At 45.5% G+C, this 141,745-nt stretch overlaps 4 protein-coding genes and 1 long non-coding RNA gene across 32 annotated transcripts; 3 read left to right on the top strand and 2 right to left on the bottom strand.

The window, feature by feature from the left end:
* Positions 1-7,312: 7,312 nt before the first annotated feature.
* Positions 7,313-53,563, bottom strand: BRCA1 (BRCA1 DNA repair associated). 2 transcript variants are annotated; one of them, XM_060282280.2, is made up of 21 exons: positions 53,397-53,563; positions 51,558-51,651; positions 47,511-47,564; positions 44,398-44,475; positions 43,603-43,691; positions 42,454-42,545; positions 40,292-40,385; positions 39,348-39,396; positions 34,112-34,239; positions 30,564-33,746; positions 29,512-29,600; positions 27,374-27,533; positions 20,340-20,671; positions 18,609-18,696; positions 17,017-17,094; positions 15,738-15,778; positions 13,220-13,303; positions 11,826-11,880; positions 10,209-10,282; positions 9,228-9,288; positions 7,313-8,225 (listed from the first exon to the last, which is right to left on the bottom strand). In XM_060282280.2, the coding sequence occupies exons 2-21, from the start codon at positions 51,635-51,637 to the stop codon at positions 8,116-8,118; spliced, it is 5,019 nt and encodes a 1,672-aa protein (XP_060138263.2). In that variant the 5' UTR covers positions 51,638-51,651; positions 53,397-53,563; the 3' UTR covers positions 7,313-8,115. The 2 variants fall into 2 exon arrangements, with proteins under 2 accessions (XP_060138263.2, XP_034992384.3); XM_035136493.3 differs by having other exon boundaries at positions 42,454-42,599.
* A 1,418-nt stretch (positions 53,564-54,981) lies between these two features.
* NBR1 (NBR1 autophagy cargo receptor) lies at positions 54,982-80,919 on the top strand. 7 transcript variants are annotated; one of them, XM_060282283.2, is made up of 21 exons: positions 54,982-55,131; positions 57,121-57,231; positions 59,337-59,399; positions 60,522-60,540; positions 62,089-62,111; positions 63,586-63,789; positions 64,254-64,319; positions 64,853-65,061; positions 66,012-66,173; positions 67,164-67,370; positions 67,928-68,084; positions 69,294-69,581; positions 72,195-72,347; positions 72,589-72,664; positions 74,249-74,410; positions 74,517-74,657; positions 75,094-75,424; positions 75,717-75,814; positions 76,067-76,145; positions 76,986-77,094; positions 78,927-80,919. In XM_060282283.2, exons 1-21 carry the CDS (start codon positions 55,021-55,023, stop codon positions 79,104-79,106), a joined length of 2,949 nt encoding a protein of 982 aa, XP_060138266.2. In that variant the 5' UTR covers positions 54,982-55,020; the 3' UTR covers positions 79,107-80,919. The 7 variants fall into 7 exon arrangements, with proteins under 7 accessions (XP_060138266.2, XP_060138265.2, XP_034991211.3 ...); XM_060282282.2 differs by having other exon boundaries at positions 76,989-77,094; XM_035135320.3 differs by having other exon boundaries at positions 75,720-75,814.
* A 2,753-nt stretch (positions 80,920-83,672) lies between these two features.
* Positions 83,673-99,457, top strand: TMEM106A (transmembrane protein 106A). Of its 20 annotated transcripts, none has more exons than XM_035136537.3 (10): positions 83,673-83,835; positions 87,183-87,271; positions 88,367-88,555; positions 91,941-92,190; positions 93,038-93,101; positions 93,238-93,397; positions 95,454-95,594; positions 95,679-95,722; positions 97,670-97,723; positions 98,538-99,457. In XM_035136537.3, exons 4-10 carry the CDS (start codon positions 91,953-91,955, stop codon positions 98,659-98,661), a joined length of 825 nt encoding a protein of 274 aa, XP_034992428.2. In that variant the 5' UTR covers positions 83,673-83,835; positions 87,183-87,271; positions 88,367-88,555; positions 91,941-91,952; the 3' UTR covers positions 98,662-99,457. The 20 variants fall into 20 exon arrangements, with proteins under 20 accessions (XP_034992428.2, XP_088511066.1, XP_088511061.1 ...); XM_088654940.1 differs by having other exon boundaries at positions 83,698-83,835; positions 91,936-92,190; XM_088654935.1 differs by having other exon boundaries at positions 83,698-83,835; positions 88,391-88,555.
* Positions 99,458-103,545: 4,088 nt separating this feature from the next.
* Positions 103,546-113,619, bottom strand: LOC148683781 (uncharacterized). Of its 2 annotated transcripts, XR_015946513.1 has the most exons (4): positions 113,186-113,619; positions 111,640-111,748; positions 107,197-107,267; positions 103,546-106,454 (listed from the first exon to the last, which is right to left on the bottom strand). It is a non-coding gene; the product is annotated as an uncharacterized LOC148683781 (long non-coding RNA). The 2 variants fall into 2 exon arrangements; XR_015946512.1 differs by lacking the exon at positions 107,197-107,267 and having other exon boundaries at positions 106,246-106,454; positions 113,186-113,379.
* Positions 113,620-114,573: 954 nt separating this feature from the next.
* On the top strand, positions 114,574-117,616 carry ARL4D (ARF like GTPase 4D). The gene is made up of 2 exons (XM_035137150.3): positions 114,574-114,711; positions 116,455-117,616. The coding sequence occupies exon 2, from the start codon at positions 116,531-116,533 to the stop codon at positions 117,122-117,124; it is 594 nt and encodes a 197-aa protein (XP_034993041.2). The 5' UTR covers positions 114,574-114,711; positions 116,455-116,530; the 3' UTR covers positions 117,125-117,616.
* Positions 117,617-141,745: the final 24,129 nt, after the last annotated feature.

Here is a 141,745-nt window from a genome sequence, read left to right on the forward strand (position 1 = left end):
AAGAAAAGAATGTGCCCTCAACCTCTTTGCATTTCCAGCACCTATGTTCCCTCCAGTCAGACAAGCATGGAGTGGAAAATTACTGTACTCTCCCAAATTCTCCCTTCCGAACCTATTTTTAAAGACCCAAACTTGTCTCAGGGGCTGGTGACCAGCATAAGCAGTAAGAAGACCCTTTCAAACTGAACACATGGGCTGTTGTTGTTTGTTTGTTTTCCTCCTGCCAAGGTTTACCACAGGTTCTCTCACAATAGTAGGCAACAGTGGCAAAACAGTGGAGTAAATACACCCTTGTGCAAATTAATTGAAACAAAGTATGTCTTCTTCTTCTTTATATATAATGTATATTTATTGATTTTGTAATAATAAAGAATATACAGAAAGACACAATTAACACATTCGAACAACAATAGTATCTATACTAAATAAAAAATAAGAAAAAAGAAAAAGAAAAAAAGAGGAAAAACAAACAAACATAAAAATACATCCCTCAATCTTATATTCCGTATCTTTGTCAACTTCCTCCTTCCCTTCTACGGGTCTATAAATCACTAATTTAGCACTTTCTCATTCTTTATAACATTTTTTTCTTAATTAATTGTTCTGATTATTGTTTTTAATCCCTTTTCACTCCCCAATTTCCAAAACCTCATAATATAATTTTAATCTTAAAGGGATTATATCCGCCACACATATATCTAAATCTTACCACATCCTACATTAGTCTAGCTTACTTCTGCAACCTCCTTGTACTACCACATCCTATTGAATATTTGTAATTTTATAATTCTTTTCTAAATAAACTTTAAATTTCTTCCAATCTTCTTCCACTGATTCTTCTCCCCGGTCTCGGAGTCTCCCAGTCAGTTCAGACAGTTCCATGAATTCCATCAGCTTCATCTGCCAATCCGTCCCCTGTAGGTATATCTTCAGATTTCCAGTTCCTTGCTAATACAATTCTAGCTGCTGCGGCATACCAAAAGAAAGTAACATCTTTCTTCGGTAGTTCATTTCTTGTGATACCAAGTAAAAAAGCTTCTGGGTTCTTAATAAACGCGTTTTTAAACACTTTCTTCAACTCCTTATAAATTTTATCCCAGAAGTTCTTTACTTGGGGACAAGTCCACCACATATGGTAAAAGGTTCCTTCCACTTCCTTACATTTCCAACATTTATTACTTTGTTTATGATAAATCTTAGCCATCTTCACTGGCGTAAGGTACCATCTATACATCATCTTTAACATACTCTCTTTTAACACAGTACATGCAGTAAACTTCATATTATTCCTCCACAACCTTTCCCAATCTTCCATCATTATATTATGTCCTACATCCTTTGCCCATTCAATCATCACTGATTTTGTTTGTTCATCTTTAGTATGCCACTCCAACAACAAATTATACATCCTTGAAAGATTTTTACTTTTTGGCTCTAACAATTCTACTGTATTTCTAATTTTGACTTTTCACCAAAGTATGTCTTCTATGCCACATCGATCAGTCTGTCAAGCACCCACACATGAAGATGTTTTGGGGATGCTTCAGTTATTATGATGTCGGAAGCCTGCAGCCAATAGAAGGAATGATGCGCTCACCACAATATATTGAGGTTCTACGAAAAGAGGTATCCTGACAGTACTGGGATATTGCAGCAGGACCTAGCCCCCTGTCACACATCAAAAGTGGTGAAGAAATTCACGACACAGCAGCAAATGCAGGTACTTGATTGGCCAGGGAATTCCCCGGACGTAAATCCCACTGAGAATTTGTGGGCTATATGCAAAAGTCGCCTCCGTGCTGTAGACTATGGAGAGGCTCATTCAGGCACTGATTCAAGTGTGGTACAGGAATCCGAAAATAAACAGTGAATGTTCGAAACTAGTAGACTCCATGCCAAACCGTGTTCAAATGCTGCTTAAAAATAGCGGAGGTCATATCCGTTACAAATGTACGTATATGTGAGTTTTGTGCATGTATATGTGAGTTTTGTACAACAAACAATGAATTTAATACAGTAGTTTATTGTAGTTTATTGGGTGACAGAGCAGTTAAAACAGTGTCTGTATTACAAACTGGTTTAGCCCTTGTCAATGAATCCTGGGGATTTGGAAAGCCTTTGCCCCCATGTTCTGCTTGTGTGCTTCCTGCAGGATATGTCAGGTTCTTTTATGTTTGAAGTATTGAAATGCCATGAAGATTTTGCCTTGGGATCAAATGGCACTTAAGCCTTCTTCCCGAATCCAGCTTAAGTCTTCCCCCTCAGACCTGTTCCCTCTTTCCTCAGAAACCAATATTCAAACAGGCAAGTCAAAGGCAATTTCTTCTTGCCACTTTCCTGAGGTCGCTAAAGAGGCAACCACAAGACTTTAGGATCCAAGACACACATCTTCCTCTCCTCCAAACACGCACATCTCCCAACCCATCCTTTTCTAGGTTGCTGATGGTCTTTACAAAAAAAGGCTGGTGGAGCTGCCAAGCAAAAGAGGAGGAGAAAACCAGAAAAAGAAGAGTTGTAAGATTCATGAGATGGTGTGACAGGCAAGAGAGATTATGGAGCTGCTCTCCACAGGAAAGGCTGAAAGAGTCAGATTTTTTCAAGTAGAAAAAAAATATGATTAGCAAAGTGGGAAATGCAGATGGGATGGAAGCTGTTAACAATGAAGGAATCTTAGAGAAGAATCACTTGGAAAGTATAGAAAAGAGGCAAAATGCACCTCAGAATTCAGGGGCTTTGGGTAAATTGTGCAGAAATTGAAGATAAAACTGCTCTCCCACACTTACAATCTTGGCATTTCCCATTATTTATGGTGATATCGAAAAATAGGGGTGGTTGGCTTTTGCTGCCCAACTCCTCAAGGGACTGAGTCCCCTAAGTCCGTGATGGGTCAGTCAGGATGCAGTGAAAGCAAGGCAAATTTTATATTTCTGTTGCAACAGAATTCCCTCCGCTCCTAGCAAGGAGACAAGAGAGACCCAGAACCAAGAACATCTCTTTGCATTTTGACGTGGAGGACATCCCCTCTACAAACTGTCAGAAATTGCATCACACATAAGGTGGGGTTAATATAGCTCAGCAAGGTGTAATATTCCTGAGGATTTAGCAAATTTTACATACCGTAGTTCCAGACACAGTTTACACAAAACATTAGCATAAGACAATCAGGACACCCCTCGGACATCCCTCGATGCAGCATCTGGGCAAACAATGACAATTAATACAAAGGAGGTTCATAGATATAGGAGAGGAAATCCCTTCAGGAACTCCCCCTGGTTGCTATCTGCCTACCTTTTCTCAGGTAAGGGGGATGAAGGAGGCAGAGGAAATATTGAGAGTCTTTAGAAGAGCCTTTTGGATTGCTCTCCTCTGTTTTAGACATGTGGTTTATAGACTTATGTATGTGTGTTTACCTTGTGCAATTATCAGCATTTCTTCTCAATTTGAGATCCTAGAATTCCTGTAACAATGGTATGTAGTTCTGGGTTGGGAAAATGCCTACTCAATAATGTGCAATGTGAAAATGGATATTAATATGGCTCTTCTACAGAAAAGCCACGGCCTAAATTCCAAGTGCCATGCAATGATCTTTTTTGTTCCCCCTTCACAGCCTTGGCTGCAACTACCTTTCCAAAGGCGTTGCATCTCTGCTCACCTCTCCAGAGAGATAATTTCACAGTGCCTCCTATGGGGGCATGTTGGCAGCTTCCTCATGTTACCTGGGTAACATTTCCCAGATAGCTATAATCTCCTGGAAGGCAGATAACAGAAGCCAAGGTGGACTTTGAAGATAAGCAAGCTGTCAGTCAGAAGGTGAGGTTGACTTGACAGTTAAAAATGTTGTTGCAGCTCTTGGCAGTGGATGGTGACAAATCTTGATGCAATCAGGCTACGGATTCTGCTGCTTGCTAATGAGTTCTTGTGAGGCAGTATCTGCCTTCATTATGGAGGCGTCAGACATGCAATGATGCATCTGCTTCTTGTTCCAGTGGAACCAATGGCAGACAAATCCATCACCACAAGTGCCATTTTACGTTTTAAGAAACGGCCACTTCACATCTCTTTCTCCTTCCACAGGAAACATTGGAGAACAGTTGCCCTTGCAACCTGAAGCCTAACAGAATAGTCTAGGGCAGCGCGGCCCAACTTTTCATACCAAAAGGGCTTGCAGCGCAGGAGTACTTTGGCATGGCACCCAGGGGCCGCACATTGCCCTTCCATGCCCAGGGTGCTGGGGAATCTAAGAGATATGTCTGGCTTTGGGAAGTAGGTGGAAGGACTCTAGGACTGTCAGAGCCCTTACTCCTCCTTTCCCAAACCCAAGCGCCTCGCTTACCTGGCTTTGGGAAGGCAGCGTGAGGGCTGCGGGCATCAAATGTTGCCAAGGGCCACCTAAAAAGGCATTGAGGGCCGCATGCAGCCCTCAGCCACACATTGGACCAACCTGGTCTAGGGGCAGGATACATGATTGTGGCTTTGGTGAGGGGGGGTGACTTTCATTTCTTTTAAGTAAGAGGTGGGGAAACGGGCTCTCTCTAGGAAGTGTTGCACCCCATCTTCTTTGACTGCCGGCCATGTTGGCTGGAGTTGATGGGAGTCCCCTATCTGAAGGGCCACAGGTGAGGAACCTGCTTAAAGGTTTGTGGTTCAAATCAATGGTGGTGCAATAAGCAGAGAAATAAATCAACGAGCTTTTGCAAAGTAATTGTTTAGTATTTTCCAATCACTGTTTGTACTCTGTAAGCCTCACTACATATTGGATGTTAAGGCCATCATCTAGTTAAACAAATCTGTTGTCTTCAGTGGCACCAAACTCCCAAGAACGTGGGATGTGCACAGAGCAGCCATCTTAGTTGACCAATTAATGTTGTATCTATGTGTGTGCGGGTAAACATAATGCTCTTGAAGTGAGAAGTGTACATTAGCAGTAACAGGCACAATCCTTTTAAGACAGGAATGGGATAAAAAAAAATTGAAATATACATTCCCGAAAAAACCGGAGTTATTCTTGTTATGTTTAATAGGGAATGAAATCAAAAAGGAAGATGTAAAAATATTTATGTACGCCACCACTGCGGCCAGGATACTTTTAGCACAGAGGTGGAAAACACCAGAAATCCCATCAGTAGAAGAATGGAGTGGTAAATTGATTGAATATATAGAATTGGCCATGTTGACTGGTAGGATAAGGGAACAAAAAGATCAAAAGACTTACAAGGATTGGAGTAAATTTCTGGATTATCTCAAAAGGTACTGTAAAATGGTAAAAACACAGGAATGATGTAACATCTACTACTGTAAAAATAATGTATGCATAGAAGAAATGATCATATATAGAGATATTGTATGGAAGGAAAAAAGCGCATTAATCAGATCCTAACAAACAAAACCAAAACGAATGTACAGGGGAAGTCTAGTTCGGCAGAACAGACTTATTGGATTGCTTATCTTGTATTTGTAACTTGGGGATTTGTGAATATGGTTTATGTTTTACTTGTGTATGTTTAAGTTGATGCAAGAGGGAAAAAATTATTGATAAAAAAAAGGGAATGGGAAACCTGCAGTTCTCTAGAATTCCAACTCCAATCACTTTCAAGCAACATGGCCAGTGGTCAAGGCGATATAGTCCAACAGTATCTACAGGACCACAGGTTCCCCATCCGAGAGAAGACAGCTTCCACAATGCCTGCTTACCTCTGGGAAAGCACAAGGCAGGATCTAGGAGAGCAGCTGATAAAGGCATGTGCTCCAGGCTCTTGGCCTGTCCCTTTAAGGACTGCCAGACCTCATCCACGAAGGTTAGAGCATGAGGAGGATAGTCAGGGCCAATGTGGAGCCACCTGGAACCAAGGCTCCATTTGTGTTCCTTTATAGTGATCTGTCTACAGTGGGCACTCTCTGCTTTCAGTTATCATACCGGGCATGTCCTAACTGATCCTGGACGGCGAGGTGGACCTTCCACCTCCCAGGCCTTGGGTGGACTCTGCCACCTCAGAAAAAGATAGTGCTTGCCATGTGAAGTTTTTTTTAATATATAAACACATGCATTAAAAATTACATTTTAAAAAACCACCTGCCTAATTAAAATGTGCACCATTTTAGCCAATCCATCCAACTTACTTATCAATTAAATGCCACACCCCTGCTCTGTAGCCTGTGTGTATACACATAGAGATCTATTAAAAAGATTATTGGGCCTCATTGACTGATATTGAAATTGTACAGTGCAAGCAGAATCATTGTGTTTTTGTAAGGTTGCCCCCAAGGCTCTTTTGCTATAGGAGGCTTAAACGTTATGTTGGTTCTTCAGGCTTGGATGTGGAGGGAGCAGCAATCCCAACCATGCTCCCATGCTTGCAGAAAGTAAGCTTCCTTTGCTTACATTATTTGAAAACATAAAACTGCTGGATCCAGAGCCTCAGGGTAGCTGGCAAACTTATCAAAAACAGAATGCCAATAAAAAAGCTACCATGAAATATTTAAAATATTAAACAAACAACACACTGTAAAATATGCTTCTGAGCGAGCCCATTCTCATCTGTGGAAGTAAAGAAACGAGAGTCAGCTAGCAAGCCCTTGGTGAGGACCTAGCTAGCAAGTCTGTCTTCCATCATCACTGTGCTGTCACCTTCTAGGAAGGAGGAGGGAAGGCAGGACTCTCATTCTGCTTGGCACCTGAGCAAATGGGAACTCTGTAGATGACTTCTCCTGCTGCACAGGGTGGGTAAGCAAATGTCTGGATCTCATGGTAGTGCCTTTACCTTTAAGAATCCCATCCTCTCAAGAAGGGGACCTGCTCTACACAGATCTTACATGCCAGATAAAACCTGTGCAGGAATGGAGTGGTGACCATAGCTGCCATGTTTTCCCTTTTCTCACGAGGAAGCCTATTCAGCATAAGGGAAAATCCCTTAAAAAAAAGGGATAACTTGGCAGCTATGGTGGTGACTTTTCAACTGGAACCATTTTTATTTCTTGCTGCAGTCTGTTTTGTCATGGGTTTATGGCACTCTGTACAATGTGCCGTTTTACAGTTTTAGAGTATTTTTTGTTCTTCTACTAAGCCATATTGGCAGGTATTGGTGAAATAAAATTCCAAAATGGAAAACTACAGCTCTGTGTCGGAACTGACTCTCACATGCATACACAGAAGTGTGTGAGTGAGCAAAACCTTCACCTGACTTACTTGCTTTTAGAATTGCAGAACATCAAAAGATTGCTCCAAATGCATTATGCAATGTAAAACTCTTTCAAAGCTCAATCAAAGATTGAAAAAGAAAATAAGTATCTAGTAACATGATGGGATCGACCCCTCTTTTAACTATAAACAAGCCAATTTTATTTATGAATCTCAATTTGTTTGACAATAAGAGTGGTAAATCTGATGTTTCAAAGGCACTTTTCCATACTTGTGGGAACTAAGCCAGCAAGTTTTTTTTTTAAAAAAAATGGGTGCTTTGTCCCATGGTACGCAGAAGAAAATAATGGCTAGGTCTTCTGTGGATCCAAGAATACTGTATAATGATCAAAACCTGTTTGCATTTAACTTGCTAGAGAGATGCTAGATTTATTTACTTTGAGCAAAACAAATATTTGACTTGGGACAATTCCTTCTGCTGCAGGGGCCCATATTGAAGTGTTTTTTTGTGTGTGTGCCACCTCCAGTCTGACAGTGCCTCTTATTAGATGTTGCTATGCCAGTTATCCAGCATAAGTGCATCTTTGTATGTGAACACCCTACCCCATTGCACAAGCAGATAAAATACTGCCATTTTCCTGAGTTAATTGACGCTCTCAGATCCATATAACTCTTTCAAACGATTACATCTCCAAGACATGAAGAGAAAAGTCTCCCAAACAAGGCAGCAATTGGATAGTAAATAATGCATCTGCATCACCACAGAAGAACACATTATTGCTTGGCTCACGACGGCAAAGATAGAAGTATCACAGTTTTAAGTTCTGCCTTTGGCCGGCGGCGGGGCGTTTTCATGCCAACTGAAATATTTATCTTGCAAGTGAAACCACACTGTCTGCGAGGAAGCCTCTCACAAAAGTTCCACAGAAATCCTTTCCTGAAGATTCTGTGTTCATGAGCAATTTCAAAAGGCCGTCCTTTCACACCTGTTGCAAGATGTATTCGTCAAATGCCTGGCGTTGATAGCATGCAATACTGTCTAGCACCCACTCTCGTGAGACTACAGTAGCACTGCATTGCGGTGGGATCCCTGCAATACAAGATCAATTGTGAGAATTTTAATGCCCACACTCTCTTGTTCCCCTTTTCTCTACCCAGAGGGCTCAGGAATGCACTTTCTTTCAGAGCATCTTTGATGAATGACCTTTCAAAATGCCAGACGCACAAAAACTGCAAATGACAAGGGGCAGATCATTTGAGCGGGTTTGAACTGTCGCTGCAACACCCCTTGACATTACTTGTTAGCTATTTGTTTAGCTATCAAGCAACTTTGAGTGATAGTGTGCATGTGTGGGTAAGGATGGGCCAAGCCCATGACCTAATCTAAATTAAGCCACTAATCCACATCCGTTGCCCTTCATGTTGGGGAAAGAGAGGCAGGTATGTGTGAGCCAGTGAAGGAGGAAAAGTTTTCTCCTCCTTCATGTAACCTTGTTGTGTCTCCCCCAAAGCCATTTTAGGAAGTATCAAGTGGAAAACAAATGGGAAACTAGGAGACTAGGGGGCACTACCAGCTCTCACCACTACAGAACATCAATGTGAGACTTTACCGTTCCACCAGGAAGGATCCACAAATAGGCTTGCCAGTCTACTGGCACCAAATGACCCTAGCTCTCTAGGCAACAGGATGCCTGCAGTATACAGCCCCTTTCCTTCCCTGGAGCTGTCACGAGATCCCAGTCAGGAGAAAGTAAAACACTGCTCTTCTGAGCAGTGGCAAGAGGGAGCACTGCTTCAGTTTCTTACCTTCCCCATATACTAGTGCAAATGAGAGAAGCCAGCACCTCTTCCCCAAACCCCTTTGTGCGTGCTACAGGGCTATGGGGGTTGGTGTTAGGCATTATTTATTACAGACTAGTAAAGTCAAGCTAACAAATGTGAACTCCTGATCCAGAGCCTTGCACAGCTAATTCTGTTTCCTCTAGACAGTTATTCTGTCATGGCTGGTATTTATTATTCCAAACTGGTACATAATCGGACACTTTGTAACCTATGTTTATCTTGGGAGGCATGGGCAGCATGATAATCTCACCTTGGCAGGCAGTGTCTTCCCCCCAAGCTTCGGGCTGAACGACCACCACAGCAGTAGAGTTCTAGGGGTTGCAAGATAAAAGAGAAGAATGAGGAGGAGGAGGTGGGATATACTGGATCAAATTTGCCTGCCTGTCTGCAGCCAGAGATACTGTTGGGACAGGTTGTTGTTCACTTTGCTGCAGCATTCCAACTGGACAGGGAATTGAGGAGAAACCTTCTCCCAACCTTCCCAACTACACAAAAATTAAGCAAGGCGACAAAGCAAATACGTTAGGAGCATAAGACAGTGCCAGAGAAACCAGGCTTGAAGCCAAGGGTGGCACAGGGCTAAGGGCACACTGAAAATTGCACTCCCCCATGAATGCATGTTCTCTCAGCATCAAATTGTCCATAGCTCTTTGCTCGGACAGCAAGTGAGATGTTGCAGTCTTATATAGTGTCAGGTGTGTGCGACTTGTTAAAAGCAAACATCAGCAGGTCACATTCTGACACTGAACTGCATGTGCCTGATATATACAACGTTTCAGATTAAAACATTCCTGGCAGCAGCGCTAGGAAACAAGCTGCCATCTGACTGGTGTTTGGAGCAAAGGTGGGGAGCTTTCTTCAGGTCAGGGGTTATATTTCCTTGTGACCAGGCTTTTAGGGGCTGCACAGGTGTGGCCAAAGTATGACATGACCACAGCTGGCGGTGGGTGTGGCTTCCCAACTCTCACACACACATACTCTGCACAGTACTGAGCTAGATGAACTGCTGGTCTGACTCTGTATGCAGTTAGAACCCCATACATACACCCTTGCTCAACACAGGCCATGGGTCTATAAAGCCGAATAAAAAACAAGGCAAGCCAAATTCATCAGTGCTTTAAAGGAATTAAAGGGCGCAAACGGAAATGTTCTCCCTCTGTCGGTCTGTTTCTCACACACACACTCAGATTGGCCTATTTCTCTGTACCCACAACATTAAACCCACACTTACTGCTGAATGTGAGAATAAGAGAGGTTCTTTCACAATAGAGGCGCCGGACAGCTCTACCATCCACTCCAATTGTTCTAAGCAATTTCCACCCGGAGGGAAAGAGAGACACAACATCAATATACAATGGTAGAACAGGTTACCCCAACCAACATCACACACACACACACACACACACACACACACACACACACACACACACACTCCAAGCCCCAAATAGCTTCTCACATCTGTTAGGAGATATACGGACATTTTATTTTTATCAAACTTTGGGAGATTCAGGAGTTGTATTCCAAAGACATGACTCCCTAAATGAATCTGGAAAGGTGTGGGCTGCGACACCTTATCCTGCCATTCCTTATGACAGTGGTGGGGAACCTCCGCAGGCCAAATCAGGCCCAGCAGCTGTCTTAATCTGGCTTGCGAGGCAGCTTTGCCCTAATTCGCTGCAAAGGAAGAATCAGGAACCTTAAAGTGCACTCTCAAGCAAGGTTTGTTGGAAGCACCCATTAGCTGACTGGTGGTGACAGCAAGCTCCTTTTGGATCAGCTGCATTACAGAGTTCCCAGTCAGGTAATGCAGCTAATTCCTGCTCAAAGCAGGGCTTACAGTGATGGTGCTTGCAGCAAGTCTCACAAGGAAATGCTACCTTTGCGCCACCCCACCCCCACCCCCGTTTGATTTCAAACCACACAAGCAGCTTTGCTTGAATTCATTTTGGTCTCCAAAGGAAAATACTTTCATGATGTCATGATGATGGCAGGTGGCTACCTGTCAAAGTCACCTGCTGGGGATAGGGGACATCAAGATCAAGATCTGGCCGCTGGTCAGATCCAGTCAGCCCCCCACCCCCCGCCTGATAAAACCAGAAGCAGAGCAAAATAAGAAAAGAGATGCAGATTAATTTGCAAAACTTATTCGGGACACAACATCGTTTCTTCCTGGGGCAGAATATGAGCAGAGCATACATTTGTCCAGCGTTTGAAAACAATGACTGATCAAGCAAGGAAATCTCAGGGTGCTGTGGTCTCCTTCGGCAATATTGGATAATTTCATCGGTGACTGAGCATGATCAAAGATAATAGTATTACTGCTTCACTTTACAAGATTCCTTGTCTTTGAACAATGAAAAGGAACTCAAGAAGAGGGATTAACAGATCAATCTATTTCTGAGCCATATCAATTTTACAGGTGTTTACTCATGTTTGTTCCATTCCATTTCTGGATTAATCTACAGACTTTTTTTAAAAAAAAAATCCATACCAGAATTTGTATGCACTAAAATAGGTATTTTATCACAAAATAAATATTTAAATGTGGAATTCATCTCAGTGCATACCGGTATATTTCTAAAATCATTTTATCCCGAGATACTTTTTTAAATGCCTTTTGGTACTTTTGTTGAGACAAGAACTATCACAACAGTCAGATATATGTGACACCTGACAGATAATTAACTTTCCAATCTTTTAGTCTGAGAGGTGCAGATTAGGTCCATTTGCTTAAATGGAAACCAAACACAATTCTTCTCCATCCCCAGTAAGGATTCTCAGTGGCCTCTATCGCCTGGGTTGTTTTCAAGCTCTTATCAACCTCTCTCTCTTATCGCAATCTCCTCACCTGGGAGCATATCAGTGAATGGCCCGTAGCAGCATATTTCTAAGCCTTGGAAAAGCTGGAAAGGAAAGCAGAAGTGTCAGAAGGGGTGTGCAATGAACTCCCAAACTAAGGAGCTCAATATGGGTATGAACTATGTTATAGGGGTCTGCTCAGACCTGAATATGTACAGCTAATATGATCCAAGCAGAGTTAAAAATAACACTAGACATTTAGATAAAAGTTGAGCACTTAACTAAACCCTGTCTCCATCTAAAAGAGCAGCGTTTCTCGTTCCATCCCAATCAGTCTTTATGGCGACAAGGCAATGCAGAACAACGACGGCAAAAAATACTGGCCGAACTGGCAGGCCACTACATCTTCAGGCCAGGGATGGGAGGCAAAATAAACGATTCAGCCAAGCAGAATCAAAGCTTTGCAGCAGGATCCTGAACACAATTTGCATCAGCTCCTAATTATAACCCTCCTTCGCTCCTTGAAGAACTAGAAATTAACTTTCTATAGCAACAGGGCAACATGACTTTTTATTTTCTGCCAGCCTCTTCCTTATTAGTTTTTAATAGTTAGAAGTAGTCAGAGGGTTCAGAATATAACTATTTCTTAAAAAGATAAGAGCCGCCATAAATGCTTATCAATGGTATTTCATTTTCAGGAATTACAAAGTGTCAATCACACACTCACAGGCAAGCAGCGTTACGCATTTCTAAAAGGATTACTCAGGAGGGTATAATCTACCTGTTTGCATTTACCTTATGGCCATACATTCGTCATACAGTGGTACCTCTGGATACAAACGCTTCTGGTTGCGAGCTGCGCTAACCTGGAAGTAGTTGCTCCCAGGTGCGAACTTTGCCCCGCCGGGATGCGCCAGAGGTGCGCATGCAGTGCACCTTCGCTAATGGCGCCTCGTGTTAAGAACAGTTTCAGGATAAGAACAGACCTCCGGAACGAATTAAGTTCGTAACCAGAGGTACCACTGTATTTCCCCCCCTTGTTTACATAATTATAAACCACCCACCATTCAAAAACATTGTTGCGGTGCACAAAAATTAATAAAATCAGAACACCAAGTTAAAACAATATGTTAAATCCACGTGTAAATCTAGCATGCACAAGAGATCCAACAATGCTGTCCTGAAAAACCTTGTTGAATTTTAAAAAGTATTGAAAGACGTACAAATTGAAAGAACAAATTGTTGGCACTGAAATTCAGCACTATCCTAATCTGCAGAGGGAGGATATTCCGAAGAGTGGGTGCCACCACACTAAGAGCTCTGCTGGGGGGGGGGGACCTTAGGAGGAGCTGGAGAGGGGCATAGTCTCAAGAGATTCCTGTGAATTGTACAGGACTGATACATATTCCCTTGTAGAAGTGATAATGGTTAACGGATGCACACCTTTCCAGTGGGAGATTCCCTTGCTCTTTTGGGTCCTTGATGGTTTCTCCCATTGATCATGTCGCCTCTAACTTCGAAGTCCTCCTGGAAAACGACACACATGAAATGAAATGACAATGAAACTCTGGTTGGTTTGGCCAGTTCTGCATGGCCGAAGCAGGAAAGGAATGCTTGCATTATAGAAGGTGGAACCCTCTCTGTGAAAACTGAGACAGAAGGAGAGGGGTTTTTTGGGGGGGGCTGTATAGAGACAACAGCTCTCATTGCACACTTATAATCAAATAAATGTTCATTTAAAAAGGAGACTCTGAACTGTTTACAATGTTCATTGGAATCAGGTAAAGTAGAAGTTAAAGAGGTTAGAGAGGAATGGAACAAATTCAGAACATGTTATACAGTCTAAACCAGTGGTTCCCAACCTTTTTTTGGCCATGCCCCACCTAAGCATCTCTAAAATCCTGATGCGCCCCACACTCCGTGGCATATAATTCTTATTATTCAAAAAGTGAACTATTCACATGGAGGAAGCCTAAAAGGCCATTTACTGTTAATAATGAATTCTCGAATTGTCCCCTTTAAAAATCAAATTGCCCCCCTGTGGGGCATGTGCCCCACGTTGGGAACCACGAGTCCAAACAGTTGTAAATTGCTTTAGAATCTAAACAGAATGCTTCCTTAAATTTAAATTAGAGAATGATTCATTAAAAACTGGTGTTTCAAGTACAGTAAGCCCATGTAACTTGTATGCATTCAGCTTTATGCGCATGGCAAAAAAAAAAAGGAGGTAGGCTTCTGGGGGGAAATGAATTTGGAACCCCACCTGCCATTCAACCCAATGGGTTTTGACTATATAGTGGTACCTCTAGTTATGAACTTAATTTGTTCCGGAGGTCCGTTCTTAACCTGAAACTAGAGGCGTCCTTTTGCTAATGGGGCCTCTTGCTGCCACTGCACCGCCGGCACACAATTTCCGTTCTCATCCTGGGGCAAAGTTCTCAACTTGAGGTAACTTTTCCAGGTTAGTGGAGTTTGTAACCTGAAGCGTTTGTAACCTGAAGCGTTTGTAACTCGAGGTACCACTGTATGCGATTTTGGCTTCAGGCACAATCCTTGGAACGTAACCCCTCCGTAAGTTGTGGGAAGGCATTGTGTAATTCATACAGATGCTGGAGGTATAATGTTGGAAATGCCTTTTCCAACACAGAACCATATAATCGTAGTTGGAAGGGACCCAAGGGACATCTAGTTCAACCCCCTGCAATGTAGGATTCTCAGCTAAAGCATCCAATAAATCAATTATAAGTATTAGCATCGAAATCAACTAAAGACAAAAGGCCACCTTCGATAGTGGCCCTGCCTCAGTCCCTTCCTCCTGCTCCCCCATTCTAAGTACTCTGCAAAATGTTCACATATAATAATAATAATAATAATAATAATAATAATAATTTATTATTTATGGTTTCCCCAGCCACTCTGGGCGGCTTACAACAGAAAAATGAAATAATCTATTAAACATTAAAAGCCTCCCTAAACAGGGCTGCCTTCAGATGTCTTCTAAAAATCTGGTAGCTGTTTTTCTCTTTGACACCTGATGGGAGGGCGTTCCACAGGACGGGCGCCACTACCGAGAAGGCCCTCTGCCTGGTTCCCTGCAACTCGGCTTCTCGCAACAAGGGAACCGCCAGAAGGCCCTCGGTACTGGACCTCAGTGTCCGGGCAGAATGATGGGGGTGGAGACGCTCCTTCAGGTATACTGGACCGAGGCCATTTAGGGCTTTAAATGTCAGCACCAACACTTTGAATTGTGCTCGGAACCGTACTGGGAGCCAATGTAGATCTTTCAAGACCGGTGTTATGTGGTCTCGGCGGCCGCTCCCAGTCACCAGTCTAGCTGCCGCATTCTAGATTAGTTGTAGTTTCCGGGTCACTTTCAGAGGTAGCCCCACGTAGAGCGCATTGCAGTAGTCCAAGCGGGAGATAACTAGAGCATGCACCACTCTGGCGAGACAGACGGCAGGCAGGTAGGGTCTCAGCCTGCGTATCAGATGGAGCTGATAGACAGCTGCCCTGGACACAGAATTGACCTGCGCCTCCATGGACAGCTGTGAGTCCAAAATGACTCCCAGGCTGCGCACCTGGTCCTTCAGGGCCACAGTTACCCCATTCAGGACCAGGGAGTCCTCCACACCTGCCCACCTCCTGTCCCCCACAAACAGTGCTTCTGCTTGTCAGGGTTCAACCTCAATCTGTTAACCGCCATCCATCCTCCAACCGCCTCCAGGCACTCACACAGGACCTTCACCGCCTTCACTGGTTCTGATTTGAAAGAGAGGTAGAGCTGGGTATCATCCGCATATTGATGAACACCCAGTCCAAACCCCCTGATGATCTCTCCCAGCGGCTGCATGTAGATGTTAAAAAGCATGGGGGAGAGGACAGAGCCCTGAGGCACCCCACAAGTGAGAGCCCAGGGGTCCGAACACTCATAAAAAAGCAAAAGAGCAGACACCAGACATACCTCATTAAGAACTCTTCTTTCCTTCAGTGACTGTACAACCCCTAGGACAGATCAGGCAGAAGCTTACTATTAATTATAATAATACAGTAAATAGCTCTTTTTAGCACCTGCCACACAATCTTTAGTTCTTACCTCAAGATACAAAAAATAAAATAAAATACTGCATCAATGTGGTGCAAAAGAGCAAGCCCATGTTTAAATAATACTGCCTGCTGGCAGTATTACTATACACTGCTGGAAACTTTATCCTCCCCACTCCTTTGAGATTTCAAATCCATTTCCTTCAAGAATACAAATGCTGAACTGAAACAGTTTATGGCTTATTTCCAGAGAAAAGGGGCTGGTCCAGCCAAGAGCAACTCTAGGTAGGTTGATGCTTTAAAGGAATTCAAATGGTCGGGGTGTGTGTGAGAGAATTCAAAGACCTGTATGAATTAGGCCAAACTAAATCAAATTTACATCTCTTTGCTTGTTTCCCATAGTTCATTTTTTGGAGAAGTGCACGGAATCCCTAACTTCACAAAAACAGCATCTTTTGCTTGTTTCTCCTTGATTTCACCACTGTCCATATTTACTGACCACATCTGCTAAAAGCGGAAATTCTCAGGATGGTGAATTCTTTGCCCAGTGCCAAACTCCACACTTGGATGATGCAAGTGGGGTGGGAAATACAGAGCCTACACTTTATTTTGCAGAAAGAGACAGGCAGACTAAAAACACTGAAAAGGTAGCTTATGTTGGGGCCAAGCTAGATAAAATGTGGGCAAATTCAAAACATGTAGTCCTCCAGAGGTTGTTGGACTCCATACATGCGGCCAATGGTCAGGGGTGATGGGAGCTGGCAACCCAACAATTTCTGGAGGGCCACAGGGCAGCAGTGGCAAAGATACCAGAAGCTTTATGGCACTTGTATGTTTCCGCCCTCCCTCGGCCACATCATGCAAACAGCAGCCTGGGGTGGGGGACAGAAATTTAGATTAGGAAAACAGTTCCTGTGGTGTGGAGAAAGATTGCTGCTGCTCCCCCATTTGGCCTCCCAATGACCACTTTGAACTTTAAAAAACCCTCAAAAATGTGGGAGATCGCCAAATGTTTCATCTAGTTTGGCTTTTGCATCCTAAACATTAAATTCCCTGTGGCAGTACCCAGGCTGAGAAACACCCTGTCCTGAGAGCACTGAGAGCCAAAAGCCTGTTACCTCTGCCTGATTATTTTGCTGAATTTTGCCCAGAGTGCAAGGGGAGAGAATAGAGATATTTCAATGAATGTTCACACTTACAATGGTAGCTCACCACCCACTTCTGTCCAGCAATACCTAGGAAGTATTTCAGGGTCCGCTCACAAACCAGATCCTCATCTGAAAATTAAGCAGAGAGATCTCAATTAGTGCTTAGGCCCTCCCCTCCCTTTGGAAACCTTGTAAGAAGCTTCTGCAAAAGAGAGGGACTGTGCGCAACACCATGGGAGAAGTGTTTCTAGGACTAAGGTGAAATTGTGAAGCTCCCTTGGTTTTTTTTTTGCTATTGGGTGCTGCGTGTTGTTTAAGTAATCTTGTTCTATTTATAGTACTGAAATGTGGTGGGTTTTTTGGCATGTTATTATATTTGCTATTGTTTTGCTACGTTATCATGAAACTGCTTTTGTAGTGTTTGTTTGAAATGCATACCCGTTTTCTTTGTTGTAAGCTGTTTTGCGCATGATCTCTTTTGAGGAAAAGTGGCATACAAATAAAATGAATGGATGAATGCTCTATTTAGGCATCCCCAAGGGCATGGGTTTAAGTCCAATGGGATTTTTAAAAATGGTTTTTCCTTTAACAGCAGATCCTTCGCGCTCAGTAGTATCTTCAAAAGATTGCTAGGTGACAGGGTAAGGGGTGCCAGAGGGAGGGGAGATGGCACGTGAAATCAGGGGCCCAATTATTTGGCTCACGCCCAAGTAGTCTAACAAGCAAGCAACCCTTAGAAAGTTCTGCCAGGTACCTGCCAGGATGTTGTGCAGATTCACAGGATGTATCAAGCAGGCTATAGCGCCTTTCAAGATCTAAACTGCTTTTTGGAAAGCGGAGGAGGGACATTAGTCTCTCTCTCTCTCTTTTTGTTTTCCAGGAATTACCTGGTTGATCCATTACTATCACCTTCTCAGTGGTGATACAAAACCAAATTATGTGCCAAGGAAAGCTAGCCTTGGCAATCTGAAAAAATGAAGAAATAATCAAATAAAACAGCATGCGTGTTTGTTTTTGAGACATAATATATTTTGTTAGCCACAGGATAAGACAAGAAACTATACTACTAGAAAGCTGCTCAGCTTATCTTCCTATCCATGAGTTTCCCATAACTTGTCAGCTTTTGCAGTTTATCTCTGCAAGCCACGTGGGATAGAAATTTGCATTTAATAATAACAACCACCACCACCTCAAAAGCTGAATTACCAAAGCAAAGAGTATGCAGTTCTCTCTATCTACAAGGAACAGAAAACAAAACCATAGCAGGAAAGGTCAAGTTTGGATTTTGACTCAGAACTCTCAAAGCCCCATTCAACACATCCTCAAAATTACTGTGCTAGCTCAGACCAGGGGGCATCTAATACAGCATTCTGTGTTCAACAGTGGCCAGCCACATGTATCTGGAAAGCTCAGTATGATAGCAGGCTCCATCCTGTGTTGATGGTATCTAGCATTTGGTAATCAGAAAAAACTCTCTCTGAGCTTGTGAGTTTCAGTAATGAACCATATTTAACAGTTGTTGGTTCTCTTCATGCAATTATTAAATTGAACTCCGGCCGTCTTGAAGGCATACCTACCAACCTATTCATCCACTTTATGTGCCAATGCAGATGGGAAAGTTCTCCTCTGGGTTCCCAACTCACCTGTTTTCATTACTACATGAGTTGTTTCATTAGAAATCTTATTAGACCAAGTGCTCTCATTCTTCCTGGCAAACATCTGTACTAGTCGCTAGAAACAAAGCAAATATTGGAGTTAGAAATTATTTATTTTATCAGCACATTAGATATTGCTGTCTTCTCTATAGAGCCTCTAAGAACTTTTAAGAACGTACACCCTCCTTTTCCGTATCAATGTCCAAGGTAGCTTACAACATTAAAATAACCACAGTAAAACAATAATTAAAACTAAGATTACCTAGACTCTGTGCCATGGCTACTTGGGCAACCAGGTTCACGGCCAGATCAGAAGTAGCCTCACACTATAAACCTGACTTCTCAAGGAGAGTGCTACCCAGTTCAAGAGAGATTGAGTTACTCTTCCCAGATCAGAAGTCCTATGGATCAGGGTCGCCTCTGTTGTTTGGATTAAGTTTCTATTAGTATCTCTCTCAACCATATTCACATGCCATCCATCCTATTACTGACTACAGGCCATGGTTTAGAACAGCATTGGGGAACCTGTGACCCCTCAGGTATGGTTAGACAACAGCTTCCATCATCCCTGATGCTTGACCATGTTGGATGGAGTCCAACAATACCTGGGCATAGCTGCCAAGTTATCCCTTTTTTTAAGGGAAATTCCCTTATGCTGAATAGGCTTCCTCGTGAGAAAAGGGAAAACTTGGCAGCTATGTACCTGGGGAGAGACAGTTTACCCTTTCCTGGTATATAATTACAACAGCCCCCCTGGAATGTGGTGGAAGGGCAAACTGGAAAGGGAGAGACCATTCAGTGTTGTCCATATATTGGTGACATCACTTCCAAAACGTCTCCAGCAGTTTCATGTCAATGTTAAATAGCATAGGGGACAAGATGGAACCCTAATGTCAGAATGATATACATCTAGATCAGGCTTCCTCAACCTCAGCCCTCCAGATGTTTTTGGCCTACAACTCCCATGATCCCTAGCTAGCAGGACCAGTGGTCAGGGATGATGGGAATTGTAGTCTCAAAACATCTGGAGGGCTGAGGTTGAGGAAGCCTGATCTAGATAATCCATACTGTCTGGGAAAGCTGAAGTTGAGATGCTGCTGTGTATTCAAGAATGCTCCCGAAGAATGGAACATTAGAGACTAGCCAGAAATTATCAAATAAAGTGAGATTAAGCACCTTTAAAAATAAAGGTCTCACTAATGCCTCTTTCAGTAGTTGGTTCTTGGAAGTGACACTCTCCCATAAGTTTACCACTCTCATTACCCAGGTAGGCCACTTCTGTTGGACCTAATAAAAAGTATTATGCTACTCTTTCATAGTAGAAGAAGTGGCATTTCCCTTCTCTAAAACAAGGAAAGAAAACCAAAAAGCCCTGTTTACTACAGCAATTTTAGATCGGAGTCTAAAAGTTTTACATAACTTTTCAGTACTGCCAAAGCTGGCTAAGAAATATTTTGATTATGGCTTCTTTAACTATCAAATTTTTTACAGACCTGCTAAAAAACAAGAATGGGCTGAGTGTTTGTCAACAGTATTTCTCAAAGCAGGTTGCATGCTCTCCCAGCACCAGATCCTAGATATGAGGGCACATAAATAAATTCCATGGTTTTGAGTAGTTTCTTAGATGGAAACTGAGAAAGAGCGGGATTTGAATTGCAGCCTCTGATCCTTGCTCTATAATATGAATCATACTGATTTTACCATTGACAGAGTGCTTACCAACTCGCCCTGGTTCAGACCTGAGGCCACCAGAGACATATTCCTCTTGCTTGTCAGAAATGGACTCTTTGAATTCCCTTTGCTTGCACTACAATGTGTGGTTCGTGACAAGGGCAAGACTGGACTTCCTTGTGCACTATGCCTCAATGCACTTTGTCTTCCTGCATCATGTGTGGCAGCAGGAGGCCCCATTGCTGTCTCTGTGGCCAAAAGGCTGGGAATCTGCTCTTTAGACGTTGAGGACCCTGGAGTCCCTTGCATGTTTCTCACAGGGGTAGAAAAGGCACCTTGGAGGCTTTGCTTACTTTCAGAAGTCAAATCTGCTTTACTTCCTGAAAAAGAAGAAAATATATCCATTACAAAAGCATTTTCTTCCATATTTGGAACGGATTAAAGATCCATCACTTAGACCAGTCATTATCAGCCTAACCTACGTCAAAGGTCCCATGGATGCCAGAAGTACACTTCCTTTCTTATCACACCTAAATTTACTGCAATGCTTTCAGAATATGAAATATCATGCAGTATTAGCTGACAATTTGTATTTATGAATTTTTTTAGAGTATAAATGCCTGCATTTTATTTTAAGAAACAAAATTATAGAGGAGCTGCAAGCAAAGCTTTATTATATGGTTATCAGAAATAGTATGTAGACCTCAACATTATCTTGCAGAAACTTAAGAAGCTTTAGAGAAAAAGCTCAGAAAATAAATGTTCTTAAATGTAATTTAAGGAACAGCAACATATTCTCTACGTTCTATTCCTGATAGTTTCACCCTTGAGGAGTTAAAATGTTTGTGAACATTCTTGGCAGCTCCACAGAAGGCTGAGCGGGTGGAATGGCGCCTGCATGTGTCTGTCACCGATGGACATGTTTTAACTCTATTTTATACTTACTATTATCACTGATTTATTAATTGCCTTATAGACAACTACTCCCAGGGTGATGAACATTGAGAAGAAAGAAGAAAGTTAAACACAGAAAAACAACAAATACATTCACATCAAAAGTGAAACCATACAAAGTAGACATCCCTGGTAAAAACCCATTTATCCAGCCAGGAAAGCCTGTCAGAAAATGTTTCCAGATAATACAGATAGTGGGCACCTGCTGTATCTCAACAGGAAAGATATTACAAAAGATATTACACAGAAACAGGGGCAGCCATACTAAAAGAAAGCCTTGCTCTGGGTTACCGAGGAATAGGCTTCTGAGATCTTTGGCATTTTTACAGAGAAACTCTCCCACAGCTATTTATGAAGTGTATAAGGGTGAATAAAAGATATACCCGGTACTTAGTATAGGGCACTCTGTTTTTAGGTGAGTTGGTCTAGATTCTCGACCAATGCCTCAACCCTCCAAGTTTGAAAGGAAAAAAAAGAATGCTAGTGACACAATTCTCCGCCAGTAACTTGAAGTGACATCAGTCTTTAAAGCAGCTTTAGTATTTTGCTGATTTATTATGAAATATTCATCATAAAATGTAGAACCATATTAGTTCCTGACTCTGGAGAGTAGCTGCATCTTTAACGGTCTATAAAACACCCACAGTCCTGCATCAGTATAGAATACGCTACCAACTCAATACTCAAATTATACTTTGAATATTCAATCACTTGAAAAAAACACAAGGTGTCAAGTGATGCGTTTGGTGGAACTAATGATAAAACAGCAGAAGAAACATGGAAAGAGCAGAACAGGCCTGAGGCAACATTCTCTTCACTACTTTTTTTTTAAAGCTTCTTATTTACGGTGTCTCAAAAGAGCTTTAATATATCTCTTCTCCCCAGAAAGTGATTAGAAAGAGGCAAAAGGTGTTTTTTTTAATAGCCAGGAGAGACGCTGTAATTTGTAATCAAGCCATCAATAAATGTAATCAGGTTGAAGCTTTTATGAGGAGCCCCAAAATACTTTATTCTGGCCTGAAAGCCCAAACAAGGGCTCTGTTAATTAAGTTGTCTTCAGTCTGTTTCCGAGCCCAGAGGAAGCTAATTAATCGATTTCACCGACTTAAAACTCAAACGTGCTATTTATAGCTATCTAAGGATTTGGCTTTGATTGGATTTGAAACTGCTGCAAAAACATTCGCCTGCAAACCAGTTCCATCAGGAACAGCATATTATTCTCACACTAGATAAGGTTCTGTTTGTGTCTAAATGCAGTGGGCTTCTAAACCCAGAAAGACTGGCCCTAGAATCACTGGGGGATTGGGGTGAAAATAAACCAGAAAAGCACAGCAGACTCATGACTGCCATTCTAGAAGTCGCTAATCACTTTTGCGATTTATGTTAAAGATATTGGGTGGTATTCAATTCAGTTTTACTCAGAGTTGTTGTTGTTGGGGTTTTTTTTGGCATCCATCTGTCTCGAGAGAAAATGGAGTGTGTCTCCAGGGATGAAGCCAGACCTCTTCATTAGTTGGTCTAAGCCTGGGTGGTGTATATAAAGGTCCTGGGCTGCCTGGACAACGTCCCTCCTCTCAGCCTCACTGATGTGGTCCAAAGGAAAGTAGAGCAACACATTTGGCACAGCTTGGCTGCAGGAGTTGCTGAAGGAGGCCTACAAGGCACCAACCGCCTTGTGGGTTTACTCCTTAGCGTTTTCTTTCCCCAAGGATATCCCACAGGACATCAGAGGTTTCGGATCAGAGTTTTCCTTCTGCTAGATGGGCTACCTTCCCAGGCTGAGCCCTACCTGCCCCCTCACTTCCCTCTATATAGCACATGCAAAAATTGCCTTCCTGACCACTGGACCCACTATTGGTTTCGACTGCTCAATCCACCAGAGTCTGTCTTTGCATGCAGGGAAAGTCCCTAACTCATCCAGGGTTTGAGACCCTCACCTGGTTTAGTCGGCCAGTTGAAGAAGTTTCCTGGAGGGTGGCCACTGTTGCTTGTTGACAGCTTCTAGGAGCCACAGAAGAATCTACAAAATCTGCTAGCCCACAAAAACTTTCACTAGCATGTCTGGTCACACATACCAAACCATCTGTTGCATATCAATAGCATGAATTAGATAAAGGAACAGCTCCTCCAGTTTACAGAAACAGCCATGCCCGGTCAGCTGGGAAATATTCTTATTTGCCATTAAGTGAGAAGGCAAATTAACATTTACAAGCCTGAGCTAGTTGAATGTCTGGGGGTAGGTGGGGAATTAATTAATCAACTTTCTCCCTTATTGTAGAATTAGGAAAAGCCTACCCTACTCCCAATTTCCTCCATGAATTTGTCCAATCTGCTTTTAAAGCCATCCACATTGGTGGCCTTCACTGCCTTCTGTGTGAGTTTCATAGTTTAACTATGCGTTGTGTGAAGGAGTACTTCATTTTAACTATCCTGAATCTTCCTATGTTCAGCTTCACTGGATGTCCACAAGTCCTAGTGTTATGACAGAGGCAGAAAAGCTTCCACTTTCTCCATGCTATACGTAATTTTATTAACTCCAATCATGTCACCTCTATCAGGCCTTTTCTCTGAACTAAAAAGTCCCAAATACTGCCACTTTTCCTTATAGGGAATTACTCCATCCGCCTGATCACTTTGCTTGTCCTTTTCTGAACCCTTTCCAACTCTGTAACATCCTTTTTGATGTGAGGCAACCAGAATTGTGCATAATACTCCAAATGCAGTCACACCACAAATTTGTATAACAGCATTACGATGTTGGCATTTTATTTCCGATTCCTTTCCTAATGCTTCCTAGCATGGAGTTTGCCTTTCCCACAGCTGTTGTACACTGGATCAACATCTTCATCAAGCTATCCACTACAACCCCAACATTAGCTTCTTGTTGTGTGATGCCCTTTCAAAGCAAAGCAATGACAAGTTTTGAATCCTTGTCCTGATTTGAGTCCTCGTTGGCTATTTTGTGTGTGTGTGGAACGGAAAGAGGCAAAATGTTCTTAAGGACTTTTGAGAAGTCAAGTGACAGTGAACTCAGCAATCACTGCTGTCCACCCCCAATTGTTACAGCCATATAACCAAGTCTAAAGAAGCCATATTTGCAAATAGGGGGTTGAAAAATGTGAATTGATCAGACGTGCAAAGATGAGCATACTCTACAGAATCACTGGCACTGAATGCAGATCGCAATACCCTTTGGCAGTCAGCTCATTAACGTGACAGTTACTCTGAACTTTTAAAAACGTTTCAGCTGCCTTAAATTTCTGGGTCATCTTGCTCATTTGGCATGGGCCTCATTCTTCCTCTTGGAAGTAGCTCTGTTACTTTCTGCTGCTGGTGTTTTATAGCTGGCTCCCCCACAGACTTCCCAAGAGAACCCTTGACCTGAAGCCTGGTGGAGATTAGCATTGCTCTGTTTCGCTTGCCCACCCTTCTTGCAGAAGGCAATGATGCCTAGTAGCCATATCCCATGTTTGCCTCCATAGGGTGTCAAAAGATTAAGCACCTGGGACCCTGCAACAGCTAAAGGTTATGAAGTTAATCTAAGAGAGGGACCCAGCTGTGTTGTTGTTGCAGCAATTAAACTGGCCTTCCTTGCCCAGAGGAACAATTTGAGTGAGTAGCAAATAAAAGCCCTGAATGAACGTGTACACTTTCTTGGAGTAGCATTTATATTACAAATTTTATCAGTACACCAGGTCACAATTCCAAAAGAATGGGGTCCCCTGCAAAGCCAAGGTAGCTTCTGGGTTTTATCTAGCTAAAGAAAACAAGCTAATCAGATACACTGTCACAACAATATGGGGACGGGAATGCATTTTAAAACCAATGCCATGGCAACAGAGCTCAAACTGATGCATAAACTCCTCTGTAAACTGCTAAATTAACTCCGTATTGCATCATCAGCAGATACTATAGCGTGGTGTTTTAACAGACAGAAGAAACATTTGTTTCTGGAATAAAAGAGCAAGGATAAACAGATCAGAAGAGGGCAAACAACACTGGACTTGCTGAGAAGGTTTCTTCTCATCTTAACTGTGAATGGAGATTACTCCTCTGACTCATTCCAAAGGCAGAACTAAGAAAATCTTGGTGCTGTCCTTTCTGCTGAGACAAGGACCCTCAACTCAGTTTCAGGACATGCATGGTACCGCCAATACATTAACAACCACCATAACTGTAAAAACACTACTAGAAAAAAGGAGGGGGGGGAAGAGGAAAGGAGAGAAAAGGATCCCCAGACTTAAACCAAGCTGAACTGTATGCCTCAGAAGCCAAATGTGTCATCCCTCATCTACCCTACGACCAGCAAGGGAACTTGAAGGTGAGCCTGAGTATGACTGGATATCCTTCCATGTACTGATGAGAAGAAATTTCCATGGTAAGTTTTCTATTAGTGGAAGAAGATACCTAAAGTGGAATGTTCAACTGTCATACCAACATCCTGGTCTTTCCCCTCCCTACTCAGGGCCTAAGGGCAAAGGGTTTGTGGGGACACCATTCTTACAAAAGCCACATCAGCAGAAGCAAGTATGTCCAATCGGTAATGCTTAACAAAATAAGAGGCCGAGGTCCAGGTGGCCTGCTAAAACTCTTCCAATGGAGCATTTGTGATGAATGCTGAAGTCACATCACTGTTGTGGAATGAACTGTGACCATTGAGGGGCCATGTGCTGTACATTGTAGGCTAGAGATACAGGGTTTAGCTTTGGAAACTTTCCTGCTTGTTGTGGAAAGCTAAGATGTTGGGAAACTAATAGGCTGTTTGATTACCATAGATTCACGTTTGTTGCATGTCAGGCTTGTACCACTCCTCTTTGGGGGTTGGGAAGAGGGGATGTTTGAGCCTAGGAAAGGTGGCAGGAAGTAGAACCATGTGACAAATGGAACTGATCTCTTTAGAGTCAACCGTAGACCTTGCTGCAAACTTGAACTGCAAAGGTATGCACCAACGACCAGGCATATCTCCTCTAGCAATGCTCTGTCTCAGAAAGCAACAGTGTAGTAAGGCAGCACTCTCGACAACAGTCAGCCAGGATACTCTCTGGGATCTGAATGTTGCTGGAAGACTGACATTCCCAGGGCAATTTGACTGAGGAAGCCAGGGGCAGCCTCCTCTCAAGGCCCAATTTATTGAAGGGATACAAAGAGAAATCTGTGTTGATGCAGGGACTTGGTTCTGACAATATAAAACTTGAAGGTCTGGCAGTGACCAGTGCAAACTGGCCCAGTTCAAGGGGCATGGTTGGATGAGAATAGAAAGAAAGAAGGCAGGATGGGTTCTTGTGAAAACAGGATGGGAATCTTGTGAAAACAGAGTTGATTTTTTTAACTAAAAGCTGGATCTATATGGAGGACTGCTTTACCTTGGTGGAAGATGCACAATTCATCTCCCAGTTCTCCTCCCCTATGCTGCCCCAAATCTGCCCTGCATCCCCAGAACAAATTCAGGGGAGGGAGAGCAGGGGAAGGGAGGAGAGGCAGAGATTGTTTTGTTGTGCACTGGGAAATCCTTGTGCTAGCTAATGGGAAAACCCGCTTAATGCTATGTTGAATACAACCCAGTCTTTAAAGTGAGAACTTTAAGTCAGGGAGCTCCTGTAGGCTCAAAGTGTGGTCTAGTCAGAACTTCCAAAACATTTTAAATATTCAGGTGGACACTTGATGCAACGAAGGACTGAGAGTAGAGGCAGTTCTCGTGAATCTGCAGTGTGTGGGTGAGTGCCCTGTGAACTGAAACCTGAGTCATCCCACGTGCTCCTCTTGTGCAGCTTCCTATCCTTCCTGAGAGAAGCTCACTCCCTTTTCCCTCATTCTAGCTATCCCTCAGCAGGGCCCAATAACAGAGTATGTGTGAGGCAATGGCGGAGACTGGTAGTTCAATGTTATCTCCTATTCAAAGTAGCTTGTTAGCAAAGTCAGCTGCTGGCAAGAGTAATTAACTTACCGTAGGTTCAGCATCTCTCTGCGTCAGTAGCTTATGACTTTTACAAAGAAAATCATAATGCAATATTTGAAAATAGAAAAGAAGGCACAGGTCAATTTCAAGGTGTTTGATAAAAAGTAGGAAAGCATTCTTAATACCCAGACAATCTTCCTGAGGAAAAAATAGAAGGGACTGCATTGCTCACCCCTTGCTGATCTTGTCTGTCCTCCAGTGAAATCATCTTCCTCACCAGGAAGCGGTGATCCTTCACAGACAGCACTCTGGCTTCCCTGTTTGAGAACTTCTTTAAGAATAGCCATCTTCTGCTGGAGTTTCTTTAAGCTGTTTCGCATGGCAGTTTTTTGCTGCAAGGAAGAGAGAACAAAACACCGGATTTTCCCATGATAAGTTATCTCTTCTCAGTGAACAGAGAGTATCCTTGCATGCCATCTAAGTCAACGTTGTGGTGCAATACAGAGGTATAAGCAAGGGCACAGAGAAGATTGATGGGGAAGAGAAGAGTACTCTCAGTACAGTCATACCTCTGGATACGAATGCTGCGGGTTGTGTACAACATGGGTTACGAACGCGCCAAACCCGGAAGTAATGGAATGGGTTACTTCCGGGTTCGGCAGTTCACAGAAGCACCAAATTGCGACCTGCGCATGTGCAGAAGCACTGACGCGGGTTATGTACTGTTCTGGATGCGAACGGGGCTCTGGAACAGATCCTGTTCACATCCAGAGGTACCACTGTACTCAAATTATTCTGACTGAAAGCCCCGGGAGTCTCTCCCAGCCTGATCACAAGCAGTGAAACAACCATACCTGGGTGAGTAAGATACCAATACCCGCTAAAGCAAGCATAGACAAACTCTTCCCTCCAGATGTTTTGGGACTACAACTCCCACCATCCCAACAGTGGTCAGGGATGATGAGAATTGTAGTCTCAAAACATCTGGAGGGCAAAGTTTGCCTATGCCTGCGCTAAAGAGAATGAACATATCATGGTAAGAGCAACATTGTTTTCTCCTTCCATGAAGGAGATCCTAGAGCAGCCCATGAGGTGCCTTCTAGACCAGGGCAGTCCAATGTGTTGCCTGAGGATCACATGCGGCCCTCGATGCCTTTTTTGCCCTCAGCAACACTGGATGCCTCCCTCCCCCACAGCCCTTGTGCCGCCTTCCAAAAGCCAGTTAAGCAATGTGCTGGGCTTTGGGAAGGAGGCGTTTAGGCTCTGACAGGGTCCAAGAGTCCTCCCATCTCCTTCCCAAAGCCCAGTTAGCATTTTCTCAGCTTTGGGGAGGAGGAGAGAAGGCAGGCTCTAGGACCCTGTCAGATCCTCATATTTCCTTCCCAAAGCCCAGCACCTCACTTACCCAGTTTCTGGAAGGCAGCGCAAGGGTACTGGGTGTGTGTGTGTGTGTGTGTGTGTGTGTGTGTGTGTGTGTGCGCGTGTGTGTGTGAAATTTTGGCCTCTTCTCTCCCCACCCACAACACCAATAAGTTTCAGGTCAAAGTACTCTTGTGGCCCACTTGGTATGAAAGGTTTGACTGTCATGTTCTAGATATTGCTGGACTCCCAACTTCCAGATCATTGTCCATCCTAGCAAACTGATAGGATTTGGGAAGCTGCTGCCAATGCAGAATGTGGTTGCTAAGCACAGCACTGGCTGCAAGTGAGCTACAAGGCCCAATTCAAGGTGTTAGTAGTAGCTTATGAAGCCCAAAATGGCTTGGGGTCCAAGTACCCCAAAGAGCACCCCCCCAATATCAACCAACTCGGGCCCTACAATCAGCAGATAAGGCCTTGCTGGGGGTGCTGCCACTGGAAACTGACCTATGACAGGGCCTTTTCAGTAGCGGTTCCCTATTTGTGAAATGCCTACCCTGGTGAGGAGCACCCATCTCCAACATTATTAACTTTGAAAACATTCCTATCCACCATGTATTTGGTGGCTGAAAAATGCTATCCCTGGCAACCCAAAGATCATTGGATGAAATAATGTTACTAATGATAACTTAAAATGCTTTAAACTGTTTTAGAATGCTTTTTAAAAAAGTGGATGTGCTTGCCACCTATGGCTCCATTGGGAAGAAGAATGAGTTATTAAACAAACAATAAATAACATAAGATTGATTCTCGCTCGTTAATCCATGCTGGTCCAACCAGCTCTTAAAGGCCTCCAGTGATAAAGGTTCAACCATGTTTCCAGTATGACATGTGGTTCCTGTATACCACTAGCTTTCCAAAACTTCTCTCCTCCCAAATCTTATCCTTCCTTGCGGCAGCTTGTCTGCATTAGTCCTTCACAGCCATGCCTGAAACTGCACCATTTCATACCTGTGTGGTGAGAATCTCACTCTGGGAAGAAAGGCCTGATGAATCCCCCAAGCAGCTAGCTTCGCTGTCATAGTCCAAGGTCTCTTCACCTTCAAAAGACAAGAACCCTGTTTCTCATACAAAATATTGGAGAGTATGCAGAGATAATTCCCAGGCAAGGCTTCTTATTTATTGATACAAAGATGTGCCCAACATACCACTCCCTAGAAAGGAAGAGGGGAGCTTTGGCTGAAAGAACAAGAAGGAATGGGGAAGGTTAGGAAAGTTCCCAGCTTCCTACAGAATCACAACCTGGGCTTAAAGTAGCAGTTAAGATACAGTGACAGGGACAAATCTTTATGCACCCGGGTTTATTCAATGTTAGGCACTGAGAACACAATATATATGAACAGTACATGGAGGTTAACACTTACCTCAACAGCTTCAACCAACACTGAAAATTGCTTGGCCACTCCCTCCATGCAACAATTAAGCTTTTAAAAAATATTCTACTGCACCAATAGGAGATTTTTTTAAAACCAACGTAATACAGGAGGGCAGCACAGGCTGAAAAGGGGAGCATCACCTGCAGGCCAGAGGTTTACAACCTTCCCTGTTGTAAAAGGTCTAAGGGCCAATTTATACTTTATTCAGCACTATAGGCACACTGGTGACTGCTGTAGTGAATATTAAAAATGTCTGGTATGTGCATCTCCCCTCTGTATTCAGAAAACCCAGGGTAGGGGTAATAGTGTAATATAAACACACTTACAGGCGGAGAAAACAAGAGCCTCTGTTTCAGTTAGCATTTAAAATGCAGTATGAAGACATTAAAGTGAAACAGGATTCTTCCTTAAACTGGATATATCAAAGGAGGTACCATCGCCTCCTTAGCTGTTTCTACCGGTATATATGGGCCTATGGCTTGCAGACACAAGCTAACTCATAAAACAGTACACCGTAGTGTAAAAACACCTCATTTTCATCTGAGCAATAAGAAGCAAAAGAGAGAGGATTCAATATGAAGGTAGGGGATTTAAAATAGCACAAATTAAAAAATCATATATTTGTACCTAAATTGAATTCTGAATCCACTTGTTCTTGCTGTTCATCTTTCTGTTGTCCAGCATCTTTTGAGACTTCATCCCTGGGTTGAGTGGCTTTTTTATCCCCACTAAGACTTTCCAGATTTGCTCTAGAAGTGGGAGCTGGAGTTAAGTGTCTTGAGTCATGAGGCCTGCTGCGGAAATCCTCAGCTGTGTGTGACTGGGAAGAAAACAACTTCATAGAGCACTCCGAATCCTGACTTGGACAGACATGCTCATCCTTGGTTTCTACATTACATTTGCTGCTGCTCTTCAGTGCTGGCACCCCTCCCGATGTCTTCTTTTTCAATGGTTCTAGCGGTGTGCTTGCCGATTTGCCAAATATCAGTGCCTGAAAGGATGGCAACTCTTCATCTTCACTGGAATCTTCCTCCGAGGATGGCAGCTTCCGTGCCCATCTCTGCTGTGTGCGAATGAGGCCTTTATGGCTCAGCCTGGAACTTCTTCTGTTGCCACTACCCAGGTCTCTCTTAAGTGGGGTGTGCTCCTCTGTGGCAGGAGACATGGCCAAGCTATCTCTCCTCTCTATTTCCCCAAGGTTAGGTGAGCCCTCTATGCTTCTGATGACAGGGCCCAGCAAGCCCTCTGGTGTCTCCGAGGACAGCTCAAAGCCATGGGACTCCTCCTCAGCGCACTGTTCCATATTATTACTGTGAACCAAACTCCTAGGAGCGCCTGTACTGCAATTATTGGTTGCTTCTTCTGTGTCACCATGCAGTTGCTTTTGTTCCATGGGGCTATTCTTTTCACCTTGGATGCCACAGAATTCAGAATGTGGTAGCTGACAAATTACAGGACATGGCTGTATGAATTCTGGCTGAGCGCTTAAGGCCAGCCCTTTGTTTTTAGTGCTTTCAGATTCTGCATCTTCAGAGTTGTCTATACTAGAACTTGTCTCATTAATGACACTTAAACTGGTGCTTTGGATGATGCCATTTCTCCAGACATTTGGGCTTCCACTGCTGCTGCTGTTATTTGAGTTTGCAACTTCTCCCCTAATTTGAGGGGACGTACTCTTTTTAGTTACTGGCTTTTGACTTTGCTGAGGACTGTCAGGATTCTTGCTGGCTAATTGATCTGGTGTGGATGGATGATCTGGGAACGCAGTTTTTGAGGCAAGCTGCGGGTGCTCAGTTCTCCTCTCATGATCAGGGAAACCAGTAGCACAAGATGCCAGTCTTTGGACAGAGCTGTTCACCTCACAGGCAACAGCATCTCTTCTCTCCTCACAAAATTTATCGATGCAAGTCGATTTCTTCAAACAGTCAACCTTGCCATCTTCCCCCAAGCCAATGCGGGTCTCTTTTTGAATTTCTGCAGCAGATTCCTTTACTGGATGCAACAAGAATGACTGGCGTTTGCAGCCATTGAATATCTTCTGCATGAAGTTTGTATCCAGTTCACTGTCCTCAGTTTCTGAGTTCAGCTCCAAAGTTCCTGCAGCTTCATCATTTGTTTCAGGGGGTTTACAGCTTCTCATCATATCCCCTGTGCAAAACTCATCGCCCTCTAGTTTCTGGGTACATAACACATTCTTCTCAGTCTGGTGTGCTACTGTGAGCTGTTTGTCCTCAGAAGTGGTTTGCTCCACCTCCGGAGAAGCAAAATGCAGAAGTGAGCAGCTGTCCTGGGAACTTGCACTGGGAACAATGCAACAAGGACTGCTGCCCTCTGTGGTTTGTTCAACACCTACCTGAGGAGAAGCTGGAGGGTTAGCACAAGCTTCACTTGCATCCCCTTCCACGTCCATCAGGCTGGTATCTGACAAAGATAGGTCCTTTTGGAGCCTGCCCTGCAATACATTGGGGTAATTTTCTGCTATGGAAGACGTTGTCATGTTTTCTTCATGAGACCACCTACGCTTCTTTGTCTCTCTCTTATCCAACTGTTTCCTTCCTCGCTTTACTGGCTCACTTCTCCTCCAGGTTTCTTCTGTTGACAACTGAAGCCTTCTGCTCCGTCTGACTTGCACACGGCCTGCGCCAGCTTCCCTTAACTTATCATTAGTCTGTATCTTTGCCCTCTCAGGGGACCTGGAGCTTCTGTCCATCATTAACTGCAATGCACCAACAGGCTTGATTAACTGTCTACGTATCTTGCTCAAAGTGTTACTTTTTTTCTTTAGATGGTTAAGGTTTGATTCTGGCGATTTCTGGCATATACTCTGAGATGGTTCATTTAAATCAGTTTCCAAAACAGACAGCCCTTCCTTGACAGGAAATTCAGTTGGCAGCTCAACTTCCTTTTGATCTGCCACAGGGCTATCATCTACAAGAGCAGGAACTTGGCCACCTTCTTCCAAAGCAACATCTTCATCTCCACCAGGCCTCCTACTATTTACTTCCACATCTTGCCTCCTAATGAAGTCATCTGGTAGCAATTCAGATGTAGCCTTCCTCTTTCTCGATAATCTTTTTACAGGTGCATCACAGGATTCTGTATTCATAGCAACGCCTTCCTTTGCTTGGATACGAACCGTTTCACTCTTATTCCAAAGAAGGGTTGATTTGTGTTTCCTCTTGTATGTTCTCCCAAATAGTTTATCTTCAGCTTTAGAGGCAACTGGCTTGGGCAAAGACCTGTCACCTTCACATTCCACTGTGAACAGTTTCTGGTCTCCAATCTGCTCAGTCTTCTGGGAGACCAGAGAGTCTCCATCTGACAAGTCTGGATCTTGATCCACCTCCTGTGTGTGAATATCTTGCAAGGATCTTGGAGAAAGACCCTCCTTGCTTTTAGACAGCCATGCTTTGACTTTCTGGATGCTCCGCATCAGTTTCTTCCCAGAGACTTGACTCAGAGGACGCTCAGGGGAAGTTTGTGACTGCAGTAGCTGTTCCTCATTTTCACACAGGATGTGTTTACTTCCAGAAGGCAGCCCCATACTAACATTTCCTGCATCATGACCAGCCTGTTTATCTGCAGTGGGCTTTGTGGCTTCACCAACCAATGGTGCCATGTTGAGTAAAGAGCAAGAACCACCCTCTGGCACGGAATTGGAGTTCCTGTCATGTTTACCCAAGCAGGGATCTGGAGAAGACAAACCCTGACTCTTTGCCACAGCAGCATTCTTCTCAAGAATTTCTAACTTTCCAGTGCTGGCCATAGTTCCTTCTGTGTTTCCAAGACCTTCCAAATAATCACATACACCTGAAAATAGAAAAGATTAGAAATGGGATTGGCTTGCCTCTTACACCAGCTACCTTTCTTAACTGCTGCCTTCTCACTACCAATTAAGCTAGTCCAAGCCCTGCCACCACTCTCCTAGGAACCAGGTTCCTGATAAAGCTACCCTAACCCTTCCCAGAAGGGGGGCTATTTTTTTGAGGAGTTGTGGTCAGGTTTTGGAACTCCCTGTGATAATGCAGCAAGTTGTAAAAATCAGGCCCAAGAAAAGTGTGCTAGCTGAATTTCACAAGACACAAGTAAAAAACCCCGAGTGGTGAACTGAGCCTGCTTGATGCCTAGGCATTTGGATTCTTATTTCAGGTGCCATCGAGAAAAAATCCCCATACCTAGGATATTTAATGATGTCTCATCTTCAGCACTCAGCTCAGAAAACTCCATGTGAAAAGGGCTTGGGCTTTCATTCTTGGCACGCCCTTCATCAACTCGAGCTGGATAATTTCGTCTTAAACTCACACTGCGAAGAAGAAAAATGAAACAAGAATGCCCAGGTGACCAAATGATGAACTGCAAACAACCTCTTAAAACCAGGTTCCTGCCTTTAGGGTTTACAACCCCAGTACAGGGGTTCAGGGAAATAAGCACAGTAAAGAACGAACCCTTCAAGGTGCTCACATTATTATCCAAAGGCCTAAATTTAGGCCTCAGATATCTAAAAGACCACTTCCTTCCCTGCAGACCCTTGTTAAGATCAGCAGAGGAAGCCCTGTTGGTAGTTCTTAACGCCCTCAAGGGTTTTTTTTGGGGGGGGGGCAGAAGAGGACTTTCTCTGTGACAGTCCCTAAGTTAATTGAATGCCTTCCCTACAAATATGAATCTGGCACCTTCATTATGTAGCTTTCGTTGCATCCTGAAGATGCATCTCTTTATCCTAGCCTTTGACACTCGATACTTTTGATTATATTTATTTTAAACTCTAAAGTTGTGTCTTAAATTGCTGTGCAGCATCCTAGGACCTTGTGAAGGGCAAGTAAAAAAATCAATATTTTTTTTAAAATCACGATGCCTCTATACCAGGCATCCCCAAACTTCGGCCCTCCAGATGTTTTGGACTACAAGCCCCATCATCCCTGACCACTGGTCCTGTTAGCTAGGGATCATGGGAGTTGTAGGCCAAAACATCTGGAGGGCCGCAGTTTGGGGATGCCTGCTCCATACTGTGTCCATACTCCCCCCCTATTCTTCCAATTTGTTTCAGGAAATCTAGAAGTGAGGAAAGATTGACAACAGAAGATGGGAATGACATATGGCATCTCCCAAGCAACTACAGCTGTTCCACTGGGTACCAGGACTTCTGTAACCAATTAAGAAGTGGCAAGAGTTGCTCTCCTTGGCCCATCCCATTCAAACTTCCAATAATAGAGCTGTTGAACCAGCCATCATGCAGTTGACCCATCTTCCAGGACATGATGGTCATCTAAAGAAGTCTTGATGCAAATGCCAACTAAGCACAGGAACAAAGAAGTGGGATAAGGAACTCTACTTGTTCCAAGCTCTGGCATATCTCTCCTGTTGCATCTGAGAAGACCAGCTGACTCAGAAGACAACTTGCCTGAAGCCCAGTGAGTGGCCCAGGCTGTAGTTCCTTTACCCTCCCAGTTCAGATGTGTGTCATAAATGCTGCAGGCTAAGCTATAAATTAACAGCTACCACCAGAATCCATTGCTCCTTTTAACATGCCACTTGGAGAAGTAGTGAGAAATGTATCTCCTTTTTTCTTACTCTCTTTCTAAACTGTAGTCAGAGGGCTTTGGAGGAGAGGTATGAGAGCTCTATTGTGCTGTAATAAAGTGTATGTGCCTGGTAAAAGGTCCTGTAGGCTGGTCCTTCTCTTTTAGCTTTGTTGGTTTTAGGGTGAATTTGGTTGCTTTTATGATATGCCACAATTTTTTGATATACTGTATTGGCTGCTTGAGTGGGGAGAGTTTATTTGTGACTAAAGCAGAGGTGGATAAGCTATGGGTCTCCTAGGTTATTGGGCTACTCCTCTCATCTGCCTCAATCAGCATGAACAATAGTCAGCCACAGGTTGGCCACACCTGGGCTAAAGTGTGCATTATCCTTTGACATCCCTGACTATTACAGAATTTTTTGTAGCGTAGGAATATATTGATCTGATGTTTATGAATTTTGTATAACTATGAAACTACCCCCACCGAGTGTCATAGAAAAGATGTTAAAAGATTCATGCACAGCACCAACAAGTGGCAAGAAAGAAAAGAAATAAATCCACTAAAACACTTCAGCAGGGAGAGACAGTAGCAAAGGTCTCACTGACTAGAGCTGCAACTGCAAAGTCTGACCTTGCTACAATGAGACAAACTACTGTGGAATAACTTGTGCTTTGCAGAACTGGATTTGTGTGACTCTGTTCTCTGCTCACAAGCCATAGAAGCAAGAGTCAAATTTTAATCCTCAACGGGAACAAGATAGCCATAAGAAGCACACGCAGTCCTGTTATCCTTCACAAATTGACCCTGTTAGAGCAAATCAGCATGACACATTCAGTCCTCACAATGCCACTCTAAATTTCCCACCCAGCCACCTGCCTATTTTCAGTGATCAACCATTGGCCCTGTGCACAAGGTTCTCTGATCTCCACTTTTGCCTCCTTTTTCAGTTCTCTGCCTGTTCCACCTACATCTTTTCCTTGCCTCCGTCTTCTCCACCCAATCTTCCTTTAGGTCAGGTGCGCCAACTCTATGGGGTTGAGGCTTCTACAGACACCCCCCCCTAATGTCTGCTGGAATGGGGCTAAGCCCCCATAATCTTGAGGGGGCAGAGGCCTGGAGGGAAGTCACTGCACGGCGTCTCCCAAAGCTGTGCCCCCTGGCAGGCGACTGTCGCAACGGGAGGAAGCCTGGTTGGCCTCTCCCAATGTGACAGTCGCCACACATGTGATGGGTACAACTCGGCACCTATGCTTCAGGTGCTAGTTTCTGAACTCAGTGCCCCTTTTTTCATCAATTTTGCCACTGGACCCTTTCTCCAATTCCCGCACAAGCAAATAACAGGTGGCAGTGAGACAGTATTTTGATTTTTTTTAAGCCTATAAACCTGTGTTTTTCAAACTTGGATTCCCCAGCTATTGTTGGACTACAACAGCTGGGGACCCATGTTTGAGAAACACTGCTATAAACATAACAGATAAACTCCTGGAAAGTGAGCAAGTAGCTCTCTCTCAACCTACCACCCCCAAACCAAGGGTTGGATCCAGAGTAAGATAATTGTACAGTACTTAGGTTCCATAGATTCAATGGGAACCAAGCACAATAAGAACAGAGTCCCTGTGAAAAGGCCACAATCACTACATTTCTTGTTAAGTACAAGGAACGATGGCAGAGATAGTGTATGCAGTGCATCCCAATGTTCTGAACTATAACTCCCACGATCCAGGACCACTGACCATGCTTTTTGGGCTGATGGGAGCTGCAGTCTAAAATATATGGAGGGCAACATGTTGATCCCATGTATTATGGGATAGCCACTACATTTCTATTCGGCATTTGAGGGGGAAAGCAAAGAGAAACTTCCTCTACAGCAACAGCTCCATGAAAAGCACCAATGAAAAAATTCTGTAAAGGTCTATCTGTTTAGACATTCAGTCCAGGCAGAGGGAGATTTTACTAAAGTTAGCTGCAATTCGATACACCTCAGGTCAATCGAGTTCCAGTGCCTCCTCAGAGCCCCTTCCAGCCCAAATTCAGTGTTCAACTGCTTGCAGGAACCTTGTGCTTCATTGAGTTGCATGCAAACATGTTGCAATTTTAAATATTTATAATTCAATTTAAAAACACATTTTTACATAAAAGCAGGGCATTTGCATACTTAGCAAAAAAAAAGCATACTATGCAAATTAGGCTTCCCAGATTTGTAGATCGGGACAAGGCAACCCTATTATGCCTCAGATTAAAGCAAGGAACACATACAAATGTTTAAATTGCACTAAACTGTAGAAGTAGTAAGAAAATCATTTTACATTCAGGGAAGAACAGTCGCAAGTGTGGAGCTCTTTTAAGGTAGCCTTTAAATGGCTACTCCCTCCTGCACTGTTGTGAGTAGAACTTTTGGTTCAAAGAAAGTGGCCTGAAATATAATGTATTTGGTACTTTTCCTTTGAATTCTGCATTCCCCTTCCCACAACTCCTGGAACGAGCTGAGCAAGGAACAAACAACTGATGGGAAGCAGGGTCTGCACTGGCCCTATTTTTCCTTTGTTAGCAACCCCAGATGTATGTCCAGTGGTGGTCTTTGTTTTGCACCATGAACCTTAAAATTATAAAGTGAATTTATTATGGCATGAGTTTTCATATGTAAGACTGATTCACCAGACGCATGGTTAAACAGCACAGTTTCATCCTCAAAAGGCTCTAAACTGGATGGAAAACTAAATATATAAAATGATACATAATTCATATTGTGAACAGATGTCTGCTTTCGTTGGCCCAGAATACTGTGTGTGAGGGGTGCCATTCATAGAGCACACAAAATCCTATTTATGTTCTATCATGAGTTTGACCAAAAGAGCCCTGTTGAGGATAACAAAAAATCTCAAGGACAAATAGACCAAATTCACTTGCAACAAACAAGCACAGGGAGCAGGATGACACACTTTCCCATCTCTTTTGTGTGTAAGAGAAGACTTAATGCTTCTGTTCTTGGTTAAGTACAAACCATTGTTTGTTGCTTGCTCTGAATGGCAAACGGTGGTTTGTTCAAACCAAACTAGCAAGGCAAGTTATCACACAAACAAAACACCCTGCCTTGTTGACAAACTGCCTTGAACAAATCAGCATTTGTTTAAGTTCAGCCAAAGCAGCAACTATGCTTCATTCCTAACAAGAAACGGAAGCTTTAAATCTCCTCCCCTCATATGAGGCCAAGGTTCACTGATAGAAGAACAAACTATTTTTTAACATGTCTAAACTGGGTCAAATAGAAACACCCCCAGGAGCTGCTCCACTGCACTGGGGATTCAGCAGAGGCAGTTTAAAATCTCACACTGAACAAGTAGTTGTGATTAAGCAAGTACATGCTATCTATTTTTTTTTTTGCATTTTATAATTAACTTAGTGCCATCTTCTGAACCCTAGATATAAATGCAGATTAGAACAATAAATTTATTAATGATCTACTTCACAGGTTCTGGGTCTTCAAAATAAACTAGAAGTCAATACTCGGTTGTCCCTGGGTTGAACTAAGCTTTCTGAAAAATACCACCCTGCACCCTGTCACCTTTCCTTCCATTCACATATCCATAAAGAGCCCAGCAAACATTCCACATAGAAAACATAAGCACTCAGCAAAGAGAAGACCAAGAAACAGCCATTGCAGAACACTTATCTTCATAGGGTGCTACAGAGTAACAAGGCATTAGAGTTGTTTTTTTCCTCTTACCTGTACTGCACAGCTGCAATTCACAGATCCAGAGGGCCATTAGCACTACTAAGTATTAAAGGAACATCTGCAAAGCATGGTAGTGTACCACCCCCAAGATGCAGCAGGGGGAAAATGAAGATTGTAAACAAAAAGGGTACTAACAATTTGATTGGTGGCTCTACTCACCATTTGATTGTATCTGCCTTCTTAAATGCATCTTCAGAAGAGTCTGATCCTTAAATTAACAAGGTTTACTATTATAATTTTGACAAAAAGGGGATTCAAAAACCACAATTAGCATTGTTGGCTAAGGTTTAGCAGGATCGTAGCCACTCTGTTCAGAACCTAATGCTTTCCCTCAAATATTCCATAAAATCCAGGTTGACTGAATCAGCAATACAGCTCATAGAAACATATAAATAAAAAAAATATTTGCTGGCAGACAGTCCACTGGAATGTGAACAGTGTACCTGGATCAGGGCCCAGAAAGTTAAGTTTGGGCAGGATTTGGTCTTGGGAAAGCAAGGCAGATAGCTGGTTTGCATGCCACAACAAACAATAAACCATGGCTTGCTCTGAGCAAGCATCACTCTTCTTTGCCTTCTAGACCTGCCTAGAACAGGAATGAACATCAGAGGTTATGGTATAGTTTCTCCCCAAACAAACCCCAAGTGGAAGCCAAGGTTTGTTCTTGGCTTACCACTCAGATATGTTGGGGAGAAACAAATCATGAGTCCCGGTTCACACATACTGCTATGCCAAGCCTCACTGTTTTCCCCAGCTCCAGGCAAGGCAACCAACGTGGGAGCAATTAAGCAGCATGCACGAGCATACTTGTTTACAGTACCGTATGTTTGCAGTAAGTTCAAACCCATTTTCAGCTATGCCCACTAGGTGATCTGGGGACAAGTTATAGCAGTAAGCAATTATTCTATTAGGATCCACCAAGATTCACCATTCCTTATAGTAATCTACCACAAAAGAGGACACTATTAAAGAAAAAGTAGTAAAACAAAAAAAACAGGCACGTTTAGGGATACAAAGGTGCTACTTTCAGCAGACGACAACAGGTAAGTATTATTGTTCTAACTCCTGCTATTCTGACTGACCCAATTTATTGAAACACTTACCAATTTCAAACACAGTGAATTTACTGGAATTGCTTTTCTTTCTCAGGGAGCGCCTTGTTCCACCAACTAATGGCAAGTTGGAGGTCTCACCTTCCTAAGGGAAGCACAGAAGATGTGTTAGGGGCCTACAAACGTTAACATGCAATCCAGATGCAGTCTAGTCTTTAGGTCTCTGTATTCATCACAAAATTGATTCTCTCCCATGCTTTTCAACATCTATATGAAGCCGCTGTGAGAGATCACCAGGGGTTTGGGGCTGGATGTTCACCAGTATGTGGATGATACCCAGCTCTACCTCTCTTTTAAATCAAAACCAGTGAAGGCAGTGAATGTCCTGTGTGAGTGTCTGGAGGCAGTTGGAGGATGGATGGTGGCTTTCTGAAGTTCACATACAAGCTTACCTCCACTGGATATTCAATTGGTGACCAGCTGTTCACCAGAGTAAAATGTTAATTTTAATGGTGAACAACTTTGTTTCATTATTTTTTTCTACTACAGTTATGGATTGTAGGAAAGTTGTACCCAGTAGCCATTTCCCCCCCCCACGATGTCCAAAAAATGTAAAATTTCCGTTACAAGGACTAAAAAAACCATAAATGTCATTCTTTGTCGAGAAAAAGCATGTCTTTGCAATAATTTTCAACATCAAAAACTTTGGGTTCTATCATGCCAACATGCTGAAAATTGATGTTTTCTAAACCTAGCTTTTCCACCAAAAAAGTACATTTATAATTTGTTTTAGGCATTTATAAAATCTTTTGAGTGCTGTTGTATTTTTCCCCCTGAAATCCTCATCCTCTTATTGAGCTTCGTGTAAAATTTCAAAGAGATCTGATGATTGGTTATGGAGGAAAATAAAATAAAATGCACATGTGCCAAGGGTCTCAAGAGGGACAATGCAGATTTCACAAAACTTTGAAGTGCTATAAATTTAAAACCATTTGAAATAGAGGGGGGGGGAATTAAGGGGGTTTCTTTCAACCATAAGGGAAGTGTGTACACCAGGTTTCATCAAAATCCAAGACGGTGGGTGACAAAACCCTTGTTTTTTGCGCTGATTTGATGTGGAATTACCCTTTACTTCCCTTACCCATCAACACCAGTGCTGCTTTTCACTTTGTTATGGGCTAGTCGGCCTACTCAAACCATTGCAATTTTCTTATATTTCCTAGCTCAGCTGCCTCTATGTGGATTGGGTTCCTCCCCTTTAATTGATGTGCCTACCCTTAAGACGATGGCACTCATGATTATCCACCAACAAGATCTGACTTTAAGGCAGGTCAGGAGCCAGAGAAAGGCAGAGTGGGAAAACAAAAAGGGAAATGTAATTGTGGTGACCAGTTAACTTTTATCTCCCAGTTTCTTGAAGGTTACTGCAATGCCAAAACCATTTGGTTATAACAAACCTTTGCTTTAGTCTGCAGTGTCCCTTCTTAACAGTTACTCTTTGAAGCTTCCCTGAAACACATTAGTATGGAAAAATATCCCTCACAGCGGTAATTTTGATGACAATTAAAATGCATTATAGCTTCAATACTCCAAAGCAATAAAAACAGCTTTCATTCAGATGCTTTTTAAAAATAAATAGTTATTCTAAAGGGAGTGATTATATGCTAGCACTTTTCACAGCCTAGGAATCTAACTCAAGTGCTGTTTATAATTTTATAGGCTAAGCAATTGAATTTGAAGCCATCTTGCTTAAGCCAAGCGGGTCTGTATTTGGTCAACGCCCAGATGGGAGTCCACTTGATAACCCCAAGTACGCTGCAGATGTTGGAAAAAAGGAAGGAAGATGGGGAAGAAGGATGAGGAGAGAAATCCTCTATGCTACATGAGCAACCAGGCTGGCAAAATGTAGAGGACTGGATCAGGCCTGTTGCTATCACATAATGGCAGCAGAGCCAGCTCAGGATCCAGCAAATCTTGTGCCAGTCCAGCTCTGCCCCCAGAATGCCTGTTCTGGGAGTTTCCGCTGGCTACTGCCAGTCATAGTTTCCTCATACCCACCATTTGGGTGGGCACATCAGGGCATTCCTCACCAGCAGTGCCAGGGAGAGACACCTCTATCTCACCAAACCTTCTCCAACATAGTGGTTCAAGGGGTTGGATAACTCTGTAAATATGATTAGGATAGCAAGCAAAATGAGAGAAAACACTGTTACCAAGCTAGCATTTCTCTTTTTCACTTCCTTCATACTCTTCAGTCTGTCCCTGTAGCCTTTACAATCAATGACTTGTTTTTCTTTCTGTGAAACTGAAGCAGAAGCATCTTCTAAACCTTTCTTGGGGAAACACAGATCATCTGAAACTGAGAAGATTAAGATAATCAAGCAGCAAACCCTTCATCTCAAAAACCTGGGGCATGAAGTCAACCTTTTAATAAGAGGAGAGCTTTGCAGCACAAAGCAAGCCGAGCTGCACATTATGGTTCAGGAATTCTGCTGCCTTTGGACTTGGATTGGGGAAGGGGGCACTTCCATTGGGGGCAACCAATATGTAACAACATTTGCAGAATGCAAGCTTCATTTACCATAATTTTATACAGAATTTTAAAAGACTCCTATTTCTAAAACATTGCAAAACCAAAATGCTTCCTCACTCCTAGTTATCATACAATTGTCCAAATAGGAAGGTACTATATCATCTCTGGAAGGCACCCAGGCTCAAACTTTGCTCTACTTCAAGAGGAAGGGCTCCAAGGTTGTAGACTAATGTCTTCTTCTCCCACGACAGGCAGCGACCATTTCACATGGGGGGTTCCATTCCCAGCTCCTGTACATGTCAGCGGAGTGCATATAAGCACATCCTGCCCCCATTCTACCTTCTTCCAGGCCCACAAGGACTCACGTGTCAGCAATTGTGTGTCAATTGGACACACCTAAAATGGTCACATCCTGTATTCAGTCTGGTTCTATGAAGCCAAGGTAAGGAAGATGCATTTCAAAGGGTACTGTTTGACACCTTAGAGCAGGGAGTGGCCCTCTAAATGTTGTTGGGACTACAACTCCCACCATCCCAGACCATTTGCCTTGCTGGCAGTGCTGATGGGAATTCAAACTGAGTCAGTTTTCCACCTGTCTTAGAGGTTGAGATAGGATGCCCGAAGATGAAATGCTACAGACCAAATCATTTAGAACTTTATAAGGCAAAACTATCATCTTGGGATCTATTTAAGGATGCAGAAAATCAGTTGTGCAGTTCTGCATCACAAGAAGACAACCGGGGGGCAGAATTCTAACTAACCCAGCTTGCCCTCCCCCAAGTCTAGCAAGTCTCGGAAGAAGAAGTTCATGGAGATACATAATACCTACACTTGAGCCCCGTGTCATGTTCAAAACCACGGATGGCTTCCAGCACCACTTTGATTACTTGCTTAAATCGGACATCTTCCCATAGACTTCTGAAAAAAATCAAGACAACAAAGATGTGTAGTCAAGAAGCTGATATGGATGTTTTTATCTACAGTCCCCTGAGACACAGCGCTCAGGGGACTGGATTGGGGAAGTGGAATAAGTAATAAGAAATGTTTCTAAGCAGTAGGTGCTAGAATTTCTAAGATGCTGCAGGCTTTTGTCTAATTAAAGAATTACTCACTTTATAACAACCCAAGAGACAGTAGGTATTCCACTTGCTGTTTCATACTCATTTACTCCATGAGTTCTTTGGTGTGAAAACAGCAAGCCATAATAAAAACAACAGGGCTCTGATCAAAATTTAGGTAGAGATGCAGAACTGTTTTCAGCCCAAGAGGCACATGTTGCTGGTGGGTGGAGCCAATGCAAAAATAGGGGGGGCACCCTGTCTATCCACACTCCCCCACACATAGCAAGACTCATTCAGCAAGGCATTCATACACTCATAACAGTAATTAGATTTGAAAAATGTACAGGAGCAGTTTTCAAGCTTAATTGCCATGGGGTGGGGAGATAACCATAGCCATGCCTCTCTTCAGGCATTAAAAGTTCTTCCACAGGTGAGTTCTTGTTGCTGAAGGCTCTAGTTATCTGCCTGTTTTTGAAACTGCTATCCTGGGTCTGCACCACAGTGTGCTTTGTTGCATAGTTGCTTCATCCTGTTCTAATTAATTTTTGTTATGAGGAATTTACCTTTTGGTGACTTTGGCATTGCAAAGTGGACACCGTACCACACCCTTCTTCTGTTTAAGGAGCTTAAACATGCAGAAACTAGAAAAGAAAAAGGAAATAGGTGTTAGTCTAGGTGTTAATACTGGTCTTTATCTGAAGTGCGGGACACCCTACTAAGCCTTGTTGACTTGACCACCATGACATATACAGTGGTGCCTCGCTTAATGAATGCCCTGCTTAACGAAATTTCCGCTTAACGAAAGGATTTTTCAAGCGGAGGTTGCCTTGCTAGACGAATTCGTTTTATGAAAAATTTGTCTAGCGAATCTCGGTTTCCCATAGGAATGCATTGAAATTCAATTAATGCGTTCCTATGGGCAAAAAAAAATCCAAAAAAAATTGATGCATTCCTATGGGATTCGCTAGATGAATTTTTCGTTATAAGAAAAGACCCTTGGAACGAATTAAATTCGTCTAGCGAGGCACCGCTGTACCTCTGTCAAGCTCAGTTACCACCACTGCTTTCTTTTGCCAATTTGAGCCAAAACAAACTCCTTACTCACAACAGTTTCAGAGGCATGTGATCCTGCCTCAGCTGGACCTCAAGGAAGGAAAAGTATCAATATACCAGCTCTCCATGCTTACCAGTGTATTAAAATGTTGCTTCCTTTACATAATTTCTTAGCTTTTGCTTATCTCAAGTCCTTCCCTCAGGAAGTAGAAATGATTCTATGACTTTTTGGGACTCTGCTTCATCCTTTTTAAAAAAATATTACTATTCAAAGTTTGTGCAGTAATTTACAGGCACAGGATAAACATAGCAAGGATTCAAAAAGTCACAGTGAATTATAGGTAGTAATGAATCAGAAATAACAATAAGAATTTTTCCAGTATGGTAGCTAAGATTAAGATATAACAAGCTTACAAATCAACAAGATTGGGACTTCCGGCCACTGCTAACGCCGTTCGGCGGGGTTCGCCTCAAGCTCCGAGGCAACCCGGCTCTGTGGGGGGGGGGGAGGCGTGATAGTGATGCGCCACCCCAAAAGAGCCCCAGATTGTGCGTTCTGGGGATGAAGGACTCAGCGGCGCCCTGTTTCTGCGACTCCTCAACTCCCCGGTAAGCCTTAGAGCCCCGGAGAGAGTTTGAGTGGTAGTCGCGGGGGCCATCTTGAGCGAAATTGTCACCCTCGCGAAGTGAAGCTACGTGCCGGAAGCGGAGAGCGGTGGATTCCTTCCTTCTTTCAAGTAAGGACTCTAAATTGGAACCTGTTAGCAAAAAGCTGTATTTTGAAAAAGAATTTTTAAAAATTAAGAATTCGCTACAGGGGGTGATTTAAAAAGGAAGTCGATTGCCCCCTTTTGAGAGACTGTGATGCAATGAGCTAACCCTAAGCTGATAAAGTGGGATGTTTTGAATTTACTAGAAAGTGGACCTAAAAACCCTCCTCTGTAGCAGGCACAGGGGAGAGGCTTGAATTAAGTGGAGGATCCTGCAAAATTATGGTATTTTTAAAAGAAAGTCCCTCTGGAAGCTGGACCCGGATTCCCGGACGGGTCAGTGAATGGTGTTCAGAATATGGCAATAATAAAGAATTTGCTTAAAGAGTACTGGAAGTATTGATTAAGACTCTAGAAATTTGGGGGAAATGTTTTTAAAGGAAGAATATATCCAGTTTGGACTTAAAAATGGTGATAGAGAAGATGGAATTTGATCCCTGCCATTTCCGGCCGTACAATCTGCTGGACTCATATGAAATTTGAGATACCCAAGATGGCTGTAGCCACAACAATATCATCACAAGACTTGGCAAAGGATTTTTGTGGTGCTCTTTGAAATTAAACAGGAACTGGATGAGAATAACAAGCAGCTGAGAAAGACTAGTAAATTGTGGAGAGAAAGGAGTGATTGTCATAGTGCAGAAAATGGACTTGAGAAAGAAATGACCCCAATGAACAAAGAAGAAATGCAAGATGTGCAAACACAAATATTGGAAGAAGAGGAAGAAGACGAAGGATACAATGTTCCACAAGTGAGAGATGTGGAACAGGACTTTGGTTGGATACAAGGAGGCCTCAAAAAAGAAACAGTGTATACTGCTGGACTCCTAGTGAGAGAGGGAGTCCAGGGTCTGTACTGTGAACTGGATAGAAAAAGGGGGGGGGAATGAAGTCCGACTGGAACTTGACAATGCAAAGGACTGCTTTCGATCCACAGAATCAAAGAACAACGCAAAGACAGTGGAGGCTTAGTATCGAAGAGACGGCAGAAGAAGTGGAAACAAATTTGGTGGGCTTGGTGGGAAAGGGTGGGAATAGGGTGATTTATAAAGGGATATTATAATGGATGGATTTAAACGGTCTGAAACTGGTTTGACATTAGGAATTCGCTGAAATGTCTGGGAAATTTGGCTCCGGCAAAAGGGGGGGGGGAATGGATTTAAATATTGATAGTTAAGAAAGGAGAAGAGAATCTTAAGATTTGAATTATAAATACATTTCTGGTAAAAATATTAAGCTAAGGGAAGAAATATAAGATAAAATAATGGGAAAGTGGAAAGGATTAGATTTGGATAGTGGAGTAATAAAAAGGAGAAAATTGTAATGTGTAAAGTAGAATAGAAAAATTAAGTGTAAGTCATAATAAGGTTTAAGATAGTAATCGTGAACATTGCCTATATGGTTATTATAAGGGACCCAGAGTGGGGGGTGTCGGGGAAGTCCAAAATGACATTGTTATGATAAATGATATAAATAAGATGTTGTTTTTTTTCTCTTTTTTCTGTTTTTTGTATGTTTTTGTTTTATGGAAAACCAATAAAAAATATTTTAAAATTGTTCCAAAATGATTGTTCCAAAATGATTTTTGGAGAGGAAGTGGTTTGTATAGGGTGGGGAGAGGAGGAATGATGATGATGATGATTATATTATTGGAAGAGATCAAAGTACTACACAGGAGTGAAAGGAATCTGGCTTGACCCAACTTTTAGATAAGCATGTTTGATGACTTAACCTTTCTAGCAGGAAAGCATATTGCCAAATACATTTGTACTATGTAAGCAACATGGTTCTAGTAATTTCCATACAACTATTTCTTGAAACTTCTACATGCAGAATCTGAAGAAAGGGCTTACCTGCAGAAGATGTGGGCACAGTTTGTTGAGACTGGCTCCTTTATTACCTCCAGGCTAGGAAAAAAAAATATAAAGCATCAAAGCTAGAAAACAAAGCTTAACATTTTACCTCCTCCCTGAAAAAAATTAAAAACATCTTTGACCCACCCCCCCAATGGGCCTTCCTCCTTCCTAAAAAAAGCTCAACAACTTTGACCTGAACCTCAAAAAGGGGGTAGATCACTGCCAGTTTTTAACTCTGTGAGTAGATCGCAGTCTCTTGGGAGTTGGCCACCCCTGGAATAGCAGGTTTCAAAGATAAATCTGGCACATTTACAGTATAAGGAAATGAGGGAGAGATAATAGGCCAGCAACCAGAAAGAGATGAATAGAGATGGCTATGGACTTAAATGCCACCTAAACTAATACCAGTGGATTCTAAAGAAATTGTTTTTAATATCCAATATCATTGGATACCACCAATTAGGAACCACTCTCTTAGGCCACCGTGATACTGTCTTGAAAGTCAGTTCTTTAACAAAAAAAACAGCATGAAACTTCTGAACGTCTGTCAGCAAGTTTGATTCTATCCATTTAGAACACAACTGAAGTTAAGGTTCTCTCTCCTGCTACATGAGGAAATCAGGATAGCAAATTTAGATTGCATTTTATGCCACATATTGCTATTGAAGTCACTCTGCTTATCTTGTATGTATGTTTGAGCTTTGCATAGATATGGCACAGGCTGTATCTTTTTTTGCATTACATGACATTTTGGGCCCATTGTTTCCCTCCCCCCCACCTCCTATAACCATTTATGTACTGTATATATTTCTGCTAACTAAACACCTGACGAAGTGGGCTGAAGTCCACAAAAGCTCATATCTGTTAATATTTAAAGTGCCATAAGGATATTTTTTAAGGGAGCTAGTAAGTGACATCTGTGGACAACCCCCACCCTCCACCCCATCACAATTGGTTCCGAATTAACTATTGCTTCAGGCTCTTAAGAAAGATATTGGAAAAACTGCCCATGATGATTTTTTGCTTTTTTGAAACAACCCAGCTTTAATAATAAATATCCATTTCAGGAACCATCTGCTCTTTCAGCAAAATGCTTAATACACACATCCCACATACTTCCAGGTCATACTTGCAAATTCCCAATTTGGTAGTACTGCTGTATTTTTGGTACTGTATTGAATTATTTCTTTTTGCAGTTGTCTGATAACGGAATGTCTTCTTGGTTTGATATAAAAATCAAGGGTATGGCTCAATTGTGACATAACAGCCCAATCATAATTTGGCCATCAGGAATGTGCTATGAAGTCATATGCCCCATCCTCCCCTTGCACACACCAATTCCCTCTTCCATTTCATGTTTTGTGTTATCTAGCATTTACTGTGATGTAACTGCAATAACAAGAATTTGACACATTCACTTCAAAGCAGTGTTTGAATTCTGATTTGGAGATAACTCTGGTTATCAGTAACCATAGTCTGCTTGATTTGAAGATCATGGAAAACTGTGGTTATTGCAAATCAGGAAGTGAAAGGGTTTACCAAACCTCAGTCTGATGCTCAGTCTATGGTTTGTCCACAACATCTGAACTGAGCTTAACTGAACATCTTTGGCAAGCTGCAGTGATTCTCAAAATAAAATAAAATACAATAATAATAATAATAATAATAATAATAATAATAATAATAATAATTTATACCCCACCCATCTGGCTGGGTTTCCCCAGCCACTCTGGGCGGCTCCCAACAGAACTAAAAGCACAATAAAACATCAAACATTAAAAACCTCCCTAAACAGGGCTGCCTTCAGATGTCTTCTAAAAGTTATATAGTTACTCATCTCCTTGACATCTGATGGGAGGGCATGCCACAGGGCAGGCGCCACTACTGATAAGGCCCTCTGCCTGGTTCCTTGCAACCTCACTTCTCTCAGTGATGGAACTGCCAGAAGGCCCTCAGAGCTGGACCTGAGTGTCAGGACTGAATGATGAGAGTGGATATGCTCCTTCAGGTACACTGGGCTAAGGCTGTTCAGGGCTTTAAAGGTCAGTACCAACACTTTGAATTGTGCTCAGAAACGTATTTGGAGCCAACGCAGGTCTTTCAGGACCAGTGTTATATGGTCTCGGCGGCCACTCCCAGTCACCCCTCTAGCTGCCACATTCTGGATTAGCTGCAGTTTCCAGCTCACCTTCAAAGGTAGCCCCACGTAGAGTGCAGTAGTCCAAGCGGGAGATAACTAGAGCATTCACCACTCTGGTGAGACAGTCTGCGGGCATATAGGGTCTTAGCCTGTGTACCAGATGGAGCTGGTAGACAGCTGCCCTGGACACAGAATTGACCTGTGTCTCCAAAGACAGCTGTGAGTCCAAAATGACTTCCAGGCTGCGGTACTGGTCCTTCAGGGACACAGTTATCCGATTCAGGACCAGGGAGTCCTCCATACCCCCCCACCCCCAAAAAACAGTACTTCTGTCTTGTCAGGATGACAAGTATCTGCTTGGGTTTATAAAACATTCAAAGATCCCATGAGAATACAATACACATAATAAAACAAACATGAAGCATATTAGTAGTGTCTGATGCTGGGACTGCATTTTCTAGTGTAACAGTTATGTCCTTGATTTTGGTGCCCCCAAGTGTTTGCTGCCATGACAACAAGTATTTAGCATCAGCATAGTGTTGCATGTCACCCAATCTCTCAGCAGTGTGAGATGCCAGGGTTTCCAGGTGCATACCCAGGATTTCGTTTCCTTGGAATGAGGAACGGTGGAGACTGTAGTGTTTTTGTGATATATGGTTTATTTATACACACATGCAACCTGAGCGCAAGATTGAGGGGTTCACAGCATTAACACTTCAAGAGCTATTGTTTCTCCCAGTCACAACCTTGGACTCAAGTAGAAATCAAGCATGACTCTCTCTAGCTTCTGTATGCTTCTAGCCCAGTTCTCCCTCACACCAATCTGACAATTGTCCCTCTCATCACCAGCCAGGTAAAGGAGAGGGCTCACTCATTTGTCCTCTGGTACAAAGCCACTTCTTTTGTTACACTAACAACCATGCTTAGGCCCATTCACTCACCAAGACGCTGGTCTGGCTACTTCAACAATCAAATCCCCCCATTAGATTTTAACCCTTGCTGGGTCCAGGCCCCTAGCAACTGCAAGGGACTCAAGTATCATGCAAGCTGACCCCCTCAATCTCAAAGCAATAGGAAGGGGGAGGAGGAAATCACCAAAGACCCAGACACTATTCTACAATCCAAAAATAGCAAACCCAACTCTTAGCTATGAACATCACTATAAATGTATATAATATTTTACCACGGCTTTATATTCTACCTGACCAAAGCCTGCTATGGTACTAGAATCCTAAATGATTTTCAAGCTTATTTAACTGCTGCAATTCCCAAGCAAGGAATCCTAGTAATTCTTTAAAGCAATTAGAGATCTCCAATAAAAAAATCCTAGCATCTTCATTGATATTTACAGCAATCCTCAGAGGACTCCTATGACAATTCAGCTGGTTCAAACCAATACTGCAGTTGTGCCATAAGGAGACACAGGAGGTCAGAGACTGAAATAAGCCAGAGGAAAGTCATTGCACATTCATATAGGGTCAATTTCGAACAATGTGGCACAAATACAGCAAGCTGGCAGGAACATTCTATGAAAAAGCACTTCACACATACTATAAACTTTCAGATAAAAAGCTTGATTGGGCAATGGAGAAGTGCCTTCATTGCTTCTTACTCATTTGCAACTGGCAGAAGGCTTACTGTGATTTTTTGTGTTGTTTGGATGTCATATATAAAACTAATAAAGAGTAATTGAGAAAAAAGAATCTGAAAGATACAGGCTTAGTTGAAACCTTACAGGAAGGACCTTCCCAGTCCTCTTTCACAAGATCAAAAGCTTCTGCTTTAGATGTTAAACTAACCATGGTTCCCCGTGACACCCACGTTCAAAGAACAGTAGTTCTAAGGATAGTCTTTAGATATTGTATTTTGAATCAGAAGCCAAGGGAACACTTTTTTTTTCATACCATATTGGACATTCCAAGTTCTTCTGCATAGCCAGCAATATGCCACGAACCTCCGCAATGCTTGGAACGGAAGAATCCATAATGTCTTCTACACCTTCAAAAATTAAAAGGCTTCATGTTAAAATAGTCTAGCATTCTAGGCCTAAACTACAGTTTCAGACCTAAGATTCTATTAAATGGGTAGCCCAGACTGACTTGGAAATAAGGCCTATTCAGTAGAGGGGACTTTTACACCCACCGTAAGTGTGCAGATGAACAAGTAAGAATGACTTTTATTCTGCAAATTCAGTAACATTTCAGTTCAACCCAGTGACTACTTTTTTTAAAGTTACTCTCAGCTAAGTAGACAGACAACTGCAACCTTACAACCCAATCATATGCATGTTTCACTCACAGCATAACTACGTACTTTTTATGTAGATACAGTATATGGTGAACAAATGAGGATCAGCAGGATCACTGGACACTTTTTCTCACAGAAGGATTATTGTTGCTATCAACAAACCCTGAATATTACTAATAACTTTTAACATCATTATTAAATGAATGATAATAAACGAATAAATTTGTTCCTATATATTAGAAACCATGTAGCACTGAAATATTCATCTTCAATAGAAGTGTGTTGCACTACAGGCTACTCTTTCATTTTCCTTTTAACTCCCACCACTTTCTCTTATAAATGGATGAAGGGGAGCGGCAATGGCATCATTTTAAGGAAGGGCTAAGGACGCGGGTGGCGCTGTGGTCTAAACCACAGAGCCTAGGGCTTGCCGATCAGAAGGTCGGCGGTTTGCCAGGGTCAGCTCCCGTTGCTCAGTCCCTGCTCCTGCCAACCTAGCAGTTCGAAAGCACGTCAAAGTGCAAGTAGATAAATAGGTACCGCTCCGGCAGGAAGGTAAACAGTGTTTCCGTGCGCTGCTCTGGTTCACCAGAAGCGGCTTAGTCATGCCGGCCACATGACCCGGAAGCTGTACGCCGGCTCCCTCGGCCAGTAAAGCGAGATGAGCGCCGCAACCCCAGAGTCGTCTGCAATTGGACCTAATGGTCAGGGGTCCCTTTACCTTTCAGGAAGCACCAGGAAAACCTGACGAAGGCCACAAATACACCTAACCAGTTGCAGGGTGGTGGCAAGGGCATGAATGCTGGCCGGAATAAACTATGTGCCCCAGACCCCACCCTGTCTCACCTATTGGAGAAAACTGAAGAGAGAAAAACTAGGCTACCCACCATAAACAGAAGAGAAGTGAACACCCACTGATTCGGGAATATATTGCTTCATTTTTCATTCAGTTTTAATGCTGGTTTGTTTTGTAAGCCGCTTTGGGTTGCCCTGGGCAAGATAAAGCGACTAACAAAAGTTATAATTATAAATCTATTATTTATCAATTTGTTGAATTTATATACCGCCCTACACCCGAAGGTCTCAGGGCGGTTCACAGAACAAAATCAGAATATACAAACAAAATAGATAATCAAAAAACAAAACAAAACCCAATAGCAATCCACCCAAAAAAGAAACACATTTTAAAATAAATAAAAGAGCCGCCGTTTGACCGACCAGTCCCTGGTTTTAATTTAGGAAAACACTGCTGTGCCCCCTTCTTTTAAAAACTGAGCGAATTTCCGAGTCTTCAAGACACACAACACCCGCAACTCGCCCTTCCCATTTCACAAGCTTTCCCCGTCACTCGTCCGGTCAGATAACTCTCATTTTCAAGCCACATTGACTAACTGCGCCCTGAAAGGAATTTTCCCCCGCCGCCTACCCGGACGCTGTTAGCCTTCTCTCGCCGCCGCCGCCGCCCCTCCCCCAAAGAAAACCCCATTTAAAGATACCTCAAGACAAACGCCAAACCCCGTTTCGCTCTCTTCCCTCAGTCAGTCGTCACAAGCGCCCTCTCTCCCTCTCCCTAACCGTCTCTCTGGCCCTTTTTCGCGCCTTCTTTCAGAACCGTCCCCTAGCTTAGGCAACCTGTTCGCCAACCAATCATCTCCTCGCTTCCGCATGCGTCGTCGTCACGTGAACCAGAACGTCACTCTTTCGACCCCCACCAACCCACTCCCTCCCCCCAAATTGGCCGCGCGTGGAATGACAGCGGAGGGAATCGCGCTGTATTTAACCGCAATTTCTGAGCAACGTTTAAGGGAGACTGAGCTGCTTTATCGGTTCAGTATTGTCTACACCAGGCATCCCCAAACTGCGGCCCTCCAGATGTTTCGGCCTACAACTCCCATGATCCCTAGCTAACAGGACCAGTGGTTAGGGATGATGGGAATTGTAGTTCAAAACATCTGGAGGGCCGAAGTTTGGGGATGCCTGGTCTACACTGACTGGCAGCCGCTCTCCAGGGTTTCAGGCAGGGAGTTTCTCTCCGCAACGCTGGTTGGAGTCGCCAGTGGGGGTTGAACCGGGGTCCGGGGACCTTCTGCTTGCGATGCTCCGCCGTTGAGCTCCTTCCTTTGCATTTGTAGCGTGTTTTCCCCCAAACATTTCTGCAATAATCTTCATTTCAACTGTTTCAGAAAGTGACTTGCGTTTGTTGAATTTTGTTAAATTTCAATTAAAAAAGAAAGAAATTGACTTCCCACCCCCCACTTCCGCAGTGTTTTCACTGGGGTTTCCTTTTCTTTCCGTAGTTCAGCTAAGGCGGGCTATACAGACAGAAACAATAAAGAACAGGCAGACAATACCAATAAGTGGGCTATATTCCTGCATTAAAGCGGGTTGGACTAGATGACCCACAGGATCCCTTCCAACGCGGCGCTTATGTATGGGAATTAATTTCCCACCCCAACAATGAGGGAAGAGCATCATGGGAGTTGTAGTCTCGCCCAAGGAGCCAGAAGTGATAGCTTGTTCCTCTCATCCTCTTAAAATTTAACATCCCAAAGGTGGACGAAGAATTATAGGGGTGAACCGCCTACCTTTTCCCCACTCCTGCCACATGAAATAAGACCTGAGTCAGAAAAAAGACAGAAATAATTTTTCCGCTTTTTGGGGGGGGGGAGGAAAGCTTAAACCGGTGCTCCCTCGCAGCCTCCATTTAAATCGTAGACATTACCGGTGATAATAATAATAACATTTATTATATTGTTATAATAATTAATTAAATAAGTAATATTTGCGGTTGTTGTTATTAGCCCCGCCTCCTTCCCCAAGGGCTCCAGGGAGCTTTCATGTCACTCCCCGGAAACGCACTTGAAGGCGCGCGGGCGGCGGGGGGGGGGAATGGCATCTTCCCTCGCAAACCCGGAAATTCCTTCTCGGGGCGATCGAATGCGTCACGCCCACTTCTGCCGCCGCCGCTGTTGTGGTTCCCAGCACCTTCCCCTGCCCACCGACCCCGCCTACCCGAGCCGCCCAATGGAATGAAGAGAGCGGCGTGAGCGGCGCTCGGCTGCGTCCAATCACCTCCCGGCAGCCGCTGTTGCGAGGGCCCCAGCCTCGGGTGGAGCCGCCATGTTTTTTCCCACGTCACAGCGCGGGGCGGGCGCGAGGAGGCGCAAAGAGAAGGGGCTGCCGAGACAGCTGCGGGCGGGCGCAGCTCCCAGGGGACCCGGCGGCGCGACGGTAAGGGCCGCTCTGTCCTGAGGCGGCGCGACCCGGAGCAGGGTCGCTTCGGTGAGCTGCGCTGCGAGGCTGGGGATTGCGGAGGGGAGAGAAGTATATCCTTCCGCCCTCCTCCCCCTTTCTGTAAACAACAACAACAACCACACTACAGTATTGTCTTTGTGGTTATTATGGAGTTAGTTCTTCTCCCGAGCTCTGAGGTGGCGGTGGGGTGGGGGGAGCCCAAGTTGCTTCCTTGCCTTCATTTCTGCACCTTCTTAAATATGTTGTTGAGGGGGGTGTTATTTTGTGTTTTGATATCATGTTTTTATTCTGTGAACCACCCTGAGATCTACGGAAGAAGGGCAGTATACGAATTTAGATGATGATGATAATAATAATAATAAAATTTCATAGGTGGGTGAGTATCCTACGTAGCATCGCCTCGCCTGCTGCCTGCCAACCTATTTCAAATGGAGCCCAGAAACACCATGGAAGCCCAAAGGGATGTTTAGTGGTGGTAGGAGATATCTCTCTCTCTGTGTGTGTGTGTGGTATACGCACACATACATACAAATATATATACACACACACGCCCCCCAAAAATATCTCCCATTCGCTAATATGTGGCTAAAGCTGCGTGATTCCAATGCCCCCAAGTGATGCTTGTCTCAGTTATGGTCTTGGAGTTTTCTCCCAAAAGGCAAATATGGTGTGTGGCAGTTGCGGCCTTTAAACTCAGGGTTGTTGATGTTTTGGCTTCAGGGCAATCTCTAGCCAACACAGGCAACTAGGTCAGATAGCCGAGTTTCCGGTATGCACCCTGTAAAAATGCAATTTCCTGTGCCCAGGGATTTACTCCCAAGGTGGTCCCCCCTCGGGAATATTTGTAGTGTTCCAGTTAAAACACAATCTGTATCTGCATTGTAGTTTCTGTATTTCAGCTATTGCAGGACTTCTCCCCACCCCTTTTATCTCAGCTGTGTAGTTTGTTTAACAGGTTGGGCTTCAGTCTGTGGGTAATATAACCTGCAATTGGGTTGTGTATGAACTAAGTGGTACAGTCTGTGCTCAACAGGGTTGAGGGGAGGACAAAGGAGAGATCAGGGTTGAGGGGAGGACAAAGGAGAGAACAGAATATACAGTATAAGGATAAAAACAATAGCAAGAGGTAGATGTACATGAACCCCAATGAAATCTGGTGTTAGAAAGTGTTTAAATAGTGGGTTCGTGGCTGGAGTAAAAGGTATTTCTGATCTTGGAAACTTGGTATAACACATTAGTATTTTACAAAATGTTCATTATTTGCATTAGCTCTTGTTGAAATCCCTGTTTTTCAGTTGTCATTAATCTGAATTTCTTAAAAGTGTAGTTGGCTTTGTTTATTTTTAAATAAGATGAGGTATTGGGTGGACATGATTACAGGAGTAAGAAATGTTAGTGGGTGGTGGTTAGGGAACTATATGGTCTAGTTTGTTTATGACGTTAGGGAAATTAGAGTCAGGTGACTGGAAGCATTAAATCATTCAAACAGCTGTCTGTGAGATCTAGAATGAATCTGGGCGGTGTCTGTAAAAAAAGAAAATAAATTGAGTGAGTGGCAATATCTAAATATTGGGTTGTTTAAAACTAAATAGCTTGGTCTAAAATCAGCTTTTTCTCTTGATAGCCTCACTTGAGACAGAATAAGTGTGTTACTTTATTATTTTACACTACATACAGCTTTTCAAAAGTTATTTACAAGTAAATCGGCCCAGTCAAAGTTCACTGTTGTAATATTAAAAGAGAAGCTGTGAGCAGGTACAAAGTGTTATTGCCTAAGCACTGGGGAACCATGGTGCTTGGCTGGCTGACAGGGGGGCCAGGACAGGACAGGGAGGGCTTCAGGAGCAGTAAGAAAAACATTCAAGTAAACCAGAGCCCCAGCACCTCTTTTTCTGGAGGTGGTTGCATTCAATTCAAAGCATCCAAGCAGTTTAGATTTTAATTGCTTTCCTTTTCTTTCCATAGTCCTGCGGCATGGATCCACAGGTAAACCTCAGTGTGACCTTCCAAGGTGACACACAGAGCTTCCTTGTGTCAGATTCATCTAATACTACATGGGCTGATGTGGAAGCCATGGTGAGTTGGATCTATGTAGAATGAAACTTAACTCTGATTGTCAGACTTCCACATTTTTGCTTGCCATGATTAGGGCTGGGTGATTATATCGATATAGCATCCAAAACCGGTTTGAAATCCATATCATTATATTGGGTTCTTAAGTGGGAAGACCTCTGAAGCTAGCCAATGCTTCTACATGGCTCCATCCTTATTTTAGACATGTGATATGCTGTATTGGTATATCATAATAATAATAATTAATAATAATAATTTATTATTTATACCCCGCCCATCTGGCCGGGTTCCCCCAGCCACTCTGGGCGGCTTCCAAAAAAATATTAAAATACAGAAATCCATCAAACATTAAAAGCTTCCCTAAACAATCTTTAGCTGGTGATATATAGTGATATTGAAAACCAGATATCACCCACCCTTAGCCATGATAAGCTTGCCACTGCCTTCTGGCAAGCATGATAAACCCCAGCCCCCCTTCCCAGTTTGGGTCTGCAGAGGTGAGTGAGAATTGTCAGGCTCTTGCCCAGTGATTCCCACCCCTTACCAGCTCCAAGATAGAAAAATACAAAAGGCTATTTGGCTGCTGCCCTGCAGACATGGCTGAAGTGCCCCAGTCACACAGTGGCCAACCCAGCAACCCCTCATCAAATCTTTCCCATTTCAAACCTAATGTAGCAGTTTGTTCTTGACCTTGTGTGGGGACACAGTGCCAGGTCAGCTACAAAAAAGGGACAAACACCACTTTTGGCTTGCTTACCAAGGGTTGCCAAAGATAGTGAGTCCCTGGTGGTGATAACCATAAATGTAAGTTGAGTTCCCATTTAACTTTCTGAATGTCATTTGTGTTCTGTAGGCTCCATGGGGGCAAACAAATGAGGCCTGGCACACAGGAACTTGGTAGGAACTTCATCAGGAGCTAGATGGGGATTGAGCTACAATCCAACAGGATGGACTTTTATTTGAAGGGAGAACCTACTAGGAAGCAGAGCTGGTTACTCAGATCTGCTTGAAATACAGCGTTACCTTGGTTTAAGAGCAGTTTAGTTTATGAACAACTTGAATTAAGAACGCTGCAAACCTGGAAGTAGGTGTTTTAGTTTGTGAACTTTGCCTTGGAAGCAGAACATGTTCCGCTTCCTGTTGAGTGTGTTCCATTTGTAAATTGAGTCCCCCGCTGCTATGGCAAAGCACGCCTTGGTTTAAGAACGCTTTGGTTTTAGAACGGACTTCCGGAACGGATTAAGTTCGTAAACCAAGGTACCACTGTAGATCAGCACCTAGTACTGAAAGTGGCAGGAAGTGCATAGATCTCTGCAGTTCTACTGCTGAAAGAGAAGCCCGGCTGAATGTAATTCCAGTGTTGTCTGCCACAAAGTAAAAGAAATTCCCACTTACTCTGCCTCTAGGCCGAGGGATAGTTTGGCTGGACTTTATCATGAGCTTGATTTGCCCTTTGTACACAGGTGTTTACCTTGCTTGTACATTACTGGCTTGCAGTGAGTGGAGCATTACATGATTGGTGCAAAGTACATTTTCTCTGGAGGGCCTGGCAAATATTTTTGGGATATTACTTGGAGTCCTCAGATTCTCTGGAATTTCATACCGGGTGCAAAATTAAGCACTCTTTAGAATCTGCTGTTATTTCTTTTTGCCTTGCTTCTAGCCCTAATGGCTGCAAGGATAGGCTTAAAACCATGTGAGCATGATCTGATGAAATCCTGGGCACTGGGGGCAGGGAGGATGGACTGCTAAGCAAACTGTCCAGTGGTCAGTTTCAGTGCTGTTTGCTCCTCTTAATAACCAGGAGTTAGAAATATATACAGTACAGTATACAAAATAAATAAAAATGTGCAGGTATACTTAATTTGAATGACGTAAACAGATTATAGATTTCCATATTCTTGGTATAGAGGCATGAGCCTTTAAGTGCAGTATATATAGCCAGGTTGTGTGAGGAAGGGGGAATCCCTCTTGGCCCCATTGAGCACATCTGAGGCATCTAAGAAAAGAGAGTAAGAGTCTTTCCTGGAGACACTATCTCCACCCGTTTATCTTTCTGTAGTGGATTGCATAGCAGTCTAGTTCACTGCACTTCCATTCTCTTGCAGGTGAAAGTCTCATTTGAACTGAATGATATCCAGATCAAGTACCTAGATGAGGATCAGGATGAGGTACATTATCTCCACAGTTCCTGCGTAGGGTCTGTTTTAAATGTGAAAGTTTGGGGGGGAAGGTTTACAGAATCTGGCTCCGTTGATTCCCTATAAAGAAACGTGCATCTCTTATAAAATAGCTTCCTTTCTCAATCAGTGAACGCTTGTTCTGTATTGGGTAATATTTAGTCTTTGGGTTCTCTCAATCTTGAAGCCTGTTTTAACAGCATGAGGATTCAAAGGAGTCAGAATAATTATCCTGAAACAAAATCTTCCTACAACAGGAATAGGGAACATGTAACTCTCCAAATGCAGTTGAACCACAACGCCCATCAACCCTAGAACATAATGTCCAGTGGTTGGGGATGATGAGAGTTGTAGTCTTAAAACATCTGCTGTGATATTCCTGTTGCATAAGGTGTACTGGCTCTTTTCCACTGTCTGACGTTTTTTGTCTACATTGGATCAGTTGCACGTCACAAACTGAACACCACTCTAATGCCAATAGGCCTGGTCTTGCTTACGCCAGGAGAAGGGAGTTGAGTTCTTCATTTTTTACCGGAAGTCAGTCTTTCTGTGTTCAGTACATTCTGGTACCTGCCACTCCACATTTCTCCATTGCTGAGAACCAACATGCTAAGATTCCAAAATGAGGAAATCTTACTGCACTGAGGAGAGCCTGGGTCTCCTATTGTAACTTATTAGGCTAATTGGTGTCAGTGTCATTGTGTAGAGAACTTCAGAAGTGAAGTCTGTAACAGTCCTGCCCAAGAAGAGAGTTGTGGATTATGAAAAACTTGTATGTGTGGTGTTAGTGGGAGATCTGTAGCGTATAAAACTTGAATAAAGTCTGTCTGGTGTTTATCTGTTGCCCTGGGTCCAATCTCCTGAAACATAGCCTGGGTGGAGTTAACTGGGCTGGACAGTGCCTTAAATTATGAACCTACTTTGTGGGGTGGTAAGAAGAAGGGAAGCAAACTAATGATATGCAGGAGAGTGGCTTGAAACAATGTGAGTGGTGACAGAAGCCAGGCTACTGCTCTGAAATCCTGGATGAGAAATCCCCTTTTAATTTTAGGGTGGTGAAGGTGACCAGCAGCAGGGAATAAGCCTTCATTTGTTCTTGATTTCTTTTCACAGGTGTCTGTCAATACCGCAGGTGAGTTTCTGTTGCTTACTTGTAACATCTGATGAGGATTATCCACTGCATTTCTCTGAATAACGCCTGCATTTTTACACCCTGTAGGGGGGGAATTTGGGTACAAATAGTATTGCAGTTTTTCAAAGGAGAACATGTCTCACTTTCACCACATAAAGAAGTCTGCATTTAGTGAAGTTACAGGGTTTTCCTAGCAGTTCTCCTGTACAGATAGGAAGTAGCCTTTCTCACTGCAGTGTTGCTTGTTCCCTTTATGTAATTATACTTGAGACTTGCAGCCAAATATTTAACTGGCTCGCTCAAATTAAAATGTCATACAATTCCTGCTCTACCGCTTTGGGCTCTCCACACAGCCTTTTTTCCCCACTGCCTGTCTTTCCTACACCCTTCCTTGCTGACTTTGCATCTCTGGCTCCACTCCACTCATACAAAAGAGTTGATTCCTTTCTGTTCAATGACATATCACAGCAGCACAGCCAATAGCAACTGAGAGCAGGACTTGCAGGGAAATAGGCAAGTGTCAGGTTTTTTGTTTAGTCTCTTAGCACCCTATAACATTTTTTATGCCCTTGTGAGTCAGTTGGGCTCATGTATTTACACTGTTCAAGGTCTGAGAGTGCCAAATGTTTGGCTTTTAATAAACATTAGAATTGAATTAGAGCTGGAGCCCGGAAATGGCCAGACCCAAGTATGTATTGGGAATAGTGGGAGGTGTGACGTACTTGCTTATAAGCATCAGTAGTTAGCATAGGTAAACACTAAATAAATTAGGCAGATTTATGACGTTGTGTATTAGGACAGTAATCCTAGCCAATCAACAAGTGTTAATTGAAATGTCTAATTCTACTGGCTGAAGTTCAAAGCATCGAAAGGTTTATTGTTGTTGCTGCTGCTAAGGAATAACCTGGCATATTTTATTGCTGCTGCTGCGAACTTACTCCATTGTAGGCTCCAGCTTGTACAGGTATATATGTGTAAACAAACCATGTATCATAAAGACACCACAGACTCCGCTGTTTCTTATTCCCAAAAGGAAACATGGACTCCTGGAACCCCTGAAGTCTCATGCATCGTTTGGCAGAAATAGTGGTGGCATGTAATAATATATATTTGGGCCTCTCTGACTCAGGCTATAAAATCTGAATACTTCCCAAACTGGAGGAAAGCTGAAATGTGATGTACTCACACAATCCAGGACCCTGTAATGGTTATTTTCTTTTCAAGTTGGAAACTTTTTTTGCATATAAGATTTGAAACTCAGAACATGGGTTGTGCTCTCATTATAGCAGTCAGCATTAAATAAGTCTCTTAAGTTCATGCATTGCAGAAGGAATGTAGGAATTTCCCCTCACATCCTTGAATGGGCCTTGAATTGGGGGGGGGGACTGGGTTTAACGCAGCGGCCAGAAGGAAGCCTAGTGAGTAGCATACAATTCATTCACGTAGCATAGGATTAATGTAAATGTTGATTTATAAAATGTGCAAATGTGACTTTTATTGCAAGTCTGAATACGGCAGAGCTCACTGTGACTTTCTCTCTCTTTGCAGAGGAATATGAAGAAGCTCTTAAGGTAAAAGATGTGACCAGCATTTATGGCTATTTTTGAAACAGTACAGCTACAAAATCCTGGGCATTCTTTGGTGTGGGAAGAGTCAGTGGAAATCTCTCCCTTCCACATTTCTCAGGGTTGTCAGATTTTACTAGTGGTTCTCTTAACACCCTGTGCCTTAAGCTCATTGGGAGTGATGATGTTATCGCTCACCTGTAGGAGCATTGCTTCCACATAAATTTCATATCTGAAGCAGAATGGAGGTGGGGGCTAAGTTTGAAGGCCTCCTTCACTGGTATGTCTGCTTGTGACACACTTTTGCTGCTGTCAAAAAGAATTTACATATTTTTTCTAGCCAAAGCTAATAGGCCTACCTTGCATGAAATCTGTGACATCCAGTGCACTCATTTTTTTGGCCCGAGGATTTCTGTTTGCACCAACAAATTTAGCAGAGGAGGGGGGGACATTCTGTTGTACAGCCAAAAGTCCTTGCACTGAAGGTTGCATATACCCCCCCCCCAATTTTGTAGATCGAGTATTTGCTCTGTGTCTGTCATGTTAAGCCTTGCAGGACTGTTCCTGTAATATTAAGCATACTTGAGAAGATGGTGCTTGAGTTGCGCTGTTAATTGTACTTTAGTGTAGGTAAAAGCAGCTACACTTAACACACACTGATGCCTTCCAGGGTGCTGTAAAGTTCTTGCGAATCCACACTACACTTTCATGATCACTTGTCTGTGCACTGATCTCTTAGCTGGACTGCTGTAACTCCACTCCCAGTTGGCACAGGACACCCATCTGCTAAGCTCCTCTTTTTCTCATGTAACTCTGATCACATCACCTTTCCCGACATTCTCATGCGGGTTGCCTGTCATGCTTCAAGGTTTGAGGCCTCACTTATAGCACTTGGATGTGCAGAGTACATTGAAGCCATTTTTTGGTGGGTGGGTGTTTTACCCTCTAGGCCACCCTGTGTGAGAGATCCTTTTTACCATTGCCATTTTACAGGCTGGCAGAATTAAAGCCGAGAAAGGTGACTTGGCCAAGGCAATGTGCATCAAGGCAGAATTGTTGGCTTGTCAATTTGCCCCATAAAGAGACTTGTGGTCTTGTGGGCGCGCTGCCTGATTTTTGCCATTCTCTTCTAGAAGTTAACCTTAGTTTGATCCTGGCCCCCCGCTTTTGATGGACATTTTTCATTTCCTGACACTGTTCCTAGGGTTCATTTCTTCATGTTCACCTTGCCAGCTACCTTTGGAAACAAACCAAGGCAGCATTCCTCAGGTTCAGAACTTCTCGTTTGCTCTGTTTCTGAGTTTGTGTGCATGTGCGTTTTGTTCTAACTCCAAACAGTTGTGTTTCCTCTGAAGAATAAGATTGATTGGTTCAAGGTTCGCATGTGATTTTCATTTTTGGCTTTGCCTCTTTAAGAAAGCCCTGCACAGGATTCATAGGGTGCATGTAAAAGTACATTAATTGTAAGCTCTTTCTTTAGATTGCAGTGAAACAAGGCAATCGGCTACAGATGAATGTTTATCAAATAAGCGCTCCTCTGGGCATGCCTTCACAGCAAGCCCCCGAAAAGGCTGAGAAAACCCAGAGTCCCAGAGATGGGAGGAAGCCCCTTGCCCACTATTCCATGCTTGCTCGGACCTTGGCTCAGGACAGAGATACTGGAAGAGAGAATGAGAGGAGACAGGTAAGAACAAAAGATGTTCGTCCCTGGAGCCATCCTGTTTGCCAGATGCGCTAGAAGCATAGCAACATGTTATGCGCTTCCAATAGATAGTTATAACACAGCTCCACAATTACACCCTCGCCAGATATTCTGCTTTCTGTAAACTCAAAGCTGTGCTGTTGAGAAGTAGTGGGAGATGCTTGCTTGCCTCTGGCTTTTCCACAGCTAAGGTAACTGAACACATGAGACAAATGCTCAGAAATGGCTCTCCACAAGTAGAAAGGTGCTGCTTATATTCTTGCCAGAAGAATGAAACTCCTGTTCCTAGCAGGAAGTTGGTGTTCATCTTTCTTTTGGAGAAAGAACACTGTGTCCTGCTTCAAAGAATGTGTGTATCTGTTTGCTCAGTCTCAAGTTAATTATGAACTGTGTACAAGGAAGTTGTGTGTTAAGTTGTGTGGTTACATTCCCCCCCTTTTTTTTAGTCTCCCCAGAGTGAGCAGCATCCCAGTGAGGCCCCTCCTGAGTGGTTCACCAGCTATTTGGAAAGGGTGAGTGCCTCTCCCCCCCCCCTTAGATTTTTATTTGTCTTTTCAGACTTTGGGGAAGGGGTCATTGGAGGGTTTCTCAAGCAGACCATGAGAACCACAGATTTCCACACACAAACACACACTTGTGCTTCCTTAACGTAATGGAGCTTGGCCCGCAAGTTGAAATTTGACACCACACTACATCAAATTGCAGTCTGGATAAATATCCAATGCTTGGCTCATATTGTTAAGAGGGCACTTAGTTGATCTTAAGTGCTGTAATGGGTGGAGGAGTTTTGTGGGGAATGCTGGCAGATCCTACTCCCAAACGTAGTGCATGTGGTAATCAAAAGCATATCAATATGGTGATTGTCCTGGGTTCCAATGTATGTGTTTGTGACCAATACTGTTTTGTTGTCATCAACCTATGTATTTCTTCCCAATCCTACCGTATCTCTGCATGCACCAGTTCTGGGACTGGGGAGCGGAGTGGGAATACCTTTTAGAGAAAATCTAGGTGACTCTGCTTATGGTGCACCTCTTCCCCTTTCCAGTTCCGGGAGCAAGTGGTTCAAGAGACTGTAGAAATGCTTGAACAGAAGCTGAGCGAGAAGCTCCTCCTTTCTGGCCAGCTCCCCAGCTCCTTGAGCAGCGCCACACACCACACCCCTGCGAGCCCCTCTGTGCAAGGAAACCCCTTTGACTGGCTTCTCTCCTGCAGTAACTGTCAGGCCTCTATCGTGGGTATTCGCTACCAGTGCAGGTAGGACATGGGCAGAAGGGTGAAAATGCAAATCGTGCAGCTGTGTTGGTTCTTTGTGTCCAGAATGTCCGGATTCGGCATCCAGAGACTCTCCGAGGGGAAAGAAAGGGAGGGAGGGTGGGTGTGTAGTTATGTAAAAGGTCAGAGTTCTAGTCCTTATGACCAAAATGATCCAAGGAAAATATTGGAAGCATGTTCTGTGGATTGAGAGGGGAATCCAATGACCTTTAAATCCCCTTTTTCATTGGCACTTCTGTTCTCTTCACCTGTTTGCCTTCTGTTTGCCTTTCTTAGTTTTTGTATACTTAAAAAAAACTGTATAAAGGCAAATCAAGCTACATCAGCAAGTTGAGGAATTCTCTTACTCATGTCTGTCCCTTCCTGATGCTTCTTCATTTTGGCAACCGTGAAAGGGAGATGAAGATGACAACAGAGCTCAGCTGCAGAGCTACTAAAAGACAAGAGCTTTGCTGTTTACCTCCACCACCAGCTAAACCCATTCAAAATGGTCTGGTAGTGAAACTGGTTGTCCTCCAGGGGTCAGTTTCTCTTCAACTTTCTGGGTCCTTTACCCACTCAGTTTCCCAGCTGTCAACCTCCCATCCAAACTTATATTTCAGTTCCCTTTCAAAAAGCTGCAGTGTTTTCAGAATCCTGTCGCTGGCACCTTCACACTAAGCCGTTAGAATGTTTGTGAACATGTCATGGCAATGCAAAAGCTCAGCCAATTGGGGGCGGGAAGGATGGTGGAATAGCTCACAGGCAAGGTAACGTTTTATGAGAAGTGAAATCTTTTAGCCTGCATGTTAACAGAATTAAAATTGCTTTTGTTTTATTTCAGGCTTTTCTCACATTTGTAATCACAGCTTAACACAAATTGATTTAACCAGTTCAGTTAGTAAAAGATGAAAAAGCTGTTGGGTATCTCATAGCCTTTCCTCTCTTGACAGTGTGTGCCCATCCTATAGCATCTGTGAATCATGTGAAACGGGGACGTATGCCCACGACCCTAACCATGTACTTTTGAAACTGAGGAAGCCAGTATTGTGCATCTCAGAGACGTATAATCTTGGGCAGTTCGCTCCTCGCTTCGCCACTCTAGAGCAAGCCAGGTACGTGGCCGACTTGCTAAGTTCTGCTCTGCAAACTGTGCATCACCTTGGATCTGCCTCTATATTTGGGGGTGGGGGTTGCTGGTAGTGGATAAGCACACAATTAAGAAAACCAGTAGAAGGATACTCAGAGGCCTGCAGAAAAGGATTTGGTTCTAAGTTCAATCAGTATGTAAATTTCAGTTTCCACCTGGCATCCTGTGTTCTATGGCTTTCTGTCTTCAAGCTTCTTTTGCCTACCTGTGTACAATATGCAATGAATGCAATGTGTAGTTTTTTTAAAGGCTCCTAGAGCAACTTAGAAATGTCAGTGACAAAAGACAGTCCCTGCCTTCAAACTTGCAGTCCAAACTGCCCAGCACAAAAGGAATAGGGAGGCAGGAGGATGCAGAGCAATCAGCTGGAATGGAAAGATTTTTAACTGAGAGGGGGAACCAAACATTGCTTGTCTTCCAGCATTTCCTGATGAAATGGCTGCTAATGGAAGACAGTTGAGGGTAGGAGCCTGATGGAGCTGATATTACAACAGAGTGTTTGGAGAGGCCCAGCAGTTCTTTCTCTTCCTCTGTCCAGCAGGCACCCAGGAGCCTACTGTGTAGAGCAGGCATGGTAAACCTGTAGCCCTCCAGAGAATATTGGACTCTCAACTCTCCTCATTCCTAACCACTGGCCTTGCTAGCTGGGGCTGATGGGAGTTGAGGTCCTACAAACATCTCAAGGGCCACAGGTTCCTTACCTTTTGCGTAGAATCTTCATGTCCCCATTTGTAATGAGATGCCCTACTGGCACCCAAGGGACCTTTGGAAGTGACGCTCAGCCCAGCTGAAGGAAACGGCGTCGGCAGCCGCCGCTTGCTCCCTCCAACTCTCTGGTAAACAGTTTCATTGCTACAACCCTGCTTACGCTGGAGATGAAACTCGGTTGCTAATAGCTGCCTGGGTCTACAGATCCTCCTGTAAGCAAACCAGTCTTTGCTTTCAACCCGCGCAGGCTTCAGAAACAGATGGACAAGCGCTTTCTGAAGGCGGAGAAGCAGCGCTTGCGAGCAGAGAAGAAGCAACGCAAAGCTGAGGTGCGGGAACTCAAGAAGCAGCTGAAGCTGCACCGGAAGATCCATCTCTGGAACTCTGTCCATGCTCTAGAAAATGCTGGCTTGACAGCTGCCAAATCGGAGAGCCTGCAGCCCAATACACTTCTGTAAGCAATCTGAGGACTGGGCCACATGGGGGAGGGCATGTTTGATCTGCATGTTTGGAGCACTTCTAGGCTATTGTGAATCTCTGCAGCACTTGTAACTTATTTGACTCTCTGAACCTTGGGGTTATATGCAAAGCACCACCAGCAGAGTTCTGCTAGCACAGTGGTGTTTCTGTTTCCTCTTCTTCCCCCAAACCCCCGCCCCAGTCTTGTGGAGCTGATCTTCAAGGCATGCATGGGGCTGCAGCAGAGAGGAGGGGAAAGTTACATTCCACTGGCACAAGTTGCTTGCCCTTGCGGAGCAGATGCATTGGATAGCACCCCTGGGATTTATAAGCTGGACTGCTGAGGATCCTTTGTACAAGATCCCCAGTCCCTTCTTAGACCTACCTCTCCAGAACACTCTGCTTGGGAGAGTCAGCGGTAGATTGCAGCTCAGAACTTCTGTTAAATGCAGATCCTTTAAACTTTAGATCTGCCTCCCATAAGTGGAGGGAGCGAACATTCCTTCTCTTAGCTTGAGATTAGCAACTACTGACTTTCCCCTCTCTTTGCAGTCCCCTCCAGGGCTGCCCAGTCATTGTCCCAACGCTGAGTGCTGCCTTTGTGGATGAGAATCTTCCTGACGGAACTCGCCTGCACCCAAGGACGACCTTCATCAAACATTGGCGCATGAGGAACACTGGCAACATGGAGTGGAGTTCTGACACTAAGGTGCGTTCCAGTGCTTAAGTATGTGCTGGAGCTGAGATCTCCCTGCAAGCGATGCCCTATTCCCCACACTTCCTTCAGCCCAGATATGTAGGTGCTGTTTTTGGTTACTCAGCAGCAACAGAAGGACATCCTGCAGAAGCACAACAGTGGACCTTCCGGATATGAACTGAATTCATTCTGGGGGTCCGTAGGTACCCTGAAAAGTCTGCAACATGAGGCACCGCTTCTGCGCATACACACGGCGCGATAGAGCACTTTGTACATGCATGCGGCGCGCAGAGCACTTCTGCGCATGTATGCGCGTAGAAACGCGGAAGTATACATTTCTGGGTTTGCCGCGTTCGCAACCCGAAAGTTACGATACCCGAAGGTAACATAACCCGAGGGTCCACTGTACTGCTTTCTTACTATTTCACAGGCTTCGGTACAGAGCCCTGTTGCCATCTTTTGCCTATCACCGCCTGTAAATTATTTGGGTGAGGACTTGGTTTAGATTCTCAGCCAGCCAACAACCAACATGGGGCATTGGCCCAGACTCCTAAAGGTGCAAAGCCCAAAGTGTGTTCAGGGCTGGGGAACCTTCATCCCCCCCCGATGTTGCTGGACTACAACTCCTATCATCCCTGACCATTGGCCATGATGGCTGGGGCTAGAGGGTGTTATAGCGCAACAGCTACAGTTTTCCCATCTCTGCCATAGTTGGTCATTTTTGCTGCCGAGCAAATGCAAAGCCGCAGGATTGATTTAAGAAACACAGTGAAAGCATTGACAAGTAGATTTTTTTGCTTTTTTTGTGGAAGGCACAGTAGGAGACCATGTTGTCAGATAAAATTGCTCTAACTGTGCCCCACAGCGAACACATTGCTTCTGAACTCGTTCCAAAGCTTAACCTCCCCTAGGTTGGGACACCATTATTTTAAAAGATATCTACCCACCCTCATTTAGCAAGTTAACCCAAAACAATATGGGAACAACCTTAGTCCCTCTGCCACCTTTGTTGGCTAGCCTTTAAGATTTTTTGTTTCCAGAGCAGTCTAGTTAATTCCTTAGAACAGACTCGCCGGGGGGGGGGGGGAAGCTAGGTAAAAGAAAAAGCTTTTTTTTGTTGCCGAAAGATGCTTGCGGTGAATGAGGCTCCCTTCACATGCTTGGTTGGGACGAGGAAGAAGTTAATGTCCTTTTGTTTTTTTCTCTGTCTCCATCCTTCAGCTGAAATTCATGTGGGGGAACTTAACTCTGGTGTCCTCGGACAAGAAGGATGTCCTTGTGCCCTCCCTGCTGCCTGGGCAAGAGGGGGTTGTCTCTGTGGAGTTTGTAGCTCCCCCAGTGGAAGGAACCTACACATCTCATTGGCGGTTATCACACAGAGGGGAGCAGTTTGGGCCCCGGATCTGGTGCAGCATTGTTGTAGACCCGCCCTCCAACACAGACTGCCCAGAGAATAGCAAACTGGTGTCCAGTTTCTTCCAGAATGGCGGTTCCCATTGTAAGAAAGAGGTGAGGCCTTTATTTTATATCTCTGAGCCTGTGTAAGTTGCTCTGCTTTCTGCTTCCCACCTTCCCTTAGATCTTTCTCCTCAGGCCTCTGCTTCTCTGCTCTCCGCATATATATATTTCCCCACTTCTTCTTTCAGCAACAAGGTTTATTCAAGTTCCTCGGCTAAATTAGCTTACTTTCCTCTTAAGACTCTTTACCAACAAATCATTGTTGAAAGAGTCATTTGTATTTGCAGTAATAATAATGTGTGGTGCAATAGGACATCGGTACCACTGTTTATATAATAAACTTTCATGTAACTACCTTCCTTAAGCCACCATGCCTCCAGGCACCCCTATTCCTCCCTCTCTCTCTCTCTCTCTCTCTCTCTCTCTCTTTCCTCTCTCTCTGTAATTTCAAATTAAACATTTTACGAACTTTAAAATATCCAGTGACTTCCCTTCTCCTTCTATGGTTCATAGTACATATCATACTTTGCCTGCATATTGTGCTATAACCATTCAAATAATTTTTTCACTTTTATATCACTCAAATATTGTTTACCCTGTTGAATTTATCTTAATGTTGCCAGCGATTTCAGCTGTGTACAAGTATTTTCCATATAGTCAATAAATATTTTCCACTCTTCTTTAAATATACGCTCTCCTTGCTCTCTTGCTCTGTGAGTTAAACCTGCAAGTTCTGCATAGTCTTAACATCTTACTTTGACAATCTTCTTTACAAGGGACCTCGCTCACTTTCCATTTTTGGGCTAACGAAACATGGGCCGCTGTTGTTGCACACATAAATAAACTTTCCTGGCACCTGGGAATTTCCCAACAAAAAGGACTCTGGTTTTTTGGGGGAAAGTAAATTTAAACATTTTTTTTCAACTCATCATATATCATTTCCCAATATTCTTTCCCCTTTCTACATGTCCACCACATATGAAAAAGGTTCCTCCTGAGGCGCCCCTATTTCTTGACCCTCACTTGTTTTTCTAGCCTTTAATGTACCAAGCCCAAACATTTTGGATCAACAACCCAATTCAGTATGAAAAGATTTTTTTGGGTTGTTTGTTTTTTAAGGCAAACTAGCCTCTCCTTCCCTAACAGAAAGCTGCACTGTTGGTTAGCATTTTGTCACAGACACCTTGCTTTCCCTTTCCTAATACAGTGGTACCTTGGGTTAAGAACTTAATTTGTTTTGGAGGTCCGTTCTTAACCTGAAACTGTTCTTAACCTGAGGTACCACTTTAGCTAATGGGGCCTCCCGCTGCCACCGCCGTGCGATTTCTGTTCTCATCCTGAAGCAAAGTTCTTAACCCGAGGTACTATTTCTGGGTAAGTGGAGTCTGTAACCTGAAGCGTCTGTAACCCGAGGTATCACTGTAGTTAGAATGTCTGAGTCAAGTCAGTGATGTCACAGCAGTTTAGCCAATGGCAAGTTGGGCCTCCCAAGTAGCAGAGATTAGGTTTGTGACATCCATTTAGTAACTCTGTTCAAACGTATACATGTCTGTGTTGCTTTTTCTTAGTCTCCCTTCTTCATTAAATTCTCTTGGAGCAGAGAATAGATAACAGTGGTGTGCACTGGCCCCACAAGGTTTTGTTCCTGTTGCCTCCAGGTGGAGCTGGGAATGACTTCTATTGCAAACCCTGAAGAGCTGGTGCCTGCCTGTGTAGGCAGCACTGCGGTAGTTAGACAGCTAACTACCTACAACCTACACAATATAATCCTCTTCAAATATCAATTCTACAATATTTTTTAGAATAAATTCTAAATTTCTTCCATTCCTCTTCCGTCTTCTTCTCTCCCCGGTCGCGTAGCCTTCCGGTCAGGTCAGCAAGTTCCATATAGTCCAACATCTTCATCTGCCATTCCTCCACTGTAGGTATCTTCGGTGTCTTCCAGTACTTTGCTAATAATACTCTCGCCGCAGTTGTGGCATACAAAAACAAATTCACATCTATACTAAGCAATTCTTTTCCTACTATGCCCAATAGGAAGGATTCTGGTTTCTTAAGAAAGGTGTTCTTCAACACTCTTTTCAATTCATTATAAATCTTTTCCCAGAAATCCTTGACTAATGGGCACTTCCACCACATATGATAGAATGTTCCTTCCACCTTTTTGCATTTCCAACATTTATTATCCTGGTTATGGTATATCTTAGCAAGTTTCACTGGCGTCAAATACCATCTATACATCATTTTCATCATATTATCTCTTAAAACAGTGCATGCAGTAAATTTCATGTTCTTCTTCCATAACCTTTCCCACTCATCTATCATAATATTATGTCCCACATCTTTTGCCCAAGGATTTTACAAGATCCTCCAAACATTCTGTGCGGTCTGCTATAGAGAATTGAGAGGAAGGTCGTTAGTCCCTGTGATTCCTTTGGTCTATTGGCACAGCCCATAATTAAGCATTTTCTATTTTTTTTCACTGCACCCCTTTTGCCAGGAAGCTTAAGCAACAAAATGGAACTCTAGTGCCCAAGAAACTTGTCGTGTATGTTGATGGCACAGTAAAAAGATGGAGTCTTTGCTTGCGCTAAATTAGGATGAGGCTGCTCGCCTTAAGAGTCACCTCCATGGTCTTTTCGGTGTTTCTCTTTCTCCTTATAGGAAAGACCCTCAAAGTTCAAGGGGCAAACTCTGCAAACTGCTGATGGTGCCACGACAGGAGGTGTGGCTGGCCGAGCTGCTCCACCAAAGCTGAAGAGCATCCTCAGTGCTAAAGAGTTCTACATCCCGTCAGTTGACCTGCTCACAGCTCAGGTGAAATGTCAGGTGCAAGCCAAGCTTGGAGACAGGGCGGGTTCACAGAAAATCTATAATTCCGTATTTGTTCTGCCCTTCAACACCAAAGATTCTGCAGTTAGGCAAGGCTGTTTTCTCTTAAACATTAATAAAACTTGGGTGTCTAGCTTACCAGGCGTGGTAGAGAGGGATGGAGATGGACTGTCACTGTCTTTTTATCCCCTAACTTGAATGCTTTTGATTCCTCCCTCCCTCCTAGGATCTGCTGTCCTTTGAACTGCTGGACATTAACATAGTGCAGGAACTGGAGCAGGTTCCACACAACACTCCTGGAGGTAAGCATCACCTCCACCCCAGGAGGTCTGTGGGTGGTAGTTGTGATGGGCACATCCTTGCCCCGTCTCCCCTAGAGATGCAGGTCTAGCACTCCATCAAGGGCCAGGGGCAGGAGCTGCCATCACTGGGCACCTGTCGGGACCCATACTTAATTAGGGACCCCTCTGTCTGTCCCCAGAGACTCCTGGTCCTGCTCCTCCTCCTTGCGGTTCTTGCTTGTTACCTGCCCTTTCAGTGGTAGAGAATGCCTCTTCTCTACCACTGAAAGGGGAGGCTGGTCCACTCAGAGCTTTTTGCCAAGAGGTCCCAAGCTTCCACCAATCCGGAACTGGCACTGACTCCTCTGAAGACCAGGGCAGGTTCTTCTGGCAGTTCCCCCTTGTATTGCCACAGCTGCATCTGAGGTCATCTGTGCTGCTTTGAAGCTGTGCTGAGGACTGTACCCCGATTTTGGCTTGCCTGTGGTTCAGTGCAGCTGGGCCATCATTTGCTTGCCTTGGACTCCCCCCTGATTGCTTTGCCTGAGCAGATACCATTTAGGGTTTTTATAGCTCTGTCCGAGACTGCCGGCCCAGTTGAATCATGGGCGCCCAAAGGCAATGAATTCGTAGCTTAAATCTGAGCTGTGTTGCCAAACTGAGCATGTGCGGTGCATTTCTTTTGCCACCAGGTAATTGAAGGAAATCCCTAGCACTTTCTGCCTAATTGGAACAGTTCCAGGAAGGTTTGAGTTCCTGCACCTGTGCAACACTTGAGGCAGTCAACAAAAAATAGTTTGGGGAATCTCAGGAGCAGGTCCCTGTTCCTTCAGGTGGCATCTTGCTCTTCCAGACATGACTTGGTACAAGTCACCCCTGCCCCATGACAGTTCCTTCCTGGAGAAGGCTGGCTGGGACCACATACAGGAAGAGAGCAGGGGGAGCACATGTAAACCACTGCCTGGTAATGGTGTGCAGGGCCAGCCCGCGGGCCGGCCGGTCCGCAACTCAGCTGCGCCCACGGCAACCGCGCTGTGCCTGCCTGCCCACCGCGCAGCAGCAGCGCCTGTGGCAGCCGCGCTGCGCCCGCCCACCCACCGCACTGGGAAACGGAGGGATCCGTCGCACCACGGCGCCAGGGGCGCTTAAGACGGCCCTGATGGTGTGTTACATTTCTTCTAGTTACAAGAAGGGACAATAAGCTACGCTTCATCCCCTGACAAACTAGAAGGTATTACTTAGCCTGCCTTGTGTCTCTGAGATTTCACCAGGCTCAAGCAATTCGAAGCCTATTTCAGCACTTCCATAAGTCCTAAAAGCATATGAGATTGAAAGCTGAGATTCTTAGAATGCTGAAATCTGCACCCAGTAATAAATTGTGCCCTTGCTTAGTTGCGTTCATTTGTTATTTTGAAATATGGACCTTCCCAATTATCTGGTGGTCTGAACTGTATCGGGCTGCCCCTTCAGCCTGTCCCATTGTTTCAAGTCTCTGTATAATAATTTGGGTTGGCTACTGAGGATGAAGATCAAGCCCCCAGCTTCTAGGGCTGCTTGAGTTCTAAAACTTGCGACGAGTCCTAATGAGAACATTGCGTCCTACAGATGCCCAGGCAGGGAAAGGGAAGGCTGAGAATCTGGCTAACTCAGAGGAAGGAGAGGAAGACATGAGTGGGACCCAGTTTGTTTGTGAAACAGTAATTCGTTCTCTCACCTTGGATGCTGCGCCTGACCACAGGCCCCCACAGAGGAAGGAATCGTTGCAGAGTGAGTGTTTGATTTGTCATCCTGCTAAGCGCATTACAGTACATGTACAGAAAAAGCTTAAGCTGATAACTCATTTCGATCGGCTCCTGTGTTTTTGTTGATTTAGGTTCTCTACAAGCACTACAGGACAATGCCCACTGCAGCCCAAACAAGGACCCCGTTAGGATAGAAAATGTTCCTTCTCCAACACCACAGGAACCAGAGTCCAAGAATCAAGGCATGGAGGTGGCCCAAGAACCTGAATTTGGTAAGAAGTGGCTAGAGTTTGCTTCTTTGAAAGAGGGACCAAGTCTCTCTGCCCCATGGGTGGAAAAAGCCTATAATAGATCCCCATGCTCAAGAAGGATAAATTCAAACTGGAATAAGTTCAAAGAAGAGCATGATATGGGGGTGGTGAAACATTTCTTAGGAGCCAAGATTAAGAGCTCTTCCATTTTATTTCTCCCAGCTTCTGTTTGCAGCTCTGCATTGCTTAGGCTGATCTATGGAAGTGACAGGACCGTACTTTTTATTGTTTTACAGCCGCACAAAAAGGCTTTTGGGGAGAATATATTAGTTTTATGGTGCCCAATAGGACAAAACAAACAGCATTGAGGAAAAGATTCCTGCATTGCAGGGGGTTGGATCAATAGCAAGGGGCTGCAGTAGTCTTTGTAATGAAATTGTCCTGCTGCTTCTCCTAGAGGAACTCCTGCTGCAAGAAGGGGAGGAATCGAGTGATGGAGAGACCGTGGATGATGCCAAGGATGAAGTCTGTAGCCAAGCATCCTCTACCTCCTCTGAGGATTACATCATCATCCTCCCAGAGTGTTTTGACACCAGCCGCCCTCTGGGCGAGTCTATGTACAGTTCTGCGCTCTCTCAGCCCAGCTTGGAAAAAGTGGCCGAGGCCTCGGCAAGTCCTGCGGGAGAGAACCAACCCTCAGCTCACAGTATCAACGACATGCTAACCACCTCGCAGACACTGGACGAGATGCCTCTGACCCCTCAGATCCTGGAACCACAGCCTGCAAGGTACCAAGTGGACCCGGAGCCAAAGTGTGCTAAGACTTCTTTGTCTCTGTAGTCATAAGCAACCTTCAGAAGGAGATAAAAAAAGGGGTCGGCTGCTGAGTTTGGGCCTAGTGTGCCAGCCAACCAAAGCACAAAAATCCAAACGCAGGCGAAACTAAGTAGGGTGTGTTACTAGGGAATTGGCTTGATTGTGTAGTGTAGACATATGCTCAGGCTTGGTGGGTGTGCTTTTTCTAAAGTTTCTGGCTACCACACCTTCCCACATGCCTGCTTTTCTTCCATTTTCTAACAATAGATCTCTGGCCCCTCCCCAAAACAACAGCTCCCAAGAAACAAGTGTTCCCAGTGGAGAGGATGCCTCTTGGTGGGTTCCAGACCAAACCAGAGAAGGTACTGTGCTACGATTTACAGGCTGGTAATTGGTTAGCAACTGCTCCTAACTCAAATCATTAGTTTTACAGCCCACCCTCTTCCAGAGCCTCAAGGTGGGTGGTGGCAAATCAACAAGAGATGTGGTGCTGCTTTCATTAAATAGTTTCAATGAGGGGTAATGCTGTTCCCCATTAAATCTCTCTGATAGTTGTTATTTGGTTCTTTCCTGCCAGTTCCTGCTCTCACACTCCCAAATAATTTCTTTTCTAGTGGTCCAAGGAGCAGGTGTTCCTGAACCACTGCCTGCAGGGAATGTAAATAGCACACCAACATGTCCAGAATTCTCCAGGTAATAGAAGCTGGGTCAGGCTGGAATTTTGTTGTGATCTGCTGGGCAAGTGGTATCTGTCCTATTTCTCACTGAAAAACAAGTGTCTGTTTCTGTATGCTTTGACATCCCCTCCCACTCCTACCCAAAATGCCCACTGTCAGCTGTGTAAACTTAATTTATGCTAGGCAAGATGTTCTCCTTGAGTTGCAAACTGCACTGTGCAAGTACGCAGGCTGGCAGTGACATTTTTATGAGAGATGTCTGTTGTTCATAAGCGGACTTGTACCTGTAGCAAATAGATAGGTATTATCTGACTACTGTATCTTTCTTGCTTTTACCTGCCTTGTTTCTTTCTTTGTATCTTATTGCTGTTTTGTTGTATTTGTATTATTGTGGTTAGTCTCACCTGAGCACCATTTACGTAGAAAGGCAGGATTGAAATTTAACAAATAAAAATTTGGCCCATAGTGGGAATTCAGCAACTTGAACACAATAGTTTTTGTTTTTTTAATAAGGGGCAAACTTCTGGCTAATATGGCTGCTAGGATGGGCATGAAAATGAATGGGAAATGCCTTGTGAAATCTCGGGGACAATTACTTCTTTTCATTTAATACCCCAAAAACCCTTTTCTCTAGAACTTTTAATTTGGCATGCAAAGGGTTCCTGGGCACTTGTTCCATCCAGACATGAAACCTTCAGCAAGGTTTCTGCATTCTCTTTTCCCGAAAGCTTTGGCCCAAGCATTGCCTCCCATTTTCCTTACCGTTAAGCCAAACCCCAGCATGTGCCCTGTTAAGACACCCTGCTCAGTTGTTTTACTTTTGTTATTTCTGTCCTCTAATTCCAACTTAACTCAGCAGGCACACCCATGGGAACAGCCTTGCTGGTGACCTCGTGAAAGGGGCCTTGTCAGTGGCTGCCTCTGCTTACAAGGCGCTGTTTGCTGGACCACCCACTGTGGAGCAGGTAGGCAGCTCCTTGGGATGAAAATGCTCCCCCTGGAATGGGCAAGAAAGGGATTGGAGCAGAGTTTGCGTATTTTGTCTCTCCATGTACAAATTTGCAAGTACAAATTTGGTGTTACATGCATGTGAAAACAGGCTTCTAGCTTTTGTGGCTGCAAAATGAACTTGAGAACATGTGGCACCAGGGATTGCTACGGCCCAGAGCAGGCTGCTGGCCACCAGATAAATATTTCCCATTTAAATGTTGCTTGGGATGGCAAGAAAGAGTATGTCCCCGTAGTCAGATTAGACTTCCTCTGATGGGAACCTGAACAGAAAATAGGGACGTTTGTTGTTGGGCAGGTAGGCGAAGAGGTCAATTGCTGGTGTCTCAAATCAGCATTGGATGGCTCAGAAGACTCTGGGTTTGATGCTCTGATCTCCAGAATGTTGAAAGCTCAACCTTGTAGTTGTGGATTCCTTGGAAGCCGTGGGCTATCAGGAAAAGCAAGGAGGAGGGTAGCTTCCTAAAACAAGGATTGGGATCTTGCGCTCCCTTGAATGCTCACATGGGCCTTGCCCATCTGGACAAGCCATTTTGAAATGGCTTTGGAAGACCTTCAGCATCACAACAGATGGCCCTTGGCTCCAGCAAGTTGGTGCTGTGTCATTTCGTTGGGACAGTCTTGCTCTGTCAGACTGCAGCAATGAGCTGCTTTTGAGCTGCTTTGTTCTTTGGACTAGTTGCCACTAGCCTCCTGTGTCTCACCATGCTCCAGAACCAGAGTGGAAAACCTTACTTGCTCCCATTGCATTCTGGTTGACTGGTGTTCTCTCTTCCTTTTGATGACCACTGGGCAGTGGGAGAAGTAAGCACACGCAGTGCTCCGTCCTGTTAAAAATTAATAGATAGCGATTGGGAAAGGAACTTGGATTTGTGAGCAAAGGTGGAGCTACCTTCCCATCCACTCTATGCTGTCAGAGAGGAGAGGAGATGGGGAGGGTAGAAAATATCCTGTCGCACCTGTAGTTGGCAGCAAGGATTCCAGAAATTCCATAAAAGGCAAAGGTAAAGGACGCCCGCCAGTTAAGTCCAGTCGCAGACGACTCTGGGGTTGCGGCGCTCATCTCTCTTTACAGGCCAAAGGAGGCGGCATTTGTCTGTAGACAGTTTTTCCGGGCCATGTGGCCAGCATGACTAAGCTACTTCTGGCGCAATGGAACACCGAAACCAGAGCAGCGCACGGAAACGCAATTTACCTTCCCGCCAGAGCAGTACCTATTGATCTACAGTACTTGCACTTTTTGGCGTGCTTTCAAAGTGCTAGGTTGGCAGGAGCTGGGACCGAGCAACGGGAACTCACCCCGTCCCGGGGATTCGAACTGCCAACCTTCTGATCAGCAAGCCCAAGAGGCTCAGTGGTTTAGACCACAGCGCCACCCGCGTCCCTCATAGTGCTGCAGAAATAGGCAGGATCAAAATGGGGGTGGTTGCTTCATCCACCAGAGTGATGTGAAAGCTACCAAAAAGTGCAAGTACTGTAGATTAATAGGTACTGCTCTGGCGGGAAGGTAAATTGCGTTTCTGTGCAAATGCTGCTGACTGTGGAATGAGTGGGAAGAGTAACCCATATATTTTGTCCGCTGTGAAGATAAAATAATGGGGGGAAAGAGGTTTCCTGAAAGAAAGGTGGGATATGAATATAATTAATAATTGCCAAGATAACATCCTCTCCTGTGGCATTTTGGGATTTATTTCATGGGTACAGATTGGGAAATGCATTGGCAGAGAACCCTCGATGTAAGCATGCATGTTTCCTGGTTTTGATCATTCTCCTCCTTCCATCCTTCAAGGCTCTTCCTGTGGCCACCGAGGATCAAATGAACCCCTTCCTGGCCAACCTGAGCGAGATGGGCTTCTGCGACCGGCACCTTAACCTCAGGCTGCTACGGAAACACAACTGTGATATGTCCCAAGTTGTCACTGAGTTGCTGCAACTGAGTCACAGTGATTGGTACGAAAACCAGTATTGAACCTTTCCCCTCACCGTGCTCATTAAAACCTGAGCAGTAAATGGCACCAGCAGCTTCCAGCTCCCTTCTGTTCCAGCACAGCAGAGATGGCTTGGCTTCTGTTTCCCATTGCATCATGGTTCATCACCACCACTACCACCAGTATCCAATGACTCAGGCGCTAGGATTTCTTTAAAACACTAAGGGTTGTTCCTTCCTCCCTTCTCCAAACTGGCATAATACCATATTTTGTTGTAGTAAAAAGAGGTGAATGTACACACGAAATACATGTGAGCTGTGTTCCTACGAATTTTAGGGCTTTCGTTCATGAGCTGCAAGCAAGCAAGCAAACAAGAACCAGAGACTTGAGGGGCCTTCCTGTATTGTTCCTACCAATCTGTTGGCGGCAGCGGCGGAGCTAAACTAAAGACCAGCTCTTCCAGATTCTGTTCTCTCATGAAGGCAGTGGTGGAGCTGTTTGTCCTCTAGTTTTGGAATCTTCCTGCATTTTGTTGGAGCAATAATCCCACCAGCATTTTCATGTTGTGTTTTGCAGACGCTACTTTAAAATGAATTCGTCGTAGTCTAGCTGTTGGCGTTCTTGGCCAATCCCATCAAAACCTAAAACGCTGCTGTTTGCTGTTAGTTATTGGGAGTGAAATAGACTGAACGGAGCAAAGTTCGGTAGCAAGACTGGGTGGGTGGTTTGCCATAAAAAATACCAAAACAAAGAGCAGTTGCTCCTCCTGTGTAAATCTTTAGAGGTATTATTAATAGCTATTATAACTTAAGTATTTGATTGACACATGGTCAAGACATGCTTGTTGGGGAAACGACACAAAACTATTTTTGTAGACCCATTCCTCTATCATGAGTTTGTTTAAATGAATCTCACATCCAAGATTTCTGACCCACCCTGCCCAGCTATTGGACCAATTTTTTGGGGGGGGGGAGGAATACACAGTTTTTAACAAACGTTGATGCAATTTAAACGTGCTACTAATGCCCTTCAATATGCATTTGTATAATATTGAGCATAAAAGAACATGAAGGGAAATGCTGGATCAGAGATGGCATTAAGGGAGGCAGTTTCTCCCATCCCATCAGGGAAAAGAGACGGAAGAAAATTCTGCCCAAACCCCATTGAATAAACAGGATGTGTGCCCATTCCAACTGGATTATTTAGCTCTCGGGTGCTCTTTTGACTTTTCAAACAATATAAAAAGAATGGCTGCTATCGTTTAAAAAAGACACAGGTACCCCCGGAGATGTGGCTGAACCCATACCTGGTTTTTGTGTGGTGGGGTAAACACAGGTCTGTTTTTTTTCTTGTGACTTTGGGCTAATATGATTGGGAGAGGAAATTAAGAAATGATGGAAGCGATTAAGACTCCTTTTTTCTTTAGAAGAGGGAAAACAAAATGAAACACCTACTTCTGCAGTGCACTGCCTTTCCCCACCTTCATTTAACTTGTGCATGGAAAGCTACATATCTCTGATCAGAGATCTCCAGATTAGGACTTGTTTTGCTTTGGGTTGATGGGTGAGAATCTTGGTATTCCTAGGTAGGTCATATTGTTTGACTTGAATTAGTTCTTATTGCTACCAGTCCTATTGGCAAACCTCTTGTTAACCCTGGTAGAGAGATCTTTCTTTTTAGGTTTCATAAAAGCTGAACTTTTCTTTCGTTGGCTTCATATATTTTACGAGAGGGGTGCATGGATGATAATTTTAAAAAGTGCAAATATTAAGATCTTTGTATATTGCTTAGAGTAAACACTTTGAACAGTCTTTGGGGTGTGACAAATGTGAAAATAAAGTATACATTAAATAAGTAGCCTTGCGTTTATGAAAATAAAACCAGCTCACCAAACATTCCTTGCTGGGTGGGGTTTATGAGGGAAACCATTCTTAACCTTATTTCAAAAAAAGTAACTTCCACTGAAATGAAATATTTCAAGTAAAATTGGGGTGGCAGGGCTTCTAGAGTGAGGCACACGTGTTTATATTCAATGGCAGTAGGTCTAGTGCTTTTTTTAGCTGGGGGGCATTTCCTACACCCCTCAGGTGGGTGCCATTGAAGACTGGCATTCTCCCCTCCTGATTCTACTTCTGAGAAGCCCAAAAACCCAAAACTTTCAAGTCAAAATGGAAGCTGGCCAGCATGGGCAAGTCTACAAATTTTTTATCTACGGCTTCACCTAGCTCCTAGCTGCATTTGGTCAAGCTACATAGCGGGGCCAATTCGTATTTCCTTTTCTTCAGACCGTCTCCCATGTAGCAGCGAAGGGCTTTAAAGTTTTCCAGCCAGGCCTCCGTCATTGCCCATGCATGCATTTGTGCAAGGGCCCTTCCAAGCTGCCCTAGCTATCCGTCTGAACCTAAGAGAAGGAGAGAGGCAGGCAGGGGAACATTTAACCTGCACCAGAACCAGAAGCGACCCCTAAACCAGCTAAAGGGACAGCTTGCATTGGTTTTTAGCACCTCCCCGGGCGCTGAATGCAGCTGTTCTAAACGGCCATTTGTTCAAGGCTGCCCCGAGTCACCTGTCAACTTACTGTCATCATCATCAGTTAATTTTATTATTTATACCCCGGCCATCCGGCTGGGTTTCCCATAACAACTTCATAGGGAGTTCTGGCACCTATTTTTCTTGGGGGGGGGGACCAAATAGGTCTGAGGATTTGCTTACAAGAAAACATCATTACACTGCACAAGTGTTGTATAAAAGGTTGTCTCTCCCCTTGCCACTAGAGGTGCTAAGATAAATTACTGGTAAGTGCTGCCTACTAAATGCATGGCACTGTTGTTTTGCTCAAGCCCAGAGCTTGAGCTGAACCCAGTGCCAGAGGTCTGTGGGAGCCATGAAGGACTCTGTACGTGCACATGTGTCTCAGAAAACAGCAGTGGGAATACCTTTCAAGTAATGTATCCCTGGTTTTTTTAAAGAGCTTCTGAAACAGCTCTTTAAAAAAAACCTCATCAGATTGTTTGCTAGATGCAAAATCCACTGTTGAAAAGAAGTGGGGAAAGCACAATAGTCAGCAAACTCAGCAAACTGCTTCAAGTATCCTCAAGGGTTGACTTAAGGCAGGCATCCCCAAACTTGGGCCCTCCAGATGTTTTGGACTACAGTTCCCATCTTCCCCGACCACTGGTCCTGTTAGCTAGGGATCATGGGAGTTGTAGGCCAAAACATCTGGAGGGCTGCAGTTGGGGGGTGCCTGACTTAAGGCATGGCCAGACTTGGCCCTCCAGATGTTTTGGGGCTACAATTCTCATCCCTGACCACTGGTCCTGTTTGCTAGGGATGATGGGAGTTGTAGTCCCAAAACATCTGGAGGGCCAAGTTTGGCCATGCCTGACTGTCTTAAGCAAACCAAGGGACAATTTTTATAGCACAAGTGTTTAATAATTAGCTGGCTTTTTGATAGAACAGAGACTTAACCACATAAAGAGCTGCTTATATTTCTGTTGGTGGCAGTGAGGTAACCAGATGCACACAACAGCTTGGGCAGTTTACCAATAGGAATGACAAATTTGGTCTATTGCTCCAATGGAGAAACTTGCCAAATGAACGCAGGCTTCAAAGGGACAACAAGAACAATTATTTTATTGAGATTTGGTATACTTTTATTGGTAAGCCTAGTTTACAACTGTTAGGCACACATAGTAATCTTTGGTAAAATGTTATTAACTCATGCATTATTCTTATTCTTACCGTATTCTTATTATTTTTAGGAGCAAGGTGGGGGAGACCTTACTTTTGTTTTTGTCATTATTATTTCTTTCAAACAATTCCAGTGATTGGCAAGGTGTTTCAACATATGGCAAAAAATATTTCTAAATATATTTGGCAAGGGGGGAAACCGATAATAAAATATAAAACATTGATAGATGCCAAAGAGTTTCTCCCTGCCAGATATGAGATTATACTATGAAGCATCTTGTCTTTGTTGGCTGAAAGAATGGATGACATTGGAGAATTCACATATTCTAGACTTAGGTCATGATAATATTTTTGGTTGGCACACTTATTTATGGTATGAAAAAGTAAAAGCACCGAATGAATGTTATGGATGTGGTGAAGGAAACCACGTTCTTGGCAAACCTTTCCAATTTTTGGACTCCTTGATTGCATTTCTATATTCTTTTTTTAGCTCTTTTTGCAAGGCATGCGTATAATAATAATAATAATAATAAACACAAATAGAGCTACAGTCCTTGGCACACTTTCCTGGGTGTAACCCAGATTTGACAAAGTAGGATTTCTCAATAAGCCAGTGACCAATGTCACTCTGTTCTGTGGCGGAAGGATCTCTGGTGGAAAGTTGGGCTGCTGGTGTTTCATTGCCTTATATCTAGATATTGTAAAGCTGTGCTTCAGTGGCGTGGTCATGGGGAACAGCTTGTGCTTTTTTTCACCATAGGGAGAACAATGGGGATCTTGGTTTGTGGCTGAGGAGGCACAGACATGGAAAAGTCTGGGTTGCTCAATTTCCTCTCAGAGCAGTGAGAGCAACTGGAAAGGACAGCTTTGCCCAGTTGTCGTGGCTGCCGTCCAGGTGAAAAAGACAACTTTGGAAGGAGCATAAATGGAGTGAGGAAAAGGGTTTATGTTCTGAATTGAGCGCCAAAAAAAAGTAGCAAAGGGGGTGGGGGGAAAGCGAATGAAAAACTAAACCTGGAACACTTCAGGCCATTATCTCAGTTGAGAATCGAATCTCAAACGGCTTAAAACAATTTACAGGTAGGTAGACGTGTTGGTCTGACGTAGTAGAAACAAAATAAAAAAAATTCCTTCCAGCAGCACCTTAAAGACCAACTAAGGTTTTTTTATTTTGGTATGAGCTTTCGTGTGCATGCACGGTATCTGAAGAAGTGTGCATGATGCACACGAAAGCTCATACCAAAATAAAAACTTAGTTGGTCTTTAAGGTGCTGCTGGAAGGAATTTTTTTTTAATTTTGTTTCGGCTTAAAACAAAACACTCGGTTTAAAAACCCGAGTATGGGCATTTTCGAAACGCGCCAATCTTCACGCAGCCTAGGGCCGCGAGCAGATGCTGGCCAACCATTACGTGGGAAAGGGCAACAACGCACATCTTTGAACCCCGAAGGCGACTTATTCGAAGCCATGGGGCTAATTCACCCACGAAGCTGCGCCCGTCGCCATTGATTGACCAATAAAACGCTATGCCGCCTTTTGCGGAAACTCCGCGTGATGGAAAGGGCCGAGCCCCCCCCCCCCGCTTACTCTCGAGTAAATCCCAGTGCGGCCGGACTAGCCATGCTTTTTTCGGGGCGAAAGCCTGGCAGGGGCGCGCGCGGGGCTTCTGGCCGGGCCCCCAACCTATTTAAAATTAAGCACCGGCTAAAATCAGTCGCTGGTGGGAAAGGCGAGAGCGGACCCCCGCCATCTCCCCCTTCTCTCGGGCGGGAAATGCCCGCCGGGGGTGGAGCGAGCTGCTCCCCGGCTGCCGACCTCTTGGTGGCCGGAGGAGGGCGAGGCGCCGCCGGTTTTCGCTTTTCGTTTCGTTCCGGAGTCCGCCGGACGCTGCAGGCAGCCTGGCCGCTCTCCTCTCAGGCGGGGTGCGGTGAGCAGGTGTCTCCCCCTTCGGTCTCCTCTCCGAGGGGCCGCGTGCTGCGACCACCGGCCCCTCGCCCCCGCCGCGCGCCGCTTCCTTCCCCTGCTGCCACTTTCTCCCCCCTTATTCTTTGCTGCTGCGACTGTCCTGCGATTTCCTCTTTCTGGCTCTCGTTTTCTCTGCACCCTCAACAACCGGATTGTCAAATTTAAACTCTTGAAACCGCCTGGCCACGGCGGCGGGTGTGGGGAAAAGGATCCCTTTCTCTCCCCAAACTGCACCCAAGAAAGAGCCTGCTGCAGCACAGTTAAGGCTCATGTTGGCATCGCATTCCATGGCCCTAAGGTGGCTTTTTGCTTTTTCTCGGCGAGGAGGAGGAACAATGGCCATTTTGCAAAGTTATTACGGTAACTCGCAACAACACGGCCTGGTTGAGCAAAATGGGAAACCAAACAGGGAGTGGTGGAGCAGTTAAGGTGATTGTCTGGATGCGGCTGGAGGATGGATGGCAGATCACAGATTGAGGCTGAATCCCGTCAAGACAGTATTGTTTCAGCATAGCTGTCAAGTTTTCCCTTTTCTCGCGAGGAAGCCTATTCAGCATAAGGGAATTTCCCTTTAAAAAAAAGGGAGAACTTGACAGCTATGGTTTTAGGGGTCGTGAATGGAGCGCAGCCTGGGAGGTGCGCAGCCTGGGAGGTGCGCAGCCTGGGAGTAATTTTGGACTCACAGCTGTCCATGGAGGCGCAGGTTAATTCTGTGTTTAGGGCAGCTGTTCACCAGCTCCATCTGGTATGCAGGCTGAGTCCCTACCTACCCGCAGACTGTCTCACCAGAGTGGTGCATGCTCTAGTTATCTCCTGCTTGGACTACTGCAATGCGCTCTACGTGGGGCTACCTTTGAAGGTGACCTGGAAACTGCAACTAATCCAGAATGCGGCAGCTAGACTGGTGACTGGGAGTGGCTGCTGAGACCACATAACACCAGTCTTGAAAGATGTTTCCGAGAAGGACGCGGGTGGCGCTGTGGTCTAAACCACTGAGCCTCTTGGGCGGTTTGAATCCCCACAACGGGGTGAGCTCTCGTTGCTCGGTCCCAGCTCCTGGCAACCTAGCAGTTCGAAAGCACGCCAAAAAGTGCAAGTAGATAAATAGGTACTGCTCCAGCGGGAAGGTAAACAGTGTTTCCATGCGCTGCTCTGGTTTCAGAGTTCTGTTGCACCAGAAGCAGCTTAGTCATGCTGGCCACATGACCCGGAAAAACTGTCTGCAGACAAACGCTGGCTCCCTCGGCCTGTAAAGCGAGATGAGCTCCGCAACCCCAGAGTTGTCTGCAACTGGACTTAACTGTCAGGGGTCCTTTACCTTTACCTTTTTACATTTCCAAGCACAATTCAAAGTGTTGGTACTGACCTTTAAAGCCCTAAACGACCTCAGCCCAGTATACCCAAAGGAGCAACTCCACCCCCATCGTTCAGCCCAGACACTGAGGTCCAGCTCCAAGGCAGTTCCCTCATTGTGAGAAGTGAGGTTACAGGGAACTAAGCAGAGGGCCTTCTCAGTAGTGGTGCCCGCCCTGTGGAATGCCCTCCCATCAGATGTCAAGGAGATGAGTAACTATAAAACTTAGAAGACATCTGAAGGCAGCCCTGTATAGGGAAGCCTTTTGATTTTTTTTTAAAATATGTTGGAAGCCCCACAGAGTGGCTGGGGCAACCCAGTCAGATGGGTGGGATGATATTATTATTATTATTATTATTATTATTATTATTATTATTGGTGTTACGGAGACCTAGTCCTTCTCTTTTACAGGGTACTGTGCATTACTTCAAAATGTAGTAAGCCAGCCTCCTTTATTTAGGTGTTGGTCTCCTGAGCGGGGCTTCAGCCAGTTGAGATTCCTGCATTACAGGGGGTTGGACTAGATGACCCTTAAGAGTCCCTTCCAACTACATTTCTATGGTTTTATACTACTACAGGCAGAAAGATAACCTCAGCCCCATCTAAAGTTCCTTTTGCCAGCCGAAACTCCTTAATCTTTCCAAACAAGCTTCTTTGATTTTCTGTCCATGTTTAGCTCCCCACCCCCCTTTTTTGGTATATACCAGGCACGTCCAACTCCCAAGATACTGCAATCTACTCCCAGTATATAGGAAATGCAGTGATCTACCCATTGGCATTTGGGAGTGAGGGCTGACCAGAGTTGTCCACCACTGACAATAGCACACAGCACTACAGCAGCCAGTAGACAAAGGAGCCCATCTCTTTGCCCTCCTTGCCGGGGAGGAAATAAATGTCAACCCAACAGCAAGCACCCCAGCAATCACCGGTTGCACATGCCTGGTATATATCTTCCCAAGTAGGGTTGCTAGTTCATAAACCTGGGCTGCTCCTGGGCTTTATTTACAGCAGCTAATCTAGATTGTAATGAAATCAGTAGTTAAAAGTCTTCACACTTTGAGGATGAAGTGTTACCACCTGCTAATGTTTTGTTAATCTGCTTGTTAAAGGCACAGTGACAGAGGTTGACTGAAGAGTTACCATAGTTGGCAGCACCACTCCCAAGCCTAGATGCTGCTTTCAGTGCTCATCCTGTGAGGTATGTGCAACCTGTATTTCTGGGTTACCTTTCCAGGTGACCTTGAGTTTCTGAATAGAAGGAACAGCTCAGCCCATTAAAACACAAAGAAGAGGATAAGTCTCTTGTGTGTGTGTGAACGAAGCCTGCCCCTTTTAAAAGAGCTGAATCTCTGCTATAGTCAGTTTATAAAAAGAGTGTGTTTATCTTGAACTGCTCATTTTCTAATCCCAGATATGCAGTACTTGTTCTGGCTGCTAAACCCTGCTCTCCGCTAGGCAGAGGTATTGAGAATCCGCACTGTTTTAAAATAGAATAGATCGGCACAAGTTTGGAACTGGGGGAAAGCTTTGCCTAGGTTGAGAGATACTTTTCTGAATTTCTCGAAACAAAATAAAAAAATTCCTTCCAGTAGCACCTTAGAGACCAACTAAGTTTGTTATTGGTATGAGCTTTCGTGTGCATGCACACTTCTTCAGTTACTCTGAATTCTGAATTGTGATGTTTTGTGAGCTGTGGCTCATATTGAGTCTGCAGTTTTTCCTTTTCGTTCTTTATAGAAGGCTGAGGAAACCACAGCTCGGCTAGGTTCTCGAGCAGGACTCTATCTTGTCTAAGCCTTGTTATCACTGAACCCGATTCAAAGCAAATGCCTCAATCAGCACAGGTCAAAACCAGATTAACAGTTTAATATCTGAATTTGTAAAAGCTATGAAAGATAAACATTGCTAATTAATGTTAAAGTCAAAAGTTATAGTCCACTAAGTCAAAAGTCAACACTTTGTAGTTTCTAACATTGTTTATCTAGTAGCCTCAACGATTGGGAATGTTTGTAAAATGTTAGAATCGGTAGAATATACATTTATTTTGTTGGTAAATTTGAGTTAGCAGGAGGACTTGCTGGAAAATGTTATCTCTCCATGTTTACCCTGTTGAACTCCTCTCTATTTCTTTGAGTACACATGTGACCCTACCCAGCAGAAACCCACGATTCCTCTTCTGAGGGTAGGTGGGAATTCAACAGCCGTGTTTGAAACCTGGTGATAAATGATTTCTCAAATTTGTATCTCCCCTTTCTCTCCGCCTGCAACCCAATTTTCTTTTATCCTTCCCCAGTCATTCCTACTTTACCTCCCCTAGATATGATTTGTGGCATTGAAAGGACCTCCTAAGGGGAAATGTTAAACATCTGACACTGGTTGGGGGCCTGTTCTGGGAGTCTGCTAGTGTTCACCTCTGATACTTGGCCTAAGTCGGGACTTCTGGGAGTGATTCTTTCCTTGCTCCTGGCTCCCCATCTGCCAGGTAAGAACTGTGCTCGCCTCAAGCTCCTTCCAATAAGTTAGGTTGAGTATCCCTTTGCACAGATGCTGAAAGAAACCGGCCATGGGTGTAGCCAAGGGGGCAGCTGCCCCTCCATATCAAGTAAAACAATAGAAATACCAATCACATTAGTTCTGCCCCCCCACAAAGTCCTACCCCCCCAAAAAAAATCCCACGAAGCCAGCTGTTTTTAAGCCATATCTCCAGAATTTGCTGCTTAAAACAACTGTTGGTTATTGACATGTTTTGTTATTGCTTTTATTCCATATGTTGTGTTTTAATCTTGTGTTTTTTATGCTCTGAGAGCTGTGGATGAAGGGCAGTATACAAATTTAATAAATAACAATAACAGTAAATAATACAGTACAGTGGTGCCTCGCTAGACGAAATTAATTCGTTCCACGGGTCTTTTCTTATAGCGAAAAATTCGTCTAGCGAATCCCATAGGAATGCATTGATTTTTTTTTGGATTTTTTTTTTGCCCATAGGAACGCATTAATTGAATTTCAATGCATTCCTATGGGAAACCGCGATTCGCTAGATGAATTTTTCGTAAAACGCATTCGTCTAGTGAGGCAACCTCCGTTCGAAAAATCCTCTCATTAAGCGGAAATTTCGTTAAGCAGGGCATTCGTTAAGCGAGGCACCACTGTAAATGCCTCTCACTGCAAACGTAGGTGGCAAGTGCTGAAAGAAATTGAGAAACAAGACGATGAATTAACATGTTTTAGGGGGAACCTCGGTGTTTGCAGAACTACCCCCAAAAAAAGTTTTTAAAAAGCCTAACGTGAAGACTGAGCCATACTCAGTCGCAACGAAACGTTAAATGTCAGTTGAGGAAGAAAAGCAGAAGACAGGGGAAGCCCTGCGTGAGCTTCTTACAGTTTATGGTTTCCTGAAGGAAGGGTTGGTTGGCTGGCTGGCTGGCTGGCACCCTGAACAGGAACGCTCCATGTTGGGCAAAAGATTCCTGCATTGCAGGGGACGTTTGGACTAGATGACCATTGGAGGTCCCTTCCAACTCTGCAATTCTGTGATGCTGTATCTGACCAGAGGCAAATGTGGAATGAGTCTATGCCCTAGGGGTTGGGAGCCTCAGGCCCATTGGTCAAATGTGGCCCTCTAAGCCTTCCTATCTGGCCCTTGAGATTCTCCCCAGGCCACATCCCCAATTGGTCCTGCTTCTCACCCTCCTTAATTTAAGTGTTTCTCCATCACTGGAACATGTCTTTGAACTATAATATTGCCTCTTGCAATAAATAGAGGGTGAATTGAATGGGTGGAGGGTTGGAGGAGAGGTAGAAATAAGAGCTACCAGTAATTTGTCCAGGGCTAGGGAGCGCAATCTGGACGGTTCTGCCAGGGGCGCAAGATCACCTAGCTACGGCTCTGGTTTCAAGCTGCCTTCAGCTGCCTGAAGCATCGCTTTTGAACTTACAAAACTGGAGGAAATGGGAGAAAAGGGGAGGAGGAGGAGAAAAGGTTGAATGACAGAAGGAGATGAATTTGAATATGAGGGGTGCTCATAAGTTGTAACATGACATGGGAATCCAAGCTATATTTTGGTTAAATTAATATAATTTAGTTTTGCTTGGTGAGTGAAATGTGCGTGAAATTGCATAGAAAATTGTTAAAAATGATTGCCAAGTACTTCCAATTATATATTATTATTATTATTATTATTATTATTATTATTCAGCCTTACCTGACATCTTCTGGTGAAATTGTAATTATTTGGTTTTCCCAAAGAACTTTATGTGCTTCTTCATCAAATGTAGACTGAAAAACATTCACCCTCCTAAAATGGCACACCCTAATGACAGAGGGAAGATGCAAATGTTAATATGTTCCTCTTTACCCAAGCCTTTGGCCATTAAATAATCTGCTAAATAGGGGCAGGGGGGGACTGTTGTTGTGGTTATTTTATTGTCATTATGTGTATTATGTTTTTATTATTATGCTGTGTAAGTTATGTTCTTAAGGTTGTAATAATAATAATTTTATTTATACCTCACCCATCTGACTGAGGCTGGATTTAGACATGTCTAAGAGGCGATTCAGTTAAACCTGTTGTAAACTCATACAGGGAAATCCGGTAGGGGGTAAATGGGACTCTACACCGCCATCTGGTGTCACAGTGTTATATCGCATATACAACACATACAAAACACTTTTTCCTTACCAATCTAGCTGAGTCCTGGGTTGCCTCAGCCACACCTCCCTGGGATCTTTGGTATATAAATCAAATAAATAAATATAATAACAGCAGCAGTTCAAATATGGTAAGAGCCAAACACGTTTGAATGTATATCAGTGATGGGGAACATAGTGCCCTCCAGACATGGCTAGATCACAGTTCCCATCATCCCAGACCCCTGACTACACTAGTTGGGACTGGTGGGAGTTGGAGTCCAACAACATCTGAAGGACCACAGGTTCCCCATCCCTCATGTAAACCATTCCTGCAGCCTTCTTGGCAGTTCCCTCCCTGAGAGAAGTGAAGCTACAGGGAACCAGGCAGAGGGCCTTCTCAGCAGCGGCACCCTCCCTGTGGAACGCCCTCCCAGCAGATGTCAAGGAGATAAATAACTACAGTGGAACCTCGGGTTGGGAATGTGATCCGTGCAGGAGGCACGTTCGCAACCCGCAGTGCCGCATCTGATGCGATTCTGCGCTTTTGCACATACGCAAAGCACAATTTAGTGTTTCTGTGCATGCGCGAGCGCCGAAACCCGGAAGTAACCCGTTCCGGTACTTCCGGGTTCAGCGTGTCCGTAACCCGAAAACGTGCAACCTGCAGCGATCACAACCCGAGGTATGACTGTATACAACTTTTAGAATACATCTGAAGGCAACCCTGTATCGGGAAGTTTTAACGTTTGACATTTTATTATGTGTTGAAAGCTGCCCAGAGTGGGTGGGGTATAAATAATAAAAGTAGTAGTAGTAGTAGTAGTAGTAGTAGTAGTCACAAAGGGGGAAAGGTATTGTTGGGGAATGTAATTTTGTTGTGTCAGGTGTGCCTTCCAGGTGTCCTTGATCCTTAGGCTCATTTAAGAAATCAAGTACTGCCTTTTGGGGATCCACAAGACCATGGGTAGGCAAACTAAGACCTGGGGGCCGGATCTGGCTCAATCGCTTTCTAAATCTGGCCCGTGGACTCAGCGTGTTTTTACATGAGTAGAATGCGTGCTTTTATTTCAAATGCACCTCTGGGTTATTTGTGGGGCATAGGAATTCGTTCTTTTTCTTTTTTCAAAATATAGTCTGGCCCCCACAAGGCCTGAGGGACAGTGGACCGGCCCCCTGCTGAAAAAGTTTGCTGACCCTCAGATCCTCATTGATTAAAGTCTCTTTGTCAGAACAGCATCTGTGAACAATGGACAGAGTCCTCTCATGGCTGAGGACACTCTGCGGCAAGGAAGCGGCCGAAGAAGAAAAAGGAGAACGTGACTCGCTACGGGAGAAAAGTTCGGGTGATGAGGATGACGCTCCCTATTATGGCACCATCAACGGAGGCAACGCTCCGGAGGTGTCCTGCGCTCCTTGTGTTGGCGTTGCCAGCCGCAGCTCCGTCACCTGCCCTACGTGCCAGGGCACTGGAAGGATCCCCCGAGGTAAGTTTCAGCTCCAGACCTTGGTGTTGCCCAGGTTCTTCTCCTGACTTGTCCAAAGCTTGTGTAGGAAGAGCCCCGCTCTTACCTTCCAAGTCCCGGACTTCAGAATCCGGGACCGGCAGCCGTGTGACACCGGAAGTTGCGTCGACGTAACTTCCGGTGTCGCTTTGCCCTTCTATGGGCACCAAAAATGGCCGCCGCCGGCTTCGAAAGTCGCTTGTACGCATGTCAGGAAGTGCGTTGACGCAACTTTCGGTGTCGCTCCGCCCATTTATGGGCACCAAAAATGGCCGACACCGGAAGTCGCGTCTATGCACTTCCGGACATGCGTAGATGCGACTTTTGAAGCCGGTGGTGGCCATTTTTGGTGCCCATAGAAGGGCAAATTTGGAAAGAAACAAAATGGCCGCCGGCAGGAGAAAATAACGGAGAAAAACGGGAGACGAAGTGATACGGGGGACCACCGGGAAAAGGTAAGTAAAATCGGGGTTTTCCCGGAGAAAACGGGGTACTTGGCAGCTATGGCCCTGCTGGATCCTGTTCCCAGAGTGACCGGCCAGATCTTTCCAAGAAGCTGACAAGCAGCTCTTGAAGGCACCAGCCTGTACAACTAGCTGATCCACACATAATTAAAACGGCTGGGTTTTTTTAAACAGACACACGAATGTCTTCACAAGTTCTGCTGCATCTTGCCTAAGAAGGAAATGGCCCAAATTACATGCAATGTTCTGCATTGAGATGTACTGTTCTCTTCATTGGACCAGATCTGTGCTCCCCTGCACTGAGTGGTGTTTTCCAGACCTTTGCTTATTATCTCTCTTTTTCTCTCTCTCCACCCCCATTCCAGAGCAAGAACAGCAGCTAGTGGCCCTCATTCCGTACGGAGACCAGCGGCTCAAGCCCAGGAGAACGTAAGTTCGCCGTGTCTTTGTTGATGGTGCTCCCTGCCCTTCTTCCCACCGTCTCTTTCCTAACTTTGCTGCCAGCGATCTGATTCTTTTGTGGCGGTTCTACTACTGCTAATCTGCCTTCATCCTGTTTTTGCAGGAAGCTGTACGTATGTCTCACAGTGGCCATCTGCCTGCTGATGACAGGCCTCATGATGTATTTCCTGTTTCCACGCTCCATCGCGGTGGTCCCTGCCGGACTGAATTTCTCATCTATATCCTTTGACAATTCTACTTACAGCATCACCCTTAATATGACTGTGAGTCCCTGGGGGTTGACGGGACACGGGTTGGATCGCATTGATGTCACAAAATCTGTCTGTTTTCTTCTTAAATTGAGATTGTGATTAATGAAATGTGGGGGTTGTTGTTGTTTTAATACAATTACTGGGCTCAGAGCTACCTGGAAAATGCACCTTCTTGAGTTAGAAGGGCTTCTAGATCAGAGATCTCTGCAACTTGGTAGTAACTGCTCTGTGTGCAGAGGAAAAATCCATTGTGCCTATGAAAAGAGGCATCCTTGTATCACCGCACATGTTCCAAGGCTGAGAAGTGACGTTCAAAGCAGGTTGTGGGACTCAACTTTGCCCCAAATTTAAGGCTTTATCTATGGAACAAAGGAGCAAGTGACTAAAGGACCCTGTTGTAAATGAGATTAGGAAAAATTGCAACCGCATTTTTGTCTAGTCCAGGGGTCAGCAAACTTTTTCAGCAGGGGTCCGGTCCACTGTCCCTCAGACCTTCTGGGGGGGGCGGACTATATTTTGAAGAGAAAAAACAGCAACAACGAATTCCTATGCACCACAAATAACCCAGAGATGCATTTTAAATAAAAAGGACACATTCTACTCATGTAAAATCACACTGATTCCAAAGACCATCCGCGAGCCGGATTTAGAAGGCGATTGGGCCGGATCCGGCCCCCATGCCTTAGTTTGCCTACCCATGGTCTAGTCCTTATACTCGGCACATCACACTCAAACGCACATGGCACACCATACAGACGTGGGCAGAAGCAAGCAGCGTCCTATGGGCAAACGCATTTCCATTTTTGCTTGTATCAATATGTGCTGGATGTGTACAAGACACCTGGGGGGCACCAGATTGGTGTATACAAAAAGAGTGAAGTTGATTACACCTGAAACTGTTTCTGATCTAGTCTTGTCATTGACTCTCCCTCCTGCCAGTCATTTCTTAGGATCAGGGCAGGGTAGTAATACCTAACAGGAATCTTCTACTGGGCTTAACCTAATCCAAATATCAAGGCCAGTTCCATATTCTGGACAGAGCTTTGTACTGCGCAGAGCTGGTTCATGTTGGTCTCACACATGGGTAGGCAAACTAAGGCCCGGGGGCCGGATCCGGCCCAATCGCCTTCTAAATCCAGCCCATGGACGGTCCGGGAATCAGCGTGTTTTTACATGAGTAGAATGTGCCCTTTTATTTAAAACGCATCTCTGGGTTATTTGTGGGGCTTTTACATATGTAGAATGCCTGGTGCTTTTACATATGTAGAATGTGTGCTTTTGTTTAAAATGCATCTCTGGGTTATTTGTGGGGCTTTTACATACGGTATGTAGAATGCCTGGTGCTTTTACATATGTAGAATGCGTGCTTTTGTTTAAAATGCATCTCTGGGTTATTTGTGGGGCTTTTACATATGTAGTATGCCTGGTGCTTTTACATATGTAGAATGTGTGCTTTTGTTTAAAATGCATCTCTGGGTTATTTGGGGGGCTTTTACATATGTAGAATGCCTGGTGCTTTTACATACGTAGAATGTGTGCTTTTATTTAAAATGCATCTCTGGGTTATTTGGGGGGCATAGGAATTTGTTCATTTTTTTAAAAAAAGAAAATAGAAAAGGTCTCAGGGACAGTGGACCGGCCCCCTGCTCAAAAAGTTTGCTGACCCCTGGTCTCACGGAACAGGTGAGACCATATCACATGGGTCACCTGATCTTTAGCATCTTCCTTTTCAGTGTGTCCAAAATACTTTCTGGATCCATTGTGAAAGCCCCCCTCCATGGCTTAATCATATTTCATCTAGACTTCCCCCTTTCCAGGCCTCAATTCCTGCTGTATTCTCCCTCTCTGCCCCTGTGTGTTTATCTAACGTACAGACTGGGCATTCCGCTTTTTCTATGGCATCTTACACTTGGATAGGGGAGCAGAAGCAGCAGCAGCAGCAGTAGGTTGCTAATTATGGGTTAAATATTCAGTCGCTGAACAGATGGACACACATGCACCAAGATGTCAAATGTATCAACTCATCCCACATAACTTGCACTGCCTGCCTGTCTTTCTCTCTCTCTAGAATATGCTGAATGTGACAAACAACAACTTTTACACTGTGCATGTGTCTCAGCTGGCTATCGAAGTCTTGCACAAGGCACTGGTGATTGGGAAAAACACTGTGATGACAGAGGTGGACATCAGACCTTTGCATGGGGCTCAGGTGAGGACCAGGCTAAAGTGTGTGTAACAGAGAAGCAGTAGACAAGCAGCCCAAATTAACTCGCTCTTTCTGATTTATTTGTAGATGCATTACAGTGTCTCGAATAAAATCATGGATAATAACACTTAGTAAGTATGTCTGTGAAATCTGTCCCTGCACTTGGGGGGGGGGGGAATCTCAATTCTAGTTATGCTGTCACTTGATGGAATTTTTTATATATAATGACTTTAACCAATTGTGGCTGGCAAATTTATGTTTCAGACCTAAGCTTTTGTTTAGAAAAATCGTCGAACAAATTGACTGCTTTTTAAGTGTGAACAACTTACAATTTCTTAAACAAGTCTTTCAATTTTAGAAGGAAATATCAGCATTATTTTTTTGATTGAGTTATATAATGCATAGGGTCCCCATTACAGTAATGCAGCACAGCCAAAATGGACTTTGAAAATAAGCAAAGTTCAAGCCCATCAATACTGCCCAAGATCCAGACAAATGGCTTAGTATCTGGTTAGTGGGTTACAGTGAAGGAAGAGGCACAGTGAGACTAAGTAAATACTTAGGTACATAGCTGCCAAGTTTTCCCTTTTCTCGCGAGGAAGCCTATTCAGCATAAGGGAAAATCCCTTTAAAAAAGGGATAACTTGACAGCTATGCTTAGGTATCTATCTATATAAATAAAAATGTAAATGCCCGTTTGTACAAAATCAAAAATATCCTAAAGTTCTTGACCAATTGCTTTGAAATTTTGACACAACGTTGCATTCGAATATGGGAGTGTTTGCATATAATTAGATTATATAGATGTCACACCTGTGACAGGTAAAAACATGCTTTTTGGGGAAAACAGTGCCATCTGTTGGACGTCAAAACAACACACCCTATAGTAATTTTTTTACTCCCAGGACACCTTGGGGTGCGCGGTGGCGTCCTTCCGGCGCGACCATGCATAGGGTACTGGGAGCGGGTGGCCAGCAGCTCCTTCTGGGAGAGCGGGGGCCGGATCCTGTCCCTTCATGTCTGCCTTCGATAAGGAGCTGCAGCTGGGCCGCCTGCCCCCTCGCCCACCGGAATCCGTCAGGGGAAGTGGCCAGGCCCTCCCCAATATGTGCCTACGGTAGATGGCTCCTTCTGGGAGACTGGGGGCCGGATCCTGTCCCTTCGCCACCGGCGCCTCACCTCTCCCCCCCCCCCGCCCTCGACATGTCTGCCTTCAATAAGGAACTGCAGTTGGGCCACTTGCCCCCTCGCCCGCCAGGGGAAGCAGCCAGGCCCTCCCCAAAATGTGCATACAGTATACAAGGGGGAGACAGAGAGGGGTCGGGGTGGAGGGTGATGGCACGTGGGGGGAAGATGACGTCACACGCCGGGGCAACAGAGAGAGGGGTGTCGTTACGTCATGCGCCTGTCCTGGGAAGCAGGGGCCCTGACTGAGCCACAGCAACGCGTGGCCAGGTACAGCTAGTATCTATATAAGAGAGCTAGGACAGTTGTTAGAGAAGCTACAACAAACACACTTAAGATCCCGCCTGCGTTATGCATTTAAAGCCTTAAAGCCATATCATACCACTTCAAAGAGTCATGGCTTCTCTCAGAGAATCCTGGGAACTGTAGTTTGTTAAGGGTGCTGCTGAGATTTGCGAGGAGACCCCCCAGTTCCCCCCACAGACCCAGAGCTCCTTGGAGAGAGGAATTGATTGTTGAATCACTGCTTTAACTGTGTAGTGCAGATGGGGTGGGGAGAACGCTAAGGCAGAAAATTAGAATGGCAAAGAGCTATGTATCTATCGCTTGTCTGTGTTGCTGAGTGGTTCCTCAATTAAACAAATATCCCAGCTTCAGAACTTGAGTTGTGGTCTTTATGCAGTAACTGAGGGACTGACTTTTAATGTCAACATGGAGACAGGTCATTGCGAGGTATTTCTTTCCAACCACCTGTTTGCTGAGGACTGAACCTGTGAAAATCAGCATGCAGAACGGGGGTTTGTGACAGACAGAAAAACTCATCCCCATTAAGTTCTGCATACAAAGCGTTGGCATAAGCAGCCGAAAACTAATTATCTTCCCTTCTCTTTCAGCAACATTTGCACGTGGTCCAGAATAAAAGTTCACAATGTTCTCCTGCACATACAGTAAGCGTCATTTTCTTGACAGTAATCTGATGAGTTTCTGCTCTCCAGCTGTCCTGCTCCCTTACCCATCCTCAGTGCTTTCCTTCGGCCAATAGCATAAATTTCCCCATGACAGTCCCCTTCACCCGGCTGGGCATTTTCTTCCCGCCACCAGTCAATTCATGACATCTTTTAAGCTCCACTTTCTCCCTCTCGGTCCCAAGATCATGTCACCTTTCCCCAGAAGTCTACCAGCTTTCAATCTTTTAACATTCTCCTCCTTGGCACCCTGATTCGTTCTTCTCCCCCCCCCCCAATCCCTTTTCAATCTCACCATGCACAAACCCCGTTTGCTCCACTCCAGCCCCTTGGCCATTGGGCCCCGTTTTGTTCATTTTAAAGGATTTATACTGTGCCTTTCAGCCCAAATTGAAACAAAACTGCAGCTCTGCCTAATTAATCTGCCCCTTGATCCAGCACTGTTTGAGGACCCCTTTGAGCTTGAAGGCCAGCCCCATCCCCGACTTTCCTCTTCCCAAAACAAACCTATCCACCCCCTTGCTTGCTCTTGTGTTGCTTGTTGGCTGGCTTTCCCCCTAATGTAGGTTATAAGCCCAAAGGGCAAAGGCTAGAATCATTTCTGTGTCCTGTACAGTCCTGGGCCTGAACTCTGGACTTGAATTAAGCTGTGGTTGGAAAGATGGAGGCGGTGAAGAGCAGGGGAGGGCTTCGTATGTCTTTGGTGGGTTGCGACAGGTTGGGAACTAGACTTGGGGAAGCCATCACGGCTGTCAATTTGCAAACGTTTTGAGCTGGCCTTCTTCTCCCTCTCCAGGGGTACTGTGACTTGCTCTTACCTTGCTCACTCGGAGCAGTTGGCCTTCGAAAACTACCAGTATGTGGACTGCAGAGGTAATGCCATGCTTCCCGGGATGTCTGGCACCTCCTGTTCCCCATAGCTGCTGTGAACTTCCGGAGGAGCAACTGTTTGCCACATCTTCTGCCCTCTGCAATGAAATCGCAGCAGCAACTTTTTCATCCCTCCTGTAAACTGTGGGGTCGGGAAGGGAGAGGCGTTTCATTCAGTATTGCTAGTTCTGCTGCTAAGAAGAGGGGCAGCCTTCATCAGGATATAAAGAGATTTGGGGCGATACTGTTTGACAACATGTGGCTGGAGGGACCAGCAGAAATGCATCGGATTGTGGGAGATAGAAACCAAGAAAACCATGCCGAAGGTTTGGGATTTTGTGCTGGAATTTGCATAGCCTTGGGCTGTGTGACTGCCCAGATTGATCTTCTGCAAATGTTTTCTGGCCTGAAGAAGTGATCCTTGCCAAGTGTGTGCTTTATGGGAAGGCTGGAGTTTACCTTTGAGGTCCTCGTCGTCGTTCAAAACAATCTTTCCTCGCCAAGCAGCCGAGAACTATGGACTTTGCACTCTTTACTTGCACAGGCAAACACTGCTTCTAAATGAGGCTGTATGTTTACTCATCTCTCATCCCACTGGCCTCCTCCTGACCATTGGATAAAGCCCTTTGCAATGTGTGGCGGAGGCGGAGGAAGAGTACACAAAGGTTTTGGAAGTCACAAATATATATTCCATGTTCAAATGCTGTCTTTCTAAATGCACCCCTCTCTCTTCTGGGCAGAGCCGGGGAGGTAATAAAATCATGCTGACCTCCATTTTCTCTGTCAGATTGCACAATTCTCAAAAAAAGCATTCCAGAATAAATAGTCTCGTGCATTGTTATTGGAGGCGACGTGTTGTTGTTGTTTCTTTGCTTACACATTGTGATGGGAGATTTTTGGGGGGGCTGCGTGTGTGCAGTGCCGCCTGGTGGCGAGTTGAAATTATTGCACAAGAGAACTTTGTAGATGAGGAATAAAAGATGTCTGGTATTCTTAAAGCCCTGGGTAGGCAAATTAAGGCCCGCAGACGGTCTGGGAATCAGCGTGCTTTTACATGAGTAGAATGTGTGCTTTTATTAAAAACTAGTGTATTTCAGCCCATTCAATAACGGGCGCTAGAACATCCGCTTCTCCGGGCGCTTCTCCGAACCCTGGGACCTGTCCTTGCTGTCGGCGGCAGGGGGACAGGAACGGAGGAGGAGAAAGCGCTGCTTTCTCCTCCTCCGTACCTCTCCCGCAGCCACCGACAGCAAGGAGACATCCCAGGGTTCGGAGAAGCGCTTGCGCAAGCGCTTCTCCGAACCCTGGGACCTGTCCTTGCTGTTGGCGGCAGGGGGACAGGAACGGAGGAGGAGAAAGCGCTGCTTTCTACTCCTCCGTACCTCTCCCGCAGCCACCGACAGCAAGGAGACATCCCAGGGTTCGGAGAAGCGCTTGCGCAAGCGCTTCTCCGAACCCTGGGACCTGTCCTTGCTGTTGGCGGCAGGGGGACAGGAACGGAGGAGGAGAAAGCGCTGCTTTCTACTCCTCCGTACCTCTCCCGCAGCCACCGACAGCAAGGAGACATCCCAGGGTTCGGAGAAGCGCTTGCGCAAGCGCTTCTCCGAACCCTGGGACCTGTCCTTGCTGTTGGCGGCAGGGGGACAGGAACGGAGGAGGAGAAAGCGCTGCTTTCTCCTCCTCCGTACCTCTCCCGCAGCCACCGACAGCAAGGAGACATCCCAGGGTTCGGAGAAGCGCTTGCGCAAGCGCTTCTCCGAACCCTGGGACCTGTCCTTGCTGTTGGCGGCAGGGGGACAGGAACGGAGGAGGAGAAAGCGCTGCTTTCTACTCCTCCGTACCTCTCCCGCAGCCACCGACAGCAAGGAGACATCCCAGGGTTCGGAGAAGCGCTTGCGCAAGCGCTTCTCCGAACCCTGGGACCTGTCCTTGCTGTTGGCGGCAGGGGGACAGGAACGGAGGAGGAGAAAGCGCTGCTTTCTACTCCTCCGTACCTCTCCCGCAGCCGCCGACAGCAAGGAGACAGGGAGGGTTGTCCGCGAGGCGCCGGGCTCCTCAAGGGCGGCCAGGCATTCCCCGTCGCCTACGGGAAACGGGGTCCCCTTGGTCCGCCGCCGCCGGGAAACGGGAAGTGACAGGAAGGAGACATTGCTGGACACACACGCGCGCGCTCTCTCCCCCCCCCCCCGCCAACGCTCAGTCCGGCTGGGATCAGCGGTTGGCGGCCGCAGGGAAACGGTAGGTGGGGGGGGAGAGCGCGCGCGCGTGTGTGTCCAGTCTCTGCTGTCCAATCCCTGTGTCCCTGGGGGACATGCGCAGTGACCCAGGGACACACGGGACAGCTTGGACGCAGGGACAACTTGGAAATTATTATATAGGATGGGTTATTTGTGTGGCATAGGAATTTGTTCATTTTTTTCCTTCAAAATATAGTCCAGCCCCCCACAAGGTCTGAGGGACAGTGGACCGGCCCCCTGCTGAAAAAGTTTGCTGACCCCTGCTTAAGGTTGTGTACGCACCAAGGCATTAATGTGCATGTGAGTTGCACAGGTCTGATTTTTCAGTGTGCATTTTTTTTGTGCACTTTTGCCCACAATTTAAATCTCTTCTCTGTTTCCCATCCACATTGGGCAGAGCTTGTCTGGATGCATTTGTGCTGTGTGGTATTGTCTCCTCCCTTCAACTGGAACTTCCCTGACTCCTGCAAGTTCCGGAAACCTGAGATCCATTGTAGGTGTGCATGCAGGTATTTTTTAATTCAAAAAATGTTTTCCCTGTAATTGCATGACAACAAACTTCCACCCTAGTCAATGTTTTGTGGCAAACGAGCCATATTTTAATGTTTTTTGAAATACAAGGGTTTTTTTGTTCCAGATTTGTGCTCTCCCATCCCTCCAAAAGTGTTTTTTGAGGTAGAGAACCAGCAGCCCACCACCTCATGAGGCCTAATAATGACCAGGCAGGTGGAAGCCCAGGTGCCCCCAGTCTGCAGACCCCCCCCCCAATGCAGAGCGCTGTGAGTCAGCTCAGAGAAGAACATAAAACAGTGCATTTAACACACAAGCACAACACACTTAGGCAGGACAGAGAAAGTGATTTGTGCAAGCCTTTCCCCCGCACCCTCACCTTGCCCGCTTTTCCTTTTCTGCCTCCTGTACCTGCAAAGGCAATTTTTATTTTTAATACATCATGGGTTTTTTTGAATGAGCGTTTGGAAAACAATAAATACTGCAAACGTGCCTTCAGCAGTGACACCCTGTAGACACCCTGGACCCTTTATTGTGAGCTGGTGGGGAAATGGCCAGGGCTGTGCTCAGCTGATGAGCAAAACAGAAGTGGGTATTTGGTCCTAAGAGTGCACTTAGTGTGGCAAGTCCCCGCACTTGTTGCTTCGGCGCATCCCCTTTCAAGTAGCAAGTCATTTCACGTTGGATTGTTTTCTTTTACCGAATTCTCCAGATTGGAGAAATTAGTTGGAGGGGAAAGTGCAGGTTAGCCACTTGAATGAGGACGATATATGGATGGTGTGGAAGTCTGCACACATGGGATGCCCCGAGTCCACTTTAAACTGCTCCATGTACATGCCCTAAGTAAGCTTCCTTCCACACCAGCCCTTTTCTGTGAAATGGCTTTTGCCATGTTACATTTTACATAAGAGTCCAGAGGTGCAAATCTCTGCAACCCTGTGTTTGTATGTTTTTCCAGCCATGATTCGTAACAGATTCTATTTACTTTTGCAATAAAATGTGCAGTTGCAGCACTGTCCTATATGGAGTGGCAAAGATCTGAGGAAGCTTTTGGGGGCTCTTACGCTGTGGGTTAAACCACAGAGTCTAGAGCTTGCTGATCAGAAGGTCGGCGGTTCGAATCCCTGCAACGGGGTGAGCTCCTGTTGCTCAGTCCCAGCTCCTGCCCACCTAGCAGTTCGAAAGCACATCAAAGCGCTGCTTTCTACTCCTCCGTACCTCCTCAGCCACCGACAGCAAGGAGACATCCCAGGGTTCGGAGAAGCGCTTGCGCAAGCGCTTCTCCGAACCCTGGGACCTGTCCTTGCTGTTGGCGGCAGGGGGACAGGAACGGAGGAGGAGAAAGCGCTGCTTTCTACTCCTCCGTACCTCTCCCGCAGCCGCCGACAGCAAGGAGACAGGGAGGGTTGTCCGCGAGGCGCCGGGCTCCTCAAGGGCGGCCAGGCATTCCCCGTCGCCTACGGGAAACGGGGTCCCCTTGGTCCGCCGCCGCCGGGAAACGGGAAGTGACAGGAAGGAGACATTGCTGGACACACACGCGCGCGCTCTCTCCCCCCCCCCCCGCCAACGCTCAGTCCGGCTGGGATCAGCGGTTGGCGGCCGCAGGGAAACGGTAGGTGGGGGGGGAGAGCGCGCGCGCGTGTGTGTCCAGTCTCTGCTGTCCAATCCCTGTGTCCCTGGGGGACATGCGCAGTGACCCAGGGACACACGGGACAGCTTGGACGCAGGGACAACTTGGAAATTATTATATAGGATGGGTTATTTGTGTGGCATAGGAATTTGTTCATTTTTTTCCTTCAAAATATAGTCCAGCCCCCCACAAGGTCTGAGGGACAGTGGACCGGCCCCCTGCTGAAAAAGTTTGCTGACCCCTGCTTAAGGTTGTGTACGCACCAAGGCATTAATGTGCATGTGAGTTGCACAGGTCTGATTTTTCAGTGTGCATTTTTTTTGTGCACTTTTGCCCACAATTTAAATCTCTTCTCTGTTTCCCATCCACATTGGGCAGAGCTTGTCTGGATGCATTTGTGCTGTGTGGTATTGTCTCCTCCCTTCAACTGGAACTTCCCTGACTCCTGCAAGTTCCGGAAACCTGAGATCCATTGTAGGTGTGCATGCAGGTATTTTTTAATTCAAAAAATGTTTTCCCTGTAATTGCATGACAACAAACTTCCACCCTAGTCAATGTTTTGTGGCAAACGAGCCATATTTTAATGTTTTTTGAAATACAAGGGTTTTTTTGTTCCAGATTTGTGCTCTCCCATCCCTCCAAAAGTGTTTTTTGAGGTAGAGAACCAGCAGCCCACCACCTCATGAGGCCTAATAATGACCAGGCAGGTGGAAGCCCAGGTGCCCCCAGTCTGCAGACCCCCCCCCAATGCAGAGCGCTGTGAGTCAGCTCAGAGAAGAACATAAAACAGTGCATTTAACACACAAGCACAACACACTTAGGCAGGACAGAGAAAGTGATTTGTGCAAGCCTTTCCCCCGCACCCTCACCTTGCCCGCTTTTCCTTTTCTGCCTCCTGTACCTGCAAAGGCAATTTTTATTTTTAATACATCATGGGTTTTTTTGAATGAGCGTTTGGAAAACAATAAATACTGCAAACGTGCCTTCAGCAGTGACACCCTGTAGACACCCTGGACCCTTTATTGTGAGCTGGTGGGGAAATGGCCAGGGCTGTGCTCAGCTGATGAGCAAAACAGAAGTGGGTATTTGGTCCTAAGAGTGCACTTAGTGTGGCAAGTCCCCGCACTTGTTGCTTCGGCGCATCCCCTTTCAAGTAGCAAGTCATTTCACGTTGGATTGTTTTCTTTTACCGAATTCTCCAGATTGGAGAAATTAGTTGGAGGGGAAAGTGCAGGTTAGCCACTTGAATGAGGACGATATATGGATGGTGTGGAAGTCTGCACACATGGGATGCCCCGAGTCCACTTTAAACTGCTCCATGTACATGCCCTAAGTAAGCTTCCTTCCACACCAGCCCTTTTCTGTGAAATGGCTTTTGCCATGTTACATTTTACATAAGAGTCCAGAGGTGCAAATCTCTGCAACCCTGTGTTTGTATGTTTTTCCAGCCATGATTCGTAACAGATTCTATTTACTTTTGCAATAAAATGTGCAGTTGCAGCACTGTCCTATATGGAGTGGCAAAGATCTGAGGAAGCTTTTGGGGGCTCTTACGCTGTGGGTTAAACCACAGAGTCTAGAGCTTGCTGATCAGAAGGTCGGCGGTTCGAATCCCTGCAACGGGGTGAGCTCCTGTTGCTCAGTCCCAGCTCCTGCCCACCTAGCAGTTCGAAAGCACATCAAAGTGCAAGTAGATAAATAGGGACCGCTCCGGCGGGAAGCTAAACGGCGTTTCCTTGCGCTGCTCTGGTTCGCCAGAAGCGGCTTAGTCATGCTGGCCACATGACCCGGAAGCTGTCTGCGGACAAACGCCGGCTCCCTCGGCCTATAGAGCGAGATGAGCGCCACAACCCCAGAGTCGGACACAACTGGACCTGATGGTCAGGGGCCCCTTTACCTTTACACTTTTAATGGAAAGTTTCCTTTTTGCAGGTCCTACGTGCTTTATTGCTTCAGGTTGATCCTAAGCTGCAGGGTTAGTGAAGAATAGCCTCTTAATGCCCTCAATGTCTGTTCCTGTGGCTGAAGGTGGGGTGATTCTTTTAACACCAAAACGGGGTTATTTTACTACTTTTTTAAAAAAAAGTTAAAATGAGGAACTCAATCATCACTAAAAGTGACATTGGTGGAATTGAGGGACTCTTCATTGTTAATCCCCCAGCTTCAACCAGAAGCAACTAAAACGGGAGGGCTTGCCAACAGGAAACCCTTCATTAATGTTGCAGACAACCTTTCATAAATGGGAACTACAGTGGTGCCTCGCTAGATGAATTTAATTTGTTCCACGGGTCTTTTCTTATAACGAAAAATTTGTCTAGCGAATCCCATAGGAATGCATTGAATTTTTTTTGAAATTTTTTTTTGCCCATAGGAACGCATTAATTGATTTTCAATGCATTCCTATGGGAAACCGCGATTCGCTAGACAAATTTTTCGTAAAACAAATTCATCTAGCGAGGCAACCTCCACTAGAAAAAACCTTTCGTTAAGCAGAAATTTTGTTAAGCAGGGCATTCGTTAAGCGAGGCACCACTGTAGTTGTAAGTAAATACAGAAGAACCCTTGTCATGGGGAATGAATATCACTGGGTTACTAGCATTACCTTAAGGAATGTGCAGAACCTGCCTGTCAAATTCATTTCCAGCTAATCACAGACAAGCAATGCCTCAGCGGCACGCAAGTGTGGGTGCAAGCAACCTAAATTCCTGTCCTGAGCGGCGACACCCACATTCTACCAAATGGTCTCCACCAGACCCCTCTCCAATCCTTTCTTCAAACCTCCCAAGGAAGGAAAACAGTGGGCTCTTGTTCTGCTGGTGATATTTCCCCCTATTTAAACCTACAGTTTCCTTTCAGATAGTGCTGGGCAACTGTTTGGCCACAACTTGCCGCAGTGGTCTGTGCAGTTTTAGGAATAATGCGATCCACCCAACACCACACCACCCCAGCTGAAGGCTGTTCAGCGGCTCAAAGTTTCAAGAGGACCAAACGTTTTTGAGAAAGCCATAGAATAACAGAAATGTAGGAATGGGATTCCTGGGTCATCTAGTCCAGGCATCACCAAACTGCGGCCCTCCAGATGTTTTGGCCTACAACTCCCATGATCCCTAGCTAACAGGACCAGTGGTCGGGGAAGATGGGAATTGTAGTCCAAAACATCTGGAGGGCCGAAGTCTGGGGATGCCTAATCTAGTCCAACCCCCTGCAATAACTTTAGTTATGCTCAGTTCCACATAAAGGAGTGTGGTTTCGCTCTGTGACACTGGAAAGCTTTCATTTTATGGTTAGGGAGGGTGGGAGAACCCATGGGCGCACCACTAAACTCCGTGTTTCGCCCCGGAAAAGTGCTTCTACAGCACAAACAAAGGACACAATTTTTCCTTCCAGGTCCAAGTTGCAGAGGAAGCTTTTCTCCCTGCTGCTGCCAGCTGCTCAGTTGTTACCACTGCTGTATGTACTCTGTAGTCTAAAAGAGAAAAGAGAGGCCATCAGTATCGGATCTAATCCAACAACAAAGAAGCCACGCATTTCACAATGTGTCCTCCTCCATTCCAACAGGCTGGTTCTGGCAAAACATTTGAGAACTTCATTGTCCGGTTCTAGCCAGACATAACTCAGTTGGTGCTGATAATGCCAATGTTGCAGGTTAGATCGCTTATGATCTTCATGGTCCCTTTCGACTCTATGGTTCTACTGTACGTAGAATCATAGCTGCCAAGTCTCCCGCTGAAAAATGCGGGATCAGCAGCGGCGTGGCACCGGAAGTCGCTTCTACGCATGTCTGGACATGCGTAGAAGCAACCTCCGGTGCCGGCACTGCCCGATTTCTGGTGCCCAGACATGGGCAGAGCGGCACCCAAAATGGAGCCTCCCTGGCAGGTAGGAAATCTGGGGGTTTCCCACAAAAAACGGGAGACTTGGCAGCTATGCGTAGAATGCCAATGCATGTTTTATTTAAATCTATGTAGTTGAGGACTATATATGCCGGTGTTAACACCATTAGGGAGGAAAGATCTGAAGGGGAGGGAGGACGGGAACGAGCAGAACAAGAACGGCCATTCGAGGCACAGAGAAGACCACAAAGCTCAGAGAGAACGACGTAAGAGAGAGGTTCACCGCCGGCTGCACTAAAACAGGCTGCCCTGCCCAAAGGTTGCAGCCAAGAGGTCATTGATTCATAACTCCCCGCTTTCCCCTTTCTGACTCACCGAGTATCTTTTCAACAGCTTGCCACTGTGATTCGGCACATGGTGCGTCCTGCACTGGCAAGAGCCAGCCCCTGCGAGAAATTAAAAGGGGGAAACCAAGCTGTAAATGAGCCAGGGCCCATGCTCTGAGGCATGTTATGACGGCACAGACTCCCAATCTCTCAGGACTGAGCAACCACAAGCTGCCTGCTGGTTAGGGTGGGAGGGAGGCATACTGGATCACAGCCAAGTTTGAGCCTCTCTTAGGAACAAGGACCTAGTAACTGCATACTCAGATCAACTTCCCTGTATTCCATAAGCTGATGACATCTCCCTCACAGGGCTGTGTTGTAAAGATAACGCAATGGGTCCGTGCATCTGGCTACTAAACTAAAGGTTGGTGGTTCAAGCCCACCCAAGGATGGCTGTGGGCAGGATTCCTACATTGCAGGGAGTTTAACCAGATACCTGAAGGAGCGTCTCCACACCCATCGTTCAGCCCAGACACTGAGGTCCAGCGCTGAGAGCCTTCTGGCGGTATACTCATTGCGAGAAGCGAAGTTACAGGGAACCAGGCAGAGGGCCTTCTCGGTAGTGGCACCCGGCCTGTGGAATGCCCCCTCATCAGATATCAAAGGAAAAAACAACTAGCAGACTTTTAGGAGACATCTGAAGGCAGCCCTGTTTAAGGAAGCTTTTAATATCTGAAGGACTATTGTATTTTAATATTTTGTTGGAAGCAGCCCAGAGTGGCTGGGGAAACCCAGCCAGATGGGCACTGGGCAGGGTATAAATAATAAGTTGTTGTTGTTGTTATAGATGACTCTTGGGTTCCTTTCCAGCTCTATAATTCTATGATTTTATGAATGTCTGCAGGAAGCACTTTGGGCACCTGAAAACCTATAAATGGCAAGGTGTCTTGCAATACCTTCCGAGATTTAAAGCAATGCAGATCTCATGATGTTGGACTCCACTTGCCATCAGCTCCACCCAGAAGGACTAATGGTCAGAGTTAACTGGGACTGTAGTTCAACACCAGGAGGCCCACAAACTCTCTACTCTTGATTTAAGAATGTATCGCACAAGGGTACCTGCACCTGATGAATTTGGTATGACTCGTACACTTTTAATCTCAATCTACTCTCAAACCAACGTATCGTGCCCGTGGTCCACGAGCTTCATTCAGATGGTCCACGGCACGTCTGGATTTGTGGCTAACGATAAAAGGTGGTAAATAGTGATACTGAATTTTATTTGTATTGTTACTGCTTCTTGTATTGTACTGTATTGTATTACAACTTGAATTTTATGAATTTTTTACAAATTGAATTTCATAAAATTCAATTTTATTTTTTTTAATAAATCATTTTTATTAAATTTTCCACTTTAACAATCCAATCAAACCATATTAAATATTTCAAATTATACATATGCATCAAATAATCCAAATATTCTGCCAAATTGTAATAAAAAATAGGACTTCCCATGCTTCAAGTTAAAAATTCAATTTTTAATACAGCTAAATACAGTACATAATGAATAAAATAAGCAGTAACAATACCCAGTGCTTTTTTTCTAGAAAAATAGGTGGCGGTACTCACCATGAAGTTGTTAAAGCAAGTGTCACACTTTTTAACACCCCCCCCCCAAAAGGTGCCTTGAGTAACCCCCGCCGGGGGGGGGGGGGAGAAGCACTGGCAATGCAATTAAAAAACATTCCACATCTAGCATTGTGCATTACAATTACTACAACAGGCAGAAAAATCATTAATTGGTCTTCCAAGATGTACAGCAAGTTACGTGGGGAAATGAGTTTGGGAACCACTGTCCCAAGCTGCTTTGGCATCTCACTTTAGCTCTGACAGGTCGGATGTTTGCAGGAAGAGCTCGTTTCGTTTACGAGATATTTTGTTGGTTTCGCTTGGCAACATATGAATTTGCAGAAGAAGCTGTCATCCCTAAACCACAAGCAGTGCTTCTAGTGGAACTTGACTGAGTGCCCTCACCCCCTGAATCATGTTGAAATTGTAGCCTGAGCTGTGGAGACATGCCCATGCTGCGATCCTGGGCACACTTGCTTCCCCAAGTCCTGCTGAATGCCTGTTTTCTAGCGCGACAAACCCTTGTAATTTGACCTCTGTCTTTCAAGGGAGGACACACGGCTAGGTCAGCCTACACCTGATTTTCCAATACCTTCAGTGCATGAATATTTCAAAGCTCAAGCTCAGTTGCAATAGGGACTGAGGATCTGTTAACAGCTCACCTTCTGTGTGTGGAAGCCAGGTTAGTTTCAAAGTAAGGAAAGGCATAAGGAATTAACTGTATTCTCTGGTTATCAGGTGGATGGCACCAACTAATTCTTTCCGGGGCAGAAAAGAGTACCCAAATTAAGGCACTAATTTACACACCCAAAACACATTCAAAGTGTGCTGCAGTAGGTCACATGGCAAAGTGAGTTCCTGGCCTTTTAATATATGGATCCAAGGCAGGACTAGCTGAATCCCAAACCGGAATTAAGATTGCCGGAAGAAATATCAACAACCTCAGATATGGAGATGACACAACCTTGATGGCAGAAAGTGAGGAGGAATTAAAGAACCTTTTAATGAGGGTGAAAGAGGAGAGCGCAAAATATGGTCTGAAGCTCAACATCAAAAAAAAACCAAGATCATGGCCACTGGTCCCATCACCTCCTGGCAAATAGAAGGGGAAGAAATGGAGGCAGTGAGAGATTTTACTTTCTTGGGCTCCTTGATCACTGCAGATGGTGACAGCAGTCACAAAATTAAAAGACGCCTGCTTCTTGGGAGAAAAGCAATGACAAACCTAGACAGCATCTTAAAAAGCAGAGACATCACCTTGCCTACAAAGGTCCGTATAGTTAAAGCTATGGTTTTCCCAGTAGTGATGTATGGAAGTGAGAGCTGGACCATAAAAAGGCTGATCGCCGAAGAATTGATGCTTTTGAATTATGGTGCTGGAGGAGACTCTTGAGAGTCCCATGGACTGCAAGAAGATCAAACCTATCCATTCTGAAGGAAATCAGCCCTGAGTGCTCACTGGAAGGACAGATCCTGAAGCTGAGGCTCCAATACTTTGGCCACCTCATGAGAAGAGAAGACTCCCTGGAAAAGACCCTGATGTTGGGAAAGATGGAGGGCACAAGGAGAAGGGGACGACAGAGGACGAGATGGTTGGACAGTGTTCTCGAAGCTACCAACATGAGGCTGACCAAACTGTGGGAGGCAGTGCAAGACAGGAGTGCCTGGCGTGCTATGGTCCATGGGGTCACGAAGAGTCAGACACGACTAAACGACTAAACAACAACAATATAAGGATCACATTTTTTTCCTACTTGTGTTATAATGTATGGCAAATCTATTATAATTACAATGTGGATCATGCACATGCCTGTTTCAGCCCAGCACAACCTGAAATACCCACAGACTGGCTAGATTTTGGCGTTGTGGATCCCTTTAGTTGGGCCTCTCACTTCTGGTGACCGATTCCTAAAATGAGGGGATCAAGCCTGCCTGGAACCAAAGAAGGATGGGAATTGAACCGGTTGCAAATATGCCTGGGTGAGCTGCAAAGATGCCCTCAGTTTGCAAAACTGAGTCCCAGAGCTAAGCATCTGGCTAAAAATCCAAACACTCACTTCTGCATAAATATGAGGGAACCACTCAGGCTCCCTGTGAATATGAACACAGAGCTCACTTGCCAGACGTCTGTTCAGCAGTTGTGAGCTACTAGCCCAGAGATGGAAGGAAGAGATAACAAACCAATATGATGGACTAGGCGAAAATGGCAAAATTAACTGGGAAGCTGAGAAATCAAGAAGACAAGAACTTTAAAAAAAAAGAATGGGGAAAGTTTATAATTTATATACAAGACCATTGCAAGCAGGCAGGTTAAAACATGGGCAGGATTTTAATCACACTTATAAAGTAGCAGAAACTATGGACAATTCAGAAGGAAAAATATATTTGGATAAATATTGACATGCAGTTGTAATTATTTCATTGGGACCCATGGAAGGGATGGGGGAAGTCAGGAGATTCAGAATAATCTCAGTTTTTGGCTTTTGAATTGATGTTTGTTGTGTGTTTATAAAAATGAAACTTAAAAAATATTTTTAAAAAGAGAAATTTCCTTCTCCTGATGGGCTCCCTTCCCAGGTTGGCCAGCCTCACCTGCCCCTCACTTCCCTCCGCAGCAGGTACAGAAACCACCTTCTTGACCATTGGGCCTACGATTGGTCTTGTCCACTCAATTCGCCAGAGCCTGCCTTTGCATGCAGGGGAAGTCCCACACTCATCAAGGGTTTGAGATACCTTAGATATTTCTTTCCAGAGGCTGGGTCCTGGGGCTAGCCTAGGTAGGTGATGTCCATGGACAAGGCATCTCCGAAGACCCCCTTCTCTTGTAACAACTTCCCTGGCTCAGCCCCACCCTTCCCCTTACCTTGGGAGACTGGACTCTGAGGCACGGTGTTAGTGGGTGGCAGGGTTGAGCATTTTGCTTGGATATCCCTCAAAACATAGTCTTGCTGCTGTCCTCCATATCCTCCCGCCTGCATGCAACCACAGACAAGCAAAGCCATGTTACTTTTCCTTGGCTAATACCTGCCCATCCTGGATCAGGTGTGCATTTTCCTGTTCCTTCCCCTTCTGCAACATCCATTTGAATTTCTCCCTTTTCAGCCTGGGTAACTGTCTAATAATAATAATAATAATTTATTTGTACCCTGCCCATTTGATTGGGTTGCCCCAGCCACTCTGGGCGGCTTCCAACACATATAAAAACATAATAAAACATTAAACATTAAAAAGCTTCCCTATAAAAGGCTCCCTTTCAGATGTATAGTTATTCATCTCGGGGATCTTCTGTAATTCTCCTATGCCCCGTTTACTGTTCTTTTCTGCTGCCAATGGGTAGCTCATCTGCTTCCGCTTTTTATTTTGCCTTAATTTTGACGGGAATGTGGCTTTCACCATTTATGCAGCGATTATTGATACATGGACAAAATTTCCCTTGCCGATCCTGCCAAACTCCTTACCTTCCCCCCTGACTTCTGCATCCCACAAATTTAGTTCCTTATTCCTCAATTCCCATCTTCTACTATGCTCCACTTGCACGCTCCAAGGCTACACTGACTGGCAGCAGCCCTCCTGGGTTTCAGCCCTCTCTAGTTGTTTTTGTTATTTATTAAATTTATACACTGCCCTTCATCCAAGATCATAGGACAGTTTACAGTATAAAAACACAAAAATACGTAACATAATAAACAACACAATACCCACCCTGCCCCAGTTTAAAAGGCCACAGATGGTTAAATTGACCGAAGGCCTGGGAGAAGAGGAATGCTTTTGCCTGGAGCCTAAAGGTATGTAATGTACCGTAATGCAAACCTTCCTGGGGAGAACATTCCACAAGTGGAGAGCCAACACAGAGAAGGCCCCGCTTTCGTGCTGCCACCCTCCGGAGTCCGGACCTCTCGTGCAGGAGGCACATAAGAAGTGCCTCAGATGGTGATCGCGGGGTCTGGGCCGCTTCATATGAGAGAGGCTGTCCTCGAGGTACTGAAAGGACCAAGTGGCTGTGGAGGCTGAAAGCCTGGCAGATCTTGGCCAGGTGGTGGTGGTCAGAGAAGACATCTAGACATAGAAGCCAACTCCTAGGGACCAAGGTCCCTTCGTCACATTCCTAACATTTTTTTGGGGGGGGGCGCTTTCCCAAGCTGCCGTTCAAATGGTGTGCATGTGCCATGTCTTCTAATTGATTATGTGAGGCTGGGCTTACCTGGCTGGGCCCCCCTCCCCCCCAAAAAAAATCAAGTTGGCATGCCTGCAACTAGATGAACCAAGCAACAACCAACTCAAGATAATGCAGCGCTTTGTGACTCCCATCATATTCTCTCCTGCGCCCCACATTTTCCTTTTTGCCCCCCCCTTAAACAACTCTCCTGGACCTGAGGTTTTCCCTCGTCTCCCTTGCCCAGGTACAGTACCTGCATCTGCTGCCTGAATCGGCGCTCCAACTGCATCTGCTGGCGCCGCGCTTCCCAGTGGTAGTTGCCCGCCATTGTGCTGCCCGCTGCTGCCTGCAGCCGCGGGTAGTAGCTGCGGTGGCACCGTCGCCGAGGCCCGTCGGGTCACACAATGCCGCGATGCCCGGGCAACTGGGAAGAAGACGCCGACGCCGGAGGCGCCCCACCTGCCGCCCGCTGCCGCACCTGGCCGCCAGGGGGCGGCAGAAACAAGGCGCTGCTTCTCCCAGTCCTGCCTGGCTTAGGCGCGTCCTCGGAGCGCGCGACTGATTTAGCACCCCGGGTGCGTGCCAGGCGCTGCCCCCATGCAGGGAAAAGCTTCTTTGCAGGACCTCGCCCAGAAAGAGCGGGCGAGCAGGCAAACGCGACCCAGAGGGCAGCAAACGAAAGCCGGGGGTGGAGGGAAGCGGGAATCTGAAACGTTTGCAAGCGGAGCAAGTCAGTGCAAAATGCGGCGGGCTGGTTGCAGTTATCCTGTGCGCGCGAGCGATGGCCGTAATAAAATAAAATAAAATAAAAAGCGGGGTGGGGGAGAGAACGTGCTCGTGTTTGTTACTTCTTGGATCTCAGAGCTGCAGGACTGAAAACCAGGCTCCGGGGGGGAGGGGAATTAGAATTGTGCCTTTGCACGAGCAGAGGTCCCCGCGCAGAGAAAGCTAGCGTGTAAAGGAGACGACCCCTTCTCCCCGGCAACGAGCTTTCTACATGCAAGAAATGTGTATTTATTTATATCCAGCCTTTCCCTCCCCCGACAAGGACTCAAAGGCGGCCTTTGGCCGATTGACACCCCCATGTCCTTTTAAATGTGTTTGTGGTTTCTTGTGCATAGAATCGTAGAGCTGGAAGGGAGGCTCGTCATCTAGCCTAGTCCAACCCTCTGCAACGCGGGGATCTTTTTGCCCGACGTGGGGGCGCTCGAGCCCTCGACACCGAGACCGAGCTCGTTCTTGTTATCCACGACACATTTTGCGCTCTGTGTTGTTGTGAGCCGCCCACGGACGGGAAGCGTGGAAATCTAGAACTAATAATAATAATAATAATAATAAAGAATGCCTCCAGAGAGCTGCAAACCCGGCTGCCTCTCTGCATAGAAATTTTTTTAAAAAGTCCTGGATCGGAGGCGACAGCTCAAAACTCCGTGCCAAGGGAGCGAGCGCAGCGCGCGCGTTTGGAGAAGAAAGCGCTTGCAGTTCCGAGGCGGCGACGGTGGAGGCGCTGTCGAGCGCGCGCTTCCGATTGGTCCGTTTCCAGGAAGCCTCCCCCGCGCCTTCCCCGCAGCCGCGTCTCGGGCGCTGGTTGGCTTCGGGAGCGTTGACTCTGCCGAGCTGGCCTCGCCTTTCCTCTCCCCGGGAGTCGAGAGGCATCTGCGGGCGAGCTGGGCGCGTGGAGAGCCCGGGCTACGGGCGGCTTCTCGGCGAAGGTGCTGCTGCTGCTGTTGCTGCGGCGGCGGCGGGCGCGCAGCTGCCAACTCGGAATCCCCATGGAAGGTAATCTCTCTCGATCTCTGGAGCCTGCGATCCCTTCTAGGCCTCCCCGGTTCTGAATTCGGCCCGCTTTCGGTGCAGACGCGGAACTCGGTAGGAGAGGGTGCCCCTGAGCATGTACAGAGGGCATTTTCCTAGCCTGCGAATCTCAGTTCGGCCCGCGTCTCCTTTCGGCGCAGACGCGGAACTAGGTAGGAGAGGGTGTCCCTGGGCAAGTACAGAGTGCATTTTTTATCGCCCGGGAATGGGGAATTTGGGAGGGCGCGTCCGCTTTCTTGGAAAAAAAGGCTTTTCCTCGCTTCTCTTTCTGCAGACTCGGCACCTTCTAACAGCGTAGTTGAAATAAGGTGACTTAATAGCTTGCCTGTTCTGGCACTTCCGCCCCATGTTGTCGCTCTGTTACTGTTTTATTAATTGGATTGTTTTGATACTTTTTAATTTTTGTTTTGCTTATTGCATTTCTTATGTGCTGCTGCTCAGCCCAGCACTTTTTTTGTGCATACCTTTCTGTAAACATTCAGCTGGTATTGCAGCATTAGAGAGGGTTGTGTTTTGGAAGGAAATACTAAATGCCCATCTTTGGAGGGTTTTTGAGCACAGATCCTGGTCAAACGACCTCTTTAGGCTCTGTCTGCCACCAGCCATGGTGCCTATTTAAAGTACTAATGCTGCTTCTATCCTTGGCCAGTAATCCAAAGGTATTGAGGGGGAGGAATGTAAGTCTTTGAGGGGGGAGGATAGCTTCCCCCCCCCCTTTAAGATGTTCTAGTAAATCACTGCTTCAGATTCCTCCTTATGTTGAGGCTACAAGCACTGGAGACTTCTCTGTAGTGGCCCCAGTGTTGTTGAACTCTCTTTTAAAAACACACAAACAAAACACCTCACTTCTTACTTAAAACTACAACAAAAAACTTTTTAGTCTTTTAAACTTAGCGTCTTTCTTTTGTCCTTTATAGCATAGCTGCCAAGTTTTCGCTTTTCTCGCAAGGAAGCCTATTCAGCATAAGGGAAAATCCCTGTAAAAAAGGGATAACTTGGCAGCTATGCCTTTATAGAGATGTTGTTGTTGTGCTTTTCCTTCCTGTTACAGGCTGTGTTGTTGTTGATGATGATGTATTATTTTACAGATTTTTTTTACAAGTAGGTAGCCATGTTGGTCTGACGTAGTCGAAACAAAAATAAAATAAAAATTCCTTCCAGTAGCACCTTAGAGACCAACTAAGTTTGTCATAGGTATGAGCTTTCGTGTGCATGCACACTTCTTCAGATAGTTTATTAACTATTTAGTTTATTAACTTATTTTTGAAATGAATATGGAAAAAGTAGCATGCAAATGTTTTAAAATAAACTAATGGAGAGGAAAGTTACCAGTTAATGTGGATCTGCACATAGGCACGATTCAGCTTCTCTGAAAACCAGTTTCTCCAGATCGGTTGTCCTCTGTGTGAATTCAGCTTTTCTGGGAAGGAGGGTTTGTGAGAGTGTTGTTTGAATCAAGGAATTTGAGATGTTTACCTAAGGGATTACTTTGACATCTGAAGAGTAGACTCAAAAGCCTTACCGGTAGTTCACAAAAAAACCAATTAAATGTTCCAATTTCCCCTGTTTATTGAATCAGCATCTCTTTAACAATACCCCCCCCCTCAAAAAATGCTGCATCTTCAAGCATTGCCCATAGTGAGGCAAAGTATGTGCGCATAGGTTTGTATTTTGCATTAACTGTATCTCTGTGTCTTGTTGCCACAGTTCCACAACTGCCGTGAGCGGAAAAATAATCCGGCCACCGGCAACGCTTCAAAGTTTGGCTGTGCTCCAGAGGACTATGGGGAACCAACTGGCCCCAGGGCCCCCTTTCATGCCCCACTTGCAGGCCCTGCACGTGGTGGTGGTTGGTCTGGATGCAGCCGGCAAAACATCGCTGCTGTACCGCTTGAAGTTCCAAGAGTTTGTCAAGAGCGCGCCCACGAAGGGCTTCAACATGGAGAAGATTCGGGTGCCACTGGGCGGCTCACGCGCCATCACTTTCCAGGTGTGGGATGTGGGCGGCCAGGAGAAGTTGCGCCCCCTGTGGAAATCCTACATGCGCCGCACGGATGGAGTCGTGTTTGTGGTGGACGCTTCGGAGGCCGAGCGGCTGGAGGAGGCCCGCGTGGAGTTGCACAAGATCGTCCGCTCCTCGGAAAACCAGGGCGTCCCCATGTTGGTGCTGGCCAACAAGCAGGATGTGGCCCAGGCCCTCTCCGTAGCCGAGGTGGAGAAGTTCCTCGGCTTGCACGAACTGTGTGCCTCCACCTCGAACCACATCCAGGGCTGCAGCGCTGTCAGTGGACAGGGCCTTCAGCAAGGCCTGGAGAAACTCTACGAAATGATTCTCAAGCGCAAAAAAGCCCTTCGCACCAGCAAGAAGAAGCGCTGAGAAACTGGGGTGTGAGATAATCTCGGGGGGATTCAGACATTTTGCACCTGGACCGCAGTTTATTGCCACCCAAGGACATTGTTTTTGAGCAATGCGAGGTTGCAAGCCAGACAATTTCCTCTTTGGTGACTCTGTTTTTTGGACGTAAGAATTGTGCCCTCGTTTTTGTATTTTTATGTTGTGAACCACCCTGTGATCTTCGGATGGTGGGTAGTATACAAACTGAATAAATAACAGGGATAAAACTTGCCATGGGCAGTAAGAAAGCATCTTGGCAGCCTCCCCTGACCTGGATTCCCCGGGAGGCTGGTAGTTTGGGGAGAAAGGGGGAATTTTCCAAAGAGTTGGAGGTCCATCGTGTGCCAACCGCATTATTTGTTTATATCTTTTCAAAAAGAAAGTAATGTTTTCTGGGCTCCCCACCCCTGTTTTTCTTTTTCTTTTTTAGAAAACAAACCTTAAATTATTAAAAAAACCATTCTTTTCATAGTTGGGGACGAAGCATTTGTGTCATCTTTTGTGCACAAGGGTGAGGGAGGGTTTTAGCATGCTAAGGAGATGAACGAGATGATATATAAGGGAAGAACGCAGAGCCGCTTGCGTGCTGTGTTAAAAACTGAGATGGGAAAGCTAGGAGCTAAAGGGCACCTTAAATCTAGATTATGGCGCAACAACGGAATGTCTTATAACAAGAATACAAAGCTGAAAATGAATGAAGTGCAGCTAAAATATTATGTTCATTTTTTAGCATGGTCTAGTGGTCCTTCCCCTGTCCAAGCACCTAATATTCTTAAGAGGGTCCCTTCTCCATTCTTCTGAGAGTAGCTGGAAGTGGGGAGGCAGAAAAGGGTCCTCCTTTCCTTCCACTCTGCAGTTTTGATCTGAACTGCTGGCACTAATGAAATCCCCTGTCGCAAAATGCGCCCAGAACAATGGGAGTTTCGAACGCTGCTTGCATGATGTTTATAAAGGTAGTCTTTCCTGGAACGGAAGGTAATGCTTAAACCCCTGCAGAAAGAGAGGCTGGAGCTCAGGGCTTTTCAGGGCCTTTCGTTTTCTACCCACAAACCTCTGGATACACCCCCATGAGTTGTGGCTGCTCAGTAGTGAAGACAGGCTTATGCAGGAAGATGAGGACTCAGGAGTTCCTTTACATGTCCCAGTGATTATTAGGTTGCTTCCCCCTTCCTTGATAGGTACCCACAGATAGCTCCTCACTTCTAGGGAGGCTTAGGGCTAAGCACAATTCATTTTGGAGATGAAGGACTGGTTGCCACTCTCCCAGTTTCCTCTTCTGGTGTGAGAGACTGCCTGCGTTGACGAGGAGGGGAGGGGTGCGTTTGACGCGAGGGGCTTTGCATCGCTGTAGAATTCCATCTGCTTTTGCGCTGACAGTGTCGGCCCGCCCAGGTTTTCCATGAGCCTTATAAAGGCACAGATCCACATTGTTCGCTCAGGCTTTGTTTAGATCAGCCCCAGAAGCCATTTTCAGCTGCAGGGTTTGGAGGCTTCTCAACTAAGGACGCCTCTGAGCGTGCAAATCTTTATTTGAAGATAACCAGAGGTGATGGTTGCAAACATTGCAGCCGGACATTTATCAATACACTTGTCGGTGCAATAAGGTGGCCGGTGATAAAAAAGAAAGAAAACTGGTGGTTCTCCTTTTTGCATTTTCCTTCACTTCTAAACCAGCATTTTGCTCCAGACATGCACATGCATTGTGCTTTTGTTTCCATCTGCTCCTCTTAACCCAGGCCCCACATATCTAGGCTTAGGGGCGCAGATCAGAGCATCCAACAGTTCTTGCCCCTTGTGGGTCTAACCTCCGTCAACAAAATCAAACCGATACCACATTTGGGTAGCAGCTGGTGGGGTGGGATGGAGGCGGGTGGGAACTTGGCACTGGCTCAGACACGCTGCTGGAAAAGAGTACAGTACACTGTTTTGGGGGCTGGCAAACATGCTCAGCGAAAACACCAGATTTCCGGACAGTCTGGCATCCCAATCTCGTGTGTGTGTGTGTGTACGGTGAAGATTTATTCCGTTCTTATTTTACGTGTCAGCTCCTGCATGTGCCCATTGGGGAAGAGACTGCTCCTTTGTTAGTGGATGAGGAGGAATTAAGTGTGGGCTTCCTTCCTTCGATACACAATGGGACATCACCGTGTTTCTAGAGTCTGCTAATGCTAATGCTCTGGCTGGAATTTGGCAAGGAAGTCCACATTTGTGGACATGAGAACACAGGGGCAGAAGGTTTTTTTTCTTCCTGGAATCCATCGGTGAGAAGGGCTCATGCTTGCCAATCCTACAAATCCTCTCCCCCACCCTGGACTCTTTTCAAATTTTTGCCTGGTTTTTTTGAGGGGTGGGTGGGAATAAGCTGTGGACATTGCCAAGAGGAGGTACTTAATTCATCTGCATTTAATGTCTACATTTGAACACATGCCATCAGTTACACAGAGCTTCTGAGGAAATTTATTGGACCCATGCATGTTGGAATGCAGCTTTTCATAGAATCAGAATCACAGAATTGTTGGAAAGGACCACAAGGGTCATCTAGTCCAACCCCCTGCGATGCAAGAATATTTTTGCCCAATGTGGGGCTTGAACCCATGACCCTGAGATTAAGAGTCTCATGCTCTACCGACTGATGCACAGAACTTTTAATCAACCTTCTAAAGTAAAATGATGGAGTTCGTGCATTTGGGGGATGTAATGTTTTCTGGCGCAAAATCAAGGCTGTTGTTTTCCCTGTGGTGGCCTGCCGCCACCCTTCCCTACTGGGGCAAGCAGTTGTCTGGAAGGAATTTTGACTGGGAAAACCCTAGCAGCAGGAAGGAAAATCAAGCACCCAAAGCGCCACTCCAGTCAAATCTATATCTTCCCCCACCCTACCAAAAGAAAGCATTTGAAACTTAGAAGTAAAAAAAAATAAAAAGTCAGGATAGCAACTTGCAGGACTGACATGTAATGTGTGGTTTGCCCTGGGATCCGCCTCAGGTAGAGGAAGGAGAAGCAGCTCAGATTACTCAAGAGTTGCAAGAGAAAGTCACTTTGCTGCTCTTCTGCCTTGTTGGGTGTTTTCACATTCAAGAACTGAATTCTGGCGCTCAAAACACATCCTGTGGCTAAAGTCCTGTCCTGGATCAAGCCCTTGGGTACAGGGGACTCCTTGGTCTACTAAATGAGAATTATTCTGTTTCCTTCCTGGACAAAAGCCACAGCAGCCAAACCGGCTGGGAACTGGTTTTAGGTCTGCAATTTAAGCATAGCTCAAAGCAATTATTGTGAGAGCAGCCGGTACGAGACGTACCAGAGTTCATGTTTTGCCTAGAAATTGCACCCTCTTAATTTCAAGCCGCTCTCCCACCTGATGCAAATGTGTTTTGTCCCTCAGAGAACGTGTGTTATGAAGCAACTAATAAAGAACGAAAGGGAGAGAGGTTGAGATTATGAAGTACAATCACTGTTGTGCACCAAATAGACCTTTTTCATGTACAGTACTTGCTTCTCATATTCTTGGGCTGGGCCCGGTGAAGTCTGATTCTTGGCACTGGTAATATTCCTCCACAGCACGTGTTTCTTGTGGTTTAGTTTTAGGCGCTTGAGAGGAAATGTTAAGTTTCACACAGTGTTAGGAGAACCCCAGATATATAAGCCAGGCACCAAGGGGTTCCTTAAACCAGAGTTACGGGCACCAAAACGGAATGTCCGGTTGCCATTTTGGGTCCAGGCAGCTCGAAAGCCGTATTTTTCAGCACAACTCTTTGGTTCCTGAAATTCATTCTGATTAGGCAGATAAAATATAAACGGGTAGGCAGGATGTGGGATTAAGTGTGCAAAAACAGTTGAGGTCCAAGTATCCCCAGGCTGCACCTCCAGATGGCAGGTGACGACAAACTGGCACCCGGACATCTTCACTTGGTCGCAAGGGGCCGATAGCCAGGTGCAAAATGCGCCTAGCAAATTTCCAACGCTGGTTTCGCACCCTAAGAGCATAGCGTGGCCACGTACAGATCACTAAAACAGAAGAAAATGGGACAAGATTGCGTAAAATTTCCCAGCGCTGATATTGAGGTGTACTTAGAATTAATTCTGATTGGAGCCGTCTTTCTCATTGGTCTTAGTGGTTCGTGGCGCCAGGGCGCCGGCCTCTCAGGGGCGCCCTAGTGAGTGGGGGAGCTGCACGGCTTTGCTGGCAGCCTCCCCTTTCCCTGCACGCCCGCCAGCAGCGCCCTGCCAACTAAATGGCGGGCGTTCAGCTTCCTTCCCAAGCCTCCGCAGGAGGAGAGCGATCCCCGCAGAGGCTTTGGAAGGAAGCTGCGCGCAGCTTCCCTCCCAAGCCTCTGCATCTGCTAAAGACGGCCCTGCTCCCGGTCGTTGTCCTCCTCCTGCTTCCTGGCAAAAAGCAGCGCGCAGCCTTCCCGGGCTGCCTTCTTGGGCACCCTGACGCCGAAAAACATGTCCGCCAGCACATCTCCCTGCTTGATCGCCGCCACCACGCTGGGGATCGGGGTGGTGGGGGAGGCAGAAGACATTTTCCACTGCCCCCTCCCTTGTTTTGGAGTTGCCCGGAGGGGGGGGGCACCAGAGGGATATTTGCACCACAGCGCCGGATATGCTTAAGACGGCCCTGATTCTGATAACTTAAATGGAAACACAGTGCATTGTACCAAAGTGGGATGTGACCAGATGGGCGATCCGTCTACCTGTTTGCCAGGTGCTGTTAATAAGCAACTTCAAGGACTCTATATGGTGCTTTATGTTTAACCTGGATTTGGACCAGAAAGCCCTTCAAACTGATAACACCAGCCCCCAAGCTGATCGGGGGGTCTGCGCGACCACGTAGCAGAGGCCTTGCATTACTTCAAGCCAGCTGCTCTGAATCTGGAGGATAAGCAGTCAGGCTGTCCTCGCTCGGAGTGTGCTTGACACTAATGCCTTCTTTTATGTAAGAGATTTGAGGGCGACGGGTTTAAATCGCCTTTGGAGCTGTTATATAAGGGCTTTCCAAATCTGTCGACCTCTCCTGCTCCTGAGCCACTCCCAGGATTAGTGGTGCTGCTGACTCATTATCTTTCCCAGATGCTCAGTCCCTCACAGGCAATCTGTTCTGCTCAGAGGTGCTGCCCTCACTTGTTTTACACGGCCAAAGAACAAAACTCTTGTCTTTGAAAGCAGGTTTGGGAACTGGCCACGTGTGAAGGTGGCACTGTTTGTTTCATAATCCATGCTCCCTGGCTCATCTGGTCAGCTCTAGATTTTGAAACTAGTAGTACTGCGAAGCCTGTTGTCTTTGTCCATAGAGTTTTCTTGGCAGGGATACTGGAGTGGCTTGCCAATTCCTTCTCCAGGTGGATCACGTTTGGTCAAAATATAACTTCTCTAAGTTATTTAAGCCCCTTCGCCACGACAAGGCAGTGATCCATGAAGGGATCATGGAAGAACCTTTTAATGAGGGTGAAAGAGGAGAGCGCAAAATATGGTCTGAAGCTCAACATCAAAAAAACCAAGATCATGGCCACTGGTCCCATCACCTCCTGGCAAATAGAAGGGGAAGAAATGGAGGCAGTGAGAGATTTTACTTTCTTGGGCTCCTTGATCACTGCAGATGGTGACAGCAGTCACGAAATTAAAAGACGCCTGCTTCTTGGGAGAAAAGCAATGACAAACCTAGACAGCATCTTAAAAAGCAGAGACATCACCTTGCCTACAAAGGTCCGTATAGTTAAAGCTATGGTTTTCCCAGTAGTGATGTATGGAAGTGAGAGCTGGACCATAAAGAAGGCTGATTACCGAAGAATTGATGCTTTTGAAATATGGTGCTGGAGGAGACTCTTGAGAGTCCCATGGACTGCACGAAGATCAAACCTATCCATTCTGAAGGAAATCAGCCCTGAGTGTTCACTGGAAGGACAGATCGTGAAGCTGAGGCTCCAATACTTTGGCCACCTCATGAGAAGAGAAGAATCCTTGGAAAAGACCTTGATGTTGGGAAAGATGGAGGGCACTAGGAGAAGGGGACGACAGAGGACGAGATGGTTGGACAGTGTTCTCGAAGCTACCAACATGAGTTTGACCAAACTGCGGGAGGCAGTGCAAGACAGGAGTGCCTGGCGTGCTCTGGTCCATGGGGTCACGAAGAGTCGGACACGACTAAACAACAAACAACAGTACTGCGAAGAAACAACAGCTTCCGATCTCTGAGCGGCTCCTCCGCCTGCTGCGGTGCTACTTGCCAGTAAGAGCAGCATTCTGCACAAGCTCTGGTGTGCTCTCTCAGTCACTTATCTCGCATATTCCAGGCCAACGGCAAGCAAAACAGGTGGCTGAGCTCAGCCCCTGGGTGCCTGTCTGCATCTCAGCAAGGCAGCAATCTTGACTCCAGCTGCAAGTAAAGAGGACTTGCTCCACAAAGTAGTTTCTTCTTAATTAAGTTCTTGGGCTGGGATGTTCTCGAAAGAAACAGGTGTCTCACCCACCCACATCTTTGCTTTCCTGGGGCCCCTTTCAGTTTTCATAATGATGGGGGAAAGGCAGCTTTAGCTACGCTGTGTTGGCAAAGGTGGAGCTTCTCCTGGAAGAAGCTTTGGTTAAAGGCTTAGTTTTTTTACCAACTATGTAGGAAATTGGAAACCTGTACGGGTGGCGCTGTGGTCTAAACCACTGAGCCTAGGGCTTGCCAATCAGAAGGTCGGTGGTTTGAATCCCTGCGACGGGGTGAGCTCCCGCTTTTTGGTCCCAGCTCCTGCCCACCTAGCAGTTTGAAAGCACGTCAAAGTGCAAGTAGATAAATAGGTACGGTGTTTCCGTGCGCTGCCACATGACCTGGAAGCTGTCTGTGGAGAAACGTCAGCTCCCTCGGCCTATAGAGCGGGATGAGCACACAACCCCAGAGTCATCAGGGGTACCTTTACCTTTACTTCAGTTGTAGCCCTCCAGAATGCCGGCGGATGCTCAAACGACCCCATGCTCTACTGTACAAAATAAAAAATAAAACCCACCAACATGCCAACTGGAACACGCAGAAAATGCGAGAAGGCGTTGTCGGCACTCTTTTCCCTGATCTGATAGTCTTCTATGTGAGAGGGGAGAAAGTCACGTGAACCCCGATCCGAAATGGTACCAGGCAGACACAAGTTCGCCACCTTATCTCCCGCGAGTGAGAAGAGCCATGTTTAAGTTTTGATAACATTTTAGGCCTCAGATGCAGGGAAGTCAAACGCACGGAGCTTCAGAAATGCAAATGCTCGTGAGCCATGCTCTTCTTCAAGAGCCATTCGAATAAGTAAGTACCGTATTTAAAACAAAACATAAGAATAGCCTGCTGGATCAGGCCAGTCACCCACATAGTTCAGCACCCTGCTTTCACAGTGGCCAGCTAGATGCCTGTGGGAAAGTCTCTCCGGCAGGACCTGAGTGCGAGAACACTCTTCCCCTCCTGCAATTTCCAGCAACTGGCATTCGGAAGCAGAGTGCCGCCAACCAACCATGGAGGCACCTCTTTTAAAGCTATCCAAGTTGGTCATCACGGCCTCTTCTGAGAGCTAATTCCAAAGTATGACTATGCGGTGTACAGAGAAGCACTTTTTTTTCTGCCTTCCCTATCTTCTGACGTTCGGTTTCTTTGGCTATCCACAAATTCTGTGCTGTTAAAGAGGGCAAATAAGTTGTTTTCCCTATCACGTCGTCTCTTGTTCACCTTTTTGCTAAACAAAAAAGGCGCTTGGACTAGATGACCCTTGGGGCTCCCTTTCAATGCTACAATTCTATGATTCTATGAAACTCCCCTCAGAGAGGAATTGCTCCATCCCATGATCGCTTTTGTGGACCTAAAAGTTTAAGCGTACAGTGGTATCTCTGGTTACGAACTTAATTTGTTCCGGAGGTCTGTTCTTAACCTGAAACCATTCTTAACCTGAGGTACCACTTTAGTTAATGAGGCCTCCCGCCACACCGCCGCTGCGCAATTTCTGTTCTCATTCTGAGGTAAAGTTCTTAACCCAAAATACTACTTCCGGGTTAGCGGAGTCTGTAACCCGAAGTGTTTGCAACTACAAATACAGATTTATTGCCATCTTCCCTGCCAAGATTTTAAAATAACATACTCAAAGCATGTTTGATTAAAACCTGCCAGTACTATACAAATTGCAAATGTTGATATTGGGGGGGGGGTCCCCCTGGGCAGAAAAGATAAAGTTATTTGCCAGAGATAGTGTTAGACACTTTCATCTGAATTCACTGCCTTTTGTTAGCCGTGACTAGAAAATTTCAGCCCACTCACATCAAGAGAGAGGCAGGGAAATTCTGGGGCATTCAAGGATTTTCTTTCCCATCTGCTCACACACAAAGATCGATTTCCTTCTCTCTCTTATCCAGTCTGAACAAACTATTAAGTCCAGTGTTACAACACAGGGATGATTATATTTGACCCGATTGTTGAGCCAAGACAGATGAGGTTTGGGCTGAGGGCCTTATGCAAGAATTTGCAGCTGAAGCAATGGCTACCTGCCATTTTCAGAGGCAAATGTGTAGGTGGGAGAAAATAATACGGGCTGGTTTGTACTCCCCGTTTCTGGGTCACACACTTGTGCAATTTGCATGCTCCAACCCTGAGGACCCCGGTTTCCCTGCTTTTGCATATACATGCACTTCAGTGCCTAAGATTACAGTGGTACCTCGAGTTAAGAACTTAATTGGTTCCGGGCTGCCATTCACACCCCGAAAAGTATATTTAATCTGAGCGGCGATAGAGTGCTTCTGCGCATGCGCGCGTGGTAGAACCCGGAAGTAAACACTTCCGGGTCCGCGGAGTACTTAAACTGAAAGTACTCAAACTGAAGCGTACTTAACCCGAGGTATGACTGTATACTAAAAAGTATACCGTATTTAAGATACACACACCCTATTTTGGGGGACTCAATTTTAAGAAAATGAGGGGAGATGGCCCAAAGTTTTTGAGCTACTCCCCCCACGCAGCTGCAGACAGGAAACACCCTCTAGATCATTTCCCGCGTGCAGCGGCATCGGGGGAAGTTGCGCTCCCTCCAACTGGCGGGCGGGTGGTTGTGCCGCTTCTCCCCCTCATGCCGCTATCTGTGTATTGCACGACCCCAGTTTTTAAACACGATTTTTGAGTCACAATACCTCGTCTAATACACGGGAAAATACGGTAATAATATACGGTAATAAGAGCTAGTGCAAGGGATGGTTGTTCAAGAAGAGTCTTGGCAGAGGGAAATGGCATTGTATAATAAGCCATGGCAGAGGACATAGGTTTCCAGGAGGTAATTGATCACGGTGAGTGTTTGCCAAGTGTGCCTTCCTCTTAGCACGGTTCTCCCTTGCGTTCTGAGTTTGAGCGTCTTCAAAGCCCATGACACCTTCGGCAAAGGCTGTTCTCCCATTGGAGCACTCGCAGGCAAGTGGCATACCTGCCAAGTTCCTTCTTGAAAAATAAGGGATCGGACCGGAAGTACCAGACCGGAAGCAGCGCTGCCGCCATTTTGGAACTGGGCAGAGCATGCTCAGAAGTGACTTGATGCTGCTTTGCCCAGTTCCAAAATGGCCGCCGCACCAGAAGTCGCGCTGCAGCCATTTTGGAACTGGGCAGAGCAGCATCAAAAGTCGCTTCTGAGCATGCTCCGCCCAGGTCCAAAATGGCCGCTGCGCCAGAATAAACCGGGGGAAAACAAAAAAAAAATCCATTTTTTCGGCTGGGAACAGCCGGAAAAATGGGGGTTTCCCGGGGAATACGGGAGACTTGGCAGCTATGGCAAGTGTTTCCCAATTGTTGGTGTTTATAACTACATTTAAAAAATTTTTTTGCCTTGAGACAGTCTTTAAACCTCTTTTGTTGACCACCAGCATTACACTTTCCATTTTTAAGTGTGGAATAGAGTGAGAAATAGTGCCACGTCGTCTCAAATGACCTTGTCACCATTGCAAGGGAAGCTCTGAAACTGGCTGAAAAAGTAAGAAGCTTTGATTGGGAAAACTGAGAACGCTAGCCATAGAACTAGCTTGGCATATCCCCAGGAAGAAAATACACCCAGTAATGAGGACTGGGGGGTGGGGAGGCAGAGAGCAGGGCTTGAAGTGACTTTCTAGGTAGGCACCCTGTTTTGTACGGAGACTAGCTCGGGGGTTTAGCCATTGTCAATGCCGCCCGCAGGAAGGAGGACAAAAGGAGGTAATTGCAACCTGCACACAAATACCATCTTGGATTAGAGAACAGAGCAGGGCATCCTGTTCAGAGGGTGGCAATCGGCAGGCAGGCTTCAGCTTTCCGTATATCAGACTTGCATCTGCTCTCGGGGCGTGCATGTGGTTGAAACTTACATAATTCCTTGAGACGAGCAGCATGCCGAGCACATATCTAAGGGCATCTTTGGGTGTGTGTAGTTAAGATCTTCCACCCAGTGTGAACCTGGAAGGGCTTGCACAGGAAACGTCTGCGTTGCAAACTTGAATAGGAGAAGGAAAGGGTGACCGGGGGGGGGGGGGGGAGAGGAAGGTTTGCTCTCCTCCGCCAAATGCGAAGCCTGATCCTCTTTTTTTCAGAAGTCCAGCTGCACAGCGTACCTCTGCCATTCCTTACCAACTTAATTTAGGAAGCCACCAGAGCTGTAGCCAGTCCTGGTCCATTAGAAACAGCTGAGATGTTATTCTTTATCTTGGATAAAGGGCTTGGGTGATGGGCTTGAGGGCATCCTGAGCAAGTTTGCAGATGACACCAAATTGGGAGGGGTGGCTAATACCCCAGAGGACAGGATCACACTTCAAAATGACCTTAACAGATTAGACAACTCGGCCAAAGCAAACGAGATGAATTTTAACAGGGAGAAATGTAAAGTACTACACTTGGGCAAAAAAAATGGAAGGCACAAATACAGGATGGGTGACACCTGGCTTGAGAGCAGTATATGTGAAAAGGATCAATGAGTCTTGGTAGACCACAAACTTGACATGAGTCAGCAGTGTGATGCAGCAGCTAAAAAAGCCAATGCAATTCTGGGCTGCATCAATAGGAGTATAGCATCTAGATCAAGGGAAGTAATAGTACCACTGTATTCCGCTCTGGTCAGACCTCACCTGGAGTACTGTGTCCAGTTCTGGGCACCACAGTTCAAGAAGGATACTGACAAGCTGGAACGTGTCCAGAGGAGGGCAACCAAAATGGTCAAAGGCCTGGAAACAATGCCTTATGAGGAATGGCTTAGGAAGCCGGGTATGTTTAGCCTGGAGAAGAGAAGGTTAAGGGGTGATATGATAGCCATGTTCAAATATATAAAAGGATGTCATATAGAAGAGGGTGAAAGGTTGTTTCACGGAGCAATGGATTCAAGCTACAAGAAAGAAGATTCCACCTAAACATTAGGAAGAACTTCCTGACAGTAAGGGCTGTTCGACAGTGGATCTTGCTGCCAAGGAGTGTGGTGGAGTCTCCTTCTTTGGAGGTCTTTAAGCGGAGGCTTGACAGCCATCTGTCAGGAATGCTTTGATGGTGTTTCCTGCTTGGCAGGGGGTTGGACTGGATGGCCCTTGTGGTCTCTTCCAACTCTATGATTCTATGATTCTATTCCAAATCTTGCAGCGGAAGGGACCAGCAGCTGCCAGAGAACATTCTGGATCTGCTGCCAAACAAAACCTCGGAGCCCAAGCACAGAGCCTCCTAGACTACCTAGAACAGGGGTAGGCAACCAAAGGCCCATGGGGCACAAGCGGCCCATGGGGGGCGTTAAACCGGCCCACGAGCCACACCCGAACTGAGCCGCCTGCTCGGCGAATCCCCACGCACTGCACTAAATCGGCACAGCACGGGGACTCGCTTCTGCGGCGCTGGAAATTGCGTCTGCGCAGGTGCCAGAAATCACGCGTGCGCGTGCAATCCAGCCCACAGAGGGATCTCCGCTGGAGTGAACCGGCCCAGGCGAGGTAAACCTTGCCAACCCCTGACCTAGAAAGTAGCAGATAATGGAGGATGCAGCAGAGTACCCCAGCATCAGCCCAGCACAGGCCAAGCATCATCAGGGCTAATGTCCATCACTGATAACTGCAGCATCGTTTTGCTCTTATGCATATATATATATATATATATATATATATATATATATATATATATATATATTTTAAAAAGTTATGTCATTGGGTGAGCAGCCAGCCTAATAAATGTAGATGCTTGCTTTATTTTATTTCATTTTAAAAAATACATTATTATTTTCTACAAAGAATAGTGTGCTTATTCCTGCACAAATGTGTTTAGTGTCGGGGAAGCACACCCTTTTTTATTCCTGTAGCCATGGTGATGCAATAATTCAAGTGAGTTAAAAATGCGAAATTGCATGTGCTCTCATAGTATTCTTTTTTGTTTAATCATGGTTGCCAAACTGGTTTTTTGTTTTGTTTAGTTTTTTGTTTTGCTTGCTCGTTCTAACACACCAGGAATGCAGAAGCTGTTGTTAAATAATGGAATTTGAGAGAAGTCAAATGTTTATGGTGTGCTTCACAACTGACATAATACAATTGGCCTCTGCAAGACCGGTACAGCCAGCATCTAAAATTACTTAGCTGTAACACCATGTTCCCCGAATGCAGTTCCTGAACATAGGGCAACTGTGGATAAAGCTCATGCTTTGGGTCTGAATATAGAAAATTGACTTTAACTACAACATTCAAAGAGACCCTCTTGGCTCTGTATGAAGTTGGAGTAACTGTGGAACTCTTAAGGCCTTCTTCTAAGAAGAAGGTGGACCCTCACAGATATTATGGGACACCAAAAACATTACCGCAAATGGTGGCTCCTCCGAGGCCATCATTAAGGACCCAGGAAATGGGGTGATCTAAATGTTTAGCCAAAATTCTGAAGTGTTCCGGAGCCTGTTGGAATAATGGGGTGACAAAACAGGGTGGTGATGCAATGACTACTGTAACCGACGCAAGATAATTTCACCAAGGCAACTAACTATCTGCAAACAAACAATCAACATCCATAAAAATGGCAAAAGTAGTTTCTTTCCCGAATCAGTTTTATCTTAAACAATAGCAAACGCAGTAAATAAAGAGCTTGCTTGTAATATGTCAGTGGTCCAGTGGTCATCTTTTCTCTTTCCAAAATAGATTGTATCTTGAACAATTGCAAACGCGGTAATAAAGGGTCCACTTGCAACATACCAGTGGTTCGGTGCTCGGACGCCGTTCCGGTAATCTGACGTTCCGCCACTAAATCCGTTAGTCATCGAGCTGCCAAAATCTATTGTAACAGAATTGCACTGAATTAACAAGCAGAATAAAGAAAATTTAATTTAAAATTTAAAATACAGATGCATAATTAAGGCATGCCTTTGTATACAAGGGAAGACCGTATGTAAACGGCTCAAAGCAGGGGTATATCTTCAAGAATAAAGGCAAAACAATAACTAGTCTATTCATACATGGGGCGGGCAGGTGTAATCTTAATTAAAACGCAAGGAGAAGCAAACAGAAACACAAAGCTATAAATATGTGACTTGCCCCTGCAGTGGAGGCGTCATGAATGATGTTATAAGAATTTTGAGGTCATATATATATAATGTTGTCATCGTTTAGTCATTTAGTTGTGTCCAACTCTTCGTGACCCCATGGACCAGAGCACGCCAGGCACTCCTGTCTTCCACTGCCTCCCGCAGTTTGGTCAAACTCATGTTCGTAGCTTCGAGAACACTGTCCAACCATCTCGTCCTCTGTCGTCCCCTTCTCCTAGTGCCCTCCATCTTTCCCAACATCAGGGTCTTTTCCAGGAAGTCTTCTCTTCTCATGAGGTGGCCAAAGTATTGGAGCCTCAGCAGATGTTCATAAATGTACCAAGCAAACACATACAAATATGTAAACCACGTGTTTGAAACCCACAGAAAAGTCCTGAAACCATTTTCTCCCTTCCAAATTGACCTCAAATGTTTCTCTGCAAGGTGGAAGGAAATGGGGAGCCTCCCCACTGTCTCTTGGCTCACAAACCCTGTCTCAAGGGCACATTTAAGATATGAATAGGGTGAGCCTGTGACCTGTGACCTGGATTCAGGAATTGAGTAGTTATCATAACAAAAGAGTGGCCAGGATGCCCAGGTAATCCAGTCAGGATACCTGGCAGACAGGAGAAAAAGCAACGGCACAGATTTCTGTTGCAGTCCGCCCCTTATCTGATGTATGTATGATGTATCTGGGGGGTGGTCCTGAGCTACAGGGTGGGCAATTTCCAAGTCTATATAAGGGCTTGCACGCCTTTGTCCTGGGTCCCCCCCCCTCTTCCTGTGTGTGTGTGGGAGCACCCTGTTGCAACAGCTTTAATAAAGATCAGGCTTACTAGCTGCTTTGCTTCTCAACATTCTCTGGTTGGTCTGGTTGTTATTTTCTCCTACCGATAGAGAACCTACAAAAGGACTCTGTATGGGCTCTTGGACACCCCATAAGGGAAAAGGAGCAATTTCCCCCCACATAACAATGAAAACTGCAAGTGGCAAAGATGCTCAGGTAAGGATGTCTGCGGAGGTGAGGGTGACACACACTCATTCGTCCAGAGATGGAGGAAAGGTGAGCAAAGACGAGGCAGGAATGCAGTAGCAAGTGGTTATTAGTGGGCGGGGAGGCCAGTAGCAGTTTCGCGTGTGTGGGGTTTGTGTCACCGTCGGATGTCTCCAAGTTGTGCTGAGGAAAATCCACACCCATGAAGCTCCGGAAAGGCAGGCTCTTGCTGAGCCATTACAGTGGTGCCTCGCTTAACAAATGCCCTGCTTAACGAAATTTCTGCTTAACGAAAGGATTTTTCGAGCGGAAGTTGCCTTGCTAGACGAATTCGTTTTTTGAAAAATTCATCTAGCGAATCGCGGTTTCCCATAGGAATGCATTGAAACTCAATTAATGCGTTCCTATGGGGAGGAAAATTTTTTTAAAAAAATGCATTCCTATGGGATTCGCTAGACAAATTTTTCGTTATAAGAAAAGACCCGTGGAACGAATTAAATTCATCTAGCGAGGCACCACTGTAATGGCTCGGCCATTACCATGTTTCTCCAAAAACAAGACACCGTCTTATATTTATTTTTCCTCAAAAAAACCACGGTGGCTTATTTTCAGGGGATGTCTTATTTTTTAAAAAAATTAAGTATGGTACAGTTTAACCTATAAGGTTAAACTGCCTATCACTATGGCTTATTTTCAGAGAAACATGGTAAACTCGCCATCGGTGTCAACGGGGATCTGACTTGGGATGTGTGAGGTACAGAAAGCCATATCTGTGAGAGGGGAATTCTCTGAACTGGTGCTATTTTTCTAGAAAAAGAGGTGCCAGGACCCACCACGAACACCTCCCTTGTTCTCTCATAATGGCAATGGCACCCACCCGAGAGGCGGCGAAAAGTTCCGGTGAGTTCCAGCTGGGGAAAAAAATACCTGCTCTGAACCATCAGCAGCCCAAGCAAGTCCAGGTTATTATGAAAGCCTTCCAGGCCGGAGGGCAAGACTCCCAGATGATGGTTTCAGTTGGTGCAACACTCTTTTTCGAAACAAAACGCTCTCTGGGTGCCTTGAATTTCTGGCAGATCCCACAACTAGGGGCTTATCCATGCTTACCTTTCCTCCATGCGGTCCTGCGCCCTTTTTTTTCTCTGCTCCAGAGCTTTCCCTACAAAACCCACTATTTAAAGCTGAACCGGAGCAAATGTCAATCTACAAAAAAAACCACCTGAATTGCCATTTGTTGCACTTCAACTTTCAAAGAGAGGGGTTTTGTAGGGAAAGCTCCAGGTAAAGAGTGCTCGAACACAGAGCTTTAAAGCCTAAAACCTGTGTCTGGAAAGAGCAGGGGAAAGGTTAGGTGTGGATAAGCCCTGGCTCAGGGTGTGCTTTTTAGGTTTGCCAACTTCTCAATAGGCCAGTCTGCCAGCCAGTGCCTTTGACAGAAGCCTGATGTCAATCTCCCTGCTGCAAAAAGCTTCACCTCCTTCTTTCCGCGCTGCAACATCAAGCCACAAGAGCAGACCAAGCTCCTGCTCTGGCGTGAAACGGAGGCAGAATTAGTAGCGGTCTGAACGGAGCCACAGACTGCTTGGCACAACGGAAGTTTTTGTCTCAGAGAAACAGCAGCTAATGTGTGTGATACTCTCTCTCTCTCTCTCTCTCTCTCTCTCTCTTTCATCAGGACCACAGCAGATGATAGATAGATAGATAGATAGATAGATAGATAGATAGATAGATAGATAGATAGATAGATAGATAGACCCCCCCTACACATGCACCATGGTCCCAAGCCTGGTGTGCTCCCCCCCCATAGCTGCTTAGTAGCAGTGCACACAGTTTACTCATTTGTAGCACAAAAATGTAGTTTTTCTCAAACCAGAATTGTTCCTGCTTTTCCCCAACATGCTGCTTGCAATCTAGATTGGTTCTAGATTCTAGGACGGGCCAGCAACCTTTTTCAGCCGTGGGTCGGTCCGCCATCCCTCAGACCTTGTGTTGGGCCAGACTCTATTTTGAAGGGGGGGGAATGAACGAATTCCTATGCCCTGCAAATAACCCAGAGGTGCATTTTAAATAAAAGCACACATTCTACTCATGTAAAAAGACGCTGATTCCCGGACCGTCTGTGGGCAGGATTGAGAAGGCGATTGGGCCGCATCCGGCCCATGGGCCTTAGGTTGCCTACCCCTGGCGAGAACATAGGAAACTGCCTTATGCTAAGTCAGACCAACACTCGACCTAGCTCAGAATTTTCCACCTGACTGGCATCAGCTCCTCAAAGTTTTTAGCAGGGGGTGGAACGTGGGGAGTTTTGCACACAAAGTAGATGCTCTATACCAGGCTTCCCCAAACTGCGGCCCTCCAGATGTTTTGGCCTAAAACTCCCATGATCCCTAGCTAACAGGACCAGTGGTTGGGGAAGATGGGAATTGTAGTCCAAAACATCTGGCGGGCCGAGGTTTGGGGATGCCTGCTCTATACTGTATTAAAACTGAGCAGGGTGAGTCAATACTCTGACTCAGGGGGAGGCAGTTTATTCTGCTCCTCCTCACTTGCCTCGAGTGCTCTGGGCTGGGAAAAATTTAAAGCAGTCTGTGGGGAGGGGGGGGAGAGGAAAGGTGCTTGGGTTCAGGGGAGGCATGCTGCAATGCGCTCAGGTTTCAAAACCAAAAACACACGCGCACATGTGCACACACCCGTTCCAGCAATGTTATTGCAATGCCAAGGGCCTTATCTGTTTTGTGGCACAACAGAAACCTGTTCCTTCCTTGCTGAAGCGGAGCTTCCCATAATTAATAGCCTCTTAAAAAGGAGAACTGGGTTCCCCTCTCCCTGGAGGACTTTTTGGGGTTGTCGTAACGCCAGCCTTGCTGCTCAGGGTTCATTTCCAGGAAAGCTTTTGTTTTCAATCCCGCTGCCGCGGGTTTCCCCCAAAGCGGAAAACGAAGGAAGAAAGTTTGCAAATCTTCACGCTGCCACTCCTTTGATCATTATAACAATTGTAGCCAGCGACTGGATAATTTGAGAGAAGAGAAAGGGGAATTTCTGAGGATGCACAGATTGGAAACGGGCTGCTTAATTAACAGTCTTCCCTGAAGGAAACCCAAGAATAGCAGCTTGATCAGGCTGTTTGGAGTTTTCTTTCAGGTGACCTTCGCTCATGGGTAGGCAAACTAAGGCCCGGGGCCCGGATCCGGCCCAATCGCCTTCTCAATCCGCCCCGCGGAAAGTCCAGGAATCAGTGTGTTTTTACATGAGTTTCTCCAAAAATAAGACACTGCCTTATATTTATTTTTCCTCAAAAAAACACACTATGGCTTATTTTCAGGGGATGTCTTATTTTTTCCCTCCTCCTCCTCCTCCTGCCGCGGCCAGCATTGCTGCTGTGCCTATCACTATGCCTTGTTTTCGGGGTATGGCTTATATTCCTTGAATGCTTAAAAATCCTGCTACGGCTTATTTTATGGCTACGTCTTATTTTCAGAGAAACAGAATGTGTCCTTTTATTTAAAATGCATCTCTGGGTTATTTGTGGGGCATAGGAATTCGTTCATCCCCCCCCAAAAAAATATAGTCCAGCCCCCCCCAAGGTCTGAGGGACAGTGGACCGGTCCCCTGCTGAAAAAGTTTGCTGACCCCTGCCTTAGCTCCTTCCTAGCCCCAGCATCCCTGAGAGCCATGACAACCGAAAGCATTTGGAAATAGGCCCAACTCTGCACTGCAGATGTGCCCAAATACGATAATGTTCAGACAGTGAAAGACTGTGGGCCTCAAATCTCCCCGAGTATGGGGTGGGGAATTGTAGCAGAAACTGGAAAGAAAAAGTAGGGCGCCACGGAAGGACCTGATGTTCTTTGGAACAGATGTGAGAGAGTGTTTGCATTACATTTTCATACCTGCCAAGTTCCTCTCTGAAAAATAAGGGACCGGACTGAAAGTAGCATACCGGAAGTAGCGCGGTGGCCATTTTGGAACTGGGCGGAGCATGCTCAGAAGTGACTTTTGATGCTGCTGTGCCCAGTTCCAAAATGGCCGCCGCACCAGAAGTCGCGCCGCAGCCATTTTGGAACTGGGCATAGCAGCATCAAAAGTCGCTTCTGAGCATGCTCCGCCCAGTTCCAAAATGGCCGCCGCACCAGAATAAACTGGGGGGAAACAAAAAAAATCCGTTTTTCCGGCTGGGGACAGCCGGAAAAACAGGGGTTTCCCGGAGAAAACGGGAGAGTTGGCAGCTATGCATTTTCCTTTGCTCCTGGATCCCGCAATGCATGGGAGGATGAAACAACAGGGGCCATAGATTGTGTTAGATAGCTCCCAGCCTTGATCGGAGAGAGAGGTCCATTAGCAGAAATATATATCCAGGCAAAAATGTATAAAACTAACTCAAGTAAGTGCTGGAAATGTAAAGAGAAAGAAGGTTCTTTTCATCATATGTGGTGGTCTTGTAGTAAGGTTAAGGCTTACTAGGAAATGATATATAATGAAATGAAAAGGGTGCTTAAAATAATGTTTGCAAAAAAAGACCAGAAGCCTTTCTTTTGGGAATTATAGGGATAGAACTACCTAAATTGTATAGAAATTTATTTATCCACGTGACTACAGCAGCAAGAATGTTACTTGCCCAAAAAATGAAAAGAAGAAGTCCCAGCAAAGGAAGAATGGATACAAAAACTTATGGAATATGCAGAAATGGGGAAACTTACCAGGAGAATAAGAAATCAATATAACAATTTTTTTAATAAAATAATGGAAATGGTTTATGGAATATTTACAGATAAATTGCAAACAGATAAAAAAATGGTGGGATTATTGCAATAACCTGCAGTTTTATAAGAGTATATGTTTAAAGTAGATAATTAAATGAGCAAATTAAATGAATTTGGATGTGCAGAAGATATTAGAAATAAATAAATTTAAGGAACCACAGAAAGTGGGGGAAGGAAGTCAAATTTTGAAATTTTAATTTGATTGTAAAACTAATGAAATGTATAAACTTCCCTTTGCTTTCTGCGGAGGCCTGGCAGGGCCAGCCACTGCTACAGGAACCCCCAGTGGGGCTCAGACCCTCAATAGTGGGGGGGGGCTCAGCCCTGTCCCTGCATAATTTGGTGGGGCTGAGCTGTCCTCAGCCCCATAGAGTTGGCACATGTCGTTTCCCTCCCGTTAGAAACAATGGAAGCAGGGCCGTCTTACCCATAGACGCTAGTGGTGTGGGGAGCCAAGTTCTGGAGCAGGGGTTCCCAAACTAAGGCCCGGGGGCCGGATGCGGCCCAATCGCCTTCTCAATCCGGCCTGCGGGCAGTCCGGGAATCAGCATGTTTTTACATGAGTAGAATGTGTCCTTTTATTTAAAATGCATCTCTGGGTTATTTGTGGGGCCTGCCTGGTGTTTTTACATGAGTAGAATGTGTCCTTTTGTTTAAAATGCATCTCTGGGTTATTTGTGGGGCATAGGAATTCATTCATTTTTTTTTCTTCAAAATATAGTCCGCCCCCCCCACAAGGTCTGACGGACAGTGGACCGGCCCCCTGCTGAAAAAGTTTGCTGCTCCCTGTATCTGGAGGGTGCCAGGCAAGAGTCCGAGAAACACCAAACGAGCACGCTGAATGAGTGAGGGTGCGTGCACTGCTCCTACCGAGCGTCAGCTCGGTTTTTTCCCTTTTAGCCTGCAAGCGCCGATTTCTGCGGGTCGCCAGAAGGCTAAAAGGGAAAAAACTGAGCCGACGCTCAGCAAAAGCAGTGCACGCACCCTCGCTCACTCAGCGCAGGCCCGCTCGCTTGGTGTGCTCACTCCCTCAATGGGTTGAGGTGCAGGTATGTGCTAGCCGTCTTCGTCTTTTAGCCGGGCACCAGGCACCACGGATCTCCACGGAGCCAGCTTGCCCGGCCCGCTCGCCACCCTCGCCCGCCTCTGCCATGCCACGCCAAAGCAGCGCCACGCCCAGAGCCTCTGCCTACCGTGGCCCCGGATTATGGAGCTCCTGCGCCATGTTCTTCTGGTGCCACACCAGCACCGGAAGTCTCTTCTACACGTAGAAGCGACTTCCGATGCCGCTGTGCCCATTTCCAAAATGTCCGCAGTGCCAGAAGTCGCTTGTACGCATGTCCGGAAGTGGTAGAAGCGACTTCTGGCACTGCGGACATTTTGGAAATGGGCACAGGGGCATTGGAAGTCGCTTCTACACATGTCCGGAAGTGGTAGAAGCGACTTTCCGGTGCCGCGGCGCTGCTGATCCCAGATTTTTCAATCCGGAACTTGGCCCCACCATGGCACAAAGCGGCCAGCTGAGCTGGGAGGTGCCGTGTCTAGCCTCCGCCTCTTTCCTGCCAGAGGAGCTGCCCTGCAGCCGCTGGGTGTGTCGCAGGCAGCGCTGTCCTGTCCCAAGAGGCTTCCTCTGCTGCTGGTGGTCTTCCCTCCCTAAAAAAAGGTTGACAACTCTGGGAAACGGGGGGGGGGGAGAGAGAGCACCGGAGGGAGGGATCTTTGCATCTCAACGCCGGATATGCTTAAGATGGCCCTGAATGGGAGAGAAATGTTTCGGCAGCAACAACAGCAAAGCCCAGACAAGGATGGATGGAGGAGTACAAGACACAAAACTGCCCCCCTTTTTAACATGATAGCTCATTTGCCCTACAAGTTTCCTCCCCTAACGCAGCAGGAGCTCTCTCTAAACCCCTCAAATTGACGTTGTGGCACCGTCTCCGCGGCACCGAAGCCAAGTGGACCCACAGTGCAACGAGAATTGTGCGTCAGACGTCTGCCTCCTCAGAGACTCTGGCCTGCCCCGGCTGGTTCAAGACAACTTCCCAGGGTGCCAACCTGTTGTTGTGAAACAAGCCCTCGCTCTGCCTGGTGCGCACTAAAATGGGCATGCCAATCAGGCGCAGACAAGAAAGCCTGACAAGGCAAATTGAATGCCTTGCTTGGAGCAAACAAGCAGCAGCTGCTTGGCACGGATTGTGGACTTGGCAGGCTGCTCTTTGATAAACACTCCTTGGCACGGGGGGGGGGGCTTTCCAGCTCTTCTGAGTGGCACTGGAAACTCTGAAAATGTGGTCGTCTGTGGCAAGGTTGCAAAAGTCTGGGCAAAATGCATGCAGCCGCCTTTTGGGAAGGGACTGTGTGCCTGGTGCACCTCCTCACAAGGGCAACATTTGTTATCAGGAGAAATGTTTGGCATCCTGGGGAAAAGTCAGCTTTCATTTGCAAATGCTTCCTGCCTGGGAGATGGGTGTGAAACTCCTCCCAGGCCAGGCCAGGCCAGGCCAAAGGGAAATCCCCCTTCCAGTGGGAGTTGGACTTCATTGTTCGGTGTATTTCCTTAAGCCTCCTCCCAGCCCTGAGCTAGCAGAAGAAGAATAAATTATGCAAAAATCAGTAAAGAGGGACATATTTGCATAATTTATTCCGGTAATAAAATAGGCCTTTTTCTTGATGTAGAAACAAGCACGGTCAAAATCTTTGGGGAATTTGCAGAGGGACTCCCTATTCCATCCCCAGTCCTGGTTTGGGAGGACTTGACAACAGAAGGCTAGAGCCCCTCTCACAAGAATGAGCAAGACAAGGTTGCCTTAACGGAGGGGTCAGCAAGGTTTATCTCGCCTGGGCCGGATCGGTCCCGTGGAGATCCCTCTGTGGGCCGGATTGAGCGCGCCCGCCTGCAATTTTCGGTGTCTGTGCATGCGCAGACGCAATTTTTGGTGCCGTGGAAGCGAGTCCCCGTGCTGCACTGCACCGGTTTAGCACAGTGTGCAAGTGGGAAACTCAGTTCAGATTCTCCTTTTTTCCTCTAGGGACTCTTCGTGGCAGGGGGAGCCCCGGGGGGGCGGGGGAGGGAGGGGGTGTGAAATAATAATAAAAGAGAATTTAATAGAAAATATGGATAGTATGTTAATAGAAGATTGGAAAGTTTGGAAATAGAATGGGGCATATGATAAGAAAACTGTTTAATGAGATTTTAAAATGAAAATCAGAAAGGGGGGAAGTTGGGGAAGCCTACAAAATAATGTTTATGAAAAATGAATAGCTACATAATTACTTTTGGTTTTTCTATTTCTTTTTTCCCTTCCCCCCCCCCCTTTTAGTGTGTATTATTTTATGTATTAATAATGTTAGGTTGATAGATAGTTGGGTGGACACTCGCCTGTATCTCTTCCTATCATCCTAGAGCCAAACAAACCCAATTATAAAATTGAACCACCTTCGACTGCTCACTTTTCAGGGGATTCTCTTGTGGCCGGGGGGGGGGGGGCTCGTGGAGGATGGGATAGAAGAAGGTGGAAAATATGTTATGTATGTATATGTCTTTTTTATTATGTAAAATCAATAAAAATTATTTATTAAAAAAAAAGGAAACTCGGTTCAGGGTAGCTCATGGGCTGGTCAAACAAACTCCATGGGCTGCTTCCAGCCCATGGGCCTTAGGTTGCTGACCTCTCTGCCTTAACGCATCAGCTCTGGCTTACCACATTGGACTATAGGGCCCCTAACATTAAAGAGTTCACGTTGAGCATTGCTGCAGCTGTGCCTTTAACACCAGATAGATCAGCATCTATTATACTGGCAGGGAAGTTCCGATTAAAGCCCATTAATTTAACGGTACCAAACAAAGTACCCCCTGCATAAATACGCACACTTAGCTTTGCACCGTTTACACTGCACAGTTTTATTTTCCTGTGATTTATATATTCTTGCTTTGGTAGTGTTTCTTACTATACATAAAAGACTTTCAAAAAAACAACAACCATTTAACAAAATACCCTGGCTTTCCCCCATGAAGGCTGCAGGTGCACAATTGGCCGAGGGGCCCACCACCACCCTGCTCAGCTCTTCCTTGGGAAGATTGCATTAAGAGGGTCACTTGCTTTCAGCTGCAGCCGTTTCCCTGCCCCCTCCCCAACCCCACCTCTCACCCCAACCTCTTATGCCTTCCCAGCTGTCTGTCTGGAGAGGTTGTGGATCTAGTAATAGCTAATCTGTCACAGGGCAGAAACAAAGATCTCTGCTCCTTCTGCGGTTCTTCCAACTCTGCCTGGGTCATAAGGGGTTTTGTGGGGAAGGAGTGGAGCAAGCTCTTGACAGCTGCTGTTGTGGGTCTGGGGGCGACCCCAGCCTTGCAACCTGTCCACGCGGTCGGGCCTCCCTCTTTCTCTCTCCCTCTCTCTGTCAAAACTATAGACTTATTAAGAACATCGAGATCCTCCAGAATGTTTTGTTTTTTTCTTGTTATTTGCAGCTGTATTATTCTGCAACGTGTCCTTGATGCTATAATGGTGAGCCAGGGACTTGGGGGGCGCTGTGGTCTAAACCACTGAGCCTCTTGGGCTTGCCAATCGGAAGGTCGGCGGTTCAAATCCCCACGACAGGGTGAGTTCCCATTGCTCTGTCCCAGCTCCTGCCAACCTAGCAGTTTGAAAGCACGCCAGTCCAAGCAGATAAATAGGTACCACTGCGGCAGGAAGGTAAACAGTGATTCCATGCGCTCTGGTTTCCATCACGGTGTTCCTTTATGCCAGAAGCGGTTTACTCCTGCTGGCCACATGACCCGGAAAGCTATCTGTGGACAAACGCCGGTTCCCTTGGCCTGAAAGCGAGATGAGCACCGCAGCCCCATAGTCGCTTTTGACAGGATGTAACCATCCAGGGATCCTTTACCTTAAAAAAAAAAAAAACCTTTATACGGGACCATCCACACATCAGATGATGCCACAATCGCACCGATTGGAAGCAAAGAAGCCTGAAATGCTGGCAGCTTCCAACAGTATTGAAAGTGTGGTAACATACCACAGGCCCAACACAATAATGGGCACAAATAATAATAATAATAATAATATATTATTATTATTATTATTATTATTATTATTATTATTATTAATACCCCGCCCATCTGGCCGGGTTCCCCCAGCCACTCTGGGCGGCTTCCAACAAAACACCAAAATACAGAAATCCATCAAACATTAAAAGCTTCCCTAAACAGGGCTGCCTTAAGATGCCTTCTAAAGGTCTGGTAATTGTTGTTCTCTTTGACCTCTGGTGGGAGGGCGTTCCACAGGGCGGGTGCCACCACCGAGAAGGCCCTCTGCCTAGTTCCCTGTAACTTGGCTTCTCGTAGCGAGGGAACCGTCAGAAG

This window comes from Zootoca vivipara, chromosome 12 (genome assembly GCF_965207765.1).
Source record: "Zootoca vivipara chromosome 12, rZooViv2.hap1.1, whole genome shotgun sequence".
NCBI classification, from domain to species: domain Eukaryota; kingdom Metazoa; phylum Chordata; class Lepidosauria; order Squamata; family Lacertidae; genus Zootoca; species Zootoca vivipara.

Excerpts from the sequence above, each read along its gene's own strand:
- BRCA1 (XM_035136493.3), bottom strand. The coding sequence starts at position 51,637 with ATGGATTCTTCCGTTCCAAGCATTGCGGAGGTTCGTGGCATATTGCTG. Across the intron at positions 47,565-51,557 it reads AACTTGGAATGTCCAATATG|CCTGGAGGTAATAAAGGAGC; the intron begins GTATGAAAAAAA and ends TTTTTTTCCTAG. Across the intron at positions 27,534-29,511 it reads GTGAGATTCTCACCACACAG|CAAAAAACTGCCATGCGAAA; the intron begins GTATGAAATGGT and ends TCTTCCTTGCAG.
- NBR1 (XM_060282283.2), top strand. The coding sequence starts at position 55,021 with ATGTTTTTTCCCACGTCACAGCGCGGGGCGGGCGCGAGGAGGCGCAAA. Across the intron at positions 68,085-69,293 it reads AGTGGAGTTCTGACACTAAG|CTGAAATTCATGTGGGGGAA; the intron begins GTGCGTTCCAGT and ends TCCATCCTTCAG. Across the intron at positions 75,425-75,716 it reads CTGGAACCACAGCCTGCAAG|TAGATCTCTGGCCCCTCCCC; the intron begins GTACCAAGTGGA and ends ATTTTCTAACAA.
- TMEM106A (XM_035136537.3), top strand. The coding sequence starts at position 91,953 with ATGGACAGAGTCCTCTCATGGCTGAGGACACTCTGCGGCAAGGAAGCG. Across the intron at positions 93,102-93,237 it reads CGGCTCAAGCCCAGGAGAAC|GAAGCTGTACGTATGTCTCA; the intron begins GTAAGTTCGCCG and ends CTGTTTTTGCAG. Across the intron at positions 95,595-95,678 it reads GACCTTTGCATGGGGCTCAG|ATGCATTACAGTGTCTCGAA; the intron begins GTGAGGACCAGG and ends ATTTATTTGTAG.
- ARL4D (XM_035137150.3), top strand. The coding sequence starts at position 116,531 with ATGGGGAACCAACTGGCCCCAGGGCCCCCTTTCATGCCCCACTTGCAG.